Here is a 144,179-nt window from a genome sequence, read left to right as displayed (position 1 = left end):
GCAGCACAAGACCCCTGTGACGCCTGCTGTGGTTGTTCTTCTGCCACCGCCTCCTCCTCCTCCAAAGAAACACCTTCCTCATCATCCGAGTTTGACTCCTCTTCCCTACACGACACCTCCTCCTCCTCCCCCCTGTGTGCTGCCTCAGGTGTTGAAGAAACATCTGATTCTGATGAAAATTGCTCCCACAACTGTTCCCGACATAACTGTTCCTGTTCACGCTACTCCACAGCTTGATTCACCACTCTACGCACGGCATGCTCCAGGAAGTAAGTGTACGGGATCAAGTTGCTGATGGTGCCTTCACTGCGACTCACCAGGTTGGTCACCTTCTCAAACGGCCGCATGAGACTGCATGCATTTCACATGAGTGTCCAGTTGTTTGGCCAGAACATCCCCATCTCCCAAGATTGTGTCCTTTTACTGTAATTGTACAGGTACTGGGTGACGGCTTTCTCCTGTTCTAGTAGGCGAGAGAACACGTGACCAGCAAGTCGGGCTATCACATATCAAGCATCTCACCGGCAAGTTGTTTCTCCGCTGAATGTCTGCAAAGCGTGCCATGGCCATGGACCGCCTGAAATGCCCACACAACTTCCTGGCCTGCTTCAAGACGTCCTCTTAGCCTGGGTACTTTGACACAAATCTTTGAATGACTAGATTGAGCACATGTGCCATGCAGGGTGTGTCAGCTTTCCCAAATTCAAAGCGGAAATGAGATTGCTGCCGTTGTCACACACCACTTTGCCGAACTCCAGCTGGTGCGGGGTCAGCCACTGATCCACCTGTTTGTTAAGAGCAGCCAGGAGAGCTGGTCCAGTGTGACTCTCCGCTTTGAGGCAAGACATGTCTAAGATGGTGTGACACCGTCGTACCTGGCATGCAGCAAAGGCCCTGGGGAGATGGGGCTGTGTAGCTGGAGAGGAGATCGCAGCACCAGTAGAGTTGAACTGCCACTCAACCAAGGAGGAGGAGGAGGAGGATGACAGCGAAGAGGATGTAGCAGGAGGAAAGGAGGTGGCAGGAGGCCTGCCTGCAAGCCGTGGAGGTCTAACAAGTTGGTCCGCTGCACAGCCACGTACTACCTGCTTGCAATTGGTCACCAGGTTGACCCAATGGGCTGTGTAAGTAATGTAGCGGCCCTGACCGTGCTTGGCAGACCAGGCATCTGTGGTCAGGTGGACCCTTGACCCAACGCTGTGTGCCAGAGATGACACCACTTGCCTCTCCACTTCACGGTACAGTTTGGGTATCGCCTTTTTAGAGAAATAATTGTGGCCTGGTATCTTCCACTGCCGTATCCCAATGGCCACAAATTTATGGAAGGCCTCAGAGTCCACCAGCTGGTATCGTAACAGCTGGCGAGCTAACAGTTCCGCCACTCCAGCTGTCAGACGCCGGGCAAGGGGGTGACTGGCAGACATTGCCTTCTTCCGCTCAAAGATTTCCTTCACGGACACCTGGCTGCTGTGGGCAGAGGAGCAGGAACCGCTCAAGGGCAGAGTCGGAGTGGAGGAGGGTGGCTGTGAAGGTGCAAGGGAGAAAGCGGCTGAAGATGCTGCACCTGAAGGAGGAAGAGGAGAAGGAGGGTGGCTTTTCTTTTGTGTGCTGCTTTTGATCAGGTGCTCTTCCCATTGCAGTTTGTGCCTTTTCTCCATGTGCCTTCATAAGGCACTCGTGAGTGTTGGCCTTTCCATGGCTCAATTTTCAACTCACGTAGGTAGGTGGGTGCACTGTGAACAACAGGTAGGTAGGTATATGCAGTACTGGGTATTACAATGTGCACCTGTCACACACACAGGTAGTCACTGAATGTGCTGGGCCTGGCAGTGGCACACACACAGTATGAATTATGAAGGCTGTCTATGCAACACAAGTGTCAGTGGGACACAAAGAAAAAAAAATACATCACAAGAACAAGATTAGCTCTCAAAAGAGCTGTTTTGGTGCTATTTTAACAATAAGAATCAGCAAGGAGCAAGCTAACAAGCCTACAAGAGCCTAAGTAATCTTTCCCTACGAGAGTCTGCAGCAGCAGCAGCTATCCCTTCTCTATTTACTGCAGGCACACGAATGAGTAAAATGGCCGGCGATGCCTGCCTTTTATAAGGGGGGAGTGGCTCCAGGAGGGAGTGTAGCCTAATTGGCTACAATGTGCCTGCTGACTGTGATGTAGCGGGTCAAAGTTGACCCTAATGGTGCATTATGGGGGCAAACCGAACTTCCGGAAAAGTTTGCGGCTCTCCATGATCGCGAACCCCCGGAAGTTCGCCGGGAACCGTACGCCGGCGAACCGTTCGGGCCATCTCTAGTGAAAATAACTACAGAGCAGGTAACTTAACTACAGAGGAGCTAACTTAACTACAGAGGAGGTAACTTAAGGAATAAAGAGATAAGATAACTCTCTCACTGTGTGGTGGCAAGTTTTCTCTTGCCTTATTATCTCCAGCATGATTTTAGTAAATTGATGCCATAATGTATGTGCAATAATATTACCACACTTTCATCAATCAAGCTGTTTGAATGGGAACTAGGGCATTGTTTTTTGAATTAAAGGAGAGAGGCCTTCATCCAATTGTTTGCTGGGCAGGCCCGCTATGTTTTAATTAGACCTTTGTGAAGTTCATGAACATTTGGCCACTTTTGCAGCATGGCCACGCCCAACTTTTTTGCTTGTTTTAGGATCCTAGCAACTGCCCTGTTGTGATGTAGAGGCCTGTGTGGGTCCAATTTTTAATACCCGCACCCGACCTGCACCCGTAGACCTAACACCTGCACCCGATCTGCAACCTGCTTTCAGGTGAATTTGATACCCGCACCTGACCCACACCTGCAGACCCGCTACCTGCACCCGACCTGAAACCTGCTTTTTCCATTTTCTTCTAAAGTACACATTTAAAGCAATACTTTATTAAAAAAAAATGTATACACAAACCAAAGCCAAAGAAGTGTTTTAAAGATTTGTTTTACTCTTAGGCTGCTTTCACAGGGGGACGTTACAGGCTGACGTTACAGCAGCCTGTAACGCAGCCCAACTCACAGTAATGAAAAATCAATGGGCTGTTCACAGTGCCCACGTTGCGTTACAGTGTAACGCTGGACGTTGTATGCAAGTGCAGCATGCTGTGCATTCTAAACGGTTTTAGCCGCGTTAGACTGTATGCACATGCTCAGTAATTTGTTTTTCTTTTATTGTTTTGTGGAGGAGAGGAGGAGGGGAGAGTCCGCTATTGCGGCCAGCTGCATGGCTAATTATTATTCACTGCACTGCAGTGTTTACTTCCTGGAGCGGCCGCTGATTGGCTGGCGGGACCACGTGATGCGGAGTGTTCCGATCACGTGGTCTCCACAGTCTGTAGGACAAAAAAGGCGCACCAAGAGCGCTTAACGCGGCTCTATGTAGCGTCCTCCTAATAGCATCACCATGCGTTGCGTTAGGGGACGTTATGCGACCTCAATGTCCACTAAAACGCAACGTCCAAATGTGAAAGAGCCCTTATTTAAATCAACAAAAACCGTGAAGTAACAGTCCTGCTCAAACAACAAATTGCAGAGCAAAGCATCCACATCCCTGTATACTGTAGACTGCTCCCCAGCTACACTACATCTAGTAGAAGTGCCCCCCCCCCGGCGACTGCAATGCACACTGGGAGACGTAGTACATTAATGTAATCACAGAAGATGTAGGCACATTAATATACTACATCTCCCAGCATGCATTGTGGTGGCTAGGGTGACACTTCCATCGCTGCAGCGATGAGTTGCAAGGAATAGACACTGCGTCCAGGCGCATATAAATAATTTTCAGATTTAAGGGTGCATATATACAAACAATCTTGATCCTCCATGTAGTATGAGGGCCAATTAAAATCGGCCAATCAAAATTGTGTGTGTGTGTGTGTGTGTGTGTGTGTATGCACCCAAAGTGCAATAACTTCTGTTAGAACCTTTGTTTGTTAATGATGAGCTACTGCTGAATGAAGGTGCATGGCAGAACTACTTGCGCAAAAACATGTAGGGTTGAGAAGAAATATTGTTATGCCAAAATTAACTTGGGTACAGGTGTGTGCGATTAGGTGAACTAGGCTTTGTGAAGAGAAAGTTGAGAGACGCATGACCCAACACTCTGGATGAGCTTAAGGCCGCTATCGAAGCATCCTGGGCCTTCATAACACCTGAGCAGTGCCACAGGCTGATTGCCTCCATGCCACGCCGCACTGAAGCAGTCATTTCTGCAAAAGGATTCCCAACCAAGTATTGAGTGCATAACTGAACATAATTATTTGAAGGTTGACTTTTTTTGTTTTAAAAACACTTTTCTTTTATTGGTCGGATGAAATATGCTAATTTTTTGAGATAGGAATTTTGGGTTTTCATGAGCTGTATGCCAAAATCATCAATATTAAAACAATGAAAGGCTTGAACTACTTCAGTTGTGTGTAATGAATCTAAAATATATGAAAGTCTAATGTTTTTCAGTACATTACAGAAAATTATGAACTTTATCACAATATGCTAATTTTTTGAGAAGGACCTGTAATAGCAGCCATAACTACTTATTGGTCCCGGTGGGTGAGCGGACAGGCAGCGGCTGCACTCTGAGACACGCTTGATGAGGGCATAAACTATTAGCCTCCCACCTTAAGTTATACCTTACCCAGTACTTCTTATCTCCCCACACCATCTTTCATAACAAAAAATACACGTGACTCCAATATAACGTTGGAATAAAAGGCCAGAGCAGCCCTTAGTCTTTATTAAACAAATTAACAATAGTGCAAAAATAGAAGTTAAATGGGCAAGGGATCCGGAGGACCAAACAAATGAACACCGTTAACTGAAGGAAAGCAGCTCCTAACACCGGCCCCCAGCAGCGAGCTCCGACTCGGGGACAGCTGCATTCCACCCAACATAGCAGTCTCTTAAAGCATTGCATTTCTTCGGAGGTGAGCGCACCAAGGCGAACACCTCACCAACCAGCTCTTGACCACCTCCGGATACCAGACCCCCTCCGGCTGCAATGACAAAGAAACACACAAAACAACAGAAAAACAAACAGCAACCTATAAAAAAAATTAGGGAGGGAGGCAGCTTCTCGGGGAAACTCCTTGTGGGCCTTGCTCCGCCCACCCTATTTAATACCCTTCTTTCCCACCGGTCCCGCCTCCTTCCTCTCCACTCTCCCTTAATCCAGCCCTCTTCCTCCGAGCACCAACAGCCAGACTGTTAACCCATTCTCTGCTGGAGGAAAGTTAACCCCATCATGTCCGCCCTCCCCAGGTCCTGTATTCCCTCAGTACGGGCTCCACTTGATGAGGGCATAAACTATTAGCCTCCCACCTTAAGTTATACCTTACCCAGTACCCCTTATATCCCCACACCATCTTTCATAACAAAAAATACACGTGACTCCAATATAACGTGGGAATAAAAGGCCAGAGCAGCCCTTAGTCTTTATTAAACAAATTAACAATAGTGCAAAAATAGAAGTTAAATGGGGAAGGGATCCGGAGGACCAAACAAATGAACACAGTTAACTGAAGGAAAGCAGCTCCTAACACCGGCCCCCAGCCGCGAGTTTCGACTCGGGGACAGCTGCATTCCGCCCAACATAGCAGTCTCTTAAAGCGTTGCATTTCTTCGGAGGTGAGCGCACCAAGGCGAACACCTCACCAACCAGCTCTTGACCACGTCCGGATACCAGACCCCCTCCACACCGAGCCGGCAGGAAACCTCATGCCTGCGCGGCCCACCACAACCTAAGGGCCCTCTGGATTCCTTCGCTAAGCGCCAAGGTCCAAAGATCCGTGCCCACCGTGTTCAGGTGGACACCATCCATCCTTAGGAATCTGGAAGTATCCAGTTCCAGGTCCACATGCCGCACAGCTACCCCCCCCATTACGGACCACGAACCTGGACACCTCTCTATTGAGCTTTTTTCGTGCCCTGTTCACCCTGTCCACTGACCTGGCTTGTCTCCATTTTTGTCTACCCACCACCTCGGACCAGACCACTATTGTACTCGGAAAACTGGTTCGCAATCGTAAGAAATCAAATTTGATGTCTCGTATGATATGCCGTGTGGAGTAGGAAGCTAGGTCGTTGCCGCCCGCATGGATAACTAAAATGTCTGGGGCGCGATTAAGACTGGCAAAGTGGTGAACCTCTGGAACCACCCTAGCCCATACCATACCAGGGAACCCGATCCAACGCACACGGGTCTGTGAAATAACCTCCGGGCGAAGAGCAACGGACTTCAAATTGCGATAGGGTGGGGCGGATGTTGTAGAGCAAGAGCTAGGAATGACAAAACCGTACGTAAAACCGTGTCGCAACAGAGTTGCAGCGGGTAAATCCGGGTATCTATTTAGAAACCGCTCCATCTCTTGAACCCTCACCGGAGTCTTCCCTTTTTCCTGAAGAGTCGGAGGAACGGCCCTTCGCTGATTTTCCACATCTCGATGCGGAATGGCTGCCGCCGCAGGAGGAACACTCGTGCTTAAAGCGGCATGAGCTTCCAAACCGGCATGAACCCTCATTAAACTGCCAGCAGAGCCCTTTCTTTTTTGCGGCCAGCTGTCCAGATGTTCCCGAACCGCTGGCCCCACTCTGAAAGGACTGGCCGCTGCAACCCGACGGCATCGTCAATTCCATCCAAAGCATAATATCTTTGTGATCCCAACGAACCGAAGGACGGACTGCCTTGCGTTGTCGGAACTGCTCATCATACCGTAGCCAGGCAATGGCGCCGTAAGCACGATAAGCCTTCCCGATACCATCCTGGTAACAAAACAACGCAGAGCAGCACTCCGGGTGCCGTTCGCCTAAAACACTCGCTAAAATAGAAAAAGCCTGCAGCCAATTTTGGAACGTGCGCGGAATCAATCGATAGCGCCGCCGTTCCTCCTCCTCCTTCCTACTCTCATCGGGTTTTGCCTGATCCAAGTTAAACTTTTCTAAAGGAAGCAACGAGAAAATCTCCACATAGTCCCCCCTTTCAGATCCGTTCCTTAACTTCAAGTTTTAAGTGCAACCCCAATGGCCCCTCAAAACACAGATAAACCTCCCCTTTTGCCGAATCGGCCATTCTCACTTGATCAGCTGCTGGAGAGGGGGAAGGGGATATAACTCCTTGCGCTGGTACCACCACTGCGGGGGACGAAGGAGCCAGGGCCGGGTCCACCACCTGCCCCACCGTACTGACGGACATGAGAGAAGGGGGTGACACCTGTGCACTAGTGGATAGAGGGTTAGGAAGGGAAGGGACCGCTTGTGTTAAGCCTGCGCCCACCATTGGTATCATGCTTGCCGACACCGGAATGGGAGGCGCAACCAACGTCTGCCCCTGAGAACCCACTCACGCTGACAACGGACTAGGTGTAGATGCCACCACGGCCGGGGAGGCCTGCAACGCCTCTCGCAAGCCTAATAGCAGCGTGTTAACCAAAGACAGAGCAGAAGCGGGAGGGGGAACATTAGCGGGAGGGGAAACAGCAGCAAAAGGCACAACAGTAGATCCCACACCTGCATCAGAACCTAACCCCGCCCCACTACCACCCGAAAGTAAATTTAAAATCTCACCTGGCTGCACCGAGCTCCAGAGCCATCAGGATCAGGGCCGGGCCGAGGCAGAGGCAGGAGGCTCCAGCCTCAGGGCGCTGTGTAGGAGGGGGCGCACAACTCACTCAGCTATCATTCCCCTATTGTGTTTGTAGCAGAGAGAAATAAGAAAATGGGATACATGGCAGTGACTGCAAGCCAGATAACTAGAGATTAGGGTGTTGGGGGCCCTGGGACGCCTCTTACTCTAATAGTAATCAGTGTGTGATGAATGGGGGGGGGGCACTTTGGTGTCTCAGCCTTGGGTGCTGGAGGACCTTGTCCCGGCTCTGATCAGGATGGTCACCATCGGACACTTCACCCTCCGAGGAGGAGCTAGAGCTCTGCCTGGGGGAAACCCCGGTGACTCCTCGAGGAGGGCTTCCAGAACCTTCTTAATATTAGAGGTGACTAAACCTCATGGATCTGCATGACTGTGCGTGCTGCGGCATTTATTTCCCATGGACTCACAGTCCCTTGAAATGCTTATATGCAAGGATTGCAGCACTGCACTTCAATACACAACCAGTCTGTACAGTATATATAATAATGATTAAATGGTCTCATATGTATTTTTTCAAAAATGTATCAAAATCTTTATTTCAAAAGTTATCAGAACGTTAAAATAGTTGGGGATAGGGAATGATGGGGGTAAGGGAACAGATAAAATCAGTAAACACGTTGCGGAGCTAAATAATCCACTTTACTGGCCAGCTTTCAGATTTAGGAACCACTCATACGTTCATACACACAGACATACCAGAAATGAACAGACTTAATCTAGGGTGGTACCACCAAACTGTCTAGTGCACACTGTGACGATTGTTAAAGAGAACCCGAGGTGGGTTTGAAGAATATTATCTGCATACAGAGGCTGAATCTGCCTATAGAGCCCAGCCTCTGTTGCTATCCCAAACCCCCCTAAGGTCCCCCTGCACTCTGCAATCCCTCATAAATCACAGCCACGCTGCTGACAAACAGCTTGTCAGAGCTGGCTGTGTTTACAACTGTAGTGTCAGTCTGCTGCTCTCCCCGCCTCCTGCAGAACTCCAGTCCCCGCCTACATCCCTTCCCTCCCTGCTGATTGGAGGGAAGGGACGGGGGCAGGGACCGGAGCTATGCAGGAGGCAGGGGAGCAGCTGAGACTGACACTACAGATGTAAACACAGCCTCACAGCACGGCTGTGATTTATAAGGGATTGCAGAGTGCAGGGGGACCTTAGTGGGGTTTGGGATAGCAACAGAGGCTGGGCTGTATAGGCAGATCCAGCCTCTGTATGCAGATAACATTCTTTAAAACGTACCTCGGGTTCTCTTTAATGGTTGACTGATCAGTTTTTTGATAGTCCTAAGCTGTTTGCAGTCAAGCTGTTATATCCCATACAGCGCGTTTAGAGTTCAGTTCAGTTTGTAATCATAAGCAGATGTTAGGCAGATATTAGTGCGGGATAGCTTTAAAGCAGGGAATAGCAAGCAGTTTTCTTATTTGTCAAAGAGTAAGCATAGCAGCTATATACAGTCCAGTATTGCCAACAAATAGCATTGGGCAGTTATCTCACCACTCCCTCTGGTTTCTGTTCATCACGGACGGTTGTCTGAGGGCTGTAGCTGCCTGAGGGGTTCACGCTGAGCCGCGGTGTGCGGACCCTTTAGCGGCTGCGTCCAGCCTGCTTGTTCGCTGGGTCTCCGCTGTCACCTTTCCTCCTCGCTTCAGCGTCTTCCGCATCTCAGGCGTCCAATGCAGTGCATGGGGTTTCCAGTCCTGGCCAGACGTGGTGTAGCTCCGCCCACCGACGCGTTTCACGCCGCTTGGGGCGTTTCCTCAGGGTGTGACGTCACTCCGCTCTACGCTTCTCTTATGTTCAGTGTCGTCTCCTCCCATCTCCATTCTGATAGGGCCAGGGGTGTGTAGCGTTTAGAGCAAGGAACTTTTTTCACAAGCGTAGCACTTTATTTACAACTGCCACTAGATGGCAGTGAGACAATAGGAGAGGTCAGCAGAGGCCACAAACAGGGAAGCAGGAAATTTGGGCGCATGAGGCAGGTGGACAAAAAGGGCGCCGCCATTCACTCCCATAATAAATATCGTTTAAATCGGCGCCCAACAGGAAAAAAGGGCGCCGGAGAAAAATAACGTTTTAAAAGCGGCGCCCGGAGACTTTTAATGTTTTATAACTGTTTCTCATGATTACACATTATTTAATGATTTATAATTTTTAAAACATTATTTTTAAACGAAAAACAGTACAATATTTTTTAAAACATTACTTTTAAACGAAAAACCGTACAATATTTTTTTTTTTCATTTTTAAACGAAAAACCGCACCATATTTTTTTAAAACGTTATTAATGCTTATCACAGGGGGGGTCTTAGGGTTAGGCACCAACAGGGGGGTCTTAGGGTTAGGCACCAACAGGGGGGTCTTAGGGTTAGGCACCAACAGGGGGGTCTTAGGGTTAGGCACCAACAGGGGGGTCTTAGGTTTAGGCACCACCAGGGGGGTCTTAGGGTTAGGCACCAACAGGGGGGTCTTAGGGTTAGGCACCCACAGGGGGGTCTAGGGGTTAGGGATAGGTACAGGGAGGGTTCTGTGTGAGAGTAGGGTTAGGTATAGCTTTAGTAAAATTCTTATTAATGTTTTATAAAACGTTATTATAAATTTCAATTTTTAAACAGGGAAGATTAACGTTTTTAAAATTGCCGATTTTATACACATTATTTAATGATTTATAACTTTATAAAACATTATTTTTAAACGAAATATAACACAATTTTTTTTAAACGTTATTCATGATTATCTTTTAAAACCCTGCGCCCTTTTTTCCCGGCGCCCTTTTTTAACGTACGCCACAAACAGGCCTTTCGTCCTTACAGCAGACCAGTTTTTCTTTCTTTTGAATTCATTTTATTTCTATTGTATTGGAAACAAACACGAAAAGCTGGCATACAGAGAGGATTTAACAAAGCGCCACATATCAGTCAACATAATGCATGCATACTTTGCAACTCATAACCCATGGTATCTAAAGTATCTATCTATATGCCTCCAAACGCAGAAAAGCTTTTAGATCCAAGTCTCTGTTGAGGCCATGCGGGTACAAAGTCCCTTAGCTTATATATCCACATGGCCTCCTTACAGTAAAGCAGATCATCATAATCGCCTCTTCAGGCTGACACATTTAGCCTGTAGAGCCCCTTAACCACCGTGCCCTCCAAACTGCCTCCATGTACCTCAGCATAGTGCGCTGCCAGCTGGCTTTTTTCCTCATTCCCGTCCTCAATGTAGCGTAAGTGCTCCAATACTCTCTCTTTTAGCATTCTAGCATAGTAATCAGTGTGTGATGAATGGGGGGGGGGGGGCACTTTGGTGTCTCAGCCTTGGGTGCTGGAGGACCTTGTCCCGGCTCTGATCAGGATGGTCACCATCGGACACTTCACCCTCCGAGGAGGAGCTAGAGCTCTGCCTGGGGGAAACCCCGGCGACTCCTCGAGGAGGGCTTCCAGAACCTTCTTCCCCTGGTCGGGGTCCTCTCGACTTCTGGGTAGCCTTCCTGCCCGAGATGCGTGGGGGGATATGGGGGGAGGCCTGCTCGGGTCGAGCTGCCGTTATGCCCTGCACAGCAGGCTGTGCGGCCTGACCAGAAGAAGAAGCCTGCCCGGAGGTGGCAGCCATAAAAGGCCCGGACTGGCCTGTGGTCGGTGGTCCAGAAGGCTGAGCCGGCCCCCCGGATGTGGCCGCCGTCTTACCACGGGTGGAGGCACCCTGGAATTGCTCCTGCGCTGAGCGGGCCTGCTCCCTTTTTTGTAAGCAGCCGCTGAGGAGGCACTAGGTGACGCCGGCTGTGCCCTTGGGGAAGTGGGTGTTGGCGCCTTGCCAGAAGAGCTCCGCTGTTTCTGGTTATTCCTCCCAGCCGCCTGCTTGCCGCTGTGCTTTTTGCGCTTGGCAGGTGGGGCTGGAGGGTCCCGGATGGGGCTCCCATTCTGGCGCTGAGCCCTGGGGGAGGCATCTGGACTGAGGCGATCGGGTGGACCCCGAGCCCTCGCTGATGCCGCGGCCCGGAGCTGGAGCTGCGTCCAGCGCGCTGAACTGGCCAGAGATCCAGTCAGCTCCCCTGGTGGCTGCCTCCTGCCGGATCCTACTAATCAGGGCTTCCATATCCATCCTACACGAGATTGCTGCAGCGCTGCCCGCAGGCTTCAGCTTCCGGCTTCTCGAGGAAACTCCTTGTGGGCCTTGCTCTGCCCACCCTATTTAAAACCCTTCTTTCCCGCCGGTCCCGCCGCCTTCCTCTCCACTCTCCCTTAATCCAGCCCTCTTCCTCCGAGCACCAACAGCCAGGCTGTTAACCCATTCTCTGCTGGGGGCAAGTTAACCCCATCATGTTCGCCCTCCCCAGGTCCTGCATTCCCTCAGTACGGGCTCCACTGTCTCCCTCCTTCTCTATGACCCGGCGTGTCATGTGTAAACAAGCGGCGGGTCATAGAGTGGGAGGGAGACAGCGTGTCTCAGAGTGCAGCCGCTGCCCGTCCTCTCACCTGCAGGGACCAATAGGTAATTATGGCTGCTATTATACTTGCAGGGCCCCGGGGAGTAGTGTGCGAGCAGGGGGAGCAGGCAGAATGTAGCAGGGTCAGCGCTGCGGGGGCCTCAGCAATTGCCCCCTTTGGTAGTGCCGGCCCTGTCTGTGGATACAGCAACGCTGTCAGTAAATCTTGTCACATGTGTCATGTGCTTCTTTATCTGCCATGTGCTTCTCTGCCTCCTCCCTCCAGTTTTTAGAGAGCATGCCAGAACATTCTTTAGCTCTTGTCCTATCAAATATCCCCAGTCACTAACAGACAGCTCTCCTATCACATCTTTCCCTCTAACAAAGCATGCCCCAGTGATTTTTGGCCATCTATGAAAAACATCTTCATTCTCACCCTGGCATGTTCCCAGTTATATGCACTAGTATGAGGGGAGGCATACAGTAAAAAATGGCACCTGGAAAAAATTGTGCATGTTCAAAAAGCTATTTGGCGTTTTAATGTTAAAACGTTAAATAGCGTTTTAACCACTTAAGGACTGCAGTCATAAAACCCCTTAAGGACCAGAGCCTTTTTTTCCATTCGGACCACTGCAGCTTTCACGGTTTATTGCTCAGTCATACAACCTACCACCTAAATGAATTTTACCTCCTTTTCTTGTCACTAATACAGCTTTCTTTCGGTGCTATTTGATTGCTGCTGCGAGTTTTACTTTTTATTATATTCATCAAAAAAGACATGAATTTTGTCAAAAAAATGACTTTTTTAACTTTCTGTGCTGACATTTTTCAAATAAAGTAAAATTTCCTATACATTTGAGCGCGAAAGTTTTTCTGCTACATGTCTTTGATAAAAAAAAAACCATTCAGTGTATATTTATTGGATTGGGTAAAAGTTATAGCGTTTACAAACTATGGTGCCAAAAGTGAATTTTCCCATTTTCAAGCATCTCTGACTTTTCTGCGCACCTGTCAGGTTTCATGAGGGGCTAAAATTCCAGGATAGTACAAATACCCCCCAAATGACCCCATTTTGGAAAGAAGACCTCCCAAAGTATTCAGTGAGAGGCATGATGAGTTCATAGAAGATTTTATTTTTTGTCACAAGTTAGCGGAAAATGACACTTTGTAACAAAAAAACAAAACAAAAAAAAGTTTCCATTTCTTCTAACTTGCGACAAAAAAAAATGAAATCTGCCACGGACTCACTATGCTCCTCTCTGAATACCTTGAAGTGTCTACTTTCCAAAATGGGGTCATTTGTGGGGTGTGTTCACTGTCCTGGCATTTTGGGGGGTGCCTAATTGTAAGCACCCCTGTAAAGCCTAAAGATGCTCATTGGACTTTGGGCCCCTTAGCGCAGTTAGGCTGCAAAAAAGTGCCACACATGTGGTATTGCCGTACTCAGGAGAAGTAGTATAATGTGTTTTGGGGTGTATTTTTACACATACCCATGCTGGGTGGGAGAAATATCTCCGTAAATGACAATTGTTTTATTTTTTTTTACACACAATTGTCAATTTATAGAGATATTTCTCCCACTCAGCATGGGTATGTGGAAAAATACACCCCAAAACACATTATACTACTTCTCCTGAGTACGGCGATACCACATGTGTGGCACTTTTTTGCACCCTAACTGCGCTAAGGGGCCCAAAGTCCAATGAGTACCTTTAGGATTTCACAGGTCATTTTGAGAAATTTCGTTTCAAGACTGCTCCTCACGGTTTAGGGCCCCTAAAATGCCAGGACAGTATAGGAATCCCACAAATTACCCCATTTTAGAAAGAAGACACCCCAAGGTATTCCATTAGGAGTATGGTGAGTTCATAGAAGACTTTTTTTTTGTCACAAGTTAGCGGAAATTGATTTTAATTGTTTTTTTTTCACAAAGTGTCATTTTCCGCTAACTTGTGACAAAAATAAAATCTTCTATGAACTCACCATACTCCTAACGGAATACCTTGGGGTGTCTTCTTTCTAAAATGGGGTCATTTGTGGGGTTCCTATACTGCCCTGGAATTTTAGGGGCCCTAAACCGTGAGGAGTAGTCTTGAAACCAAATGTCGCAAAATGACCTGTGAAATCCTAAAGGTACTCATTGGACTTTGGGCCCCTTAGCGCACTTAGGGTGCAAAAAAGTGCCACACATGTGGTACCGCCGTACTCAGGAGAAGTAGTATAATGTGTTTTGGGGTGTATTTTTACACATACAGATGCTAGGTGGGAGAAATATCTCTGTAAATGACAATTATTTGATTTTTTTTACACACAATTGTCCATTTACAGAGAGATTTCTCCCACCCAGCATGGGTATGTATAAAAATACACCCCAAAACACATTATACTACTTCTTCTGAGTACGGCGATACCACATGTGTGACACTTTTTTGCAACCTAGGTGCGCTAAGGGGCCTAACGTCCTATTCACAGGTCATTTTGAGGCATTTGGATTCTAGACTACTCCTCACGGTTTAGGGCCCCTAAAATGCCAGGGCAGTATAGGAACCCCACAAGTGACCCCATTTTAGAAAGAAGACACCCCAAGGTATTCCGTTAGAGGTATGGTGAGTTCATAGAAGATTTTTTTTTTGTCACAAGTTAGCGGAAAATGACACTTTGTGAAAAAAAAAACCAATACATATCAATTTCCGCTAACTTGTGACAAAAAATAAAATCTTCTATGAACTCATCATACACCTAACAGAATACCTTGGGGTGTCTTCTTTCTAAAATGGGGTCACTTGTGGGGTTCCTATACTGCCCTGGCATTTTAGGGGCCCTAAACCGTGAGGAGTAGTCTTGAACCCAAATGTCTCAAAATGACCTGTGAAATCCTAAAGGTACTCATTGGACTTTGGGCCCCTTAGCACAGTTAGGCTGCAAAAAAGTGTCACACATGTGGTATCGCCGTACTCAGAAGAAGTAGTATAATGTGTTTTGTGGTGTATTTTTACATATAACCATGCTGGGTGGGAGAAATATCTCTGTAAATGACACATTTTTGATTTTTTTTACACACAATTGTCCATTTACAGAGAGATTTCTCCCACCCAGCATGGGTATGTGTAAAAATACACCACAAAACACATTATACTACTTCTCCTGAGTATGGCGATACTACATGTGTGACACTTTTTTGCAGCCTAGGTGCGCTAAGGGGCCCAACGTCCTATTCACAGGTCATTTTGAGGCATTTGTTTTCTAGACTACTCCCCACGGTTTAGGGCCCCTAAAATGCCAGGGCAGTATAGGAACCCCACAAGTGACCCCATTTTAGAAAGACGACACCCCAAGGTATTCCGTTAGGGGTATGGTGAGTTCATAGAAGATTTTATTTTTTGTCACAAGTTAGTGAAAAATTACACTTTGTGAAAAAAACAATAAAAATCCAATTTCCGCTAACTTTTGACAAAAAAAGTTGGAAGGGCAAACTTGGAAGAAAACCTCTTGGAGACTGCAAAAGACTTGAGACTGGGGCGGAGGTTCACCTTCCGCAGGACAATGACCCTAAACATAAAGCCAGGGCAACAATGGAATGGTTTAAAACAAAACATATCCATGTGTTAGAATGGCCCAATCAAAGACCAGATCTAAATCCAATCGACAATCTGTGGCAATATCTGAAAACTGCTGTTCACAAACGCTGTCCATCTAATCTGACTGAGCTGGAGCTGTTTTGCAAAGAAGAATGGGCAAGGATTTCAGTCTCTAGATGTGCAAAGCTGGTAGAGACATACCCTAAAAGACTGGCAGCTGTAATTGCAGCAAAAGGAGGTTCTACAAAGTATTGACTCAGGGGGCCGAATAATTACGCACACCCCACTTTGCAGTTATTTATTTGTAAACAATATTTGGAATCATGTATGATTTTCGATCCACTTCTCACGTGTACACCACTTTGTATTATTCTTTCACGTGGAATTCCAATAAAATTGATGCATGTTTGTGGCAGTAATGTGACAAAAGGTGGAAAACTTCAAGGGGGCCGAATACTTTTGCAACCCACTGTATGTATGTATGTATATGTATATATATATATATATATATATATATATATATATATATATATATATATATATATATATATATATATGTGTGTATTTACAGTGGTTTGCAAAAGTATTCGGCCCCCTTGAAGTTTTCCACATTTTGTCATATTACTGCCACAAACATTAATTAATTTTATTGGAATTCCACGTGAAAGACCAATACAAAGTGGTGTACACGTGAGAAGTGGAACGAAAATCAGACATGATTCCAAACATTTTTTTGCAAATAAACAACTGCAAAGTGGGGTGTGCGTAATTATTCAGCCCCCTGAGTCAATACTTTGATTTGACCAGAAAATACATGCAATCATGTTGGCAGATTTGCCCAGAAAATACATGCAATCATGTGGCAGACCTGACCAGAAAACACTTTAATCATGTAGCAGACCTGGCCAGAACATACACAATACACCTGCTTAAATAAAAAAAAAAAATTTACTTACCTGAAGCAGACCTCCTGTCCCGGCCTCCGTCCGGCACGCAGCTCCCACGATCCTCTGCAGCCAACCAGCAACTGAAACTCTCGCGCTGAGAGCAGGGCTACAGAAAAATGTCCCCCGAAGCCCTGCACTGCAGACTCAAAGTCTCCAGAGCAGGACTTCAGACGCCATTTTACTGTACCCCGCCGGAGCTGCGGGCTGCTGCTGCGGTGAACTGACATGGCGTCAATTAGACGCCAAAAGTCAGTTCACGCTGGGGGGTGCTAATAGGGTGCTTGGAGAATTTTAGGGGGTGCTTCAGCCCAAAGCACCCCCCTGGCACCGCCACTGATACTAGTGCACTGAGTCTGGCTCACTGACTGACTGCATACGTTATGGATGAATTACTAGTGCTAGAGTACTGCCAGTGCCACCATGTCTGACACAATAAACACACACATCACATGACTTACTAGTAGTGTTGGGGTCATTGGAGGGATGGATGCTGCTAATTGGTTGAGGCATCAGCGGCCACAGACATCATGGCACCAGGGTCCAGTTGTTGTGTCTGTGACTGTGTGTCTGCCTCCATTCTCCAGCCAGCAGGTGGTCTGGTGTCCATCTCCAGGTGTCCCCCTCTCGCCCCGCCCGATCTGCCTGTGCCATGCCCGTTAGTGAGGATGAGGGAAATGGTGGTGACCAGCGGCAGAGGGGTACTTGGCAGCAGAATCCATTGCCGCTGGTCATGCAGCTGGCAGAGAGAGTGAAGTGAGCAGACAGAGCTTGTGTTCCCGCTCGGCCACCGAATACCATGCTGCTTCCATCGCACCGGCTGCACCCAGAAGCTGGCGCAAGCCGGGAGTTAATAGGAAGTCGTCGCGAGTCACATGATGTGACGGATGTAAAACAAAAGAATGAATGTGGAGGAGGAGGCGCCGGGGCAGAGCTGAGGCTGTCACAAGCGAACTTCCGTGTGTTCCAGCAGGCCGGCCGAGGAATTTAGGTGTATATGAGCTGGACGTTTTTACACCCCTCTCCTTCACGTCACACGGTGCGCTGTGCTCCTGTGCGCCCTATTATCAGTACACCACTGTCCCTGACCTGTCTGGTGTGTTCTTTGGACTTCATGGTGTTGTTGCTCCCAATATTCTCAACCTCTGAGGCCGTCACAGAGCAGCTGTATTTGTACTGATATTAGATTACACACAGGTGCACTCTATTTAGTCATTAGCACTCATCAGGCAATGTCTATCGGCAACTGACTGCACTCAGACCAAAGGGGGCTGAATAACTATGCACACCCCACTTTGCAGTTATTTATTTGTAAAAAATGTTTGGAATTATGTATGATTTTCGTTCGACTTCTCACGTGTACACCACTTTGTATTGGTCTTTCACGTGGAATTCCAATAAAATTGATTCATGTTTTTGGCAATAATATGACAAAATGTGGAAAACTTCAAGGGGGCCGAATACTTTTGCAAACCACTGTATATGTGTGCATATGTGTGTGTATATACATGTGTATGTTTGTGTGCATATATATATATATATATATATATATATATATATATATATATATATATATATATATATATATATATATATATATATATATATATATATATATATATATATATATATATATACACCGTATTTGTCGCCGTATAAGATGCACTTTTTCTCCCCCAAGAATGGGGAGAAAAAGTCCCTGCGTCTTATACGGCAAAGGCAGGGAATCCCCGACTTAATAACGCCCGTCGATACCGAACCGCTGACCCGCCGCCGTCGGGGATTCCCTGCCTTTCTGTGCCTGCCTGCCTTCTTCCCTCCCGAGTCTCCTGCCCCCCCCCCCCCCCGGATGGAGTGTCAATAACGGCGGCAACTTACCTTTGGCAGGCTCCCGCGCTGATCCTAGATCATTGCGCTGCCCCCCGCTAGCCTCCTCTGCCTCCGCTCTACTTATCTGGCCCCCCTGGGTGTAGGAATAAGTATCGGTAGCTTACCTCCGCAGTGCGCCCGCGATGACTGCAGACATCCGTCTTCCAGGCACTTCTCGCTCTAGTGACCGGCTTTGAACTGCGCGTCATCAGTTCAAGCCGGTCACTAGAGCGAGAAGTGCCGGGGGACATATGGGGGGCACAGGAGGACATATGGGGGGGCACAGGAGGACATATGGGGGGGCATAGGAGCACATATGGGGGGCATAGGAGCACACATGAGGGGGCACAGAAAGACACATGGGGGCACATGAGGACACACAGGACACATGGAGGACATCTAGGGGCACAGGAGCACATATGAGGACACACAGGAGGACATAAAGGGGCACAGGAGCACATATGAGGACAGGAGGACATGGAGGGGCACAGAAGTACACATGGGGGGCACATGAGGACACAGCAGGACATATGGAGGGCACAGGAGGACACATGGGGGGCACATGAGAACACACAGGAGGACACATGGGGGGCACAGAAGTACACATGGGGGGCACATGAGGACACAGCAGGATACATGGGGGGCACAGGAGGACACATGGGGGGCACATGAGAACACACAGGAGGACACATGGGGGCACAGAAGTACACATGGGGGCACAGGAGGACACAATAAGGACACATGGGGATATGGGGGGCACAGGAGCACACATGAGGACACACAGAAGGACATGTACAAGACGCTCCTGGAATATGGACGCACCAGGTTTAGTATCTTTTTTTCCCTGGTTTTTGCCCTCTAAAACTGGGTGCGTCTTATATTCCGGAGCGTCTTATACGGCGCGAAATACGGTATATATATATATATATATATATATATATATATATATATATATATATATATATGTATATGTATGTACATGTATATGTATGTGTATATATATATATATATATATATATATATATATATATATATATATATATATATATATATATATATATATATATATATATATATATATATATATTGTGTGTGTTTATACAGTACAGACCAAAAGTTTGGACACACCTTCTCATTCAAAAAGTTTTCTTTTTTTTTCATGACTATAAACATTGTAGATACACACTGAAGGCATCCAAACTATGAATTTACACATGTGGAAGTATAGTACATAACAGGGGTCTAGTCCTGGAAAAAGAGGTGAGTGGACTCACCCTAAAAACCCCTGCGCCACGCGCGGCGTGCCAAAAAATGGGCGTAGTCAAACAAATGTGGGCGTGATCATGGGTGGGGCCAAATATACATCACCTTAGCAGTGATTTAAAAGGTCTGCCAGGAAAGTTTGAGCTCTGCCATCGTGTATCCCCCAAAAATAGATGTAATCTGACAGCATTTCACCAAAAAGACACATAATCTGGTAGAAGTTCCTCCAAAATACAGATAATATTGCAGTGGTTCCTCCAAAATAGACAATGTCGCAGCAGCAGTTCCCCCAACATACACATAATTTGGAAGCAGTTCCCCAAAATACGCAAAACCTGGCAGTGATTCACCCAAAATACACGTAACACCCAAAATACATATAATCTGGCAGCAGTGGTCCCCCAAACATACACAATCTGGCAGCAGTTCCCCAAAATACATATAATCTGGCAGCAGTGGTCCCCCAAATATACACAATCTGGCAGCAGTTCCCCAAAATACATGTAATCAGGCAGCAGTGGTCCCCCAAACATACACAATCTGGCAGTAGTTCCCCAAAATACACGTAATCTGGCAGCAGCCGTTCCCCTAACATACACATAATCTGGCAGCTGTTCCCCAAAATACATAACAGCGGTTCCACAAAAATGCAAATAATCTGACAGCAGTTCCCCCAAAATAGGTACCCCCAGCATAGGTAGCCAGGTCTATAAGTGTCCCCAGTATAAGTAGCCATGAGTATGGTAGTCCCCAGTATATGTAGCCAGAGGTATAGTTGCCTAGTATATGTAGCCAGGGGTATATGTGCCCAGTATATGTAGTCAGGGGTTTAGTAGTCCCCAGTATATGTAGCCAGAGGTATAGGTGTCCAGTATATGTAGCCAGGGGTATAGGTGTCCAGTATATGTAGCCAGGGGTATAGGTGCCCAGTATATGTAGTCAGGAGTATAGTAGTTCCCAGTATATGTAGTCAGGGGTATATGTGCCCAATATATGTAGTCAGGGGTATATGTCCCCAGTATATGTAGGCAGGGGTATATGTACCCAGTATATGTACTCAGGGGTATATGTGCCAGTATATGTAGTCAGGGGTATATGTGCCCAGTATATGTAGCCAGGGGTATATGTGTTAAGCTTGGAGGTGTAATCTCCACAGTCAGCATACAACACATAAGCTGACGTGAAGGAGGTACACACACCAGCACAAGGGATCAGGATATCCCCAGTTTAGTGGAGGAGAGGACTGACTCCAATAGGAGACTGTGGCGCACAGAGCCGGTGCAGATCCGAACAGCCACAAACAACACCTTCGTAACAACGTCTCAGCGCAAAGTAGCGCTGAGCGCATAAACCGGGACTGAGGAGATCAGGACAGGTAGACAGAGTGAACGCTTGCTCAACTAGCCACTACTTAGTGACAGCAAGCGTCCACAATAAAACAGACTGGAATGAGGTAGCCAATGCGTTTGCAGCAATGGCGTGCCTCACAAAGACAGGACAGGATAGTCAGGAAATAGCAGGATCAAGATAGATGAACGTAACACAGACAAATATACAATAAGTATGATTTCCTAGCGTATTACAATTACAGCTATCAATGAAACTATTTGTAACGTCTGACTAACATATGTATATATCGGCAATGAACCGATATATGACATAAGCAGGAACTCTGACTAAGACTGGAGTAATACAGGGAACAGGACTCAGAAGGATTCGCTATCTCTTCGCAGAGATGAACGCAATCCACAAACAGGACCAGGAACAGGATAACTAGCTCAGCGTGCTGGAACGCTGACTAACGGAACACAGGATATAAACAGTTCGTGTACGTATATATCAGCGACACTGATGTATCAACGTAACACGAATACAAGGAAAATAATAAACGTGCAAGTATGCGTATATATTGGCGATGAACCAATATATGACACAAGACAAGCAAAGTAACAACTTCTAGAACAAGAGCAGAACTAGGAGGACTCGCTGACCCCTTCGCAGGAGTCAGCGCAGTCCACACGGACTAGGAACGAGGTGGGGCACGGGCAGAGTAACAGACTGAATCTGAGACTATGGTAGCCCATGAGGCATTGCAGGAAGCAGTTCTTTATACTGAAGTCATCCAATGGGAGCAGACCTGCAGATTCCCACACAAGTGAATGGTAATTAATCACAGGCTGATAGCAGGAAAAGGCAGACAATGATATGCAGCCTGCAGGAAAGGGATTGCCCCTCCATTGCAGCAGACAATGTTTGTTTACACAAAAGCATATTAAACTGTCATTAACTTCAGAGCGACTGCAGATGGAATCAGCAACTAGTTTAAGTGCAAACCAAACTATGCAAGCAAATGCATGTAATGACATTAGAACTGCTTGGTTTGCAATACCACTGCAGCCAGCAGTAAACGCTGCAGACATGATCATAACAATATGTGCCCAGTATATGTAGCCAGGGGTATATGTCCCCAGTATATGTAGTCAGGGGTATATGTCCCCAGTATATGTAGTCCGGGGTATATGTGCCAGTATATGTAGTCAGGGGTATATGTGCCCAGTATATGTAGTCAGGGGTATATGTACCCAGTATATGTACTCAGGGGTATATGTGCCAGTATATGTAGTCAGGGGTATATGTGCCAGTATATGTAGTCAGGGGTATATGTGCCCAGTATATGTAGCCAGAGGTATATGTCCCCAGTATATGTAGTCAGGGGTATATGTGCCCAGTATATGTAGCCAGGGGTATATGTCCCCAGTATATGTAGTCAGGGGTATATGTGCCCAGTATATGTAGCCATAAATATATGTCCCCAGTATATGTAGTCAGAGGTATATGTGCCCAGTATATGTAGCCAGGGGTATATGTGCCCAGTATATGTAGTCAGGGGTATATGTGCCCAGTATATGTAGCCAGGGGTATATGTCCCCAGTATATGTAGTCAGGGGTATATGTGCCCAGTATATGTAGCCATAGGTATATGTCCCCAGTATATGTAGTCAGGGGTATATGTGCCCAGTATATGTAGCCAGGGGTATATGTCCCCAGTATATGTAGTCAGGCAGCACAGAGAGGAGGGTTTGGTGGGCACAGCGGGGAATGTCTCCTCCCCCCCTCAGGGCTCCCCTTTCCTCCCTCTCCCCCTCCAGTCCAGAACTAAAATTTTTGGGAGCCTGACAGCAGCATGACTTACCTCTTCCTTCCGGGTAAGCCGGGTAAGTAGTGATGTCCGGCTCATTTGAGCCGGTTCTTTCCTGTGAGTTGTGTGATCCGGCTCATCATACTGAACCGAACCAGTTCAGTGGAGGAGACAGGAACTGCAGCTGCAGTATTCAGCTGCAGTTCCTGTCTCATCCACTGAACTGATTCAGTTCAGTGTGATGAGCCGGATCACACAACTCACAGGAAAGAACCGGCTCAAATGAACCGGACATCACTACTTACTCAGCGTTTGGAATGAGAGTGAGGTAAGTTTCGACTCCCGGCCGCTGTCAGCCGCCCTTACGTTAGTTTTGGAGGGGAGAGCGGGGGATGGAGAGCCCCAAGGTGAGGGAAGGAGGAGGGAGATGGCCCCCCTTCCCCACCGCTGCTCACAACTCTCCTTCCACTGCGCTCTCTCCCACCACAGATGCCAGGGTGGACGGCGTCCACTCTGAAAAAAGCAAGTGGACGACGTCCACCTGCATCCACGCCCCACTCGACCCCTGGAGAAAGTATGAAGCAACTGAAAATATGTCATATTTTAGGTTCTTCAAAGTAGCCACCTTTTGCTTTGATTACTGCTTTGCACACTCTTGGCATTCCTTTGATGAGCTTCAAGAGGTAGTCACCTGAAATGGTTTTCACTTTTTGGTTATGTACTATACTTCCACTTGTGTTAATCCACAGTTTGGATGCCTTCAGTGTGAATCTACAATGTTCATAGTCATGAAAATAAAGAAAACTCTTTGGCTATCATTCATAAAGCATTTCCGCATGCGGAAATGCTTAAAACAGCTGACTTTACCGACCACTCGGCAAAGTCAGCATTCATAAAGCCTCTTTCCGCATGGAAAAATGACACTACCGAGCAGAGTGATAAATCACCGCCTTGTAGCAAAATGTTCATTCATAAAGATCACCGCAAGCGGTGTGAGGTCAGGAAGTTCCGCTCCCTCTGATGTGGCGATACCAATGTAAATGAATGGAGACACACAGACCTCCCAGGCAGCTGCAGCAGAGCGGAACACGGAGAAATGTATCAACTCGGCAGCTTCCGTGTCTCCGCAAGCCTACCGCCTGTCTACCGCCAGCTTAGCTCGGGGAATCTCCGCACTGCTTCCGCACACGGATACATCTTTATGAATGCCCACCCAGAAGTCTAAAAATCCGCCAGCGGTGTCTTCCCGCACTGATTCTCTTTACCGACAGCCTGTTCATGAATGATAGCCTTTAAATGAGAAGGTGTGTCCAAACTTTTGGTCTGTACTGTGTATATATATATATATATATATATATATATATATATATATATATATACTGTACATATGTTAATACATGTATTTATACATGTGTTAACATGTATGTAAATGTGTTTTTTTCTGTTGCTTATTGTTTGAATTCTTTTTTTAAAATGACGCGGGGTCCCCCTCCCAAGCCTCTTTAACGCCTTGTTGCCCATACAGGCTGGGATAGCCAGAATGCGGAGCCCCGGTCGAGTGGGTCTTCGCACCCTGTCCTATACCAGCCCGCATGGTCCATGGTATGGGGGGCAAGGGGCTTGGTCGCCCCTCCCCCCGGAGCCCTTGTCCAATCCATGGACGAAAGGCTCTTTCCCGCCTCCCTTGCCCCAGGTGGAGGCGGGGGCGACGACTCCCTTGGGGGGGTTCATAGTGGCATCTGGGAGTCCCCTTTAAGAAGAGCCCCCCAGAGCCACTCCATCGTCCCTCCTGCGCGGCTTTCCACACTTCTCCCCGCATACCGTATGTATAGCGCCCCCTGTCACCCTAGGTGCTCCAGGGTGACAGCATGGGTGATCGTTATAAATTCAGTATGTGGGGATAAGTGTGAAAAACCGCGCAGGAGGGACGACGGAGCGGCTCTAGCTATACTCTGTACAGCTAGAGCTACAAAGCATCTTTAAATTTTGGCTCCAAGGCTCCCCATTGGTCTAAAACAGACCAATGTGTATCAGGAGGAACCCCATTGGTCTGTTAATAGACCAATAGGGCTCCTTCGAGCCAAATCCAAAGATGCTTTTTAGCTCTAGCTATACTCAGTATAGCTAGAGCAGCACGGTGGGGGGGGGGGGGTTCCCGGTGTGTGGCGTCGGGTGTGCGTGTCAACTGAGATCTTTAATCTTCAATCAAGGTCGCAACAATAGAGGATACTGTCGTGGGATCATTTCCGAGGATATTGGCGTGGGAACAATTTTTTTAAAGGTACAGGTAAGTATTTCTGGTTACTTAAGAATAATAAAATACTTTTTTCGTCGTCTTGTTTTTATTTCATTTAACCCTTTGTGAAAATGGGTAAGGGATATTTTGTACCCCTATACTCATTTCTCCTGGGAGGGGAGCAGGCATCTGGGGGTCCCCTTCTTAAAGGGGACTCCCAGATGCCACCATGAACCCACCCCCCCAGGCGGTCGTTGCCCTCGCCTCCACCTGGGGCAAGGGAGGTGGGGAAGAGCCCCTTGTCCATGGATTGGACAAGGGCTCTAGGGGGGGGGAGGCTTGGCGCCCCTCCCCCCGGAGCCCCCCCATACCATGGACCATGTGGGCTGGTATAGCCCAGGGTGCGAGGCCCCACTTGGCCGGGGCTCCACATTCTGGCTATCCCAGCCTGCATGGGGGACAAGGGGTTAAAGAAGCTCGAGAGGGGGGACCCCACATAGGTTTTTTTTAAAATTTCAAATGATAAGCAAAATATTATTTATGAATATTTATTATTTTATTTTTTATTTATTTTTTATTTATGTACTAAAAACAAATGGTGCACAGAGCTGCCGCTAGTGTTCAAAACGCTATTTTGCGTTTTAATGTTAAAACATGAAATAGCGTTTTAACATTAAAATGCTGTTTAACATTTTAACATTAAACCGCTATTTAACGTTTTAACATTAAAACGCAAAATAGCGTTTTGAACACGCGCCATTTTTTCCAGGCGCCATTTTTTCCTGCTCCCGAGGGGCGGTGATGTCTCAGCTTGAGAGCAGGAAGCAGTCTGCTGGCATTAAAGATGAGAAGCAGTAAACAAGTCAGCAAGAAAGTATTCTGGTGCCAGCATTCATCACAGATTTTGGGAAGGCAAAAGATACAGAATTTTCTTAAAGGGAACCTTAACTGAACGGGGGGTTAAGAGTTTCACTTACCTGGGGCTATTACCAGCCCCCTGCAGCAGTCCTGTGCCCTCGGAGCCGCTCTGGAATCCTCCGGTCCCCCGCTGTCTCTTAGTTTTATTTTTTCGACGACTCACCAGTCAGCCGGCCACCATGCGTATTATTGGACGCATTCCCTACTGCAATTAGCGATGTTGCAGACCGCAACGCGTACAAAAATACGCGTGCCGCATTTCGTACGCGTAGATATGCAGCAACGCGTATCTTTGTACGCGTTGCGGTCTGCAACAGCGCTAATTGCAGTAGGGAATGCGTCCAATAATACGCATGGCGGCCGGCCGACTGGTGAGTCGTCAAAAACGAAACTAAGTGACAGCGGGGGACCGGAGGATTCCAGAGTGGCTCCAAGGGCACAGGACTGCTGCAGGGGGCTGGTAATAGCCCCAGGTAAGTGAAACTCTTTACCCCCCGTTCAGTTAAGGTTCCCTTTAAGCTTGTTTTGACTACCCACGACCCACACCCGCAACTCACTACCCGCAACCTAACCCGCACCCGCAGCTTGGATCAATTCAGGTACCCAACCCACATTTCGGGTAACCCGCAGGTGGTCCAGTTAAAAATGGCACAGGATTAAAAATGGCGCACCGTTCGATAAATGTATCATAAAACGCTATTTACCATTTTAATGTAAGTACATTAAAACATTAAATAGCATTTTATGATACATTTGTCGGCGGAACAGTGCGCCATTAAAAAATGCAGGGGGGCTATTGAGGCAAGGGGGGGGGGGGGGGATGAAAGGCAGCGGGACAGGCTGAGGGGTGGAGGGAGTAGGATTAGGTGGAGAGAGGATGTGTGCATATGCATACATTACCTTGTCACTCCTTCACTTCCTAGTTAGTTTGCAGGAGTCCTGCATCCAGCCAATCACCATGCGGGGACTGAAGCCACACGGTGATTGGCTGGATGCAGGACTACAGCAAACTAACTGAAGAAGTGAAGGATCGAACGCCGGGACAAGGTAATATATGCCTCTGCACAAATCTTCCTTCCACCTAATCCTACTTCCTCCACCCCCGCTGCCTAACACCGCGTAATTTTTTAACCAATAAAACGACAAATATCATTTTAAAATGTAAATTAATGTGGCACCATTTTTATGCTGTCAGTGCTGGGTAGCATTTTTAACTGTACCCGACCTGTTGCAGGCCCCAGTATTCACTGGGTGCAAACAGCACTTTTACTATTTCCGTACGTTACACTACATAGTTTACAAAACACACATTACAATTCATATGAGCCATCACTACATTGTCAAATTTAGAGACTGTTTGATATTACTTTCCTCCCCCCCCCCCCCCCCCCAGTCTTATAGCCAGTCACTTAAGCACAGGCTAGGAAGTCATCAAACCTGAGATGCAAACACTTTGGGTCTCAAACTACTTTAGGGGAGCAGATTATGTAGTAAATTGGATTTTAGTAGCGCTTTGGATCTTTATAAGTACATTATTCTTTAGTGCCCTTAAACATTAACAGCATAAATCCACTTCAAAACACAAATAAAGGAATTTTCATTCGATATAAAGAAGATACTTACATAGCAACACATTAAGGCTCAACACACACCATACAATCTTGGTTGTTCAATCTTACCACTTTCATGTAGTATAAGAGCTTATCCAATCAATCATTACAGGTATTTTTAATCTAATGGACCTTATACTACATAGATTTGGTAAATCTGTACAACCAAGATTGTATGGTGTGTGTTGAGCTTAAGAATGTGCTACACTTTTTCTCAGGTGTAAAAGTGAGCATAAGCTTTTGCTTATTACAGTGCCATGACTTGCATCCATCTTGTATTGCAGATGACACAAGATGGAGTTGGTCATGTACTCCTAGCATAGAATGACAGCTGCTCAACACAGAGCACTGTTTGTTTGTGTCGCCTCATGGGTTGTTAAACACCAGCTATGCCACAGGAGGACCACGACTCATTCTTAAAACAAATCACTTATTTTGCAAACAACGCATACTTAGCAGCGGGCAATAGGCCACCCTTGCCCTATTTAAATGGCACCTCCTCAGCTTCACAGAACGGCTTTTGTGCTTCAATTCCCTGCAGTCTTTTTATGCTGGCCTGTGCCACTCCTTTGTCTGCCCAGCTGCCTTGCCATCACTGAGCAGCAGCAGCTGGGGGAACAATGGTGGTGGCAGAGTCCAGCGCCCCCCCGAGAGTTGCAGACAGCCGGGGCAAAACTGGCACAGCAGACTGAAGACACCATTAAAGGATTTGCCAGTCTGACTGCAGGCGTGATCTGCATGCCGGGCAGGGCCGTGAGAGAGTAGCTGGCAAAGGCTGGTGTTCTTAACGTATTGTACGCATGGCCCCCTTATGCCAGGAAGTCAGTTCAGCTGTGCTTTGAGTGGCATCTTCAACCCCCCTCAGATATCCACCTGATATGATGTGCAGAGATAAAGCAGTGGGGGCATAATGATTAATAATAATTGGATCTGTCAAAGATGAGGCCCAATGTGTCAGTTTGAGATTTAGCCTGGGGCCAGTGGCTCCTTATCTTGATGATGGGATAGAGTGGGGAGGGCACACAGCTAGGGGAGAGAAGGGGCATAGTTACATGATATACCAGCCATTCCACTCCGAACAGCCAGCGGCACAACATAAAACAACAGAGCCTAGAAAGATTGGGCATAGATGTTTGCTCAGAAACAAACAGACTCAAATTTGAAGGAAGCATGCGCTGTGCACTAGCCACTAGCAGATTTCATCACCTACTGGCTAGGATACTACTACAAGCAGTACTGAGGATACAACTGCCCCTGGACAAAGTTGTCTTCATTTATTCCAGCACTGTGCAAATGACTCTTTGTTACCTTATGACTTCGTAAAAGTGGTACAGTGGTTTTGGGGTAGCTACTCTGGCAAGAAAGATTTTATTGCATTCCAAAAACATATTTATAAATGATTATTATGATAATTGTCCCCAAGTCATATCCCTTAGGCAGGGATCACACTTATTTGAAATCGCAAGCGATTAGCGATTGCCACACATCTAATGTATTTTAATGGTGTTGCAATTTTTATATGATTTGTGTTTTGTGATTTTTATGCAATTCAAATTAGGGCCACGGGTGTACCTTTTTCGTTTGTGATGTGTGATTTGTGAATAAATGTAAGTCAACAGCGATTCAAACAAAATCACCAGAAAAAAAATCGCATAAAAATCTAATTTTTGAAAAATTAGGTGCAGTTTTGAAGGTTAATGATGTACATTCACAAAATCGCAAAATTCAAACCTGCTTTTGTTCCCATACAAAAATCGCAAAAACACACATTAACTACTTAAGTCTATCTGGACGACTATTGTTGTCCAGATAGACAACGCTGTGGACTATCTGGATGCGTAAATGCGTCCAGTATTATAGCGGTGGGTGCGCGTGCATGTCCGCACGACCCCCACTATTAACCGGAGGCAAAGCGATAATTGTGGAAGGGAACCGAGGGTTCCCTGGACCAATCGCAGAGCCTAGAGTGAATGGACACGGCCCTAACCAGGGGCCATGTCCATTCAAAAATACGTAACGAAATGAAAGTATAAAAAAAGTTAAACATTTCCTGGAAAAGCAGGGTAGGGTTTCTAGCGCTACCTAGTGGCGAAAAGTACAATTACACACACCACACAATCTTATTTAAAAAAAAATAAAAATTCAGTGAATTACTTCCATAGCCTCCACCCCAGCTATCAAACAATCACGTAAAATAAAAATAAAAAAATAGTCCATTAATAGTTGCTATGTATATATATATATATATATATATATATATATATATATATATATATATATATATATATACATATATATTATCATAATATATAATATATATTATCATGAGGGTGTTTTACTGTTATTTCAGTACATGAGGGCTTGCAATTGACCAGACACAAAAAACTTCAAAAAATCTGAAACAGTAAAACACACCTTTACTTCCAAATATTATATTGCTGACATACATTGTACTAGGAATGTAATTTAAATGTTGTGATAGCCGGGACTAATGGGCAAATAAAATGGGTGTTTTTTTATAGTAGCATTGCTTATTTTAAAACTATACCGGATGGAATTGGAGAAATAGTGTATTTTTACTTTTTTTTTAATTGTTTTTGCCTATAAATACATAGAAAATAAAGTAATTACTGAAAACAAGCATCGCACACAAAAAAGCCCTATTTGTTGTGAAAAAACAAGATATAGATCATTCACATGTGAGGGAAGCAGTGATAACGTTATGGCCAAATGAATGGGAGGTGCGCTGACAGGTAAAAATGGCTTTTAGCGTTAAAGTGTACCTGAACTCTTGCACAGGACTGAAGAAATACATAGAGAAATGCACCATGTATGTATGTATATATAGTTTAGCCTGTTTAATTTCCCCTCATTTGTGTCTAATCACAAAATGTAATCTGATCTCTCCCCTTCGTCACATGACTGTCTATGGCAGAGATGGCAGATAAGGCCATTTGAAAGCAATGGAGGTTAACAATATTTCTGCTTTCATGAACCAGGAAGTAGAAACAGTGCAGATTTATTTTAGGATTTGTATCGGGTGTAAATAGATATGTTTTTTTGTTTACAGGTTATTATGCTGTTGCGTAGCTTTTAGAGTAGAGAGGACGTTCTAAGTTCTGGTCCGCTTTAAGGTACAATGGGCTGTAGGCTGAAGTGGTTAAAGTTCTAACAAAAAAGACCGGAAAATTCATGCATGCAGGAAATTGCACGCACAAATCGCTGTAAGCGTGAATGACCTCGTAAAGTAAAAATTCCACTTTTGTTGATAAAGAGGCAGTTCTCTCAGTTTCGAACTATGCATTACAAGGGTTTAGTATCCATTGTTTCAAATGTATTTATTTGGTTTTATTTGCAGAAACAGCCACATGCACAACTCACCATTCCTTCCAACAAAGTGAGTATTGTATGTTAGTCTTGTGATTCGTACATGTCTGATCTTCCAGAGCTGCAATGCAGTCTGCTTTGTTCAGCCAATTGCACATGCAAGAAGCAGAGAATTCCAGGTGCGTTTACTGGACAGTCTGTATGTTACACAAAGCACTAAAAAGTACACATATTCTCCTCAGAAAATATTGGTATTTGAGTGTCCAATGCCTTCAAGACATGTACAACAGGCTGTAAACTGTAAGATACATTTGAGAAAAGTTAAAACTTGACTTGTGTACATATGATGTATGTCATCATAGCAAGTTTGTAACAAAGGTGGAATTTCACTTTAATGCCCAACTTCAGGATTTTTTTTCCCAAGTTCTGCTGATAGTGGGGACATGACTTAAGCCTTGACACACGCATGACTAAAGTTGGCTGAGGCGGCCGATAAAGACCGCCTCAGCTAATAGAGAGGCATGTGTACAGTACCGCCCGGTGGATCAACTTGGCCGAGTGATGGCCAACTCCTTCGTGCACAGCGCTCTCCCGCCTGCCGCATGAAGTCACGAATGAGCCGCTCCGTCGTCTCTCCGCCACCTCTTATAACAACAGAACATGTTGTCAGCTACACAGCTGACATGTCTGTACAGGCCAGCTATATTGCCCAAGAGGATCAGGTCCTCCTGATCCCTGACAGGCAACATCAGTCAAAGTTCTGTACGCACATTTACATTTCATGTTTCTGGGTCCTCCTCAGATTGTCATGGCTTTAATATGGACCCTGGTGGCCAAGTGACAGGAAATGAGGTATGCAATAAAAAAAACTTATTGAAAAACTTCTCCAGGGTACAAAAACATTTTTATTGAAACTGCCTCTATGTAGGGATTTATCTACTCTGTGTAAGGACTAGAAGTGATTGAGTTTCTTGGCAGCAATAAAAAGCCAGGAGGGGTACTTACCCTTTCCCACACTAGAATAATGATTTTTTTTCCTGGCTGTGTTTGCAATATTGACTTCCTCCATATATAGAGACAGTAATTTAGTAACATCATGCATCTTTATTTCCTATTTTGGAAATCACAGAATTTATTTTACTTTAACTGCTACTTCTTGGCATTAAATACAGCTTCTTTAAAGAACTTTTGAGGTGACACTTTTAATCTATTTTTACTCACCTGGGGCTTCCTCCAGCCCCTAGAAGCCATTTCAGTCCCTCTGGTCCTCCTCGGTGTCTTCCTGACCGCCAGTAAAGATCGCCAACCCGAGGACTGGAGCTGCGACAAGGGACTGAAATGGTTTCTAGTAGCTGTAGGAACCCCCAGGTGAGTAAAAATAGCTGAAAATTGTCGCCTCAGGAGTCCTTTAAGCCCTAGTTCAGGCTTATGCTTTTTAATGCATATTGTGTGGAATATATATATAGTGCTGCCCATAATTATTAAAACCCCTGGCAAATTTTCACTTAAAGTTACTTTTATCCAACCAGCAAATAATTTTTTGACGAGAAATGACATAGGCGTCTCCCAAAAGATAATACACCAATGTAAAAGAGGCATTATTGTGGGGGAAAAAAAATCAGCTTTTATTTACATTTGAGCAAAAAGTGTCCAGTCCAAATTATTCATACCCTTCACAAACTGTCAAAGTCTGTGGGAAAATCCAAAGTTCTTTAGCATTCCAATTAAGTGCAGGCTGTTTTAAAGCATCATAATTACCTTGCTTGCTATGTTTGCAGAACTAACGTTTTTGTCAGATGAAGACTGACTATGAACATAGAGCTGACCATGCTCGACTCTGCTCCTGCTTACTCTTCGTAGCCAGCAGTACAGCTCTAAAGTTCTGCAGGGTCTTATCACTTCCTGTGCAGTTTCTTCCTGCTCTGTGTGTGATGAAACATTTACCCTTCTTAAATCCTCCTCAGTGGTTTCATATATATAAAAAAGGTTAAAGGGGCACTATGGCGAAAAATTGTAAAATGTAAAGTGCAAACCTAAACAAATAAGAAGTACGTGTTTTCCAGAGTAAAATGAGCCATAAATTACTTTTCTCCTATGTCGCTGTCACTTACAGAAGGTAGTAGAAATCGGACAGAAGCGACAGGTTTTGGACTAGTCCATCTCTTCATGGGGGATTCTCAGGGATTTATTTATTTTCAAAAGCACTTGGTGAATGGCAGTTGCTCTGTCCAACTGCCCAAAAAATGTACAGAGAGCAGAGAAGCTGGCCAGCAACGTTGTTTAAATCCTTTTTAGGGAATGCCTTTATAAAGAATAAAAGCCTCGCTGAAAATCCCCTATGAAGAGATGGACTAGTCCAAAACCTGTCGGTTCGGTCAGATTTCTACTACCTTCTGTAAGTGACAGCAACATAGGAGAAAAGTAATTTATGGCTCATTTTATTCTGGAAAAAAAACTTTCTTCTTAGGCAGGACAGGATGATGAGAGATGCACACATTCACATGCACACTGTGAAGGTGTGAGGAGAGTAAAATGCTTCTTCACAGCTAGTATGAAGCAACGGCAGAGCTGCCGAGCTGCAGTGGGAGGAGGCGGGCTGGGTCAGGTGATTTGCTTAGTGTTGAAGTGGAAATTTCTACTCTTTTGGCAATCGGGACAGAGTTACTGCCAGGTCCCAGGCAGGAACTCAATATTTTAATTACAGAAAGTATAGATGTTCAAAGTACAATCTATTGTGCATTATTATTTTATGCATATTTACTATCATGTACATGAAAAAATAGAGGGCTGCTAAGGCTTTAACATATTCTACCTAAACTCAAACACCAACACAATAATAAGAGGCTTCCGTCCTATATAATCCTCTCATTCTGCTGCTATTTTGTCCCTTTATGTGAAAATTTCGACCACTTCTTGTCCAGACAGAAAGCGACGACAACAAATATTGCTAACCAATTTCTAGAGGAAGACTTGCCCAATCGTCTCTAAGGCCTGGCCTCAAGTTGTAACTTAAATGATGGGGTGCAGTTCATGCGCCAATGACCTCTTCTCTTCATTGCTATAGTCACCAACTCTCGTTCTTACATGTGGCAAGGGAATAGCTATGGTGTGATATCATGGGGTTGGATGTAATACCTGAGTGATTGCATGGGAGGTGCTATTGTTGAGCCCTCTTGTCACCTTTAGTATGTCCTTGAAGCCGGCCAAGTCTCCTTCTTCATTACTAGCCACTCATCTGTATCTGTCTGGTCAACTGCCAGAGGATATAACATAGCGGGGGGAATAAGACTCACCCCATGCAGTCTAAAGGAGATTGCCGTGATGAACAAAGTGGCGGGCAAAAAGGTAAGTAATGGAAGAGTTACTGCCCTCTGCAGGTCTCCTCTGCATCACCCACTGACATGAGGAACCAGCCCACTAGCACCACCAGGGACACATGAGATCCTGCACCCATTGCTGTTTATCACCCACTGGTACTTGGTACCCAATGCTACTTAGCACCCACTGTTACATGGCAGCCATTGCAACTTGGTAATAACTGCAACTTGACAACCAGTGCTCCTTTTCCCCCACAGCTGCTTAGCAACTAGGCATCCAATGCTGCTTGGCACTCTACTTGGCATCCAGTTGTTTTTTACTATCCACTACAGCTTTGCACCTAATTTTACTTTGCACCCACTGCTACGTGCATTTAATAAAGTCTCCTGGTAAAATGGTAATGCGGTAATACTGAAAGTTGAATATTACTAATTTTACTAATTTTACCAATATTCTAAAATCCCAGATTCCTGATAGTAGTAGAATACTGGTCATTTTAAAATATTTTACTACCCCCAATACCTGATAGTAGAATATCAGTAATTGTTCTATTATATTCTACTATGCCCCTCTGTAACCTAATTCTAACACTGACCTCCCCTCATCTATTCCGAACACTAAACGCCAGTGCGCCACCTATATATGACTAATAAAAATAATTCTAACATTTGTATAGCGCTTTTATCCTGTTGGACTCAAAACGCTTGAGAGCTGCAGCCACTAAGGGCACACTCAGTAGGCCACCCAGCAGTGTTAGTGAGTCTTGCTCAAATACTCCTTACTGAATACGTACTGGCTTACTGAATAGGGAGAGCGAGATTCAATTCATTTTGAACTAGACCCTTCCACCGTAGTGAGGTGATCCTGTCGGAAGAGCCTCACTGCGGTGGAAGGGTCTAGTACAAAATCTTTTGCATGCAAAATATTTTGTAAGCTGACATCCACCTTTAGTGTAACTTTGTAGCAGCTGTTTCACCTGTAACGAGCACAGTTGTGCCTTTAAGAGGCTTTGCAGCCCTATGCAGCTGGTGTCAGTCAGGTGCAGCTGGGTTTTAGATGCGCTGCCATTTCTTTTTACTTGTGTACAAATCTATTAGCATTAACCACTTGCAGCCGTTTTTCTTCTAACCTGCTTCTTCTGTGTCCGCTAAGGGAGCATTGTCCAAATTCCTGATGTGTGCCTTTGATGTTACTAATGCTTCCTGGATGCTATGTCCACGGAAATCAGGCCCCAGCACCCAAATTACTCTCCTGGGGCCCTATGCCGAACTCTGACGCACTACTGCACCCAGCTCACTGCACCCTGGAGAGCATACATTCCTAGTCTGATACAGAGAAAAGAAGAAAGAAGCCTAAACTGAAATAAATATCATGCAGCCGCTCAATGTCCACCAAAAATAGACTGAACCCCATCACAGCCCTGTAGCCAAAATCGGGTACCCTGCAGCAAATGTACTCTCTTGGCGCTGCCGTAGCTGGAAATTAAATTGTGGGGTATAGCAGCAGCCAAATTATCGCCCCATGGGCCCATTTTCACAGCTTTACACAATGCCACTTGGCACACGATACTGGCAACAACTCACTACTGCTTGATACCCAATGCTACTTAGCACCCACTGCTAATTGGCACCCACAATTACTTAGCATCCTGCTGCAACTAAGCACCAACTGAAGCTTGCCACGTAATTCCACTTGGCATCCAATGCTACTTCCATGCACTGTTAGAATCTAGAATCTACTAGTCACTACCAGCCTGTCACTAGCATCTACTGATTACTACCTGCCCTCCATTGACTAAGACCCAAGTGACAGCCATTTATTGGTCCTTATATTGTGGTGGGTGCACTGGGCCGGTCTAGAGTGTTTAAAGGAGCTCTGGCACAATGGCCATCAACCAAGAGTTTAAGCACCTTTTGAGAAGATTTTTACCTAGCAGTTTCCTCTGGAAGTTTGAATACTTTATGACAAACCCTAATACATGTGGTTGTCTCAACCTCAACCCTGGAAGGTTCTGTCAGTATGGACCTGTAAGGAGACTTCAACAGGTGCACTGCAAGTTCACATGTTGGACATTTACCGGTAGTTTGTAAGGCCAATGCCAAATCTTCCACAGACTTCCCATTTATCTTAAAAATCCACCTTATAAACTTCCCTGGCACACAAACACACGTTATTTAACTCTCATTTATAACAAATATTTCAGATTTCGCAGTTTTTTTTTCCACATCCAAGTTTGCTTTCAGATTTGAAATGTATTAAAGGCAAAGTGGCCTGTGCCCACGCTGCCATTACTAATTACCCATGCTCTACCCACAAGCTTGAATCAATCCCTGCCCTGCCAAAACCTTGTTTAAGGCTTGAGAATGTCTCCTCAGAGATTCTGCTTACAAGAAAAAAAAAATAAAATAATAAAAAATGGAAAAAAACATCCCAAAATAAACTAATTTTCTGCTGACACAGTTGCTGGTCTGCATTCCAACAAAGCACCAACATCCTGACAAAGGACTGGACGTTCTTTTTAACTTCATTCCGCAAAACAAAACAACACAGGATGGCAAACGGAAAACAAGGGGCGATTAGCGATAATGAAGCTAAGGCTTGCCTTGAATATTCACAACATCCCGTGGCCAGGGATGAATAAGGCCTGCTGAAAAAAAATAAATAAATAAGAGTTTTACTTCCGTAAGCCCCTGCTCCAAGCTTGGCCCTGGGCTTGAAACAAAGGCCTCCTTCTCTTAGGCCAATTCCCAAACCTCCATTCTCTGGCTCGCTTCAATGGGCACTTCTTCCTGGGCTTAGCTCATCTCCCTCTGCTCGATCATGGACACATAATTGAAAAAGACAGGGACTGGTAACCCTTCAACCCATCTCGAGCGCCCTCGCTGGAGTCTTTTCTCTGATGACAAACCCAGAGTTGGCACGGAATCGTGGGAATGGAGGAAACAGCTGTGTGTTGTAGCAAGGCAAGCATTGCCTCTGTTCACCCTCTGACTTGAATGTCACCCATGCAGTGCTTTTTTTTTAATGCATCTATTTAGGTCAGCGGCAAATGGTGTTAGATTGAGCCTTATAGGACGAAAGAATGTGGAGGCGAAAAGTGCAGAATTGGAACAAAAACATAAAAAAATACATAAAAAGGCAGTAGAAATGGTAAAATGAATCGTTAGCACTAATTATTAAGTGCAGGGACAAACGATTAATTTGCAAGTCAATTAGTCTCAGTTAGGTCTATGTTTGCTGTTCTTAGCCAGTGAGGGGGACTAAAAAGACATTCTGAGGCTTTAATCCTTCAGAGAGAATAGAAAATGTTACCAATGTTAGCTGCCAACAATGGGGGTAGGGATGGTGAGAAGGAAGGGGGGAGTTTACAGCTGGCATCTAAATATGGGAAGAGGAGGGTTGCTGTGTTATCATTCACCTTCACAGAATGGCATTTCCCTGGCCTTGTGTGCACAATATAAGGATCACACAGTGGCAAAGATAGATGATTTCTGAATGATTCACAGATTTCAGTTATAGAGGCCTTTTTCACTACAAAGATCAATCTAGCTTTAAAGTGATATTCCAATATGTCTGCAGTTTTTTTCTCTGGGACTTGCTTAGGGAAGTAATTGCATAACCACATTGTATTTCTACATGAAATTTTGAGTCATTGGATATATGGTACACTCACAGGGAAGAAAGAAAGTCAACATGTATGTGGCTTAAAGAAAACATGAACTGAAAATTAAAAGTCAAAATAACCATACACAAGTCATACTTACCTGCTGCGTAGTCTATTCATCATTATCTTTCTCCTCTCCTGTGTCCTGTTTGTCCACTGTGATCAATGAAATACTCCGTCCTCCATTTTGAAAATGGCCATTACCCCATAACAGCTTCCTGGTCAGCACACAGTTAAACTGTAATATCGCCCACTTGAGCCATAGGGAAACATGGACACATCAGTTCTCCTCTCAGCTGTAACTGACAGCAACTGTTATATTTTAGTTCTGACAAAACGTTGTCAGAACTGGAAGGGATCATTGTCAGAAGAAAATGGTGAGCTTCTGAGAGGAACTGATGGCAAGGTAACTATGTACGATAATGTTCATTTGAAGTTACCTCATGTGTTTATTTTAAATAATTTTACTCAGTACAGGTTCCCTTTAAAGGACAACTTAAGTGAGAGGTATATGGAGACTGACATATTTATTTCAGACTAGAAAAAAAGCATGCAGCTAATCTTGCCAGATCTGACAATAATGATCTGCATATGCTTGTTCAGGGTTTATAGCTAAAAGTATTAGAGTCAGAGAATCAGCAGGATAGCTGGGCAATTGATATTGATTAAAAGGAAATAAATATGGCAGCATCTATATACCTCTTACTTCAGTTATCCTTTAAATATAATTTATAAGTCCCTTCCTAATTTAAAGGTTTTTGCAATTATTGAGAATTAACTCCATAGCTCCCAACTGTCCCTCTTTAAGAGGCACAGTCCCTCTTTGGGAATTCTGTCCCTGTTTCTTACTCATTTGTCCCTGTTTTAAGACTGACATACAGATCTTTGTAAATATATGTGTTTTTCTACCAAAAAAATGTGTTTACTTGAATCTAAACGTTATTCCCATCCTTTAACCACTTCGGGACCACAGTCTTTTCGCCCCTTAAGGACCAGAGCCTTTTTCTCCATTCAGACCACTGCAGCTTTCACGGTTTATTGCTCGGTCATACAACCTACCACCTAAATGAATTTTACCTCCTTTTCTTGTCACTAATACAGCTTTCTTTTGATGCTATTTGATTGCTGCTGCGAGTTTTACTTTTTATTATATTCATCAAAAAAGACATGAATTTTGTCAAAAAAATGACTTTTTTAACTTTCTGTGCTGACATTTTTCAAATAAAGTAAAATTTCCTATACATTTGAGCGCGAAAGTTATTCTGCTACATGTCTTTGATAAAAAAAAAAACATTCAGTGTATATTTATTGGATTGGGTAAAAGTTATAGCGTTTACAAACTATGGTGCCAAAAGTGAATTTTCCCATTTTCAAGCATCTCTGACTTTTCTGCGCACCTGTCATGTTTCATGAGGGGCTAAAATTCCAGGATAGTACAAATACCCCCCAAATGACCCCATTTTGGAAAGAAGACATCCCAAAGTATTCAGTGAGAGGCATGGTGAGTTCATAGAAGATTTTATTTTTTGTCACAAGTTAGCGGAAAATGACAGTTTGTGACAAAAAAAAAAAAAAAAAAAAGTTTCCATTTCTTCTAACTTGCGACAAAAAAAAATGAAATCTGCCACGGACTCACTATGCTCCTCTCTGAATACCTTGAAGTGTCTACTTTCCAGAATGGGGTCATTTGTGGGGTGTGTTTACTGTCCTGGCATTTGGGGGGTGCCTAATTGTAAGCACCCCTGTAAAGCCTAAAGATGCTCATTGGACTTTGGGCCCCTTAGCGCAGTTAGGCCGCAAAAAAGTGCCACACATGTGGTATTGCCGTACTCAGGAAAAGTAGTATAATGTGTTTTGGGGTGTATTTTTACACATACACATGCTGGGTGGGAGAAATATCTCCGTAAATGACAATTTTTTTATTTTTTTTACACACAATTGTCTATTTATAGAGATATTTCTCCCACTCAGCATGGGTATGTGGAAAAATACACCCCAAAACACATTATACTACTTCTCCTGAGTACGGCGATACCACATGTGTGGCACTTTTTTGCACCCTAACTGCGCTAAGGGGCCCAAAGTCCAATGAGTACCTTTAGGATTTCACAGGTCATTTTGAGAAATTTCGTTTCAAGACTACTCCTCACGGTTTAGGGCCCCTAACATGCCAGGACAGTATAGGAACCCCACAAATTACCCCATTTTAGAAAGAAGACACCCCAAGGTATTCCGTTAGATGTATGGTGAGTTCATAGAAGATTTTTTTTTTTTGTCACAAGTTAGCGGAAATTGATTGTAATTGTTTTTTTTCACAAAGTGTCATTTTCCGCTAACTTGTGACAAAAAATAAAATCTTCTATGAACTCGCCATTCTCCTAACGGAATACCTTGGGGTGTCTTCTTTCTAAAATGGAGTCATTTGTGGGGTTCCTATACTGCCCTGGCATTTTAGGGGCCCTAAACCGTGAGGAGTAGTCTTGAAACCAAATGTGGCAAAATGACCTGTGAAATCCTAAAGGTACTCATTGGACTTTGGGCCCCTTAGCGCACTTAGGGTGCAAAAAAGTGCCACACATGTGGTACCGCCGTACTCAGGAGAAGTAGTATAATGTGTTTTGGGGTGTATTTTTACACATACCCATGCTGGGTGGGAGAAATATCTCTGTAAATGACAATTATTTGATTTTTTTTACACACAATTGTCCATTTACAGAGAGATTTCTCCCACCCAGCATGGGTATGTATAAAAATACACCCCAAAACACATTATACTACTTCTTCTGAGTACGGCGATACCACATGTGTGACACTTTTTTGCAACCTAGGTGCGCTAAGGGGCCTAACGTCCTATTCACAGGTCATTTTGAGGCATTTGGATTCTAGACTACTCCTCACGGTTTAGGGCCCCTAAAATGCCAGGGCAGTATAGGAACCCCACAAGTGACCCCATTTTAGAAAGAAGACACCCCAAGGTATTCTGTTAGGAGTATGGTGAGTTCATAGAAGATTTTTTTTTTGTCACAAGTTAGCGGAAAATGACACTTTGTGAAAAAAAAAACAATACATATCAATTTCCGCTAACTTGTGACAAAAAATAAAATCTTCTATGAACTCATCATACACCTAAAAGAATACCTTGGGGTGTCTTCTTTCTAAAATGGGGTCACTTGTGGGGTTCCTATACTGCCCTGGCATTTTAGGGGCCCTAAACCGTGAGGAGTAGTCTTGAACCCAAATGTCTCAAAATGACCTGTGAAATCCTAAAGGTACTCATTGGACTTTGGGCCCCTTAGCACAGTTAGGCTGCAAAAAAGTGTCACACATGTGGTATCGCCGTACTCAGAAGAAGTAGTATAATGTGTTTTGTGGTGTATTTTTACATATAACCATGCTGGGTGGGAGAAATATCTCTGTAAATGACACATTTTTGATTTTTTTTACACACAATTGTCCATTTACAGAGAGATTTCTCCCACCCAGCATGGGTATGTGTAAAAATACACCACAAAACACATTATACTACTTCTCCTGAGTATGGCGATACCACATGTGTGACACTTTTTTGCAGCCTAGGTGCGCTAAGGGGCCCAACGTCCTATTCACAGGTCATTTTGAGGCATTTGTTTTCTAGACTACTCCTCACGGTTTAGGGCCCCTAAAATGCCAGGGCAGTATAGGAACCCCACAAGTGACCCCATTTTAGAAAGAAGACACCCCAAGGTATTCCGTTAGGGGTATGGTGAGTTCATAGAAGATTTTATTTTTTCTCACAAGTTAGTGAAAAATGACACTTTGTGAAAAAAACAATAACAATCCAATTTCCGCTAACTTTTGACAAAAAATAAAATATTCTATGAACTCATCATACACCTAACAGAATACCTTGGGGTGTCTTCTTTCTAAAATGGGGTCACTTGTGGGGTTCCTATACTGCCCTGGCATTTTACGGGCCCAAAACTGTGAGTAGTCTGGAAACCAAATTTCTCAAAATGACTGTTCAGGGGTATAAGCATCTGCAAATTTTGATGACAGGTGGTCTATGAGGGGGCAAATTTTGTGGAATCGGTCATAAGCAGGGTGGCCTCTTAGATGACAGGATGTATTGGGCCTGATCTGATGGATAGGAGTGCTAGGGGGGTGACAGGAGGTGATTGATGGGTGTCTCAGGGGGCGGTTAGAGGGGAAAATAGATGCAATCAATGCACTGGGGAGGTGATCGGAAGGGGGTCTGAGGGGGATCTGAGGGTTTGGCCGAGTGATCAGGAGCCCACACGGGGCAAATTAGGGCCTGATCTGATGGGTAGGTGTGCTAGGGGGTGACAGGAGGTGATTGATGGGTGTCTCAAGGTGTGATTAGAGGGGGGAAATAGATGCAAGCAATGCACTGGCGAGGTGATCAGGGCTGGGGTCTGAGGGCGTTCTGAGGTGTGGGCGGGTGATTGGGTGCCCGCAAGGGGCAGATTAGGGTCTAATCTGATGGGTAACAGTGACAGGTGGTGATAGGGGGTGATTGATGGGTAATTAGTGGGTGTTTAGAGGAGAGAATAGATGTAAACAATGGATTTGGGAGGTGATCTGATGTCGGATCTGCGGGCGATCTATTGGTGTGGGTGGGTGATCAGATTGCCCGCAAGGGGCAGGTTAGGGGCTGATTGATGGGTGGCAGTGACAGGGGGTGATTGATGGGTGGCAGTGACAGGGGGTGATTGATGGGTGATTGACAGGTAATCAGTGGGTTATTACAGGGGAGAACAGATGTAAATATTGCACGGGCGAATTGATAAGGGGGGGGTCTGAGGGCAATCTGAGCGTGTGGGCAGGTGATTGGGTGCCCGCAAGGGGCAGATTAGGGTCTAATCTGATGGGTAACAGTGACAGGTGGTGATAGGGGGTGATTGATGGGTAATTAGTGGGTGTTTAGAGGAGAGAATAGATGTAAACAATGGATTTGGGAGGTGATCTGATGTCGGATCTGCGGGCGATCTATTGGTGTGGGTGGGTGATCAGATTGCCCGCAAGGGGCAGGTTAGGGGCTGATTGATGGGTGGCAGTGACAGGGGGTGATTGATGGGTGGCAGTGACAGGGGGTGATTGATGGGTGATTGACAGGTAATCAGTGGGTTATTACAGGGGAGAACAGATGTAAATATTGCACGGGCGAATTGATAAGGGGGGGGTCTGAGGGCAATCTGAGCGTGTGGGCAGGTGATTGGGTGCCCGCAAGGGGCAGATTAGGGTCTAATCTGATGGGTAACAGTGACAGGTGGTGATAGGGGGTGATTGATGGGTAATTAGTGGGTGTTTAGAGGAGAGAATAGATGTAAACAATGGATTTGGGAGGTGATCTGATGTCGGATCTGCGGGCGATCTATTGGTGTGGGGGGGTGATCAGATTGCCCGCAAGGGGCAGATCAGGGGCTGATTGATGGGTGGCAGTGACAGGGGGTGATTGACGGGTGATTGACAGGTGATTGACAGGTGATTGACAGGTGATTGACAGGTGATCAGGGGGGATAGATGCATACAGTACACGGGGGGGGGGGGGGGGGGGGGTCTGGGGGGGGTCTGGGGAGAATCTGAGGGGTGGGGGGGTGATCAGGAGGGAGTAGGGGGCAGATTAGGGACTTAAAAAAAAAATAGCGTTGACAGATAGTGACAGGGAGTGATTGATGGGTGATTAGGAGGGTGACTGGGTGCAAACAGTGGTCTGGGGGGTGGGCAGGGGGGGGTCTGAGGGGTGCTGTGGGCGATCAGGGGGCAGGGGGGGGGGAAATCAGTGTGCTTGGGTGCAGACTAGGGTGGCTGCAGCCTGCCCTGGTGGTCCCTCGGACACTGGGACCACCAGGGCAGGAGGCAGCCAGTATAATAGGCTTTGTATACATTACAAAGCCTATTATACACTGTTGCAGCGGCGATCCGGATGCCAGTAACCCGCCGGCGCTTCCGAACGGCCGGCGGGTTACGGCGAACGGGGGGCGGAGCCAGTCCCCGGCGGCTGATCGCGTCACGAATGACGCGATCGCCGCATAGCCACTCCCGCAGCCGCCCCCGCCGATGGGCGTATTGCGGTCGTTTGGGCCCAGACTTTGCCGCCGCCCATCGGCTGGGGGCGGTCGTTATGTGGTTAAATTGATATATTTCTTTTTTTCAAAAATATAAAGGAAAATTAACATGGATATTAAGGAAGAGTGTGGTTTGTATTATAAATAACATATTTTTCTTTTGAAATCTTTATGGTATGTGTGAATGGTGGTGTAACGTGGGCGTGATTAGAGGTGTGGCAGGGGTGTGGCTTAAGTGCCCCTCTTTCTTATCTCAAAAAGTTGTGAGGTATGGTAACTCTCATGATGCATCACTTCTGCTCAATGAGTGAATATGCAAATCCTTCCTTTATATTCCTGTAAATGCCATACACACCTCCAGAGCCACTGGTTTACAGTGTGCCTATAGCCTATATACTGTATGTTATAGAGCCATACTAATCCAACTAAAGGTGCCCATTAATGATCCAGTTTCCCATATGACGTGGTCGTTATGGTTTGATCAGAAATCATTGTTCAGACCCTCCAACGAAGGTGAAATGATAAGCAACTCTGTATTCAGACTGACAGAGCAATCAATAAAACGAATGTCCGTCGTTAATCTGCACCATTCTGGCACCCAATCCGATTGATTATATGGTTATTCATTCGGAAATTGTACAGTTATTGGGTGCCTTTATATTACAGGTGTCAAAACAGCTTTATTCAGTGACAAAACCCACTCAAGCCCATTAAAAACACTTAAAACAAGATCGCAGAGCACTCCTCACAACACCTCACCGCCATACATGCCAACCATGATTGGGTACCGCCGACCACGATTTTCTTCAGAGTGGGGTGACAGAGATATGAGGTGCAGTGGATGGATGAAAATGACTGTGTTAAGCCATGCCCCAGCCAACAACCATTTCACTTGCAAGGCAAACAGCGGCAGTTCATGGGGCTGTGCAAATTTCCTGTCAGGATTCTCACCACTCCAGCACCTAGAGTGTCCCCTCTGCCTTGCTGCGCATTTTCAGATTTGCGAGAAGGTATCCTCAGTTACAGCAGCAGCCGCTCAACCTGCCCACTGGCATCTTCCTGGCAGGGAGTGGCGTGCACATGTGACACAGTTGCCAAGTCATAGCTACAGCCAATTAAGAGCACTTAATGTACAACAGGGTAGGCAGTGGCAAAAACTAGTCTGGCTTTTATGATAGGAATCGAGAGCGCTAGGTTGCAGCTGCAGGAAGTGACCCTGCCCAGCTACATGTGACGCCCACTCTTTGCGGGCTTCGCAGGGTGCATTATTATTATCTCTTTCTGCCAAAAGTTTGCTGCAATAGGATAAAGTAAGAGAAAAACTTATTGTCTTTATGTGCATTTCGTGGCAGTTTTTGTGCGTTTATTAATTGTACCTTGCAATTGCATTGGGGAAATCACAAGAAAATTGCATAGCACAGTGGCCCGTATGCAATTAACCTTTTCTTAACCAGTTTTGTAAGAAGCGAAGGTCAGCTACATGTAGGGAGATGCCACCAAAGGGACCAGTTTAAAAAAAAAACAAGGAAATATGACAGATTATGGAACTAGAATAGGATAGTAGAAGTCCCTTTTGGCATCAGTGGTATGAAATAAACATTAATATAAGTTATACTAGCAAAATGTAGTTCAACCCAGGGAATGAGTGGAATGGGATAGTAGTAAAGGAGAGCATGGGTAGAATGTAATGGTATGATTGATATGGGAAAAAGAAGTAAAAAGGAAGGAAGAGCCTGGGATAGCCCCCTTTTCCACTTTTCTTGCTGCTTTACAAGCAATATGTAGAAATAATATAGGATTATTTGGTAAGATATGTTTTGTAGTTTTTTGTTAAACTGTATATAATGGGGACAAGTCCCACCGGTTTTGTATGAGAGTGTTAGACTGTAGTATATTATATTTGTATAACTTTACATTTGAAAATTGCATAAATAAAGATATTTAAAGCAATTAACCTTTTCTCCTCAGTTTTCTCCAAGTTGATATATTCACACCTTGTCAATCAAATGCTTTTTAAACTCCCAGCAAGCAACAAAATACTCAAAATAATTTTGATAATACTTTTTTTTACTACTTTTGGTACTTTTTCAATTGTTAAATCCTGAAACGATATTTTGAAAAGAAGATGACAAATTCTCACCTAGGAGAAAACTTAGGAGAAAAAGTAAATTGCATATGGGCCAGTGTGTGAAATTTTTAATGCTGTCATTGGGCCTGATCCAATTCACAAGTTTTCTCCTAGGAGATAATTTTTCATCTTCTGTTTAAAATAACTTTTCAGCACTCTGCAATTGAAAAAGTACCTAACAGTAGTAGAATAATTACTGTCAAAATGATTCAGAGTATTTTCTAGCTTGCTGGTGGCTTAAAAGGCATTTTATGTCTAATGTGAAAATATCACGTTACAGGAAAAAAAACCTTAGGAGAAAAATTGAATTGGATCAGACCCATTGACTTTTACCCAAATGGAAAAGCAAGAAAAATTCAGCAGGCACTATGTTTGAGTTAGGGGTAAAATCGAATTGCATCGGTGGTAACGAGGCAGTACAATGTCAGTGATAATCAAGGTGCCCTTGCAAAGCAGGTACAGTCAAAATCTAGCCTGAAGGGAATTAGTGGGCAGCACGGTGGCATAGTGGTTAGCACTCTCGCCTTGCAGCGCTGGGTCCCTGGTTCGAATCCCAGCCAGGGCACTATCTGCAAAGAGTTTGTATGTTCTCTCCGTGTCTGCGTGGGTTTCCTCCGGGCACTCCGGTTTCCTCCCACATCCCAAAAACATACGGATAAGTTAATTGGCTCCCCCTAACTTGGCCCTAGACTACAGTACTTACACTACATAATATAGACATATGGCAATGGTAGGGATTAGATTGTGAGCTCCTTTGAGGGACAGTTAGTGACAAGACAATATATATATATACTCTGTACAGCGCTGCGTAATATGTCGGCGCTATATAAATACTATATAAATACTAAATAATAAAAAAGGATATTGGTTTACAGTAGACATCAATTAGGAGGGTTAGGGCTAAGAGATAGTGTAGGATAAGGTTGGTTTTATTAGTTAGGGCTAAGAGCCATCAGGAAGGGGCTAACATAAATGTGGAAGGTTAATGTTCGGTGTTAGGAACAGGTTTCTTTTTTTTTTTGTCTATGGTTAAGGGCTCTGCCTCTGACACAGGAGACCAGGGTTCGAATCTCGGCTCTGCCTGTTCAGTAAGCCAGCACCTATTCAGTAGGAGACCTTAGGCAAGTCTCCCTAACACTGCTACTGCCTATAGAGCACGTCCTAGTGGCTGCAGCTCTGGCGCTTGGAGTCCGCAAGGAGAAAAGCGCGATATAAGTGTTATTTGTCTTGTCTTGTCTAGAAGGGACTAATATTGAAAAGTTTTCATGAAGCAGGAGTTTAACATTAAAGGGGAGGCTGGACTTAGATGTCCTTGATGGGTAAACATAAGTGAGGTGTTAGGTGTCTAGATGCGTCATTAAAGCGGGTCCGAGATGAAAAACTAACTAACAAGTACCGGTAACTTGTCTATATATCTTATATAAAATTTAGATAGTTTTTACACAGCATATCTAGCTGCAAACAGCTTCAAGGGTTTATGATTATTTATTCCTGTGATACATTGAGGGCAGCCATGTTCTGTTTGTCACATTGTCAGTGCACAGGCTGAGGGCTGGAGATGCTTCATCTTGCCTGTGTGTAAATGTAGTCCCCTCTCCTCCTCCCTCCTCCCTTCTGCCTCTGAAATCAATGGCTAGTAACCTCCTCCTCCTGCCCAGACTGAGCTCCCATAAGCCCTTGCTACAGTGCCAAGGCACAAAAGGAGCTGTGGGCAAGGCTTGTTTAGTTTATAGGGAATTAGAGTATTAAAACAAATCAAAAAAAGTAATTGGCTTGAGGAATGCCCTATCAACTATATGAAAGGACCACAATTATGCAATGAGTAAAAGTGTATCTCGGATCCACTTTAACTAGCGGAAGCTGAATGATGTGGGACAAATATTGAAAATAGTGTCACATTGCCCAACAAATAGCAGTGTAGCCAAATCCTACACTGACAGGTGCTGAGATTACATGTACTATAGTGGAGGAAAATAATACTGGAGGCAATAGAAATGGCATTGCTGGTTAGAATAATAGCATGTGGAGATTAGTGATGGTGGAGTGATATGAGAGAGGAGACTGCAGCGATCACTGGTGGCAAAGGACAAGAGGCATCAAACTTTGACACACTAACCACTATGGATCTGAACAAAAACGTGGATATTAGATGAATTGCACCTTTCACTTTTCAGATCCTTCCTGATGCTGGGAAAGATTTTGATCGTGGTTTGTGTTATGTAGTGATTAAAAGGAAAAACTTTAATTATTATAGCCAACACCCACCATCAAGACAACCATACAAAACTAACGATCTTTCATACGCAGTCCAACATACCTGCAATCACCATTCCAACAACAGGCCCACTCATCCCCACCCCTCCCCCCACAAACCCTCATGTGTAAATTCCAATACGATCAACTCCTGTGATTACAGGACTAAATCTAAAAGCACTCCCCCCCCCTCCCCCCTTCCCCATCCATCAGGAAGCACACCATTTCCTTGACCCATTCTCTTAGGGAAGGGGGTCTGGGCTCCTCCACTTTCTTGTAATAAGTTTTCTTGCAATGGAGGCACCTAATTCTACTAATGCTCTTGCACCCGATCTGTACCTGCAAGATCAGAGTCCCAAGATCCAAAGATTGCAAGGTTAGTGTCAAAGACTGTTCCTGCAATTAGATTTAATGTGCAGAAGCCTTCCATCTCTCCCCAGAAACTTCTCACCACAAGGCAATCCCATATTGTCGCAAATGTATGGTGACAATATTTTGTTTGGAAATAAAAGTGCATTTTTTTCCGTTTTGCATCCATCACTATTTACAAGCTTATAATTTTTAAAAAATTTAAATATTTCATCTTTACATTGACATTTAAAAAGTTTAGACCCTTTACATGGGTTTTTTTTTATTGTAATGTTTTTTTTTTTTTTTTCATTAAACATTTTATTTTGGTATTTTTGGGAGGGTGGGATGTAAATAGTAATTTTTTGATGTGAATATGTGTTGATCTTTTTTTTTACATTTAGTTGTAGTTTTACTTTTTGGCCACAAGATGGCAGCCATGAGTTTGTTTACATGACGTCACTCTAAGCGTAACATGTACGCTTAGAGGGACGTAGAGGGACGCAAGAGTCAGAAAAAGCAAAGCTTCCGAGAGAAGCAGTTGCTTTTTCTGCGGGGGAGAGGAATCAATCATCGGGCACCACGGCCCGATTGATTCCTGGGCTAATGATCCGCAGCCGGGAGCACGTGTGCACGCTCGCAATTGGCCGCTGGAGCGCAAATGGCCTCCTGGACATAGCTTCTACATCCAGGAGGCTTAAATGGTTAAATAATCTGGGCCTTGGATACATGAAAGAAATGTTCCAACTGCGTAGCAATCCCTGCAATGGTTCTAATAATTTAGTCATACCCAGAGTCCATATGGAAACTTTTGGTCTTTTGGAACTTTTGGAAACTTTTTTTGCTGCTACTACGTTTTGGAACTCCTTACCTCAGCAGATCAGGACAGCTCCATCCCAGCACAAGTTTAAATCCAGACTGAAAACCCACCTGTTCAGTTTGGCATTTGCAGAAATATGACTTTTGTTGTGTGAATACTTCATCCTACTAAGAAACTACTGAATCTGAGAGACACTAAGAATGTGAAACTCCACTCACAACCTCCTTTCACCGACAGTGCAGAAAAACAGGCTGCCAAGACCTCAGATCCAAGACTGTAGAAAGTGAAATCCGCACGATGTCAGTAGAATCAGTATGGCTTTATTCAATCGTTACACATAGCAAGCTAAAAGCCAGCACCACATGCTGACATGTTTCGGGCGTTACACGCCCTTAATCATAGCATAGGCAAACATGAGAAAGGGTGTTGCCTATATAGGGTAAGGTTCCACCCGATACCACATGTTCAATTGACCCCACCCACAAAGACAGGTGCATATAACACAATGGGGGGAAAAAAGACACATGGGAAGTCCCCCCATTGGAATAGTCCATTACATAAAAACATTATGAGAAACATAAAAATATATAAATGCATGCGATTAAGCACCAAATAACATCAAGCAGCATAAATTAGCTCCCCAACATGTAATACAAGAGTGTGAGGCTTGGTGGTGTATTCTCCACAGTCAGCATGCAACGCATGAGCTGACGTGGAGGAGGTACACACACTAGCACAAGGAAGCAGGCTATCCCTAGTATAGTGGAGGGGAGGACTGACTCCAATAGGAGATTGTGGCGCACAAAGCCACTGCAGATCTGACAGCCACAAACAATGCTTTCGTTATAACGTCTCAGCGCAAAGTAGCGCTGAGCGCATAAACCAGAACTGAGGAGATCAGGACAGGTAAACAGAATGAACGCTTGCTTAACTAGCCACTACTTAGTGACAGCAAGCGTCCACAATAACACAGACTGGAATGAGGCAGCCAATGCGTTGCGGCGATGGCGTGCCTCACAAAGACAGGACAGGATAGTCAGGAAATAGCAGGATCAAGATAGATGAACGTAACACAGACAAATATACAATAAGTATGTATTCCTAGCGTATTACAATTACAGCTATCAATGAAACTATTTGTAATGTCTGACTAACATATGTATATACAATCTCAGAGGCTGGCGCTCACAGTCTTCAGCACACCCCCACTTGTCTGCTGCGTAAGCCCCCCACTAACACAAATCACATATATCTATGTTGTTCTATAAGGAGGTTCATCATCTGGAAAAACACACTGTTTTAATTTCAAAATGTCCACATCTTCAAGAGGCAATTGATATCTTTGAAGATGTGGACATTTTGAAATTAAAAACAGTGTGTTTTTCCAGATGATGAACCTCCTTATAGAACAACATAGATATATGTGATTTGTGTTAGTGGGGGGCTTACGCAGCAGACAAGTGGGGGTGTGCTGCAGACTGTGAGCGCCAGCCTCTGAGATTGTCTATCAGGTTTTTGGGCAGAGGGGGCGAACCAGTCCAGTGAAGGGGGGAGGGACGTGAATATCAGCGCACAGTGTGTTTGTATACAATCTTTAACATATGTATATATCGGCAATGAACCGATATATGACATAAGCAGGAACGCTGACTAGGACTGGAGTAATACAGGGAACAGGACTCAGAAGGATTCGCTATCTCTTCGCAGAGATGAACGCAATCCACAAACGGTAACAGAACAGGATTCAGAAGGATTCGTTATCTCTTCGCAGAGATGAACGCAATCCACAAACGGTACCAGGAGCAGGATACTAGCTCAGCACGGGTGCTCACGATACGCACAAACTACCAAAACGTGCTGGAAAGCTGACTAACTGCACACAGGATATAAACAGTTCGTGTACGTATACATCAGCGACACTGATGTATCAACGTAACACGAATACAAGGAAAATAATAAACGTGCTGGTATGCATATATATGGGCAATGAACCAATATATGATGCAAAACCAGCAAAGTATCTTTTAGAACAAGAAACACGATCGGGGGCTGAAGCGACAGCAAGACAGGCTTAAACGGAAGCTATGAAAACCCAAGGAAACCCTGCAGGAAGCAGATCTTTATACTGAGGTCATCCAATGGGAGCAGACATGCAGATTCCCACACAGGTGAATGATAATCAGTCACAAGCTGACAGCAGGGAAAGGCCGACAAAGCTATGCTGCTTGCATGAAAAGAGATCAGAACTACCTGAGCTGCAGCACTACTACTTCCAGCAATGCCTGCTGCAGCAGCGATCATTACAGTACCCCCGCCTTTAAAAGCGGATTCCAGACGCTTTTCAAAACTGAAATTCCCAACAAAACAGTCTGACTGATAATTCATGATGACCGGGACAGCCCGGCAAGACCGAATTCCAGAATCAGTCCCCACAAGACTGGACCCATCAGAACCAGAACCTACAGAACCATGCCCATCAGTACTACAAGCCCCAGTGTGACACCCATCAGAACCATGATTTCCAGAAGAAAGCCCTCCGAAACTCCCTGAGCGATACCCACCGCCTTCCAGGAACCGTGCAAAAACGCCAAAGCCTTTGCAATGCCCACCGGGACTGTCTTTACCAACACAAAACCCACTGTTGAACCAGTCCAAGGCACCAGGACAAGTTTTCTCAGAGACCTCCCAGAACACCTTGAAGCTCCAAAGAGATCCCTATAGGTCAGAACGCCCCTTAGGCTCACATGGAGAACTATCAAGAACCCCTATGGAACCTAGGGCTGGGTTTCAGGAACACTCATCAGACCGGACTGAAATTCTGAGATTTCTATTATTTTGACCAGAGAATCAGAATTATCCATGTTACAGGGCAAGACTTCTGAAACATTCAGAGGACAGGGCTGGAGTTCCTCGGCTGTTACAACACTGGAGAGGGACTCAACAACATTGATTAAATCAGACTGTGTACAGGGCAAGGTATCTAACACACTTGCTGACGAGGACAATATTTCAATGGCTTCTGCTTTGCTGGGCAGAAATTCATCAAGTTTTATTAGGGCAGACTGTAATTCCGAAACAGCTGCTAGACAAGTAAATATTACTGCAACACCAACTGAGGTAAGCAGTGCCTCAGACTCCTCTGCTAGAGGGTTTGAAGTATCCAAAGTACTGGGTGAAGCATAAGACTCTGTGACCACAGCTTCACTGGACAGGATCACTGAACAGTCCATATTGCAGGGCAAAACCATGGAAGCACCTGCTGGACAGCATAATGATTCTGTGACCTGAGTTTCATTGGAGAGATCTACTGCACAATTCATGGTACAGGGCAAATTTACTGGAACATTTTCTGAACAAGGTAATAATTCTGCGATTTCAGGTTCACATAGCAGATGCTCTGAGCTATTCACGAAACTAGAGCAAGGTGTAGAAACAGGAAGATCAAGACACAATGTTTGCGCATCTGAATCACCATTCATTTGTAAAATTGGAAAATTCAGATGCTGGGGTTCTGAGGTTTCTAGACAGGATTGCTGGGACTCGGAAACTGATGTAGTGCATCTATTGGCATCTGCTGGATCAGACAGGAGTTGAACTTTATTAACACAGGTAATTTCTGCAGAAGTGTTTGCAGAGGCAGGCAAGATTTTTCTGGTGTCTGTTTCACTGAACAAAGAGTCATGAGTACTGGCTAGGCTGGACTCGGAAGTCAGCAGGACCTCTGGATTCTCTGCTGAGAAATTTGCGCAGGGCAAGGTTAAGAATGTATCAGTGGCTTCTGTTTTACTGGTAAGTAACACTGAGTTATCCATGGTACAGGGTGGAATTGCAGGAACTTCAATTTCACACAAAAAGAGCTCCGAATCACCTGCTGAATCAGCCAAAGGTGCTGAAGCAGGCGGGTCAGAACGCCAAATTTGCGAATTCGGAGTCACATAAAAATCATCCAAAATCAGTTCCCACACATCAATCAATGGAGCCACAAAGTCATACCCACATACACCAGTTTTTATTAGGTTATAGGCAGACTTAATGCATGCATTCAATACTAATTCACTTTTTGCACTGTAAAATTGACAAAATGAACTTGAATCATTCTTCCATTCATTGACCAGAGCTTCCATCTCTCCTTTCTCAAATGGAGGATTCCAAGCATACTTAACAGGCAGATCATGGTTTGCAGATATGATTGTAGCAGGGACATATATTGGGTTAATTAGCAGGTGATTGGCAGATTCCTTATTCCTAAGAATCTCCAATACCTGTAGCAAGTGCTGAACTGTAGTGTATGCAAACTTTCCTTGCTTCACAAATAAGTTGATTTGTTCAATACTCTGTAATATCTCCTCATAATCATACTCAGATAATTCTTTTAAACAAAAATCTTTATTTTCCCTAGCCAGGGAGGAAAGTTCATTAGTAGTTTCATAAGTCCATTTAACTCCCCTGAAAGACAATTGCATTTCATTATCTGTTAATGGCAGAATCTCATTATAGGTCTCAGTCGCTAAGGATAACGACTGCAGATCGGACACGTTTCTTAGAACGTTTGCGTTTTGCCTTAGACCCTGCTGTTTTTGGTGATTTATTCAAGGCTGCAGGAAAATTATCAGTAACACTTTCTGCTTGCTGAACATTTTTGCAAGCAATTGAAGGAGAAGCTGATTGGCCTGCTGCCAGGAGTTCATTAAGAGGAAAAGGCAATGGATCTATGCGCAACCAGTTATGGATCACAAACGCTAGAAATTCCAGCGGTCTCTCTTTCAAATCGGAATGATTGAGAACATCAAATGCCCACTGGAATAATTCCCCTTTAAACAAAATATAACTTAGTTGGAGTGCCCAGGTTGAAACAGGAGTCGCTTGGAGATCGGGATTGGCCAGGAACCTGGCACATTCAGAGAAAAACTCATTTTCTGTTTCAGAGTTAAGTTCTTCAAATTTCTTAAAGGAACAGGAACCATAATTAACAGTGTCATACTTTCTGGGAATCCCCCCCACAATGGGGATTGGTAATGGGGTTTTCATAATGTGCTGACAGCCACAAACAATGCTTTCGTTATAACGTCTCAGCGCAAAGTAGCGCTGAGCGCATAAACCAGAACTGAGGAGATCAGGACAGGTAAACAGAATGAACGCTTGCTTAACTAGCCACTACTTAGTGACAGCAAGCGTCCACAATAACACAGACTGGAATGAGGCAGCCAATGCGTTGCGGCGATGGCGTGCCTCACAAAGACAGGACAGGATAGTCAGGAAATAGCAGGATCAAGATAGATGAACGTAACACAGACAAATATACAATAAGTATGTATTCCTAGCGTATTACAATTACAGCTATCAATGAAACTATTTGTAACGTCTGACTAACATATGTATATATCGGCAATGAACCGATATATGACATAAGCAGGAACGCTGACTAGGACTGGAGTAATACAGGGAACAGGACTCAGAAGGATTCGCTATCTCTTCGCAGAGATGAACGCAATCCACAAACGGTAACAGAACAGGATTCAGAAGGATTCGTTATCTCTTCGCAGAGATGAACGCAATCCACAAACGGTACCAGGAGCAGGATACTAGCTCAGCACGGGTGCTCACGATACGCACAAACTACCAAAACGTGCTGGAAAGCTGACTAACTGCACACAGGATATAAACAGTTCGTGTACGTATACATCAGCGACACTGATGTATCAACGTAACACGAATACAAGGAAAATAATAAACGTGCTGGTATGCATATATATGGGCAATGAACCAATATATGATGCAAAACCAGCAAAGTATCTTTTAGAACAAGAAACACGATCGGGGGCTGAAGCGACAGCAAGACAGGCTTAAACTGAAGCTATGAAAACCCAAGGAAACCCTGCAGGAAGCAGATCTTTATACTGAGGTCATCCAATGGGAGCAGACATGCAGATTCCCACACAGGTGAATGATAATCAGTCACAAGCTGACAGCAGGGAAAGGCCGACAAAGCTATGCTGCTTGCATGAAAAGAGATCAGAACTACCTGAGCTGCAGCACTACTACTTCCAGCAATGCCTGCTGCAGCAGCGATCATTACAAAGAGATACAAAATTTAAACATATAGACATATGTAAACAAACGACAAAGATAATCATTCAGTCCATTCTAAGTGACTGTGTTCAAGTCCCATCTAGCATCTGAGAGAGCCTAAGTGCTTTGAGTCCTACTGAAGAAAAGCTCTTTAGAAATGTTATTGTACTGTATTGTATTAACACCCCCCCCCCCCCCTGCTGTAACCCTTACACACACTACCTGCCTAATCCCTAACCTCCCTCCCTGCGCACTAGCTACCTAAACCTAACTCTCCCTTTTCCCCAAAAAAGTTTGACCTGGTTTTTATGGACTAATTTGTAACAAGAAACCTATATCTATGATGATTGATTATCTTAACCAACCCCCCCCCCCCCCCCCCCCCAGTGTATTGATGCCCATTATCTGAAAGTCAGACTAAATAGCTTAGGTGAGAGGCTCCAGACTCAAATTGAAGAGCACCATAGAGGGGACATGCCTGGCAAGCCCCTTTTGACAGCATACTTTTCAAGTTACCTTAAGGCCTCTTTCAGACCAAGACATTGCGTTTTAGGGGACGTTAAGGTCGCATAACGTGCCCCTAACGCAACGCATGGTGGTGTTGAAGTTGGAAGTCAGATTGAGCCACGTTATGCAGCTTTTGGTGCGCTGTTTTCGTTCTATTTATACTGATAGAACAGCCGCTCCAGGATAGTGGGAAGTCCGGATCTTTTCAAGGATTCAGATGATTCGAATCGGTTCATTGAAAAGATCCAGATCTTTAAACCGAATCATTTGAATCATTTTACTAGGGAAGCAGACTGGGGGTGAAATGACTAGCAGGACAGGACTTTCCCTGCACTGTACATTCTGTATGTTCCTTTTTCTTCCAGACAGACATCCACTGTGAACCGAATCGTTTATTGTGATGATCCGGATGATTCGATTCACAAAAAAAATCCGGATCAAATGAATGATTCATTTATGATCCGGACAACACTATGAGTCCAGGTTACGTCACCACAGTGCAGTGAATATTAATTAGCCATGTGGCTAGTCACTGAGCATGTGCAAACAGTCTAACGCAGCTAAAGCCCAGTATAACGCACAGCATGCTGCACTTTCCCAGAACGTGCAGCGTTACAATGTAACGCAACGTGGGCACTGTGAACAGCCCATTGATTTTTCATTACTGTGCGGTGGGCTGCGTTACAGGCTGCTCTAACGTGCGCCTGTAACGTCCCACTGTGAAAGCAGCTTAACACTTGCCAACTGATTATCTTAACCTCCCTGGCGAGGGAGGATCCCACAGGATTCCAGCCCAATTTTCCTTTAGGTATTGACCAGGAAGAGCCTATACAGACTGTCAAAAGTTTTTTTCTGCATCTATTGTAGCCAGGATAGCCTCTTGTCCTTTCAATCTGCATTTATGTACTGCACTGCACTGATAGCCTTGTAGAGCGTATCCCTTATATGTATTTGTTTTCTAAAACTAGCCCATGACCAAATCAACGACACCACTCAATCTAGTTGCTAATACCTTAGAGTAGATTTTAACATCACTTCATGAAATTCCCTGCTCTTTCTTTTTGTATATGTACAGTAAATTTTCACTACCGATAGGTAGATACATTATCTGTCCTTTAACCCAGGGCCGGATTTACCATAACACACTGTAGGCACGTGCTTACAGGTGCCTGATGATGGAAAGGCGGCTCACCCTCCTAGTGCCTCCCTCCCTCCTTCCCTATGCAGAGTCCCAAACAGAGTTTAAATGAGAGGTTACTCATGCAGCTCTTGGCATTCCACTCACGAGATCTCCCTTCAGTCGAGGGCGAAGTTGATTGTGCTAGGACATCTGTGCCTATGGGCTCCAGTGATGTACATCCGGGCCTGATTTAACCTCATTTAAAAAAAAAACCTTTTTCCTATCACAAGGGATCCCTCTCCCTGTGGCTGAGTCCCATGTGCTGATGCTGCTCTTCACCCCTTTACTGCACCCTTCTCCCTCACAGCACCCTGGGCGGTCCCCTGGCTTGCTTGCCCGCCCGTAGAAACAAGGCTGATGTGTGCATATGCACACTTACAGTCCACTGCAGGGTTTAGGGCTTGATCCCTGAAGTTAACAGTCTGATAGCTGTGCATTCTGTTTCCACAGGGTGGGGATAAGAAACAATGTGCAGCGCAAGATAAAGTGGGTATGGTAAGGAGGAGAACAATGCCCTTTGCCTGCGGTCTGATAAAATGATCTGGCAGTGCAGATCTCTCACCCACACATCAGGGAGGGTCTAGGGCCACTGTACACACTCTAGATTACTGTCAAAGAATAATTTGGTTTATGTACAAGACTTAAAAATAGCTACACACACTGAATTAAACTTGTCCATGGTGGCTACGAAGGACTGTCTTGTTTGAGATTCCTGGTAACATGCAACATTTGCCCACTGACCACCATTTCTACCACCTCATACACAGTTTCCTTTTCTTTTGGCCAAGGCTCTCCTCCCCTTTTGCCTCACAATGCTGTGTAATGGGTGTGCACACCTCCCGCCCCTGTGTTAAATATGTAGTTAAGTTGTTCACTGCATTAGCTGTTATCCACTCTTATCTTGTATTAACTGTTGTACTGTTTATTTTGTGTTGTTATACCCTTTATGCTGCTGTACAGTGCCACGGAAGAGGCTGGTGCAATATAAAGCAATAGTAATAAAAATCACTAAAGACAGATATATTTATAGGCACATGGGCACACAGACAGGTAGACGGATGCATAGATAGATAGATAGATAGATAGATAGATAGATAGATAGATAGATAGATGTTTGGAATGCATGATAATTATTTTTGGTATGAGAATGGTGATTGTTTTCCCATAATGGCAGATTAGTGATTTTTGTTGTTTCTGTGTCTTTTGGGGGGAGGGGAGATTGAAGGAAAATAAGCAAAGAGGAAGCTCATTGAATTAAAGAGTCAACAGTCATCAGCCACCCTTAAAAGAACCTGATAAAGAGCCATCCAGGTGTCAGTGAGTGGTGCCTCCATAGAGCCTGGGATGGGGGAGGCTGAAGTGGAGTGTGCACAGAAAAGGGCTGCTGCTGAAGACAAAGGGGCTGGTGGCAGGCAGGCAGTGAGAGCTGCAGAGCCAGGAGATGGCGCATTGTGTAGCCAGAGCCAAGGGGCACAGATAAGTGGAGCAGTGGGTTAAAGTGAAGAGAGATTAAGAGAAGAGAGAAGAGAGGGGAAGCCAGATGGTGCTAGCCTGCAACCAGGGCCTTGCAGCAATTCCCACACACAGATTTTAATGCCTTCTCTGAGCCTCACTCTATTTGGGCATGGCAATTACATTATTATTGTAAGGTGCTGCTGTGTCCCTGCACAGGAGGAATGTGGCACACTATAGAGACCGCAGACCATGAATATTCATGGTGACATGTCTACATATCCATCACAGTCCTTTACTTATAGTGCCATGTATCAGTGGAAATCTATCTATCTATCTATCTATCTATCTATCTATCTATCTTGTGGGATAGGGGTATAGATTGGCACAGTTGTGGTAGAATTAAGGTTATGACTCCTGTCCTCACCTGAGACATTGTCATGCAGTAGCAGTTAATGGGTTGAGAATGAGTCTATGGGAGCAGAAAGAGCTTAATAGGTCCATTCTTTTGAAGCAGTACAAGACCATGACATTCTCCTTGCTATGCATACAATTCGTCATTTTTATAACTGATCAAACCTTCAAAATTGGTTCAAAGTTATCAATCCATTTTGAGAAAAATTGACCGGCCTGAACAAATATAAAGCGTGGACAATCTCCTACAGTTTTTCTACTTCTGTCGCTTTATCCCTTGAATAAGACAAATGCATTTTTTGTGACCCATGGCTATTAAGTTACCTTAGCTGAGCTCACCAAAGCTCTAGTATGGGAAGGTCCTCAGCTAACATTTGGGGGCACACTGCCCTATTGTGTTTTCTAACGTGCCAACATATACCATGGCAATGTGCAGGGTAAGAAACAAACATACAGGCCTGGTGCACACCAAAAACTGCTAGCAGATCCGCAAAATGCTAGCAGATTTTGAAACACTTTTTCTTATTTTTCTGTCGCATTTCACCTAGCATTTTGCGGTTTTGGGAAGCGTTTTTGGTGTAGTAGATTTCTTATATTGTTACAGTAAAGCTGTTACTGAACAGCTTCTGTAACAAAAACGCCTGCAAAACCGCTCTGAAGTGCCGTTTTTCAGAGCGGTTTGCGTTTTTCCTATACTTTATATTGGAGGCAGAAACGCCTCCGCAATCCAAAATCTGCAGTAGCCCGGGAGTATGCGTTTCTGCTAAACGCCTCCGGCTCTGGTGTGCACCAGCCCATTGAAATACATTACCCAAGCATTTCCGCATCCGCAAGCGGATCGCAAAACACTGCCGAACTGCTCTGGTGTGCACTAGGCCACAGTACATATTAACCACTTAAGGACTGCAGTCTTAAAACCCCTTAAAGAGGAACTGAAGAGAGAGGTATATGGAGGCTGCCATGTTTATTTCCTTTTAAGTAATACCAGTTGCCTGGTAGCCCTGCCGATCCTCTGCCTCTAATACTATTAGCCATAGCCCCTGAACAAGCATGCAGCAGATCAGGTGTTTCAGACTTTAAAGTCAGATCTGACAAGACTAGCTGCATGCTTGTTTCTGGTGTTATTCAGATACTAATGCAGAGAAATAGACCAGCAGGGCTGCCAGGCAACTGGTATTGATTAAAAGGAAATAAATATGGCAGCCTCCATATACCTCTTACTGCAGTTCCCCTTTAAGGACCAGACACTTTTTTTCCATTCAGACCACTGCAGCTTTAACGGTTTATTGTTTATACAACCTACCACCTAAATGAATTTTACCTCCCTTTCTTGTCACTAATACAGCTTTCTTTTGGTGCTAATTTTTTTTTTAACTTTCTGTGCTGATGTTTTTCAAATAAAGTAAAATTTCTATATACATTTTTGTCCAAATTAATTGTGCTACATGTCTTTGATAAAAAAAAATCCAACAAGTGAATATTTATTGGTTTGGGTAAAAGTTATAGAGTTTACAAACTATGGTGTAAAAAGTGAATTTTCCCATTTTGAAGCATCTCTGACTTTTCTGAGCACCTGTCATGTTTCATGAGGTGCTAAAATTCCACGATAGTATAAATACCCCCCAAATTACCCCATTTTGGAAAGAAGACATCCCAAAGTATTCACTAAGAGGCATGGTGAGTTCATAGAAGATTTTATTTTTTGTCACAAGTTAGCGGAAAATGACACTTTGTGACAAAAAATAAAATAAAATAAAAGTTTCCATTTCTGCTAACTTGTGACAAAAAAAAAATGAAATCTGCCATGGACTCACCATGCCCCTCTCTGAATACTTTGGGGTGTCTACTATCCAAAATGTGGTCATTTGTCGGGTGTGTTTACTGTCCTGGCATTTTGGGGGTGCTAACTTGTAAGCACCCCTGTAAAGCCTAAAGGTGCTCATAGGACTTTGGGCCCCTTAGCGCACCTAGGCTGCAAAAAAGTGTCACACATGTGGTATTGCCGTACTCAGGAGAAATAGTATAATGTGTTTTGGGGTGTATTTTTACACATACCCATGCTGGGTGGGAGAAATATCTCTGTAATTGGACAATTGTGTGTGTTGATCAGGGGGGTCTGAGGGTGATCTGAGGGTGTGGGCGGGTATTTGGGTGCCCGCAAGGGGCAGATTAGGGTCTGATCTGATGGGTAGCAGTGACAGGTGGTGTCAGGGGGTGATTTATGGGTGATTGATGGATGGTCAGTGGGTGATTAGAGGGGAATACAGATGCAAACAATACACTTGGGAGGTGATCTGAGGGCAGGTCTGCGAGCGATCTGAGGGTGTGGACGGGTGATTAGGTGCCCGCAAGGGGCAGGTTAGGGTCTGATCTGATGGGTGGCAGTGACAGCTGGTGATAGGGGGTTATTGATGGGTGATTGACAGGTGATCAGTGGATGATTACAGGGGAGGATAGATGTATACAGCACACAGGGGGGGGGGGTCTGGGGAGGATCTGAGGGTGTGAGGGGGGTGATCAGCAGCCCCCAGGGGGCAACTTAGGAATGAATCTGAAATATAGCGTTGACAGATAGTGACAGGGAGTGATTGATGGGTGATTAGGGGAGTGATTGGGTGCAAACAGTGGTCTGAGGGGGTGTGAGGGGTGCTGTGGGCGATCAGGGGGCAGGGGGGTCAGGATCAGTGTTTGTGTGTGCTTACCAGTGGTGCTGCCTCCTGCCCTGGTGGTCGTTCGATCACTGGGACCACCAGGGCAGGAGGCAGCCTGTATAACACGCTTTGTATACATTACAATGCGTATTATACGCTTACTGTGCGGCAGATTGGGGGTTAACAACCCGCCGGCGCTGCTAATCGTCCGGCAGGTTGACGTTGCGGGTGGGCAGAGCCTAATGCCGGCGGATGCGCGAGCATCTATGCACGCGCTCCCCGGCTTTTCAGCCGACGCCGACGGGCGTTAGGCGGTCCTGGGGGTGCCACTTTGCCGACGCCCATAGGTAGTGGGCGGTCGGCAAGTGGTTAATACAGACAATGGTATACAAAACATTTAGACATTGGTCCATAATACATAATTGAAAGACTTCATAGCAATTACAGTGGCAAATGGAACATGATAAACAAAATGTAATGCAACTTCCAAGACACAACAAGGTGGGAGAATCCTGCCTTTGTGATCTAACAATGTAGACAAAGACAAGACAAGATAAATAACATTTATATCGCGCTTTTCTCCTGGCGGACTCAAAGCGCCAGAGCAGCAGCCACTAGGGCGCGCTCTATAGGCAGTAGCAGTGTTAGGAATTTTTTTTTTTTTGTCACAAGTTAGCAGAAATGGAAACTTTTATTTATTTATTTATTTTTGTCACAAAGTGTCATTTTCCGCTAACTTGTGACAAAAAATAAAATCTTCTATGAACTCACCATGCCTTTTAGTGCTGCACATTTCATGAGGTGCTAAAATTCCACGATAGTATAAATACCCACCAAATTACCCCATTTTGGAAAGAAGACATCCCAAAGTATTCACTAAGAGGCATGGTGAGTTCATAGAAGATTTTATTTTTTGTCAAAAGTTAGCGGAAAATGACACTTTGTGACAAAAATAAATAAATAAATAAAAGTTTCCATTTCTGCTAACTTGTGACAAAAAAAAAATGAAATCTGCCACAGACTCACCATGCCCCTCTCTGAATACTTTAGGGTGTCTACTTTCCAAAATGGGGTCATTTGTCGGGTGTGTTTACTGTCCTGGCATTTTGGGGGGTGCTAACTTGTAAGCACCCCTATAAAGCCTAAAGGTGCTCATAGGACTTTGGGCCCCTTAGCGCACCTAGGCTGCAAAAAAGTGTCACACATGTGGTATTGCCGTACTCAGGAGAAATAGTATAATGTGTTTTGGGGTGTATTTTTACACATACCCATGCTGGGTGGGAGAAATATCTCTGTATTTGGACAATTGTGTGTGTTGATCAGGGGGGTCTGAGGGTGATCTGAGGGTGTGGGCGGGTATTTGGGTGCCCGCAAGGGGCAGATTAGGGTCTGATCTGATGGGTAGCAGTGACAGGTGGTGTCAGGGGGTGATTGATGGATGGTCAGTGGGTGATTAGAGGGGAATATAGATGTAAACAATACACTTGGGAGGTGATCTGAGGGCAGGTCTGCGGGCGATCTGAGGGTGTAGACGGGTGATCAGGTGCCCGCAAGGGGCAGGTTAGGGTCTGAACTGATGGGTGGCAGTGACAGGTGGTGATAGGGGGTGATTGATGGGTGATTGACAGGTGATTGACAGGTGATCAGTGGGTGATTACAGGGGAGGATAGATGTATACAGCACACAGGGGGGGGGGGGTCTGGGGAGGATCTGAGGGTGTGAGGGGGTGATCAGGAGCCCCCAGGGGGCAACTTAGGAACGAATCTAAAATATAGCGTTGACAGATAGTGACAGGGAGTGATTGATGGGTGATTAGGGGGGTGATTGGGTGCAAACAGTGGTCTGAGGGGGTGATCAGGGGGGGTGTGAGGGGTGCTGTGGGCGATCAGGGGGCAGAGAGGGCAGGATCAGTGTTTGTGTGTGCTTACCAGTGGTGCTGCCTCCTGCCCTGGTGGTCCCTCGATCACTGGGACCACCAGGGCAGGAGGCAGCCTGTATAATACGCTTTGTATACATTACAATGCGTATTATACGCTTACTGTGCGGCAGATTGGGGGTTAACAACCCGCCGGCGCTGCTAATCGGCCGGCGGGTTGACGTCATGGGTGTGCGGAGCCTAATGCCAGCGGATGCGCGAGCATCTATGCACGCGCTCCCCAGCTTTTCAGCCGACGCCGATGGGCGTTAGGCGGTCCTGAGCCTTCATAGCAATTACAGTGGCAAATGGAACATGATGAACAAAATGTAATGCAACTTCCAAGACACAAAAAGGTGGGAGAATCCTGCCTTTGTGATCTAACAATATAGACAAAGACAAGACAAGACAAATAACATTTATATCGCGCTTTTCTCCTGGCGGACTCAAAGCGCCAGACCAGCAGCCACTAGGGTGCGCTGTATAGGCAGTAGCAGTGTTAGGAAGACTTGCCTAAGGACTCCTACTGAATACGTGCTGGCTTACTGAACAGGCAGAGCCGAGATTCGAACCCTGTCAGAGGCAGAGCCCTTAACCATTACACCATCCAGCCACCAATGTAAAGGAATAGGGAGGAAGCAAGAGGTGGGATTATATACAGTATATAATATGTGTATCTAGAGGCAGTGTGTTTTTATAGAAGGAGATAAAAAGGAAGACACTGAGAGCCCAATATAGTATAGTATGTATGACAAAGTGTAAGTGAAAGTGTAAGTATGATTTAATACTAGAGATGGCCCGAACGGTTGGCGCGTGAACAACGCAGGTTCGCATTTGCGTCGAAACGTGAACTTTATGCGAGTTCGACCCGCCCCCTATACTACATCATTGGGCTAAACTTTGACCCTCTACATCACAGTCAGCAGACACATGGCAGCCAATCAGGCTGCTCTACCTCCTGGAGCCCCCCCCCCCCCCCCCCCAGCAGCGTCGACCATTTTCTCACTCTGTGTGCTGCTGTATTAGTGAGAAAAGGGAGAGACATTGAAGAGATAGGGAAAGCGATAGTTAGGAGGTCTGTTAGCTATCTCCTTGCTGATATTTGTTGATGAAAAGCACCCCTGACACTGCTATACTGTGCTAGGCCCAGCACATTCAGTGCCTAGTGTGACTGCTGCACATTGTATTATAATACCAGTCACTGCATACCTTTCACTGTATCTGTGTGACAGCACGCTGTTTTATATACCAGTCCGTGCATACCTTTTCACTGCAACTGTGTCACCGCACTCTGTTTTATATACCAGTCACTGCATACCTTTCACTGCATCTGTGTGACCGCACGCTGTTTTATATACCAGCAGTCAGTGCATCCATTTTCACTCCACCTGTGTGACTGCACATTGTTATACCAGCAGTCACTGCAACCTTTTTACTGCACCTGTGTAACTGCACATTGTTATACCAGCAGTCACTGCATACCTTTTACTGCACCTGTGTGACTGCACATTGTTATACCAGCAGTCACTGCAACCTTTTCGCTGCACCTGTGTGACTGCTCAGTGTTATACCAGCAGTCAGTGCATCTATTTTCACTGCACCTGTGTGACTGCTGCACATTGTATTATAATACCAGTCACTGCATACCTTTCACTGCATCTGTGTGACTGCAAACTATTTTATATACCAGTCAGTGCATACATGCACTGCATCTGTGACTGCACATTGTATTATACCAGCAGTCAGTACATACCTTTCTTTTTTTTTTACTCATTAATTTTTTATTGAATTTTTAAACAAGAGCATACAAAAAAATAGAAATATAAAGAATGAAAATGGGTATTAAGAGAAAAAAATTCAATCCATAATATGATATAACATCAAGAAACCCATAACAATTAACAATTAACCATTACACTGGTTATTGATTGTCCAATAATAGACACTAAAAAAGTCCAAATAGCTGGTACGTTGGACCCTATTATGGGAAAAAGAAACTGTTAATAAGAAAATATACCAAATACAACAGGCTATACAGTGCCAAGAAGACCATACATAATCGTTCAGATATACACATTTTCTTGACTGAACAATTATGCATCTGTATTATTAAAAGTACAGAAGGTTGTCAGCAGGGGGAGATGAACCTGGGGGGGAATAGGAAGAGGAAGGCATCGAAGTATATAATTTACGAATAGTACACACATTTTAAAACAGGTTTGAACTTGATTTCTTGAATCACCAGAAGAAAAGTTTGATACAACACAAGACCATTAAGCAGTTTGTTAATTATGTTGCTTATATATATTAGTAGCCTAGGACGTTAAGTTGTCATGTCAAAGGGCCAAAGTACTTTTAAATTGTAAGATATTCTTCCAGGACCTCTGGATTTCCTAATCTGTTGTTCCATTTGTAGGTTAATCTCTACTTGTTGTTTAAGCTTAGAGCTGGTTGGGGTTCCACCATTCCCCAGTTACTCAGAATTAATGCTCTTGCTACACACAGAATGTGGGAAATTATTAATCTTTCTGAATAGGGAATCTGGTCTAGACCAACATGGAGTAAAGATAGTTGAGGGGAGAGTTTTTTTTTTTTGTTTTTTTTAACAGAGAATTTTTTTTATTGATTTTTTGCTCAGAAACGAGCTAAAACCTACAAAACATACAAAACATAAACTGATAACCATATCAAGAGAAGCCAAAGTTGTTACATATCAGCAGATTTCACATTTTCAATGCAGACCAATATTAATTTACACATTTGAGTCCATAGAGTACTATAGGAAAGTCCAGTTATATCTTTCTGCGTTAGAGGATACATATATCACAGCATATATCAGGAATCTAGTTTCACGAATATAAATCAGATACTGCTATAGTAACATCTAAATTTGGAATAATAGTCGATGAACTATCTACCCATCTTCCCCAAATTTTTTCAAAGATATTAGGATGTCCCCTAGCCTGATATGTCAATTTATACATAGGTAAATTAGAGTTTATTACCTTTTTCCATTCTGTAAGAGATAGGACAGTAGATAACTTCCATTTAGTCAATATTAGCTTTCTAGCATAGAAAAAAAAGTAGCCTGATTAGTTGCTTTTTGTGTCTTGAACATACCACCTCAGTAAGTATACCCAACAAACATTGATATATTGAAGGAGATACCGGCAAACGAAGATTTGTTTGTAAGAAGTGTACTACAGATTTCCAGTAGTCCTGGACCAAGGGACAGAACCAGACACAATGTAAGAAATTCGCGCCCTGAGTTTTACATTTAAAGTATCTGGAATCTTGTAGGGGGCTGAACTTAGCTAATTTTGTTGGCATCACGTAGGTCTGGTGTAACGTTGAGGGGAGAGTTTAATTTGTTGTTTAGTATTTTTATTAATAGAATGTAATATAAAGGCCCAAAAGGCAGTTAAACTTGGGCAGGACCATAAGATATGTTTTAAAGAGCCCTGTTTTCCACAACCACGCCAACACAAAGCTGAAGAGGATTTCGTGAACTTTGCTATTTTTGCTGGTGCGTAATACCACTTCAAGAGTATTTTGTGAAATGTTTCTCTATGGTTGCTGCATGAGGAGAGTGAGGAGAGCATTTTAGATGCCCAAGTAATATCTATTAAGTTCAGGCTACAATCAAGAACTTCTGCCCAAGAGCATATATATTTGTTAAGCAACATTTGTTTTCCATGTAACAATTCCTTGTACCAGTCAGGATATCCCTCCCTTAAGATTTAAAGTGGAGAAGAGATGTACCCATATACTATATGTCTAGAGACTACAGGAACTTCTAAGTTGCCTTCTTTGATTAAATGTTTTCTGCGTAAATATTTGAAGGTTTCTATAGCGGAAATATGAAATAGTCTTTGTAGTTCTTGAAAATAATATATTTTGTTATCGCTTAGGTTTACCATAACGGATAAGTATGAGATACCAACAGCTTTCCGAGCTCTGAGATCTAAGTGAGATGTAATAAAGTATGACCATGCTAATATAGTTGCTTGTACAGGCAGAAGATTTGATTTCAGTTTCTGAATATTAGTTAAGTGGAGTGATAGTTGTGTAAGGGGTGGGATATCTGATATTGCATTCTCTAATTGAACCCATTTTTTGGGACTATCTTGTATCCACCAGTCTTTGGAAAATTCGAGAATACAAGCATAGTAATATGTAATATAGATACATGGAAGGCCCATTCCTCCTTGTGATTTCAAAATAGTAAGGTTATGTAGGATATGCTATCCTGTGTTTTTTATAGCGCCAGATATAATTTGAGATGATTTTTTGAATTTGGCTGAAAAATTTCTCAGGGGGAGGAATGTGAATGGTCCTAAATAAGTATATTATTTTAGGTAAGACTTTCATTTGAAAAGCAGCTATTCGGCCTAGCGAAGATAGTTCAAATCTGGACATTATCTCGAGCTCTTTTGTTAAATTGAAGTAGAGGCTGAAATTAACTTCATAGATATCTTGGATGCGGGCTGGAATATTGATACCGAGATAGGGTATCGAGGTTTCTGCCCAGTGGAAAGGAAAATTAGTGGTGATACATTTTTTGATGTTTGATGGATCATTAATTCCCAGCAGTAGTGATTTTGCTGCTTTAAGTTTATAAAAGGACACTTCTGAATACTTATTAATTGTGTCTAGCACATATCTTAGTGAGGTTGTAGGTTCCATGATAGTTAACAGGACATCGTCCGCAAATAGTCCTAACTTATGATCTAGGCCTTTTACATTGAACCCTTGGATATCCACATTTGATCTAATAGCTTCAGCTAATATTTCAATACAGAGAGTGAAAATTAAAGGGGAGAGTGGACACCCCTGCCTAGTACCATTGGTGATATGAATATTTTGGGAATAGAATCCAGCAACATTTACCATTGCTGAAGGGGTTGAGTACAGTGACATGATTGCTGACAGTATAGGTCCAGAGAATCCAAATTTAAGGAGGGTTTCTTTCAAAAAAAACCCAGTGGACTCTGTCGAAGGCCCTCTCTGCATCCAAAATGAGAAATACAGAAGGCCTTAGACAGAGCCCAGCATAATGCAGAAGGTTCAGCATCCTGCAGGTACCATCTGTAGCTTGGCGACCCTTTGTAAACCCAACTTGGTCCCAGTTTATTAGTTGCGGTAAAATATTCAGAAGTCTAGAGGCAATTAGTTTGGCAAAAAAATTTGTGTCTGTATTTAACAGTGAAATAGGTCTGAAGTTGGAGGGTGTATCCATAGCTTTGCCTGGTTTCGGAATAACGGAAATTATTGCTTGGGTAAATTCTTCAGGCATCTTACCCTTATCTATTATGCTTGAAAAAAGAGATGATAATTTAGGAGAAAGTACTGGTCCAAAGGTTTTATAATACTCATTTATAAATCCGTCGGGCCCAGGTGCTTTATTCGATTTGAGAGATTTAAAAATCTTTTGCATTTCACTAGTTGAAATAGGGGCATTCAGTTCTGCCAGGTGTTGGGCAGTAAGTGAAGGGAGATGAAGAGAATGTAAAAAATGTTGGATTTTTTCTGGAGAACGTTGTGGAGTATTGGGAATATCTTTTAAATTGTACAACGAGTTGTAATAATCGCTGAATGCGTTAGCAATCTCTCTAGGATTATACAATGTAGATTTGGTTATTGGGTTAAAGGGATACTGTAGGGGGGTCGGGGGAAAATGAGCTGAACTTACCCGGGGCTTCTAATGATCCCCCGCAGACATCCTGTGCCCGCGCAGCCACTCACCGATGCTCTGGCCCCGCCTCCAGTTCACTTCTGGAATTTCTGACTTTAAAGTCAGAAAACCACTGCGCCTGCGTTGCCGTGTCCTCGATCCCGCTGATGTCATCAAGAGCGCACAGCGCAGGCCCAGTATGGTCTGTGTCTGCGCAGTACACTCCTGGTGACATCAGCGGGAGCGAGGACACGGCAACGCAGGCGCAGTGGTTTTCTGACTTTAAAGTCAGAAATTCCAGAAGTGAACTGGAGGCGGGGCCAGAGCATCGGTGAGTGGCTGCGCGGGCACAGGATGTCTGCGGGGGATCATTAGAAGCCCCGGGTAAGTTCAGCTCATTTTCCCCCGACCCCCCTACAGTATCCCTTTAATCAATTTAGATATTCTCGTTTTGGCTTTTTTTTGACGGAACATTTTTGCTAGGTAGCTTCCCATCTTGTTACTATGATGGTAGTGATTAATTTTAAAGGACCTCAGCTGCCTTTCATGGTCATAATAGTAAGCGTAAATCATGCCTCAGTGTAAAGAGATCTCTTTCTAGGTCGGAAGAGTAGTGTGTCTTAATTTGGGATTCTAAGATTCTTATTTTGCCTATAATAGAGTTGGTCTTTTTAGTCGGGATCCTAATTGAATATAAAATCTTCAAATGTAAGCTTTGTGAGCATTCCACATAGATTCCTCTCCAACTTCAGACCCTTCATTCAGTTCATACAATTCCTTAATACGACCTTTAATATAGTCAACATGTTCAGAATTATGAAGAAGTGAGGAGTTTAATCTCCATAATGGACGATATGGCCTAAATAGTTAGTGTTAATTAACAACAATATAGATGCATGGTCTGACCAGGTTATAGGATTGATGTGAGATACCTGAGCTTTCTAAAGTGTGTTTTTGTCTGTCAGAATCATATCAATCCGTGAAAAAGATTTATGCACGTGCGAGAAAAAGGTATAGTCAATTTCTGCAGCATGCATAGATCGCCAGGGATCATATAGATTTTCTTCCATCATGATTTTTTGCATATAAACACTTTTTTTAAGGCCTTTATGTGAGTTATTGTAACAATCTGAGTGTAAGCCAGAACAAGGTTTCTGATTATCAGGTGATCTGCAGTATCACCAATAATACAGATACTATATCTGATTATTGATGATCTGCAGAATCATCAACAATATAAATATAGCAACATATGATGTAATATCAGACACAACTTTATTGCACAGTGTGAGTGTTTGGTGCAAACAGTAATTTCCTGCTAGGTCCTCAGCGATAATCTCACAAGGCACGAGAGATTGGCTGAAGGGACGCAGCGAGGAACCTCACCAGTGGAGAGGGCCCACTGGTGAGTAGAGTGGTCAGACAGATCGAGTAGGCAACAGGCGGGCAGACAAGGTACAGAATCAGAAGGCAAGCTCAGAGTTAAGTTTCAGGCAAAGGTCGGTAACAAAATCAGATGACAGAGGTACAGAATCGACAGGCAGAAGAATAGTCAGAACGAGCAGGAGTCAATCACAGGAAGGCACAAAATATAAACAATACTAACTAAGGATAGATATATGTAGCAAACACTGCATATATATCTATCTCAGCAGGAACACTAACTGGGTCTGAGCGCTTACACAAAGTGATCGCAACAGCAGACAAGTTGCGAGTGATACTTCCAGGCTTAAGAGCCCGAGGAGACCCCGAGGCACGCCCCCCTGCGCCCGGCCAATCAGCGGCGGCGGGCGCATAGCGTGGCGTCAGCCGACCCGCAGGTCAGCTGATATGCCTCCTCGCCGCATAAAGGTCGTGACGGTGCGCGCGTGCACGCATCAATGCGGCCCTCTGTGCGGAAGAGAGACCCGGCCTTGGCGTGCTAGAGGCCCGAGGCCCGGGAGTACTGTCAGGCAGGGAGGTAGAGGCAGCTGCGATGGCAGCGTGGTCTGCCGCAGCTGCCTTAATATTTATTACAGGTATCAATTTTAGGATCTACACAGGCATTGAAGTCTCCCACAATTTTTAATGGGCCTTTCCGAATATTTTGTATCTTAACGAGTAAAGAGTGAAGGAAACTACATTGACCAGTATTAGGTGCATAAAGATTCACCACTGTATAGATATACCACTGTATAGATTTGCAAGGCATTTATATGTGTACCAGTTGTACCTAGAGCATAGTAAACAATAATGCACCTCTTCCTGAGAGACCCAACCTTCCATGATGTGACTAACAAGGGGACATACAAACAGAGCCGGGACAAGGTCCTCCAGCACCCAAGGCTGAGACACCAAAGTGCGCCCCTCCATCCCTGCCACCCCAGCCATCACAGACTGATTGCTATTAGACTAAGAGGCGCCACAGGGCCCACAACCTCCCCAACACCTTAATATCTAGTTATATGGCTTGCAGTCACTGCCATGTATCCCCTTTTCTTATTTCTTTCTGCTTCAAACACAATTAGGAATGACAGCTGAATGAATTCTGCGCCCCCTCCTACACTGCGCCCTGAGGCTGGAGCCTCTCCAGCCTATGCCTCGGCCCGGCCCTGCATACAAACCACATTTTAAAAAAAACAACATAACTTGTAACTCTAGAATTCTATAGTGTAGAAAATAATGCTCAGATAAAACATTCCAACATAAACCAGAATTTTGCCTTTGGGCAAGAGCATATATCTCTCAGTACAAAGAGAGATAAGCTCAGGTAATGGAGTAAGTAGTAACTGGGTAGAGATGATAGAGCTGGGCTCTCCACAGCACTTATTTTCCTGAAGCTTTGTGCCATTCAATTGGAATTTTAGTAGCTTTGTCTGGGCCACACCAGGGAAACACAGAACCTGGTTGAATCAATTTTTCATATTTGTAGTAAGCGTTCTCCATCTTCAGGGGAAGCGATGATATATGTTTTCCCATTTTTAGAAAGAATCAGTTTAGCTGGAAACCCTCATTTATAACAGAATATGATTGTCCCTCAGGATCTTAGTGACTGTAGCCAGGGATCTTATCACAGCTAATGTGGCTTGGGACAGATCAGAAAAAAGCTGAATCTTTTTATAGGGCTCAGGAAGCTTGCTGTTTGTACAGACAACTTGAAGCAGATCTTCTTTTGTTTGATAACATTGAAAACATATGATCACATCTCGTGAGGTTGTATCTGGGAGGTGTTAGGTTTAGGTAAACGATGTGCTCTAGCGATCGAATGTTCTACATCAGAGAGGTGAGGCAAAGCAGATTTAAGCATATTATACATATACTTTTTAAGTTCAGCGGTTGGGACAGACTCCTCTATGCCTCTCAGTTTCAGGTTACATCATCTGTTTCGGTCCTCTAAGTCTATGGCCTTGGCTTTAAGCCATTGAAGATCATCAGTATGCGCATCGAACATGTCCACCATTTTGTTGTGACCCTCTGTTAAATCTGCTACTCTATCTTCCGTGTTAGCAAGTCTTTCTCCTATAGAGTCTACGGAGGACTGCAGTGTGTTAGTGATCGCTTGGAAGTCAGGCATTGGGAGTTTTTAAAGGATAGAAGCATTTCTTTAATTGCAGCCTGAGAGGCTGTCTGTTCGGTGGCTGGGAAGCTTTCATTGGTGATAGAGGAAGCACTGCCTGAGGCTGAATGGCCTACCTTTTCCGCATTGTCCGCAAGCTTCTGCCTGGATTTTAATGGGCTTCGAGATGAGGGAGAAGCTGGGCTAGGAGAATCATCCTCCGGTAGCACTGTGAGGTCTGAAGTTGTTTCCCCGGTGCCTGCAAAGTCTAGTTGTCTTCTGTTAGAGCCGTGAGAGCTGGTGTCAGCATGGTCGGCGCCATCTTTGTCTGCCGCGCGTCTCATGCTGGCAAAGAAATTGGGGAGTTTCTGAAGTTTAGTGGCTCCCTTCTTACGTTTCCTGGAAGCCTCTATCTCCATGGGGTCTTCCCCAGTGTAATCCTCCCAGTTTCGATTGGATGGCATCGCTTTGAACCGCTTGATTGTGCTGAGACGAGCGGAGCTACTCACTCAAGCGTCCATACACTCTGTGCGCCTTACACGCCCCCGTCAGTACATACCTTTCAATGCACCTGTGTGACTGCACATTGTATTATACCAGCAGTCAGCCAGGCCACAATTATTTTTCTAAAAAGGCGATACCCAAACTGTACCGTGATGTTGAAAGGCAAGTGGTGTCATCTCTGGCACACAGCATTGGGTCAAGGGTCCATCTAACCACAGATGCCTGGTCTGCAAAGCACGGTCAGGGTAGGTACATTACTTATACAGCACATTGGGTCCTTCCTTGGATGTGTGGTGGTAGCCATTTCTCAGGCTTCCACTCCGGACCGGAATCAAACCCTGATTCCCCGGCCATTACCCGTGGTCACCATGGTGCAGAAAGTACCAAAGAGAGTTGATCACACAGTTGAATGAATGGCAGACTCACCCTCCATAACAGATTCCCGTTAAAGGATTTCAAGTGTACTCATCATTATACAGCCTTGAAAGAGTCCTTTATTGTTATTTTTCGTCACTACCTCCCCGAGTTGGGACCTGTGTGCCGTGCCTGCTGCCTTCCTTTGATGTGTGGTGGTAGCCGTTTCTCAGGCTCCCACTCTGGACCGGAATCCAACCCTGATTCCCCGGCCGTACCCGGGGAATCAGTCGGTCCCCACACAGCATCTCTGCCTGCCTGCCAGCCGCTGCTGCCTGCCCCAAGACTAAGTCAGTCCCCACTCAGCATCTCTGCTTGCAGACTGCTTGACTGCCTTCTCCGCCACCACCAACAGGGTCCAGGACTCTAGGTGGATTCCTGAACAAAAAGAATAATATAACATAATAATAGTGCGTGTACATGCCTGCCTAATTTTTCTGGATGCACTTGAGCTGCAACAACAAAACAAAAGGCATATACATGTGTCAATTCCCCTTTGTGATCGTTACCTTGCCGCGGTGAAGGGGCTTGCGTATCACAATAAATCAATGACCAGCTATATGAGTGTGTTGGGGGCACACCTGACCCAAGATAATAAGGTTGTTGCTTCATTGTGGACATACCAAATTCAGCTGGACTCTGTTGTCACTGTTGTTCTGTCACTGAGCTACCTCAGCCCAACCATCAGTGCTGCTCGGATACCCCTTTTCAAAATCTGATCAGCTGGACTCAGTCACTGTTGTTCTGTCACTGAGCTACCTCAGCCCAACCATCAGTGCTGCTCGGATACCCCTTTTCAAAATCTGAATTGAATTCGGATCCGGATACCCAGATATTCGGATCCGAATCAGATATCCAAATCCAAACTTTTTGGTATCCGAGTAAACTCAGATATCCGAACCCAATATCCTGGATTGCTGGCCGGGTTCGGATATCCGGATAGAAAACCGGAAGTTACCTGAAAATGGCTTAAAATACTTCCAAAAGTCTCTTCAAATGACAAAAAACCCTTTCGGAGGTCTCTCTCTCTCTCTCTCTCTCTCTAGTTGCCTTCGAAAGGGACTTTTGCCATTAAAACTGATTTTGACTTCTGCTCGGATATCTGAACTAACTATCCGCCCGGATTTCGGATTTCAGATGGGAAATCCGAGTTTGCTCGGATAGTCTATTCGGATTATAAAAAAATATCCGAATTGCTATTCAAAGTTCGGATAGTGGAAAAAGTTTGGATTATCTGGGTAGTTCAGATATCCGAAATCTTGCTGAGCACCACTGCCGACCATATGGGCTTGAAAACCGCCATCGCCTGCACTCTCGCCATGGTGCACACCAGTCCAGCACGGCCATCACTACACAAACAGCTGTTTGTGGTGCGTTACACAGTGAGTTTGGTCTGTCAATGTGAAGCAGTACACTAATCACTAATTTTAAAGCACTTTATGCCTCCAATTTAGCAATGCAATGTGATTTCTGCCTTTAAAACTAGGGATGGTCGGAATGCCAATTTCCGATTCTGCGGTAAATCCGCATTCCGTCATTGCCAATTACCAATTCCGCTTTCCGCTACCAATTTCCGCATTTCAATCGACTTTAACATCCATTTTCTCAAAAACTATAAGGTCTTTTTGTAAACTTTTTTTTTGCATCTTGTTCAGAAGATTGTTTAATAACTGTTTAATAAACCCTGGTGTTTCTAGGACTTACGGGGGCTTTGCTATTAACCACTAAAGTCGGCGGATTTTTACTCTAAGGTAAAATGCAGAAAATAGGCAGATGCAGATTTTCTGCATTTTACATTACAGTAAAAATCCACCGACTTTAGCGGTTAATAGCAAAGCCCCCATAAGTCCTAGAAACACAATTTTCAGGGTTTATTAACCACTTCGCCATATCTGGACGCATATATCCGTCCAGATAGGCAGTGGTGCTGCAGCCGTGTGGTGCGCGCGATCGGGCGCGCGCCCGCGCCCCCGCTGCCTCCCGCTGCCCCCCCGATCAGTGAATGGGAATATAATTCCCATTCACCGATCCAAGTCCCCGGCAGAAATACCGACGCTTTCTCATCAGAGAGCGTGGTATTTCTGCCCCCAGGAAACAACTTCTCTTCATTTTAGTTCCTAGATGCGACATCGTTCGCATCTAGGAATTTTTTGAATGTGGCCATCTTGTGGCCAAATAGTAAACTGCACCCACATACCTGTATTGAATAAAAAATACATTATATTACATCTAAAATTGGCTATTTACCTCCCAAACTAAAATTACCCAAATACATTTTTGTATTAAAAAAATAATAAAAAAAATTACAATTAAAAAAAAAAAAGAACTACATAAATAGTTACCTAAGGGTCTGAACTTTTTAAATATACATGTCAAGAGAGTATCTTATTACATTTTTTAAAATTATAAGCTTGTAAATAGTGATGGACGCAAATTGAAAAAATGCACCTTTATTTCTAAATAAAATATCGGCGCCATAAATTGTGATAGGGACGTAATTTAAATGGTGTAATAAGCGGGACAAATAGGCACATAAAATGCATGGGTTTTAATTACTGTAGCATGTATTAATTTTAAACTATAATGGCCAAAAACTGAGAAATAATGATTTTTTTCCATTTCTATCTTAATCTTCCTGTTAAAATGTATTTACAGTAAAGTGGCTCTTAGCAAAATGTACTACCTAAAGAAAGCCTAATTAGTGGCGGAAAAAACGAGATATAGATCAATTAATTTTGATAAGTAGCGATAAAGTTATTAGCGAATGAATGGGAGGTGAACATTGCTCGGATGCATAAGATTTTCGAAGCTGTAGGCTGAAGTGGTTAAACTGAGTCTTGTGAACAAGATGCAAAAAAAAGTTTTCAAAAATACCTTATAGTTTTTGTGAAAATCCATGTTAAAGTCGGGTGGAATTTCCGCGATTTCCAGCGGAAATCCACCTACGGCACTTGCATTACCCATTTCCACATTCCGATGCAGAAATGCAATTTCCGATCGGAATTTCGGAAATTGCATTTCCGCGGAATCCGAATGAGCATCCCTATTTAAAACCCTGCTGTGCGTCAAATCCATATTTTTCCCGGGACTTTTGGCATGTATCCCACTCCGCCAAGCCCCCCTCCAGGTGTTAGACCCCTTGAAACATCTTTTCCATCACTTTTGTGGCAAGCCTAAATGTTTTTAGTTTTCTAAGTTCGCCTCCCTATTGAAGACTATTGTGGTTCGCAAAGTTTGCATGTTCGCGTACTTTTGCGGAAGATCGCGTTCGAGGTTCGTGCACCTAAAATCAGAGGTTTGAGCCATCTCTATTTAATACTCACAAACCAGTGTTACCATCCAGGTAACTGTACGGACAGGTGGGGAGAATTAGACCTGTCCTCATTTAGGATTTAGAAGTCGTTCTCTGTAGATAGGAAGAAAGGGGCCAAGTCCCCTCCACCAAAGGTGGACTTAATGACAATGCAGTAGTACAGAGGCACCAGAAGAGTAAAAACTGTTTATTAAAAAGGTTTAAAATGAAGTGGGCAGTGGTGGACTTACCACTTCAGTGTAGACATGAAAAATTGCAGGTTTTAGCAAAAAAAAGTTTATTTACATACTCCAGAAGGGTGCAACGCGTTTCGTGAGTATATCCCAGGCAATACAAGGGAGCATATAACTCATACAGTCTGTTTCAAAGCTGAGCGCTTCTGTCAGTCGAATCATGATCCGGATTTAAATGGGAGCTCCGATATTGACTCAGATTTTAGCTGTGATTACATGTAGAATCCGTGATCACGGGTTTGACTTTAATGTTAATAGCAAAGACATGCTACAATCACCAAAATTGCATGGATTATAAAGGTGATCAGTGGCTACAAAAAAATTCAAAAAGAATTTTTAGTTTTTGAGGAAATTGATTTTAAAGTTTCAAATGAAAAAAGTATTTGTGATTAAAAATTTGCCAGAACCCACCGACTTTAGCGGTTAATAGCAAAGCCCCCTTACATGATAGAAACACCAAATTTGCCAGTTATGTTAAGAAGAACAGTGGGAACAGAGGTAACATTTTTATTCAAAAAGACCTTATAGTTTTTGAGAAAATCAATTTTAAAGTTTCAAAGGAAGTTTCAAAGGAAAAAAGTATACAGTACATGTACTGTAAATGCGGTAAATACATTAACTGTCATTTACTGCATTTAAATGTATACTACTTTCCTTTGAAACTTTAAAACCGATTTTCTCAAAAACTATGAGGTCTTTTTGAAAAAACTTTTTCCTCTTGTTCCCACTGTTCTACTTAACATATCCTGCTTTGCTATTAAAGCGGACCCAAACTAAACATTTTTTTAATTCAAAATATTTAGTTGCACCACTCTGACACATACAAAGCTAAATAAACACTCATTTAAGCCTATGAGCATTTCAGTGCCTGCTTTTCACCCTTCTCTTTTCATAACTAGGGTTATACAGGTGGCAGCCATTAGCAATTCTTCCTTTGCTGGACACCATCTAATCCACCAGTCTGTCCCGGCAATTTGAAAGGAAGGGAGGGGTTTCTCCAATAAATGTAAAATATTTTATATTTGTCATCATGCAGCTGGAAAAAGGCTGCTATTTATTATTATACTTTAGAAAATAGATTTTAGTTCTGAAATCTTGTATTTTTAATTTGGGTCCACTTTAACTGCTAAAGTCAACGGGTTTTCAGGTAATAATCGCAGCCCTGATAACAGCTAAATCCGTGATCACGAGCCGGATTTGGACCACGATCACGAGTGCATTCGGAGCTGAATCCGTGATTGAGAGGCGATCACGAATTCGGAATCGACCTCGTGATCAGGAAAAACAGCTCACGAGGCCGTGGAGAGCAACACTGGTTTTAAGAAGCGAGAGCTTTTAAAATAGGATATAGCAGACAAGCAATCAGGAACAAGGTAAGGTGGGAGCTAAGTGGGTATATGCAGTAAACAGAATAATGTGTGTACATGTTTTACACACGATGAGTAGTGCTTAATGCATTGCATGTAATGCAGTACATGAAGCTCTACTCATCCTGTAATAAGACTTTAACCATGTTATTCTGCTTACCTCAGTTAGAGATGGCCAGAATGCTTCGCCAGCAAGCACTATCCGGTGAAGATCAGGTATTCATGCTCACCGCGAGTGTCGAGCACATGGCGCTATTCGACCCGCCCCCGTACATTATCATTGGGCTAAACTTTGACCCCTTACATCACAGTCAGCAGGCACATGGCAGCCAATCAGCCTGCACTCCCTCACGGATCCCCCCCCGCCCCCTATAAAAACGCAGCTGCGTCAGCCATGTTCAATCTGTCCTTGGCTGGAATAGTGAGAGGAAGGGACAGAGCTTGCTGGAGATAGGGAAAGTGTTAGCTAGGCTTGTTTATTTTGATCCTTGCTGGCTGATTGCTGTTTAATCATCCCAAACAGCCCTTCTGAGGCCTACTTCATCCTTCTGCTGTTTTTTTTTTTTTTTGTGTGTGCGACACTCCACAGCCCACAGGCACCCACCATTGTGCCCAGTGCCCACTACAAACACAATAGTGTTCCAGGGCATGGGCGTAACAATAGACCCTGCAAGGGATGCAGCCCGCAGGGGGGCCCAGAAGTCACAGGGGTCCTGTCCTGAGAGACTGACAACTAAGGGCTCGGAGACAAAAAGCTTTCTGCTCTCTGCACAATTGTTCTAATGACTGCATCTGCTCAGCCACTGATAAGGAATCATACAAGTTTTCAAGTTTTGCAGAAAAAGATTTGTAGACAGTCGCTATTCAGTGTGCAGCAGGATCTTGTATACAGCCCTGTTCTACCCCCAGCCTTTCTACCCCTCTCCTAGTGCTGTGTCCTTTAGTGATGCTTGAGGAGTGTGGGCATGGAGAGAAAAAGCTTTCTATTCTCCACACAATTGTTCTCATGACATGGGGGGGGGGGGGTTGTTCTCAGAGAGGGCCCCATCCAAATTTTTGCAGGGGGGCCTGGTGATTTCTAGTTATGCCCCTGCTCCAGGGCCTTTGTTATTATCACTAAATTGTGTTTGAACTGTTGCAGCATTCTCAGTGTCTGTCTGACACTGTGTGCACAGACAGAGCACACTGGCACTGAGAGCCACACCTGTGTCCACTAGCTCATCCGGATTCCGGATATCCGGGTAACCCGGATATCCAAACTTTTTTATGCTATCCGATTCGGATTCGGATATTGCAGATATCCGGATCCGATTACAAAAATAAAATATCTCTCCCTCTCCCAAAACCAAGTGTCTTGGCATGCATGACCACTAAGTGCACCTTGGTAAAGAGCACCTGTCTTAGAAGTGGCTGCAGCTTGAGCCTCCTGATATATTTAAAGTGCCAGCACGTGCAGGGGCCTTTGCATTATCAGATATTGCAAGGCCCAAAACCAAGTGACTCAGCATGCATGACCACTAAGTGCACCTTGGCAAAGAGCACCTGTCTTAGAAGTGGCTGCAGGTAGAGCCTCCTGATACATTTAAAGTGCCAGCACGTGCAGGGGCCTTTGCATTATCAGTAATTGCAATCAGTAAATGCAATCAATGAGTGACTTTCCTGAGTTTAGTAATTACTAACATTTGCATAATTACTATTGAAAACTAAATTACATCAATTTTTGTAATTAAAATAACTTTCTATAGAAAACACAACATTACAAAATTTTGCATTAAACACGAATTTTCACCAAAACGCGAAATTACGTGATGGGAATTTCGCTTACGGTATTCCGAATTACTATTTGTACGCCAATTACAAAATTAGGAATTCATGACGTAGTGGCAAAATTCATGTCCGTAATTGCGAAAACGCAAAAAGTCCAGGAAGGTATGTTGCCATTTCAGGCGTTCCTACATGGCCATGGCACGCTTTTCACACTTTTCAGACATTCAGCAGGAAAACAACCTGCCAGTGAGGCACTTGATTTGCGCCAGACTGACTGGCTAGAATTCAATGGTCCTCATGTTTCTTCAAAAAGAAAAAGCCATCAACGAGTATAGTGGCAGGACAGGCTGTGGGGATCTGGGTATTATTTTGCCGTGTTACTGGAGGCTCATGTGCAATGCCTGCAGGCTTATGCCTCCATTTGAGTAGGTGATAAACCTGGTGATTCGCAATGAAGGCACCATCAGTGATCTGATCTTGTACATGTTCTTCCTGGAGCGTGCCCTGTGAAAAGTGCTGGATCAGGCCATAGAAGAGGATGACCAGGAAGAGGAAGAGCTGTGGATACCATCACCACCACCACAACCAGGCTTGTCGTTGACACCTGCTGTACCTGTGGCAACACAGAGGGAGGAGGAAGAGGAGTCAGAGGAGGAAGGTGGGTTTGAGGAGGAGGTGGAAGACCAACCACAGCAGGCATCCCATGGGGCCTGCTTCAGCTACCCGTGGTATTGTTAGTGGCTGGGGGAGAAAAAGGAGACCTTGTGTTACCTCAGCGATGAAGAGGGGCTGGCAGTGGCTAGCTCAGCATCCAACCTTGTACAAATGGGGTATTTCATGCTGTCGTGCCTGTTGAAGGACCACCGTATTGTACTGCTTGGGGGTTATACTTTGACCACCCAGAGCAACAAGGCTGGTAGCTGAATAATGGAAGAGGCTACACAGGCTGCCCAGAGCAACTGCAGCTCTGGGCTTCCGATATTGCTACAAATAAAACACAATGGCAGCGCAGTGCGATGTTGTGCTGCCTTAGCAATAGCAAGCATTCAGTCAGGTACAAGACAGGACTATAGAGTGGAGTGTAACTAGTAGCAACTGGAGCTCACAGTCATGTCCACAGAGCAAGCAGGCTAACAACAGTCACCAGCAAGCATCCACCCAGGCAAGACTACAGGATAGAACGTAACTAATAGCAACCGCAGCCTATAGTCACGTTCACAGAAACTAGAGTGCAGGAACACTACCAGTCACCAAGGTGGTGATGGCAGAATCCAAGCTATCAGGAAAATGGACTTCACTGACGCACCGCGGATGCAGCGAACATCCATCAAGCATGGAACTAGGCAATACACAATAATACAGAAAAATATCAAACGGCTCAACTAACGGATAAATATATATTAGCAAGTCTGCATATATATTTATCAAGAAACTAGCTAAAGCACAAGTAATAAGGTCGCATAGAACTACAATAACATAACTATACAGAGTAACAAGGTGCCCAGCAGACCAGCGTACTGACCGCTATGACGGGCAGGGACTAAAATGGGAGGCAGACTTTTAAACCGGCATCAGCCAATGGATGCAAGTATGCAAATTTCCACACAGCTGAATGGTAATCATTCAATCCTGAGCTGGCTTGATTACCGTTTGCTAGCTGGCTGTGAATGCAAAGGACTCCCATAAGAAATACATGTAGTATTATGTAACAACATGCATGCAGGAAATCTGGGGCTGTCTGGCCGCAGCTCAGCTGCAACAAGCACTTGGTGGAATGATGACAGCATCCTGAGCTGCCCAGAACTGCAGAGCAATTGCAAATGACAATGAGACTTATTGTGAATGCACTACCGAATGCAAGCAAATAAGCCAGAACTGTCCGTTTGTAGCTCCACTGCAACGGACAGAACACGCTACAGGAGGGATCCTTACACGTATATAAAAGCTGAAGGACAAGGACTTTTTGTGGGTGGCAACGCTACTGGATCCTCAGTATAAGCACAAAGTGGCAGAACTCTTACCAAAGCATAATCAGTCGGAAAGGATGAATAATTTCCACAGCAGCCTGCAAAGTATGCTGTACACTTCATTCAAGGGTGATGTCACAGCACAACAGGAAAGAGCTGCCAGGAATCCTCCTCCTCCCACGGCCACGCCGGCAAGGAAAGCACAGTCTTTGGATGTTGACTATTGGGTACGTAGGCTTGACCTGTGGCCTGAGCTCTCACAATTTGCCATCGAACCTCTCTCTTGCACCGCCTCAAGCATCTTGTCAGAGAGGACCTTCAGCGCAGCAGTAGAGATTGTCACTGAGAAGAAGCGGAGTCGATTAGGTCAGAAAAGTGTGAATTACCTCACCTTTATAAAAATGAATGAGGCATGGAACCCGGAGGGCTACTGCCTGCCCGAAGACTTTTAAAGTGGATCCGAGACCAAATATTGCTGCCTTCATTTTTAGCCCCTTATATATACTTTATTGGACATTCTTCCCCAAAAAGATTTTTTTAATTTATTTTATACTAATTGTTAGTGAAACTAATGTATCCCCTCCCCCAGCATCTGTCCAACGCCTCAGCGTTCTGCCCTATGCCGAAAGAGCATCTGGGAACTCAGCCAGGAGAGGAGGAGGCTACTGCAGGAGGAGGAGGGGGCGTTACCAGCCAGCCATGCCAAATGCAAATCTGTAGATCAGCGTGGTGACTCTGTAATGAGCGAAGCGAGCACTGCTCTGGCTGTCACAGCTCTGTATACTTCACACACAGAAGCTTTCTGTGTGCTTCCTGTGTATGTGGTATACAGCGCTGTGACAGGGCACTGCTTGCCTCGCTCCTTACGTGGAGTCTTCGAGCTGATCTGCAGAGATGTGGCCGGCCAGGCAGTGCACTTATCAATCAGGACTTTGACAGCAGAAGGCAGAGTGATCAGAGCTGGCTTCCCTCTACATGAGCTGCAGACTTCTGGACACTTCACAGAGTTCATGAACTCTCCAGCCTGCAGACAGCCATCATGTTTCTGCAGAGGAAGAGGGAAGCAGCTGGTGATTTATTCAGAACAAATGTAAGGCCCGGTTCACACTTGCGGTGGCCCTCCGGAATCGCCGTGCCGGAGCCGCACCGCCTGCAGAACGGACGGAACGGACGCACGGCATAGCAATTAAAGCCTATGCGTCCGTTCACATGGGTCCGTTCTGCAGAACCGGAGCCGGACCGGATCCGGGCCGGATCCGGACTCCGGCCTCCGTTCCAACATGCGCTATTTTTTCATCCGGCCCCTCCGGCAGCCGTATCCGGGGCGGAGCCGGACTGCACCATCCGGCCAATACAAACAAATGGGAACCGGAGGCCGCACAACACACTGGCTGAGAAATCCGGATCTTCTACCCCACTTCCTATGCGGATTTTTGCGGCGATATTGGCTGGGGACACATGGGCAAGCATTTTGGAGTGGAGCAGCACGAGCTGGAGGTGTTGGCAGGATGTTGGCAGCATGTCGGAGGTGGAGGTGAGTGCTAAACAGCAGAGGGCCTGATTCCACAGGTCCCCCTTCTGCTGACCTCCCAGACCCCAACATTTTTTTTTTTTTTTACGTATATTTTGCCAAACGGATCCGGATCGCATCCTGATTGCCACCTGATGCAACCTGACCGGATCCGGATCGGATCCGGATCAGAACCGTACGGTTCCGATCCGGATCCGGTCCGGATCCGGTCAGGTCATCCGGTCCGTTTGGCAAACAACCGCTAATGTGAACCGGGCCTAACCTGTTAGTTGCTGGATTGTGCTGCTTCCTCATCATCATCATAGTCTCCCTCTCTAACTTCTCTTGTGTTCTGTTTGCTTCTTTATCGCCTCTTCCCTCTCTTGATTTCCCTTTTCCTCTTTTATTCTCCATCCTGGTGTCCCTGTCTTTCTCTCCCCCCCACCCTGTGCTGATATGAGGTAGAATGTTATTGCATATTATGTGGGGACGGTTGCGCTAAGGGGCCCACTGTTGTCAGTCATTTAGGGGGGTCAGCCGCTCTGTAATGAGGTCTGATTTTATTACATATTATGCGGGGACAGTTGCGCTAAGGGGCCCACTGCTGTCAGTCATTTAGAGGGGTCAGCCGCTCTGTAATGGGGTCTGATTTTATTACATATTATGTGGGGATGGTTGCGCTAAGAGGCCCACTGTTGTCAGTCATTTAGGGAGGTCAGCCGCTCTGTAATGGGGTCTGATTTTATTACATATTATGTGGGGATGGTTGCGCTAAGGGGCCCACTGCTGTCAGTCATTTAGAGGGGTCAGCCGTCCTGTAATGAGGTCTGATTTTATTACATATTATGCGGGGACAGTTGCGCTAAGGGGCCCACTGCTGTCAGTCATTTAGAGGGGTCAGCCGTCCTGTAATGAGGTCTGATTTTATTACATACTATGTGGGGATCGTTGCGCTAAGGGGCCCACTGCTGTCAGTCATTTAGGGGGGTCAGCCGCTCTGTAATGAGGTCTGATTTTATTACATACTATGTGGGGATGGTTGCGCTAAGGGGCCCACTGCTGTCAGTCATTTAGGGGGGTCAGCCGCTCTGTAATGAGGTCTGATTTTATTACATATTATGTGGGGATGGTTGCGCTAAGGGGCCCACTGCTGTCAGTCATTTAGAGGGGTCAGCCGTCCTGTAATGAGGTCTGATTTTATTACATATTATGCGGGGACAGTTGCGCTAAGGGGCCCACTGCTGTCAGTCATTTAGAGGGGTCAGCCGTCCTGTAATGAGGTCTGATTTTATTACATATTATGCTGGGACAGTTGCGCTAAGGGGCCCACTGCTGTCAGTCATTTAGAGGGGTCAGCCGTCCTGTAATGAGGTCTGATTTTATTACATACTATGTGGGGATCGTTGCGCTAAGGGGCCCACTGCTGTCAGTCATTTAGGGGGGTCAGCCGCTCTGTAATGAGGTCTGATTTTATTACATACTATGTGGGGATGGTTGCGCTAAGGGGCCCACTGCTGTCAGTCATTTAGGGGGGTCAGCCGCTCTGTAATGAGGTCTGATTTTATTACATACTATGTGGGGATGGTTGCGCTAAGGGGCCCACTGCTGTCAGTCATTTAGGGGGGTCAGCCGCTCTGTAATGAGGTCTGATTTTATTACATATTATGTGGGGATGGTTGCGCTAAGGGGCCCACTGCTGTCAGTCATTTAGAGGGGTCAGCCGTCCTGTAATGAGGTCTGATTTTATTACATATTATGCGGGGACAGTTGCGCTAAGGGGCCCACTGCTGTCAGTCATTTAGAGGGGTCAGCCGTCCTGTAATGAGGTCTGATTTTATTACATACTATGTGGGGATCGTTGCGCTAAGGGGCCCACTGCTGTCAGTCATTTAGAGGGGTCAGCCGTCCTGTAATGAGGTCTGATTTTATTACATATTATGCGGGGACAGTTGCGCTAAGGGGCCCACTGCTGTCAGTCATTTAGAGGGGTCAGCCGTCCTGTAATGAGGTCTGATTTTATTACATACTATGTGGGGATCGTTGCGCTAAGGGGCCCACTGCTGTCAGTCATTTAGGGGGGTCAGCCGCTCTGTAATGAGGTCTGATTTTATTACATACTATGTGGGGATGGTTGCGCTAAGGGGCCCACTGCTGTCAGTCATTTAGGGGGGTCAGCCGCTCTGTAATGAGGTCTGATTTTATTACATATTATGTGGGGATGGTTGCGCTAAGGGGCCCACTGCTGTCAGTCATTTAGAGGGGTCAGCCGTCCTGTAATGAGGTCTGATTTTATTACATATTATGCGGGGACAGTTGCGCTAAGGGGCCCACTGCTGTCAGTCATTTAGAGGGGTCAGCCGTCCTGTAATGAGGTCTGATTTTATTACATATTATGCTGGGACAGTTGCGCTAAGGGGCCCACTGCTGTCAGTCATTTAGAGGGGTCAGCCGTCCTGTAATGAGGTCTGATTTTATTACATACTATGTGGGGATCGTTGCGCTAAGGGGCCCACTGCTGTCAGTCATTTAGGGGGGTCAGCCGCTCTGTAATGAGGTCTGATTTTATTACATACTATGTGGGGATGGTTGCGCTAAGGGGCCCACTGCTGTCAGTCATTTAGGGGGGTCAGCCGCTCTGTAATGAGGTCTGATTTTATTACATATTATGTGGGGATGGTTGCGCTAAGGGGCCCACTGCTGTCAGTCATTTAGAGGGGTCAGCCGTCCTGTAATGAGGTCTGATTTTATTACATATTATGCGGGGACAGTTGCGCTAAGGGGCCCACTGCTGTCAGTCATTTAGAGGGGTCAGCCGTCCTGTAATGAGGTCTGATTTTATTACATACTATGTGGGGATCGTTGCGCTAAGGGGCCCACTGCTGTCCGTCATTTAGGGGGGTCAGCCGCTCTGTAATGAGGTCTGATTTTATTACATATTATGTGGGGATGGTTGCGCTAAGAGGCCCACTGCTGTCAGTCATTTAGGGGGGTCAGCCGCTCTGTAATGAGGTCTGATTTTATTACATATTATGCGGGGACAGTTGCGCTAAGGGGCCCACTGCTGTCAGTCATTTAGAGGGGTCAGCCGTCCTGTAATGAGGTCTGATTTTATTACATATTATGCGGGGACAGTTGCGCTAAGGGGCCCACTGCTGTCAGTCATTTAGAGGGGTCAGCCGTCCTGTAATGAGGTCTGATTTTATTACATACTATGTGGGGATCGTTGCGCTAAGGGGCCCACTGCTGTCCGTCATTTAGGGGGGTCAGCCGCTCTGTAATGAGGTCTCATTTTATTACATACTATGTGGGGATCGTTGCGCTAAGGGGCCCACTGCTGTCCGTCATTTAGAGGGGTCAGCCGCTCTGTAATGAGGTCTGATTTTATTACATACTATGTGGGGATGGTTGCACTAAGGGGCCCACTGCTGTCAGTGATTTAGAGGGGTCAGCCGCTCTGTAATGAGGTCTGATTTTATTACATATTATGTGGGGACAGTTGCGCTAAGGGGCCCACTGCTGTCAGTAATTTAGGGGGTCAGCCGCTCTAATATAATGTCTGATATTATTGCATGTTATGTGGGGACAGTTGCGCTAAGGGGCCCACTGCTGTCAGTCATTTAGGGGGGTCAGCCATTCTGTAATGAGGTCTGATTTTATTACATATTATGTGGGGACAGTTGCGCTAAAGGGCCCACTGCTGTCAGTCATTTAGGGTAGTCAGCCATGCTGATATGAGGTGATATTATTGCACATCATGTGGGGACATTTGCACTGGGCCTATGGCGTCACCATAAACTGAGTTTAGGCGTGATAAGGGGCTTTTCACCAGCGTGGTGCACTGGTTATCACTCCTAAAGTCTTTTAGACGTGATAACTGGGTTATCACCGCTTTGTGAATCGAGCCCATTGTGTCCAAAATCCAACCGCACAACCGGGACATGGCAGTTTTCAGCCCAGACACCTCCAAAAAATTATAGAGCAGTTGTGTTTTGGGTTAAATATAGGTGGTATCAGCACAGCAGCTGTGCCCTGTGGCACCCTTGTGGTGGGAGCAGCAAAGGCAGCAGAAGCAGGGCAATGCAGCAGCAGCAGGTGTAACATCTGCCAGGAGCATGCCTGACGTAGCACTTGGCACGTGGCACTTTGCACGTGACACTTGGCACGTGGCACCTTGCACATGGCACTTTGCACTTTGCATGTGGCACTTTGCATGTGGCACTTTGCATGTGGCACTTTGCACTTTGCACGTGGCACGTGGCACTTGGCATGTGGCACTCTGTATGTGGCACATTGCACGTGTCACGTGCCAAGTGCCATGTGCAAAGTGCCACGTGCAAAGTGCCACGTCAGGTGGCACTTTGCACGTGGCACTTTGCAAGTGGCACTTTGCACGTGCCACGTGCAAAGTGCCACATGCAAAGTGCCACTTGCAAAGTGCCACATGCAAAGTGCCACGTGCCAAGTGCCACACTACATGTGCCAAGTACCAAGGGCCACGTGCCAAGTGCAAAGTGCCGAGTGACAGTTAGACAGCAGAGGAGAGGATACTAACTGTCACACTGGAACTGCTCAGCAGCACAGCAGTTCTGTAGTAAGCTAACACAGTAGTACTACTACTCTAACAACTACTAGCACTGACTGCAGTACCACCAGAGCCGGATTAAGGCCAAATGGGGCCCTAAGCAAAATAGCAGATCTGGGCCCCCCTCCCTCAAGCCACCTCATGTTCTCCTCTTTTCCCCATGCCATCTCTTGGCCCCATGTCCCCTCCGTGCATCCCCTTGTGCCCCTCTGTTCTCCCTGTGCCAACTCTTGTGTCCCTCTGTTCCACTTGTGCCAGTCTGTTCCCCTCATGTCCCCTCTGTACCACCTTGTAGCCCCTGTGTCACACCGCCACAACACACTGAGACACTGTCTGTCCCGCCACAACACATAGACATTGCCTGTTCCACCACACCACACAGAGACACTGCCTGTTGCACCACAACACACAGATGCTACCTGTCACACCACAACACACAAAGACGCTGTCTGTCACACCACACCACACAAAGACGCTTCCTGTCCCACCACAACACACACACACACACACACACACACACACACACACACACACACACACACACACACACACTGCCTGTCCCATCACAACACACACAGACTGCCTGTCACACCACAACACACACAGACACTGCCTGTCACACCACAACACACGCAGACACTGCCTGTCCCACCACAACACACACAGACACTGCCTGTCCCACCACAACACACACATACACTGTCTGTCCCACCACAACACACACAGACACTGCCTGTCATACCACAACACACACACAGACACTGCCTGTCATACCACAACACACACAGACACTGCCTGTCATACCACAACACACACAGCCATTATCTGTCCCGCCACAACACACACAGACACTGCCTGTCACACCACAACACATGACACTGCCTGTTCCACCACAAAACACAGACACTGCCTGCCCTACCACACAAGGACCATACGAGCCTTGCTATTTTTACGAGCCAGCAGCTAGGATACCAGGGCCAGATTACATGCTGATGGGGCCCCTTAGACTCTGCTGGCTGCCACCATAACAAAAATTACAAATAAGCAAGAAATCATTGTCACTGCAGAATAATACTTTTATCTGGTTACAATAAAAAATATAGTTTTATAAATAAAAAATTAGGTTGCATTACAAGAATTTGACTCTTTCCTTGACTATATCTGTGAAAATCATCGGCGTACCTACCGGGGATGCGACCCCCTCAGCCGCAGGGGGGCCCGGGGCTGCTCTAGGGCCCGCTCACTGTGCGCGGGGGGAGCGCTGCTCTGGACCCCCCAGCAAGGTGCTCAACTGGCCGCAGCGTCTAATAGACGCTGCGCCAGTTCATTCCCCGCTGCCCCGCTCCAGCAGCCTGCATAGTCTCCGGCAGGCAGAGCAGGGCTACGGCAAGATGGCCGCCGAAGAAGCCCTGCACTGGAGACTATTTGTGTCTCTAGTACAGGGCTTCGGCAGCCATCTTGACGTAGCCCTGCACTCTGCCTGTCAGCGCGGGAGATGTGCTGCAGGAGGACTCGGGGAGCTGCGAGCCAGATGCCGGGAGAGGAGAAGACTTCTGTCAGGTAAGTGAATTGGTTTTTTTTCACAGGTGCATATTTTTTTTCTAGTGTCTGCTGCCTACATTGTGATTTTCAGGTGTCTGCTGCCCACATTACGATTTTCAGGTGTAGACTGCTGCCCACATTACGATTTTCAGGTGTCTGCTGCCCACATTACGATTTTCTGGTGTCTGCTGCCCATATTGCGATTTTCTGGTGTCTGCTGCCCACATTACGATTTTCTGGTGTCTGCTGCCCACATTACGATTTTCAGGTGTCTGCTGCCCACATTGCGATTTTCTGGTGTCTGCTGCCCACATTACGATTTTCTGGTGTCTGCTGCCCACATTACGATTTTCTGGTGTCTGCTGCCCACATTACGATTTTCAGGTGTCTGCTGCCCACATTGCGATTTTCTGGTAACTGCTGCCCTCATTACGATTTTCTGGTCACTGCTGCCCACATTGCGATTTTCTGGTCACTGCTGCCCACATTGCGATTTTCAGGTGTCTGCTGCCCACATTACGATTTTCAGGTGTCTGCTGCCCACATTACGATTTTCAGGTGTCTGCTGCCCACATTACGATTTTCAGGTGTCTGCTGCCCACATTACGATTTTCAGGTGTCTGCTGCCCACATTGCGATTTTCTGGTGTCTGCTGCCCACATTGCGATTTTCTGGTGTCTGCTGCCCACGTTACGATTTTCTGGTGTCTGTTGCCCACATTACGATTTTCTGGTGTCTGCTGCCCACATTGCGATTTTCAGGTGTCTGCTGCCCACATTACGATTTTCAGATGTCTGCTGCGAACATTACGATTTTCTGGTCACTGCTGCCCACATTGCGATTTTCAGGTGTCTGCTGCCCACATTGCGATTTTCAGGTGTCTGCTGCCCACATTACGATTTTCAGGTGTCTGCTGCCCGCATTGCGATTTTCTGGTGTCTGCTGCCCACATTGCGATTTTCAGGTGTCTGCTGCCCACATTACGATTTTCTGGTGAACACTGCCCACGTTACGATTGTCTGGTGAATGCTGTCCATGTTACAATTTTCTGGTGAACGCTGCCCACATTACGATTTTCTGGTGAATGCTGTCCACGTTACAATTTTCTGGTGACTGCTGCTCACGTTACGATTTTCTGGTGACTGGTGCCCACATTACGATTTTCTGGTGAACTCTGCCCACAATACGATTTTCTGGTGAACTCTGCCCACATTACGATTTTCTGGTGAACTCTGCCCACATTATGATTTTCTAAAGGCCCACATTACGATTTTCTGGTGAACTCTGCCCACATTACGATTTTCTGGCCCACATTACGATTGTCTGGTAAAATGCTGCCCACTTTACAATTAATTTACAGTGAAACGCTGCCCCATTACGATTATTTGGCACCTATGGAGGGGGCCCCATCCAAATATTCGCAGGGGGCCCAGTGATTTCTAGTTACGCCCCTGGTGAAAATCCAGAAAATGTTGTATCTGCAGTTATGCCTCTCCTTCCACAGGTTGTGTTGTAGTAAATGTAGCTACTTTCCTCAAATTACACCCCCAGCACACACTGACCGTGCAGAGATTTCAGAGGCAAGGGGGTGGAGAGGGGAGGAGAGGGGTGTGGAGTTTCAGAGGCTGAGGGCTGGATATGCAGATCAGCTTTGCCTAAGAAACAATAATATTCTGTAGAAGCTGTTTATAGCTATATATTTGCTGTGTAAACCACCTAAACTTTAGATAAGATACATAAAAAAGTTACTTGTTATAATTAGTTTTTGATCTCGGATCCGCTTTAAGTCAGTCCCCACCCAGCATCTCTGCACACCACATGACTGACTTCTCCACCACCACCAACAGTGTCCAGACCAGGACTCCACTCCACAGGTGGATCCTGAATTTTTAAAGAGAACCAGAGACGCTGGGGAAAAGATTTCATACATTCCTGGGGTTTCCTCCAGCCCCATAAGCCTGGATCGCTCCCACGCCGCTGTCCTCCACTCCCTCTATCCATTGGTACCGGGTCCACTTGTTATAATTAGTTTTTCATCTCGGATCCGCTTTAAGTCAGTCCCCACCCAGCATCTCTGCACACGACATGACTGACTTCTCCACCACCACCAACAGTGTCCAGACCAGGACTCCACTCCACAGGTGGATCCTGAATTTTTAAAGAGAACCAGAGACGCTGGGGAAAATATTTCATACATTCCTGGGGTTTCCTCCAGCCCCATAAGCCTGGATCGCTCCCACGCCGCTGTCCTCCACTCCCTCTATCCATTGGTACCGGGTCCCGTACTTTCGGCCAGTCGAGCCAGTTGACGCAAGCGCAGTGTGTCACTGCCGGCGGACGAGGCCAATTTTCCGCATGCACAGGGGCTCCCTCGATATCCTTACGCATGTGTGAAAATGGCCCGCGTCCACCGGAAGTGACGGGACCCGGTAGCGGCGATAGAGGCAGCGGAGGATGGCGGCATGGGAGCGATCCAGGCTTATGGCTGCTTTTATGTATAAAAGCTTTTTCGTTTTTTTCATTAACTTTGTCTCTGGTTCCCTTTAAGGCCTTCTCTGGCATGTGTACTTGCCTAATTTTTCTTGCCTATGGTGCTGAACTGTGGCTGCAACAACAACAAAAAAATGGCATGAACATGAATGCCGTTCCCCTTCATGATCGTTACCTTCTCGTGGTGAGAAGGCTTGCGTATTACAATGTATCACAAGGAAGCAATGACCTGTATAAGTGTGTTGGGAGCACACCCAAGAGGAGAAGGTTGTTGCTTCATTGTGGACAGACCAAATTTGATCGATCGGCTGCATACGTTTTGGCAAAACCTTTGGTCACCTCAGGTGATCATTGAATAAAGCCTACTAGGCCAACACTGGGCCCACACTGCAGAGCCATTGTTTTCTGGGTCACTTTACTGTCATAGAGCTACCTCAGCCCGACCATAGGGGCTGGAAAACCACTATGGCCGTCACTCTCACCAACGTGCGCACATTAGTACGGCAACCACTACACAAAGATTGCGGCCGAGAGGACTAATGTTTAAGTCCTGAGAGTCTCAACTATTAACAACTATTTGCGGTGCGTTAAATGCCGAGTTTGGTCTGTCAGAGTTTGGTCTGTGTGAAGCGGGCATAACCCTTACATTACCACTCTGGACATTTTAAAGCAGCCCTTTTCCTCAAATGTGGGAATGTACTGTGATGTCTGCTCTTTAGGGATTAAAACCTGACTCTGCGTCAACTCCTTAATTTTTGCTGGGACTTTTGGCATGGATCCCCTCAGCCATGCCCCTGTCCAGGTGTTAGAGGCTTTGAAACTAAGTGTCCATCACTTTTGTGGCCAGAAACAGTCTTTGCAGTTTGTGAAATGTACCTGCCCATTGAAGTCTATGGAGGCTTGCCCGGTTCGCACAAAATCTAACTTTTCCAGAAGTTCGTGCTCGCCGTTCACAAATGTGAAATTTGATGTTCGCAACATCTATAACCGTAGCTTAGTTAATATACCCCAAGGTCTGGTGCAAAGAGCTACACTTGTGTACGATCTGCATATAAGTCATATTGAAAACTAAATGAGTTGATTAAGTTGCCAAGGCCATGCATGTTGACGAAGAAGAGGATGTGACCAAGGAGAGAGCCCTGAGGTACCCTCACAGACATAGAATTTGTAGAAGAGTCATGATCTGAGTAAGAGATTGTGAAAAACCTTCCCGGGGAGAGATAGCAAGATGTCCAGAAGAGCGAGGCCCTTTATACCTAAAGATGAAAGTTTCTATAGGAGAAAGGTGTAATAAATGGTATCAGATGCCAAGGACAGTTCAAGAAGGATAAGTATGGAATAATGGACTTTGGATTTAACTGTAAGAAGATAAGTGGCCACTCTAGAAAGAGCTGTTTCTGCGCTATCCCAACTGAACTCACCTGCAAAGTCACCAATCCGCTGCAGTGCAACAACACCACCAATTAATCGAAGCGCAACAGTTAATCACACTTACAAATGAATATTCCAATACACAGTCCCCTGAGCTTCAGCGTGGAGAAACTATAAACTTTGAATGTCCTATTATGCTCTTGCTTTTCCACTAGTATCAGGTACACTTGCAACAGATTAGAACTAAATAAAGTGCATTTACCAAGTAATGTGTTTCCATCACCTTACACAAATCAACAATGTCTATATGCTCAGTGGGGGTAAATACTACCCCCCCCCCCCCCCAACCAATACACAAGGCTCAACAGATAGCAGATAATTCAGGCTTTGAGTAATCTCACCAGTATATTCAGTAGTCAACAGGGTTCAGCTTTATGTGTGAATGAACCAAGCGCAAAGATGGACCGAAACACAGTGGATACCCACTGCTCAGCTGCGTGTTATAAAGGGGACTCCCTCAACCCTTCCAAATCAAGAAACACAAGTTAAATACAAATAACACGCGCTAGGAAATCCCCAAAAAACATTTATTGATAATGATCTAAAAACACACCATACAAATCGCGATTCTTCAATAATCACACCTTATAGACCAAACATTCTTGCACACCTCATGCACCAAGAAGGGCCCTTCTTTAAAGAAAAAAAACAAAAAATATAAAAATATAAAATTGTAAAATTGTATCAGGCAATACAAGATTCCAAGAGAGAGAGATTGAATTGTTTATCTCTCTATAAAAATATATGTCCTTTAGACCTATCTAATAGCACTAATACCCGTTTCCTTGTCAGAAATAAATTTTCATCCGGTCAGTTGTACCTGCAATATGTAATCCAGTGTGCAAGCAATGATGCACAAGCGGTTCCTTATCAGAAAAGTTAATACATCCGCCACGTGTACTGGAATGCTTATGCCGGAGCGGGCTATAAAACTCACGAGTCCCCCATGTATGTCCTCACAGGTCAGAAGTTTGGATGGTCCTTCTCCGTTTTCCTCATACAGTATGACAGCAGTGGCGGCAGTTCCAAGTTCCGGCTTCTTGCCTCGCATCAGCAGGCTCATGCAGAGCACGTCACTTCCGCCAATAGATACAGCGGGCTGTTCTCGATACTTCCGCCAGATCGGGCTTCACTGGGCTTTGCACACAAGCGGTGACGTCACCTCCAGGTCTCTGAACTTAAACACACAGGCAGCAGCTGCGCGCAAGCTGTCAGCCTAGTTCAGACCTAGTGCCCACAAGAAATCAACAATAGATTATGTCGCCCACAAACAGCAACAGTAGCTTTCCACCTCTACGCGTTTCAGCCACTAAAACGGTGGCCTTCCTCAGGAGGGTTTCCTTAGCTAATGAAGCCATCCGCCATCTTTATTCATATATATCCCCTGTATAGATCCGCCCTTCTATATGTCACTAAGGGCAAAGTTCATACCTGTCAATTTCATTTGTTGAAAAACGTTAGGCACACATGGAGTCCCCAAATATTTTCAGAGTATCTTAGAATATAAAATCCGCTAATAATGCTACATTAAAATCCTGTGCCTGAGTAAAAAAAGGAAAAAAACCAAACATCCTCTTACACACAGTACCAGTACATACACAGTCAATTAGCACCTCCCCCATATCAAATGTCGACAGTTCTTAGTCCAAATTACGAATGATCCCCCACTTTCTGCACAAAGCAACCTTACCATATACTCACTAGTACATTCTCAAAAGAATACAAAAAGCTCCATTTCACTATTTAATCCCTTTGGGATCAAGGTGTCTAATTGAAAAATCCACTTGGATTCATTTCTGGACATTTTATGAATATAATTACCCCCTCTCTGGTCAGGTTCCACAACTTCTACTCCAAAAAATACAGTTCCTCTTAGACTCCCATTATGCTGTTCCTTATAATGTTTGGATAACGGGTGCCCCTCGTTCTTTTTTTCAATATTATTAAAATGTTCCCCCACCCGTCTTTGAAGTGATCTCTTGGTTCTCCCAATATATCTCTTATGGCAGGGACACTGGACACAATAGATCACCCCAGCTGTGGTGCAAGTAATGAAGTCTCTGATCTTATATTTCACCATATTCGTTGCCTCAATTTCCACTATCCTACCTGGATTACTAGTTCTTCTACAGTTCAGACAAATTCCACATTTCACAAAACCCCCCCTATCCCTTACTCCACTTCCCTTTGGAGGAAACCCCTCATTCGCCGCTGTAGCTATGGATAGCCCCAAATTTGGTGCCTTTTTAAAGATCACCTTGGGTTTGTCTGGCAACCTCTCCCCCAATAACTTATCCTCTTTCAGGACATCCCAATGTTTCTGGAGTATGTTTACAACCTTTTTTGATTGGGCTGTATATTGTAATACCACATTAAACTCATTTCCCTCCATCCTATTCCAATCCTGTACATTCTTAGGACCCAATAGTTGGTTACGCTCTTTCTGTCTCATTTCTTCTTGTGATCGGTATACACATTCGTTGGGATATCCCTTCTCAAGGAAGCATTCCACGAGTTTCTCAGACTCTTTATCATAATCCTCTATACTTGTGCAATTGCGTCTGAGTCTCGTGAACTGCCCCTTGGGGATATTATTTAACCATCGTGGCAAATGACAACTAGTATATAAAATGTAACTATTAACATCGACATTTTTTTGAAAAGTTTTGGTGTTTAGAGAGTCATTTGCCACAAACAATTCCAAATCCAAAAAATTCACCTTATATTTGCTAATATCCACAGTGAACCTGATGTTCCAATCATTTGTATTTATATCTTTCATGTATTTCTCCAATGACAGAGAGTCTCCCCTCCACACCATCAACACATCGTCGATGAAACGACGCCACAGGGTTCAGCTTTAGCTCCAACCTGAGAGAGAAGACAGCCAGTCATAGCACGCCAAACAACAACAACAAATAACATTTGTAAAGTGCTTTTCTCCCATAGGACTCAAAGCACATAAGCATGGCTCAGACCCATAATTGGTTGATTGGTCAATTGTGATACAGAGGAAGAACTCTATAAGTCTGGCAATGCCAGGCTCAGCAGGTGGCTTTTCAGTCTGGATTTGACTAACTCTAGGGAAGAGGCTGTCTTTACTGGGTGCGGTAGGGAGTTCCAAAGGATAGGGGAAGCATGACAGAAAGCTCTGGCTCCAAAGGTTTTGAGGTGCACTCTGGGGGTGACCAAGTTTATGGATCCTGCTGATCTGAGGTTGTGAGAGGTGTGGTGCAGTGTCAGTGACATCCTTCATGTATCCAGGGCCCAAATTGTGCAGATATTTGAATGTCAACAGTCCAATCTGGAAGAGTATTCTCCATTGTACTGGTAGCCAGTAGAGATGTCGCGAACCTCCGATTTTCGGTTTGCGAACACCGTTCGCGAACCTTCGCGGAAGGTTCGGTTCGCGGAAAAGTTCGCGAACCGCAATAGACTTCAATGGGGGGGGCGAACTTTGAAAAATAGAAAAAATTATGCTGGCCACAAAAGTGATGGAAAAGATGTTTCAAGGGGTCTAACACCTGGAGGGGGGCATGGCGGACTGGGATACATGCCCAAAGTCCCGGGGAAAAATCTGGATTTGATGCAAAGCAGCGTTTTAAGGGCAGAAATCACATTGAATGCTAAATTGCAGGCTTTCAAACATCTTGCATGGGTATACATCAATCAGGGAGTGTATTTAGAGTTCTGCTTCACACTGACACACCAAACTTACTGTGTAACGCACCGCAAACAGCTGTTTGCGTAGTGACGGCCGTGGTGGAGTGGTGCGCACCGTGGCCAGAGTGTAGGCCGTGGCGTTTTTCAAGCCCATATGGTCGCCGGGCTGTGGTAGCTCAATGATAGAACAACAGTGACTGTCCAGCTGATCAGATTTGGTCTGACCACAATGAAGCAACGACCTTATTATCTTTGGTGTGCCACCCCCACCCCAGACACTCAAATAGCCGGCGGTCATTGCTTCCTTGTGATACGCAAGCCCCTTCATCGCGGCAAGGTAATGATCATGAAGGGGGATGGGCACATGTACATGCCTTTAGTTTTTTTTGTTGCAGCCGCCCGCAGTGCAGCCACAAAAATTAGGCAGGCATGTACACGCACCAGAAAAATTAGTGTAGCGGCCTTAAAAATTCAGGAATCCGCCTAGAGTCCTGGACCCTGTTGGTGGTGGCGGAGAAGGCAAGCGGCCTGCAGGCAGAGATGCTGTGTGTGGGGACTGACTTAGTCTTCAGTCGTGCAGTAGCCCTCCGGGATTCATTCCTCATTCATTTTGATAAAGGTCAGGTAATGAACACTGTCGTGACTTAGGCGACTTCTCTTCTCAGTAACTATGCCTCCAGCTGCACTGAAGGTCCTTTCTGACAGGACGCTTGTGGCAGGGCAAGAGAGAAGTTGTATGGCAAATTGGGACAGCTCTGGCCACAGGTCAAGCCTGCGCAACCAGTAGTCCAAGGGTTCATCGTCGCTTTTCGCAGTGTCTACATCCACACTCAAGGCCAGGTAGTCGGCTACCTGCCGGTCCAGGCGTTGGTGGAGGGTGGATCCGGAAGGACTATGGCGAGGAGTTGGACAAAAGAATGTCCGCATGTCCGACATCACCCTGAGATCGCTGGAGCGTCCTGTCCTTGCCTGCGTGGACTTGGGAGGAGGAGGGTTACTGCCAGTGGTACCTTTATTGCGTTGTGCAGCCACATCACCCTTAAACGCATTGTAAAGCATCATCAACAGCTTGTTCTGCAAGTGCTGCATCCTTTCCGCCTTCTGTTGAGTTGTTAACAGGTCCGCCACTTTGTGCCTGTACCGAGGGTCTAGTAGCATGGCCACCCAGTACAGGTCATTCGACTTGAGTTTTTTGATACGGGGGTCCCTTAACAGGCTGGACAACATGAAAGAGGACATCTGCACAAAGCTGGATGCAGACGTACTCTCCATCTCCTCTTGCTCTTCCTCAGTGACGGGACGCAACTCCTCCCCCCAGCCACGAACAATACCACGGGAACATGGAGCAGCAGAAGCCCCCTGTGACGGCTGCCGTGGTTGTTCTTCTTCTGCCACCTCTTCCTCCTCCACAGAAACACCTTCCTCATCATCACCATCATCAGAGTCTGACTCCTCTCCTTCCCCACACGACTCCTCTTCTTCCTCCTCCCCCCTGTGTGCTGCCACAAGTGTAGTGGGAACATCGGGTTCGGGTGTAAATGCCTCCCACGACTCCTGCTGCCGTAACTCTTCTCGTTCACACTCCTCCACAGCTGTATCCACCACTCTACGCACGGCACGCTCCAGGAAGTAGGCGTAGTGGATCAAGTCGCTGATGGTGCCCTCATCGCGACTCACCAGTTTGGTCACCTCCTCAAAGGGCTCCATGACCCTGCATGCATTTTGCATCAGTGTCCAGTGGCCACAACATCCCCATCCTCCCAGATTGTGTCCTTGTACTGTAATGATACAGGTACTGGGTGACGGCTTTCTCCTGGTCTAGCAGGCGAGAGAACATCAGCAGGGTGGAATTCCAGTGAGTCGGGCTATCGCAAATCAGGTGCCTCACCGGCAAGTTGTTTCTATGCTGAATGTCCGCAAAGCGTGCCATGGCCTTGTAAGAGCGCCTGAAATGGCCACACAACTTCCTGGCCTGCTTCAGGACGTCCTCTAAGCCTGGGTACTTGGACACAAATCTTTGCACGACCAGATTCAGCACATGTGCCATGCAGGGTATGTGGGTCAGCTTTCCCAAATTCAACGCAGCAATGAGATTGCTGCCGTTGTCACACACCACGTTGCCGTGTGTGACTCTCCGCTTTCAGGCAAGACATGTCTAACACTGCGTGACACCGTCGTACCTGGCATGCAGCATAGGCCCTGGGGTGCTGGGGCTGTGTAGCTGGAGAGGAGATCGCGGCACCAGCCAAGGAGGAGGAGGAGGATGACGACAGCGAAGCGGTGGTAGCAGGTGGAGAGGAGGTGGCTGGAGGCCTGCCTGCAAGCCGTGGAGGTGTGACAAGTCGGTCCGCTGCGCAGCCACGTACTCCCTGCTTTCTGCCATCGGTCACCAGGTTGACCCAATGGGCTGTGTATGTAATGTAGTGGCCCTGCCCGTGCTTGGCAGACCAGGCATCCGTGGTCAGGTGGACCCTTGTGTCACAGACCGCAAGGCCGGTCTGCGGATGGGGTAAATCGATCAGCGTCAGAAATCCTCTCACACGGTCATTTGTTCATCACGAAGGGTAACCCGTGTTCGCAATTTGATGAACTGGCTAATGGAGGGAGCGTTCTGCCACTAACGGATTCACCACACACATACAATTCAAAGATCTGCCACCAAGCGAGTTACACAGCCCGCTACTGTAATTTTACTAGGACTTCGAGAACGCTCTATTAACCCTTAGCAGTATGCAAGAATCTGGGTCAGATCGTTATATCTGGGCCGGGTTCTCGCATAGGGGTTATAAGTGTATACTTCTATTAAACACAGGGTAGCGAGTTCAGGAGAATAGGTACGATTGTGTATGTTCAGCAACAGGTCATAACCGCTAAACGATTTTTAAAACGTTTAATAACAAAAATGCATTACATACAGTTATATACACCAATTAACATATATACACAGAGCTTAAAAATAAAAGGGAATAAAATCAGAAAATTCTTACTTAGTTAGCTGAGCAGTCTATTGGAAGAATGAAGAAAAATAGTCCAGTTTAAAAGTAGGCATTCAGGCTAAGAGTCCTTTGAACACACGGCATGCGGCAGTTCTCCTTGGAACGCATGCCTGGACTTTCCTGGTCGATGAAATTGGGAGAACTGAGGGAGGAGTTCCTCGCAAACACTTTTGACTGACCTGAGTTTGGGGCTGTCACTACCTGGAAAGTAGGTGTGTTTAAGGCAGGGTTACCTCCTGGCAGCCAGGTTGCCGCCTCCAGACTCAGAGCAAGAAATGTACCGATTATTAATAATCTGTGTAATTCCGCCCCAGATTGGCGCATTGCAAATCCGAGACTATATTCATAAGCGGCCTGCGACCCTGTATCAAACGAGGCTATACATGCCTATTCTATCGAATTCGCTGTACGCAGGCCGGATAAAGTGGTTTCTCTATAGATTCCTGATAGCTAGAAAATTGCAATTTAGGTGACTGATAGAACTGATTTCTAGATATCAGGAAATGTAATTTTTGTCTTGCTGTGCCAAACCTATTTTTAATTATTAATAAATTAACGTTCCCTTTGTTTGAGGCTATGAGCTTTTGGAGGGAATCGTCTTATCTTACTGGTTCGAGCTGGTTTTCTTTTGGGGAAAGATGAGCTGTGTAGCCAAATGGCTTCTCGGCAGGGGAGTTGGCCACTTGTGACATTGTTTCCTGACACAGGATGTGGGGGAAGGTTACTGTACTCTCTGCAATGCTCTCAGAGGGGGAAAGAGAAAGGAAGGGCATTTTTTTGTACAGTTACACAACACTGACAGTAATGGCTGGACCATACAAAAATCGTTGCGATTACGCACACGACTTTCCGTAATGTTCGTCACACCTTGACCCAACGCTGTGTGCCAGAGATGACACCATTTGCCTCTCAACTGCACGGTACAGTTTGGGTATGGCCTTTTGTGAAAAATAATTGCGGCCTGGTATCTTCCACTGCGATGTACCAATGGCCACAAACTTACAGAAAGCCTTTGACTCCACCAGCTTGTATGGTAATAGCTGGCGAGCTAATAGTTCTGCCACGCCAGCTGTCAGACGCTGGGCAAGAGGGTGACTGGCAGACATTTGCTTCTTATGCTCAAATACTTCATTCACGGACAGCTGGGTACTGCTGTGGGCAGAGGAGAAGGAACCGCTGAAGGGAAGAGGCGGTGTGAAGGAGGGTGGCTGTGAAGGTGCAAGGGAGAAAGTGGATGAAGACGATGCACCTGAAGGAGGAAGAGGAGAAGAAGGGTGGCTTGTCTTTTGAGGGGTGCTGCTTTTCCTCAGGTGTTCTTGCCAAAGCTGTTTGTGCCTTCTCTCCAGGTTCCTTCGTAAGGCACTTGTCCCTATGTGAGAGTTGGCCTTTCACGGCTCAATTTTTGCTGGCAGAGACAACAGATTGCTTTGCTCCGATCTGAGACACACACGTGAAAAAATTTCCAAACCGCTGAGCCCCCCTGGGGTGATGGCGCTATGGTGGCATCAGCAGCTGACGTTGAAGGGCATGTTGGCTGGCTGGCCATAGCTGGCGATACATGGCGCCGGACCCTGCCCCCAGCTGTTTCTGAGGACGAGCTCCCTCTGCTTCTATCATGGAGTCGTCTCCTCCTACTCCTTTCTGACTCCTCCTCTGAACTGTCCCCCTGGTCATCTCCTCTACCGGGAACATATGTGGTATCCGTATAATCGTCATCATAATCCTCCTGCCAAGCTACGCTTTCCTCAGACACCTCCTCAACTGCACTAACTTCAGGTGCTCCATCATCCCCATCCACACACGTTACGTCCATACTATCGCTACCTAACTCAGACGTATGAGGTGGTGTACCTGCGCCTTCTTGTTGTTGTTGCAGTCGTGGCTGGGAATCAGTGATTTCACCACCACCAAATAACTCCTGCGAAGTGTCAAATGCAGCGGATGTGGTGCTTGTTGTAGCGCTGGTGGCTGCGGGAGATGAGGTGTTCTGTGTTAAATACTCAAGCACCTCCTCACGATTTTGGGAAGTGATGGCGCGTGCCTTCTTCTGAGCACTGTACTTTGGGCCAGGTCCGCACAAAATCACAGCAACACCACCTCGCACAGCCACAGACCTGCCGGTGCCTGGTGGCCTTCCTCTGGGTCTGCCTCTACCTCTTCCTCTACCTGGTTTGTCCATTTTGTCCATCTCGGGGGGATGCTAGGTATATGCAGTGAGGTGGGTTCACTCAACACAACAGGTAGTTAGATGTAGTGAGCTGGGTTCACTGAACAGTAAAGGTACTTACGATGCAGTGAGGTGGGTTCTCACTCAACACAACAGGTAGTAAGATGCAGTGAGCTGGGTTCACTGAACAGTAAAGGTACTTAAGATGCAGTGAGGTGGGTTCACTCAACACAACAGGTAGTTAGATGCAGTGAGCTGGATTCACTGAACAGTAAAGGTACTTAAGATGCAGTGAGGTGGGTTCTCACTCAACACAACAGGTAGTAAGATGCAGTGAGCTGGGGTCACTGAACAGTAAAGGTACTTAAGATGCAGTGAGGTGGGTTCTCACTCAACACAACAGGTAGTAAGATGCAGTGAGCTGGGTTCACTGAACAGTAAAGGTACTTAAGATGCAGTGAGGTGGGTTCTCACTCAACACAACAGGTAGTAAGATGCAGTGAGCTGGGTTCACTGAACAGTAAAGGTACTTAAGATGCAGTGAGGTGGGTTCTCACTCAACACAACAGGTAGTTAGATGCAGTGAGGTGGCCAGGTGGGTTCACTCAACACAACAGGTAGTAAGATGCAGTGAGGTGGCCAGGTGGGTTCACTCAACACAACAGGTAGTTAGATGCAGTGAGCTGGGTTCACTCAACACAAAGCTAGGTATATGCAGTGATGAGGTGGGTTAAGTAAACACAACAGGTACTGGGGTATATTCAGTTCTAGGTAGTACAATGTGCAGCTCCCTGTCACACACACAGATAGTCACTGAATGTGCTGGGCTGCTGGCAGTGGCACACACACTATCAATTAGCAAGGCTGTGCATGCAACAAAAGTGTCAGTTTGACACACAGAAAAAAAAAATATGTACAGGATGAGCTCTGAAAAGAGCTGTTGCTGTTTATGGGTGCTTTAAAAGTAATAATAATCAGTCAGGAGCAAGCAAAGCAGCCTAGAACCTAACTAATCTGTCCCTAGGAGAAAAAGTCTGCAGCAGCTGTCCCTTTCCTCTCTCTAGCAGGCACACGAGTGAGTGTAATGGCCGCCGGACCCTGCCTTATATAAGGGGGGGGGCTCCAGGGCTTAGTGTAGCCTGAATGGCTACAATGTGCCTGCTGACTGTGATGCAGAGGGTCAAAGTTGACCCTCATAGTGCATTATGGGGTGAATCGAACTTCCGCAAAAGTTCGCCTGGTGCAGGCGAACGCGAACCCCCTAAGTTCGCCTGGAACCGTTCGCCGGCGAACCGTTCGCTACATCTCTAGTAGCCAGTATAGTGCGTGAAGGATCTGTGTAATGTGACAGTGGCGAGGCTGGTTTATTAGCAATCTGGCAGCATCATTCTGCACTAATTGTTACATAGTTACATAGTTATTTTGGTTGAAAAAAGACATACGTCCATTGAATTCAACTAGAAAACAAAGTACAACACCAGCCTGCTCCCTAACATATCCCTGTTGATCCAGAGGAAGGCGAAAAATGGAAAAAATTCCTTCCCAACTCCAGATGGCAATCAGATAAAATTCCTGGATCAACAGCACAGGGCATTTACTAGTAACTATAGCCATGAATGTCAATGTCAACTGCAATATCTTTCCTGTAATGTGGTGCCCAGAACTGAATTCCATATTCCAGATGTGGCCTACTGGCCTTACTAGAGAGTTAAACAGGGGCAATATTATGCTAGCATCTCAAGTTTTTATTTCCCTTTCAACACATCCCAAATGTTATTAGATTTAGCTGCTGTAGCTTAGCAGTGAATACAAATATTTACCTTGTTGTAGATGAGTACTCCTATGTTTTTCTCTAAGTTTGATATCCCCATCTGTATCCCGTTTATTTTGTATGGTGCTAGACCATTGGTCATAGCCTTTGTGTAACGATTGCGGAATCGTCTCCGTGGTCAGCGCACCAGACGTGCGCTGACGCGGCGGATTTCCTCCACAAGCGTATAATTGAGGACACCCAGCCTAGGTGCTATGCACCTGCAGAGGGAAATTCCTGTTGGCAGGTGGAGCTGTGGAGTGCAGAGGAACAGCTCCTCTGCCCTACCACACACGCCAGACAGGAATTGTACGAAGGGAAGAAACGCAATCGCAAGAGAAGCGATTGAGAGTGAGCACAGAGACAGATTGTGTGTGTGTGTGTGCATAAAATTAGTCGCCAACCCGCGACTGTGCACACACCACAGCAGATAAGAAGCAGGAACGCGATCGCGAGAGGTGCGATCGCCAGACGTGACACAAGGTACAGCAAGGCGAAGCACGAGATTAGCAAAGGCCCAGCAAATAATACAATAGGGAACTACGGAAAATAACAAACGCTAGCTAACCGCGAACACCGCACTCATTCGCAACAGTGCACGCGGTTATGCGCGGTCTCCACGTGATAAGCACAATAGAGACAAGCACGCCTAACTAACCATTAACAGACAAACATGAAACAGAGGACGCGAGCGCTTGCTTAACGGTTACCTCACCGAGCCTCCAGCAAGCACAGCAGACAAGACAGACACACGAAAACAGGGACAAGCGACAGAAGGATCCCCAGCGCTAGCTAAAAGTGGCTAGCGCGATCCCAGAAGACAGAACAGAAGGATCCCCAGCGCTAGCGAAAAGTAGCTAGCGCGATCCCAGGAGACAGAGTAGCAGAACAGAAGGATCCCCAGCGCTAGCGAAAAGTGGCTAGTGCAATCCCAGAAGACAGAACAGAAGGATCCCCAGCGCTAGCGAAAAGTAGCTAGCGTGATCCCAGGAGACAGAACAGAAGGATCCCCAGCACTAGCGCTAGGGCGAGTGCGATCCAAACACACGGCAGACAGAACAGATGAGGTAGGCAGAAAACACTGCTGTTCCAACCTACACTCCAGACTCAATCAAAAGGATCCACAGCCGCTAACGCTAGGGCTTGTGCGATCCAAACACAAGACAGACGGAACAGGCAAAACAGATAATACAACCTGACTGGGCTAGAAGGGGAGCCTAAAGCAACCCCCAGGAATTAACTATACTAGATAGCAATGGCTGACACTCCAGCAGTGTCCATCAGGAACAGACCATGGAAGGGAAATGTCCAGCAAAGCATTCTGGGAGCAGAATGCTTTTATAGTGCCAGTCATCAAAAGAAGGCAGGTAATGGATTTGCATGACTAATGTATGCAAATCCCTCAGCAACACAAGCTGCACAACTGACAGAAGGTCTCCTTTCCAGAGTCCTGCAGCAAGCAAACCTAAACCATGGTCAAAAGGCTGCCTGCCTGTGCAGGCAGCTGAGCGGATTCTCACAGTACCCCCCCTCCTAGGGTCGAATTCCAGACGACCCTCAAAACTGATATCTCCAAACCACTCTAACAGAAGACTCATGAAGGTCGGGGCAGCCCGACAAGGTCCAATTCCAGAGTCAGTCCACCCGAAACCGACCTCATCGGAAACAGAAGCCACCGAAACATGCCCATCAGTACTACCAGTCTCAGTATAACACCCATCAGGACTGTGAACGCCAGAGAAGAAGCCATCAACACCCTCCAGACAATACCCACCACCTTCCAAGGAGCGTCTGAAAATACCAAACCTGCCACAATACCTGTTCGAAGTGTCCCTTACAACACAAAAGCCACCGTTGATCTTATCCAGGGTACCAAGCAAAATCTCTCCCGGAATCTCCCAGAACCTTTTGAAGCTCCACAGAGATCCCAAGAGGGTAGAACAATCACCAGGCTCACATGGAGAATTACCAAGAACCCCCATGGAACCAATGACAATTCCGGATTCAAAATTACGAGGACACCCATCAAGATCAAGACTTTCAGGGACCACTTCTGGGCATGCAAGCAGGCAGGCCATATTAGAGCATGTCTCCACCGAGGAAGCATCTGAGTACGCTGGTAACTGAGGCACACTTGGGCTTTCTGGGTCACAGAGCACACTGGGGTACACCAGCACAGGAGAAACCTCAGGACATGTCGGGGAACTGCCAACCTCAGAGTCCGGCACGTCAAGACCAAAACCAGTACCGGGCAGAGAAACATCATGAGTGGAGGTCACAGGCACTGGACTTTCAAAAGAAGACTCGGATACAAATTCAGAAATTTCTGTGACAATAATATCATCATTGACTACACAGGCGTGAAGCTCCATCAGAGCTGAAAAGGTAGCCAGCAAGGCAGCAATGCCTACTGAAGTGGGCAACACCTCAGAAGGACTTGGGGGGCAGGAGACGTCTCCTACAAGTTCTGCACCCTTTAGGAGGAACTCGGAGATCTCCAGGAGGTCAGACAGGACCTCAGGAACATCCTTTTTCAAGTTTCCTAAGAAGGATTCTGAACTATCCATGTTACAGGGCAAGGCTTGAACTTTATTTTGTGAACCGGGCAGATGTCCCAGGGAAGGTTCCACCATAAACTGAGACTGAATTTCATCATCAGGACAGGGATACACAGAAATATCTAGTGAAACTAACTCTGGCTTTCTGAGTTTCGTTTCACTGCAGAGAAATTCCTCCATAGCAGTCAAACCAGGCTGCAATTCCAAAATAGCAGAGAAACAGGTAACAATGGTTGCAATACCTAGACGAGCCTCTAGGGACACTGCAGGAGATTTTAAACAAGGTAATATTGGCTCATCCAGATTACTGGGTGGAGAGTCAGTACTTACTTCAGAATCAGACTCGCAAATGTCAATGCGAGTGGACATAATGTCTTTATTCATGATACAGGGCAGGCTCGGAGACATCTTCTCTGGACAGAGCAAAGGTGCTTCAGTATCAGGTTCACAAAACCAAAGTGCTGTCTCATTCTTAGACTCGGCTAACGATGTCGAATCCGAGGAGACAGAACGCAAAATTTGCGAATCCACAATCGCTTTAGGTTGCGAAACCGAACACTCCAAAGACAGGGATTCTGAGGTCTCCAGGCTGGATTGCTGGATCTCAGAAACGCCAGCTGACAATGTACCTTTACAAACGTCACCTGAATGACGTACACGTAATTCATTCAGAATCATTTTCCACATACAAATCAGCGGACTCACAAAGTCAAATTCACACCCCTTTTTTTCTCTTAAGGCGGAAGCATAACTTATACATGCTCTCAAGACAGATTCACTTCTGGCAATGTAGTACTCACAAAACGACTCTGAATCGTTCTCCAATTCATACGCCAACGCTTCGAGCTGTTTTTTCTGGAACGGGGGCTCCCATTCACACCTGACTAGGTCTGAGCATTCATACTGAACCATGTTAGGGGAAGTTGTGACAACAACATGAGGAATCATATTAATTTTACTCTTGAAACTGCATAGTTTGGGAATTTTCCCCATAGCAAGATCATAGATGGAGGATCTTAAAGTAGTACTGAGAGAAGAAGATCTGTTTTTACATGACAAGGGATCACACAAATCATTGACAAACCTGACACACACACGCCGATCACAATCGACAGGAACATCTAAGAAACCGGCATCAGATCGCACAGATTTAACCTCTAAACAAACGGGAGAAACTCCATCAGAATTCACGCAGGTGTCCACAGTCGAGGCACACCCATTCATTTCAGGTCGCACAGTGTCCAAACTCACTTGCTTTACCCCAGAAAGACAGGAATAATCATGTGACAATGGTGTCTCTTTATTGGAAATAATTGGTTGGTGTGTGTGCAATTTGTCCAAAATAGTCTGCCACACATAAATCACCAGATCCACATCACACTCATCACATTCATCAGAATCGATCAAAAGGTACATAGAGTCGAGACAATAATTCAGGTCATCCGCGCTCTTTGCGATATAAAAATCGCAAAAGGCTTTCCAATCGAAATCAAACTCTTCCAACAAGGCCCCAATCTCCCATGAGGCAAATGGCGGTTCAAACAACCCAGTATCTAGGTGATCTCCATATGGGTTGGGGTCAGGAACGAGGACGGACTTTTTAACTGCTTTAATGTAGTGTGCAATCCTACCTATAATAGGATCCACATATGCCTTTGCCTCAGGCAATGACATCTGAACAAAATCGAATGTTCCCTCTGCCCTGGGAATTTTGGTTTGGCTGGACATTCTGTAACGATTGCGGAATCGTCTCCGTGGTCAGCGCACCAGACGTGCGCTGACACGGCGGATTTCCTCCACAAGCGTATAATTGAGGACACCCAGGCTAGGTGCTATGCACCTGCAGAGGGAAATTCCTGTTGGCAGGTGGAGCTGTGGAGTGCAGAGGAACAGCTCCTCTGCCCTACCACACACGCCAGACAGGAATTGTACGAAGGGAAGAAACGCAATCGCAAGAGAAGCGATTGAGAGTGAGCACAGAGACAGATTGTGTGTGTGGGCATAAAATTAGTCGCCAACCCGCGACTGTGCACACACCACAGCAGATAAGAAGCAGGAACGCGATCGCGAGAGGTGCGATCGCCAGACGTGACACAAGGTACAGCAAGGCGGAGCACGAGAGTAGCAAAGGCACAGCAAATAATACAATAAGGAAATACGGAAAATAACAAACGCTAGCTAACCGCGAACACCGCACTCATTCGCAACAGTGCACGCGGTTATGCGCGGTCTCCACGTGATAAGCACAATAGAGACAAGCACGCCTAACTAACCATTAACAGACAAACATGAAACAGAGGACGCGAGCGCTTGCTTAACAGTTACCTCACCAAGCCTCCAGCAAGCGCAGCAGACAAGACAGACACACGAAAACAGGGACAAGCGACAGAAGGATCCCCAGCGCTAGCTAAAAGTGGCTAGCGCGATCCCAGAAGACAGAACAGAAGGATCCCCAGCGCTAGCGAAAAGTAGCTAGCGCGATCCCAGGAGACAGAGTAGCAGAACAGAAGGATCCCCAGCGCTAGCGAAAAGTGGCTAGTGCGATCCCAGAAGACAGAACAGAAGGATCCCCAGCGCTAGCGAAAAGTAGCTAGCGTGATCCCAGGAGACAGAACAGAAGGATCCCCAGCGCTAGCGAAAAGTAGCTAGCGTGATCCCAGGAGACAGAACAGAAGGATCCCCAGCACTAGCGCTAGGGCGAGTGCGATCCAAACACACGGCAGACAGAACAGATGAGGTAGGCAGAAACAACCACTGTTCCAACCTACACTCCAGACTCAATCAGAAGGATCCACAGTCGCTAACGCTAGGGCTTGTGCGATCCAAACACAAGACAGACGGAACAGGCAAAACAGATAATACAACCTGACTGGGCTAGAAGGGGAGCCTAAAGCAACCCCCAGGAATTAACTATACTAGATAGCAATGGCTGACACTCCAGCAGTGTCCATCAGGAACAGACCATGGAAGGGAAATGTCCAGCAAAGCATTCTGGGAGCAGAATGCTTTTATAGTGCCAGTCATCAAAAGAAGGCAGGTAACGGATTTGCATGACTAATGTATGCAAATCCCTCAGCAACACAAGCTGCACAACTGACAGAAGGTCTCCTTTCCAGAGTCCTGCAGCAAGCAAACCTAAACCATGGTCAAAAGGCTGCCTGCCTGTGCAGGCAGCTGAGCGGATTCTCACACTTTGTCAATCAGAATGAACTCTAGTGTGTCCATTTTATTTGCAAGGCTCCTAGCATTGGTTACCATGCACTTTATATAGTGGGATGCAAAAGTCTGGGCAACCTTGTTAATCATCATGATTATCCTGAATAAATCATTGGTTGTTACAATAAAAAAGTCAGTTAAATATATCATATAGGAGACACACACAGTGATATTTGAGAAGTGAAATGTTTATTGTATTTACAGAAAGTGTGCAATCATTGTTTAAACAAAATTACGCAGGTGCATAAATTTGGGCACCGAAATAAATAAATTAAATTAATATTTAGTAGATCCTCCTTTTGCAGAAATTACAGCCTCTAAACATTTCCTGTAGGTTCCAACGAGAGTCTGGATTCTGTTTGAAGGTATTTTGGACCATTCCTCGTTACAAAACCTCTCTAGTTCATTCAGGTTCATGGCCGGATTTGTGGGCAGGCCACATAGGCCCAGAACTAGGGCGGAGCTTGACCTGGGGCGATGTTACAGCTGTCAGCAGATCAGCTCTTCTATAATTACATTTCTGTGCAGCGCTGTCCTCTTCCAGTCTCTCATGCATGCTCTGTGTTTCAGTTCCGCCCCTTTTCCCCACTCTGACTCTGAAGGGGAGGGGCTGACAGCATAGCAGAGCGGGAGACTCGAAGAGCGTATGGAGATTGGAGAAAGTGCAGGCATGATATACAGGTAGTTACTGAACTGCTCTGCCACCCGATTAAGATGCTGTGCTGTATCACTGGCTTTATTGCTCTTCTCACTGGAGTGCAGAGCTGCCTTTCTGCTCTCTTCGTTTCCCACCACAACATTCTTTCTGCCCCGGGTCATCTCTTCCCTTCTCACACGGCTTTTAGAAGGAAGGCTGTCCTGCTATGCGTCTCTGTCATCCTGTGCACTGGTCATTAGCAAACATTGCTGAACTTTTAGTACAAGCTGCTGCGGGGGAAGGGAAGTGAGAGCTGGCGTCTCAGTCTGTCTATCTGACATGCAGAGTTCAGATCACCACTTGCTGCCTACGTTATATTCCAGCCCTGTCAGTCAGTCTGCAACAACTGATTATGGTTGCACAAGAATAACAAATGTGTGTGTATTGTGTGGCAAAACTAGTGTAGTGCTTTTCTATCTGTTTTTAAACTTACAACACAATAGGATTATTTAGGGTTTAATTGCTGAATAAATGATTGCAGCTGTTGAAGTTATTTTTTTTTAAATAACCTACCCATAAGAGTGTGCCATCGGGGTGAGCATTATAACTTGGCTACAGGGTGCTGCTCCTCTGGTCTGTCGTCCCTGTGGGATCCACATTCATTTACACAGACTTCTGCACAGTGCAGCATTTTTATTTTCTGGCAAAGGTGTGTGCATGCTGGGAGATATAGCCTATATTTGCAAGTCCAGTTCTTGCATCCACGGACTACATCTCCCGGCATGCACTGAGGCAGGAAGAACGTGCATACTCTTCTGCTGGTAAAAAGATGCACTCCAGCCCCCCCCCCCCCCACTTAGCTGTCCCCCACTATAAAAAGCGGTAGGCTAGCAACACACAGATTGTCGCTAGCCTGGTATTTACCTCTGCCTGTCATTCACCACTGCTCCCCGCCTCCTGTATATCGCAGCTCCACCGCCTGTGTCCTTTTCCTCCCCTCCTCCGTAAGCTTCCTCCAATTGGCTTACGGAGGCGGGGAAAGAAGGGACGCAGGCAGGGAGCCGCGATATACAGGAGGCGGGGGAGCGGCGGTGACTGACAGCCTTCAAGTAAATTGCGGTGAACAAGCATTGTGCATAAATTGCGCATTGCGGTGAACAAGCGCTTGCTGCGCGAAACGGACGTCCGCAGGGGGACATAGACCTGGCGCCCACCTCCCCGCATTGCATCCGACCTCCTAGACTGTAAGTGCCTCTGTTTTATCTGACTCAATAAATTACCCTAATCGCAGTGCTGGCCTCACCTCATCTCTTCCTCCTACACAAGTTTGTCTGCTGCCACACAGCCTGTGCACGCTTTTAAAGGGGATTACACTGCCTCAGTCATATGCCAAAGAAGGTCAAGTCCAGTCCCCTGCTGCAATCTTGAGAGTGCTGGAGTTTTCATCTCCTCTACCTCCTATTGACAATGTATTTAAATGGGCTGGTGCACACCGGCAGTTTGCGGTTTTTAGCAAACCGCAAACGTGGGTCCTGCAGCACTTTTGCGGTTTGCAGAAGCGTTTCTGCCTCAATGTAAAGCATAGGAAAAACAGAAACTGCTCTGGAAAACGCTAGATCAGAGCGGTTTTCCAGGCGTTTCTGTTACAGAAGCTGTTCAGTAACAGCTTTTACTGTAACAATATTTTAATCTGCTACACAAAAACGCTCCAAAAAACGCTAGGCATGTTTAGAAAACGTCTCTAAACATGCCTAGAATCGCTCTGAAATCTGCTCACAAAAATGCCTAGCATTTTGCGGATCTGCTAGAAGTTTTGGTGTGCACTGGGCTTAAATTTCCATATCTGGAATGTGAAAAGATACATACCACAGCTCAACATATCACCATCTTATGTTCTGTGTTGTATTTAATAATATGCTCTACTATTGTACATGTGCATTGTACATACTGTATGCTCTACCATTGTAAAAATGTGTTCTACTTAGATTCGCAAGGGGCACTTGGTGAAAGTTGGGCCTAGGGTGGTGAAAAATACAAATCCGGCCCTGTTCAGGTTTGATGGCTTCCGAGCATGGACAGCTCTCTTTAACTCACATCACAGATTTTCAATTATATTCAGGTCCGGGGACTGAGATGGCCATTTCAGAATCTTGCAGGGGCGTTGCTAGCCCCAAAGATCAGTAGCACGTGCCCCGCTCTATTCTCTTGTGCCCCGGATGTCTCCCAAGCAGAGTCAGTTGTGATGCCTTAATAGGAGGCTCATGGGAGCATCGGAGGGGGTCCACTAGAAGGTCAGGGAATGCTATGGGGGAACTGCCAGATAACCTGGCAGCAGGCCAGCCTGTTCAGCAGAAAGCCAGTACTGTCAGCACAGAAGCCAGGTAACTCTGTCTAGTTGTGTGTAAGTGACACTGTCTATGTGATATGCTGCATTTTTTTTTTTTTTTGAAGAGGGAGCTTCATCCAACATTTTGCTGGGCAGGCCTACTCAGACTGCTGTTAAGTTTATATAAATGTAGCTCCACCCATGACCGCACCCACATTCTGGTGCGTGGTCACACCCATTTTCTGGCTGGAGTGCCCAAAAGTGCTCCGGATCCCTTAGGATCCTAGCAACGCCCCTGGAATCTTGTACTTGTTCCTGTGCATGAATGCCTTAGTAGATTTTTAGCAGTGTTTAGGGTTGTTGTCTTGTTGAAATATCAAGCCCCGGCGCAGCTTCAGCTTTTTCACTGATTCCTGGACAGTAGTCCTCAGAATCTGCTGATAAAGAGTGCAATCTATGCGTCCCTCAACTCTGAGAAGATTCCCAGTCCCTGCACTGGCCACACAGCCCCACAGCATGATGGAACCACCACCATATTTTACTGTATTTAGAAGGTGTTTTTCTTGGAATGCTGTGTTGTTTTTCCTCCATGCATAACTACCCTTGTTATGCCCAAATAACTTCATTTTAGTTTCATCAGTCCACAGCACCTTATTCCAAAATGAAGCTGGCTTGTTCAAATGTGCTTTAGCATACTTCAAGTGGCTCTGTTTGTGCTGTGGGTGGAGAAAAGGCTTCCTCTGCATCACTCTCACATACAGCATCTCCTTATGTAAAGTGTGCCGAATGGTTGAATGATGCACAGTGACTCTATCTGCAGCAAGATGATGTAGGTCTTTGGTGCTGGTCTGTGGGTTAACTCTGACTGTTCTCACCATTCATCGCTTCAGGCTATTCGTCTGCCACTTCCACTTGAACTGAGCCTGTGGTCTTCTATTTCCTCAATATGTTCCTAACTATGGAAACAGCTGAAATCTCTGAGACAGCTTTCTGTATCCTTCCCCTAAACCATGATGTTGAACAATCTTTGTCTTCAGGTCATTTAACCACTTTACCCCCCCAGTGCTAAATTTCTCCGTCCCTCTGCGCACTGCTTCACCCCCAGGGACGGAGAAAGGCGCACTTATTTGTTTACTGGCTGGGAGTGGGCGGGGACCTCGCGCGCACACTCCAGCCAGCCAGCACAGCAGGTGACTAATTGGATGTTAGGAACAAGCGTTCCTAAATCCAATTAGACGCGCCGATTGCGGACACAATGGAGACTGCTTCAAACAGAAGCAGTCTCCATTGATAACAAATAAATGTAAACAAACGTGCCCCCGCGACCCGCGCGCGCGCGCGCACACACCCCCGCTCTGCAGTGCAATGATTGGTTATGGGGACCCCAGTCCCCAATAACCAATCATATCACAGTAAAAAATGAATGGAAGCAGCGCTGCAATGTACAAATTGCGCTGGTGCTTCAGGGGTAAAACCCCTCCGTTGTGAAGTGGTTAAGAGTTGTTTTGAGACCTCCATGTTGCTACTCTTCAGAGAAAATTAAAAGAGTAGGGAAACTTACAACTGACCCCCTTAAATACTCTTTCTCATAACTGGATTCACCCGTGTATGTAGGTCAGGGGGTCACTGAGCTTACCAAGCCAATTTGAGTTCCAATAATTAGTTCTAAAGGTTTTGAAATCAATAAAATGACAACAACAGTGCCCAAATCTATGCACCTGCCTCATTTTATTTAAACAATTATTGCGAACTTTCTTTAAATCCAATAAACTTAATTTCACTTCTCAAATATCACCGAGTATGTCTCTTATATGATATATTAAACTGACATTTTTTATCGTAAAACCAGCGATTTATACAGGAAAATCATGACGATTAACAAGGTTGCCCAAACTTTCACATCCCACTGTATTTTTACCACCATATTTTTTAATGTTAACATTACTCTTACACTTTAAACTGCCCTCCCCCGTAATGTTAGGTTCCCACTGTCTTTTTACCTTATCTTGTTCACGTATTAAGAATTTACTCTCCCACCAGGTCCTTGTTTGGGAGGCCTGCATAAAGGGCGTTGCAGTAGTCTAGAACAAAATTAAATAAGATAAAAAAAACAGGTTTGCACTCACAAATGTAAGGTATACAGCAGATTTATTATGTATGGTCACCTGGCCTGGGCTCCTGCAACATCTCACACTTTGTCTGACATCTGATCCTCCATATACCCTGGATCTCCTACTGTGTGTCTTCCTCCAGTAAAAGTAATATTTTTAGATAGGGATATCTAGATGCCCCTTATGGTTATAAGTGGTAGTAGCAGGCACAAGAGATTCCCCCTGTGGTTATAAGTGGTAATGGCCGACACAAGGCTTATGGCCTAACTGTTTTTATACAATCTGAAATAAAATGTATATTATTGATCAGCTTATTAGATATGTGTGAACACTATGTGATTAACATTTTGCGTATAAAATAGGCTTAGCTTAAGCAGTGTATATCTTGACCTTAGACGGTTAAATTTACTAACACAACAATACTACATAACGTGAACATTTCTTCAATACTATCTCACTTTTAACCTTGTAGAAATAAACAGCTCACTTCCAATAATAACATTGAAAAGTACACAATCTAATTTTGATTTTGCCCGTACTCACGGATCTTGAAATTCACTCAATTTATCTGCAAACCATTTAACTTTTGTATACGATTTGGGCAAGGGGGATGATCATTTCTCTGCATTAATATGAGATTCTGACAAAGGTTATCTCCTCCACGGGTTTTAACTATCATCTGTATGCAGATGACACCCAGATCTACCTCCACACCCCTGACATATCCACCACTACCATGGACAAGGTCTCCTCCTGTCTATCAGCCATCTCCTCCTGGATGTCCGCTAGGTTCCTGAAACGAAACCTAGACAAAACGGAATTTATGATCTTCCCACCCCGGACATCCATAAACCTCCCAGATGTGCATGTCACTGTTAACCACACTACCATTCACCCTACCTCTCAAGCCCGCTGTCTGGGTGTCACCCTGGACTCCGCACTCTCCTTCACTCCCCACATCCAAAACCTCACAAAGTCCTGCAACTTCCACCTTCGTAACATCTGTAATATTCGCCCTTTCCTGACCTCTGCCACCACCAAACTCCTCATCCATGCCCTCATAATTTCCCGCCTTGACTACTGCAATGCCCTGCTGTCTGGTCTCTGGCCCGAACAGCCCCACTGCAGTCCATCATGAATGCAGCAGCCAGAATTATCCACTGCTCCCATCGCTCCACCATGGCGGATCCCCTCCTTGAATCCCTCCACTGGCTTCCTATCCAGTCCAGAATCAGATTCAAGATACTGTGTCTGACCTACAAATCTGTCCACAAAACCTGTCCAACCTACATTTCCGATCTTACTCAGAGGTACACACCTAGCCGCTCACTCCGCTCTTCCAATGAACTTCGCCTAACCGCCCCCGCATCACCCAGTCCCATGCACGCCTCCAGGACTTCTCAAGGACTTCTCAAGAGCTGCTCCAACACTATGGAACTCCCTACCTCCACCCATTAGGACAGCCCCCTCCTTCAACATCTTCAAGAAAGCCCTCAAAACTCACCTTTTCACTCTGGCCTACTACCCCTCACAAGTGCTCTAAACCTACAGCTGAACTCTGGTCCCCTACCATTCATGTCCTTACCTCTCCCTCTAGATTGTAAGCCTTCAGGCAGGGTCCTCCTCCTTTTGTATCCTACCTGATTTAGCACCTCCATTACTGTGAACCCATGCTATGCATCTGAGTGAACCTAACTTGCCTAATCTCCATGCTCCATCCAGTGACTGACTAAGCATTACCTTGTACTCATACTGTGCTGCATGATCTGATCTTTCCTGTATTCAGGTATTGTCATTTTGCTGTATGTCAACCCTAAATATTGTATGTATCCCTATTTATTGTCCAGCGCTGCGTAATATGTTGGCGCTTTATAAATACAATAAATAAATAAATAATAAATAAATAAATAATGACAACACAAAAAAAAACACATTAAAAATTGGTACTAGGGGACTTAGGATTTCCCTTATTTAATTTAATGACCCTAGCCAACATGATTGAAAATCATTAACACAACAGAAAATGTAAAATTATCACAAAAACTCACAAACGGTTGAAAAAACATTGCGGTGCATTTGTGCTTGCATTTGATATTTGCAGTGTAAAAAAAGTCCCGCAGCAGTACAAAGTATATCATGAAAAGTGGAGGTGGATGGAGCAGAGTCCTCCAGTAGCACAGATCACTTGAGGATCAGAGAGTTCAATGGCGAAAGGATCAGAGTTCTCCAGCAGCATACAATATATCAGGAGTAGCAGTGGCGTAGCTAAGGAGCTATGGGCTCCGGTGCAAGGTTTACATTGGGGCCCCCCAAGCACTATATACATAACAATTGATACGGCGCACCAAAACTTGCCAATGACAACTACAGTGTCAGAGGTGCAAGAAGGGGATGGGGAGCAGTTTGTTAATGATTACTACTAATAAAAGTACCTATAGAAGTGATTATTACCAGCATAGGACCAATAGAGAGCTATTTCTGTGGTTGAGTGTGGGCCCCACGGGGCCCCTCTGACCCAAGGGACCCGATGCGGTCGCTACCTCTGCACCTATTGCTACGCCATTGAGGAGTAGTGAGAAAAAGTAGAATCCTCCAGCAGCATAAAGTATTTCAGGAGTAGAGAGTTAGCAGGAGAAGAAGAGTCCTTTAGCAGAACAGCTTATTTTAGGAATGGAAAGTTATAGTGCAAAAAACAGAGCACTCCGGCAGTATAGATTATTTCAGGAGTTATTGAAAGGTATGGAGTCCTTGAGCGACACAAAGCATATCAGAAGAAAGTTACAATAGATAATGAAAGCAGGAGAGGCTTTCAGTAGCTCAGAGTTTATTAAGAAAGTCAAGTTATATATTGGAGGAGCTGAGTACTCCAGTAGCATAGGGTATGTCACAGGTGTGTAACTACAAATCACAGGGCCCCCAACAAAAATTCGAAGATTCCTCTCCAACGTTTACCGCATTTTTTGGACTATAAGATACTCTTGACCATAATATGCACCTAGCTTTGGAGGGTAAAAACCAGAGAAAAAAATGTATATTAAACCTGGTGCGTCCATGGTGCAAGGACATCTTGTGGATCTTCTCCCCCCAAATCGTATGCCGCCCCTTGTACCTCTTGTGCCCCCGTTGTACCTTTTGTGTCTCCTGTGTCCACCTCTGTCCTCCTGTGTCCTCTTCTGTCCCACCGTGTCCTCCTTTGCTCCACTTGTGACCTCCTCTGTCCCCCTGTGCCCCCTATGTCCCCCTCTATCTCATCTGTAGCAGTGACGTATGATAGGTCACTGCTTGGATGATATCAGATGTCTGGTGCGGAACAGCTGAGCCATCAGGCAGGCAGGTTTGAATGGGGTAGTTGGCTGGCAGGTCAGAGGGAGAGAAAGGGATGCAGGGATTCAGAATGCAGGATGGAGAAAGCAGTTAGACGCAGGAGTCACAAGTGGAGCATAGAGCCGGCACAAGGTAGTCCAGCACCCAAGACTGAGACACCAAAGTGCGCCCCACATCCCTCCCACCCCAGCCGTCACACACTGATTGCTTTTAGACTAAGAGGTGCCCCAGGGCCCCCAACACCTTAATCTCTAGTTATCTGGCTTGCAGTCATTGCCATGTATTCCCTTTTATTATTTCTCTCTGCTTCAAACACAATAGGTGAATAATAGCTGAGTAAGTTGTGCGCACCCTCCTACACTCTGCCCTGAGGCTGGAGCCTCTCTCGCCTCTGCCTCGGCCCAGCCCTGGCGGAGCAACATCGGCTCCAGTTAAAAATAAGCAGCTGTTGGCACTGGTCAGCGGGTCTGCTTCCCACACCAGCATGCTCGCTACTTATGGTAGGGAAAACTTGGGACATTTTGCACCGTTTTGAACGTATTAAATGTATTATTCAGACCATGAAACACACTGCCCCCCCACCCCACCCCCGTATTTTTTTTTTGGGGGGGGCAAACGTCCACAATAAATATTAAATCCTCTTCCCCCATGGTGGCCTTACATGCTTACCTGATAGGAATCATATAAAAAGACCCCCTACATAACAAATGTGGCCACAACAACACTTGCTCTGGAGGGAAGAAGTTGTGGATCATCACAACCGCGGGCCTTGCTGCAGCTGCAGGGTCTGCATTCCTTATAGCTACCCCCTTGGTATGTCAGAAGTAGAGCAAACATTTCATGATGGAGAGTTGGATAGATGAGGGAAACAGTAAAACAGCATAGAGCATTTCAGGAGAGAAGCATTACATAGTAGAAGTAGTAGAGTCCTCCACAAGTATGGATCATTTCAGAAGCGGAGAGTTGGGTAATTGCAGGAGAACAATCCTTCCGCAGCACAGAGCATTTTGGTAGCAAAGAGTTAGATGGGGAGTATGGAGCCATGAAATGACAGAGGAGCGTACGCATTGAAACAGGTGAGACTCTACCCTCCTGAAGTCTGTGCAGGCAAGGTCTGTTAATGTTTACTCGGGGTCCCAATTTGTTATCAGAACCAACCCTGTTTACATGGCATTATTTTCCCTTCCAAACTTAACTCCTAACTGTGGTAAATTAAACTCTGGCTCTTGCAATGTCCAGCTTCACTCTTCACAAGGTTGACATGAGACCCTGTGGCCTCTGAGTTGCTTTTGATGGCTGCATCTAGCACGTGTGCCTCACATAGTGTAGATACCACCACAATTACATCATCCACATAGGCAATTACAGTCATCAGAGAGCTACAAGGAATTGACACTCCCTTAAAATCATACTCCTGCAATGATGCCAGAAAGCAACCCTGTGTAAACCCCACCTCAACCAGAATGTGCAACCCTGCCAGCTTGATGTTACTTCCAAGTCACCACTCTCATGTCCAACAAGCTCATCAGAGCTCCATATTGATTGGGGGACTCTCCTCATTTACAGCCAAACTCTGCATGTTACCGGAAAAACATCACAGTCTGCCATCACAGCATCAAGTTCAGCAAAACCATCATTACTTTCTTGTGCTGCATCTGTATGTACAGAAGGGAATTTCAATTCAGGCAGGTATTTTCTCCCATGTGTCTCTCTTGCAGGAGTCTGCTGGGTTGTGTTATCCTCCCATTCCCCTGCAGAGCAGCACTACTCTCTGGAGTACTGGAATGAATGAAACAGAATACATCAGGAGAGAAAATTTAGATAGCAGAAGGCTTTTCAGCAGCTCAGATAGAGCAAGGCTTTTCAACCTGTGGTACACGTACCACCGGTGGTACTTTGCTGTTGGCCAGGTGGTACACACCAGGTTTGCCTGCCACTTTATTGCCCGCATGCCACTTTTCCTGGTCCTGTCCTGCCTCCACAAAGTTTGGCTCCTCCTCCCTCGCTCCTTGCTGTGCTGCTCTGCAGCATACTTCAAACCTCAGATTAGTGTGGAGGAGATAGCCTGGCAAATAGTGCACAGTGATGGTGCAGATACAGAAAGGGACATCACTGCTCACTTCCTGTATTTGAAGTATAAGCGCCGTCACCATGCACCGTTTGCCTGACTGTCACTTCCCTACGGCTGGCTTACCGATGATCTGAGGTGTGAACTATTCCACAGGGCAGCACAGCAAGGAATGAGCAAGGGGGGAGCCGAACTTTGTGGCGAGTCGCTGCCTAGCTCTCAGCTCTCTGATGGTGGGACTAGGCTACCTATAATTATGCAGGGGGGGGGGGGGGGCGAGCACTGTAATAACAGCGCAGGAAATTTGGGCGCCATAGAGCGTAATAGGAATTACGGCTATAGCGGCGCACAGTCAGTAACTTCGGCGCAATCAGAGGACAGTGCTGAAGTTGCTTTTAAAACACATGCAATTCGGCTTCCAGCAATAGCCGTATACCAGCTGTATCCTGCGCCCAAGTCTCCCGGTGGGCAGTTCATATGTATGCGGGGAGGGGAAAGAGTGGAACTTGCAAGGCTACCTATATTGGCAATCTCCCTACAGATTGCCAATACTGACAATATGAAGGCTTGCAATCTAATTGTAGTCGTTTTCCCCACCAATGCCTCCTACTTTTCCCCTCCCATATGCCCTCTTCTTTTCTTAAAGTGTACCTGTAAGAAAAAAGTGCCCCGGGGGTACTTACCTCAGGGAAGGGGAGGCCTTTGTATCCTAAAGAGGTTTCCCCCTTCCTCCTCAGTAGAAGGGATCCAGCTCTGGGAGCCCCAAAGTTCTCTTTATCGGTGTGTGCGCATGCGCAGTAGTATTTGTTTTCCTTGACTGCAGTGCTTGAGTCTTCTTTAAAGAGGTTCTGTGGGATTCTAAAAATCAATCAAACAAGCTGACACTTATCTGGGGCTTCTATTGGCCCCCTGCAGCTGTAATGTCCCGTGCCGTCCTCCTACGATGCTCCGTTTCCCACCACTGGTCCCGGTTTAATATTCGTCTAAACAGACGAATAATGTTAGCTCCTGCTCGCGTCATCGGGAGCTTACTGCACAGCCGCAGTGTAATAACTTGTGTGATTACACTGGGACCGGCAGCGGGGAACGGAGCATCGGAAGAGGACGGCGTGGGACATTACCGCTGCAGGGGGCCGATAGAAGCCCCAGGTAAGTGTCAGCTTGTTTGATTCTTAGGATGCAAAATAACTCCTTTTAAGTGAGAAGAATACGGTGGCTGCTATATTAATTTCCTTTTAAACTATATGAGTTGACTGGCAGTCCTGCTGATCTATGTCTCTGCAGAAGTGTCTGAATCACACCAGAAACAAGCATGCAGCTAACCTTGTCAGATCTGACAATAATGTCAAACACCTGATCTGCATGTGCTTGTTCAGGAGCTGTGGCTAAAAGTATTAGAGGCAGAGGATCAGCATGATAGCCAGGTAACTGGCATTGCTTAAAAGGAAATAAATATAGCAGCCTCAATATGCCTCTCACTTAATTTCTCCTTCAACTGCTCACTTTTTTCACTGTAGTGGTCCTTCAAACAGTTGAAATTTGACAGTTGGAAAATGACAGTTTAAATAAGACACTTAGAAAAGGTCAGTTGAAATTTGGCAGTTGAGAAATGGCAGCTAGAAAATGGCAGTTGGAAAACGATAGTTGGAAAATGACAGTTGGAAAATGGCAGTTGAAAAATGACAGTTGAAAAATGGCAGTTAAAATTTGACAGTTAAAAAATGACAGTTAGAAAATGGCAGTTGGAAAATGACAGTTGGAAAATGGCAGTTGAAAAATGACAGTTGTAAAATTGCAGTTAAAATTTGACAGTTGGAAAATGGCAGTTGGAAAATGGCAGATAAAATTTTGACATTTGGAAAATGGCAGTATAAAATTTGACAGTTGGAAAATGGCAATTGAAAAATGACAGTTGGAAAATGGCAATTAAAAGTTGAACTGTAATTTTCCAACTGTCATTTTCCAACTGTCATTTTCCAACTGCCATTTTCCAACTGCTATTTTCTAACTATCATTTTTAACTGTTGTTTTTTTAACTGCCATTTCCCAACTGTCATTTCCAACTGCCATTTTCCAACTGTCAAATTTTAACTGCCATTTTCCAACTGTCATTTTCCAACTGCCACTGTCAAATTTTAACTGCCATTTTCCAACTGTCATTTTTCAACTGCCATTTTCCAACTGCCATTTTCTAATTGTCATTTTTCAACTGTCAAATTTAAACTGTCATTTTCCAACTGCCATTTTCTAACTATCATTTTCAACTGTTTTTTTAACTGCCATTTTCCAACTGTCAAATTTTAACTGCCATTTTCCAACTGTCAATGAAGCCTTGAGATCCTCAGTGTTGAATGTTGATTTGCCACTTCATTTTGTGTTTTGGGGGCTACATTTGCATCACGATTTGCACAATTAAAAACTGGCTATCTCTAACAGTGACAGGTGTCAGATATGGTGGCTGGATAGTGCAATGGTTAAGGGCTCTGCCTCTGATGTAGGAGACCTGGGTTCAAATCTTGGCTCTTGCTATTCAGTAAGCCAGCACCTATTCCATAAGGAGTTCTTTGGGCAAGACTCCCTAACACTGCTGCTGCCTACTGAGTGCGCTCTAGTGGCTGCCTCACAAGCGCTTTGAGTCTGACAGGAGAAAAGCGCTATACAAAAAAAGGAATTATTATATGGATAACTGTAGAGAGGGAGTTGGCTTTTTATCTTCTTAATTTGCTCCTAGTCTAATGACCCATTTATTGTCTTCAACTTTCATAGTGGTTCTCGTTCCTGGCTAGCACTTTTAGCCATCTTTGAAACTTGTCCACACATTCTCTACCTTAGTGCTTGGTACTGGTGTTGCTCCACGATGGTCACCCTCTTTTTCTTGGGCTACTTCAAATGTATTTATTTATTGTGCATTGTGGTGATTTATTGTTGCAGAGTTGTTTTTCAGATTAACTTGCACTGTTTTTTTCTTGATAAAGAGGTACTTTGTTGCTTTGGAATTTTAGATTATCTTAATTACAGAATGAATTACAGATCTATCTGTACCATTTTTTGGAGTGCCAACCATTTACTTCTCTTTACTTCATCCTACTACCAATTACTGAATCTGAGAGAGCCTAAGCGCTTTGAGTCCTATGGGAGAAAAGCGCTATAGAAATGTTATTCTATTGTATTGTATTATTGTACAAAAATGTATGGCGCGTGTTTTGCTCTGCGTTGCAGTATTAATTGAAATGAGACAGCAGTGTGTTGGCACAGAGATGCATACAGCAGTTTATTGTCAGAACACAGCACAGCACAGCACAGCACAGGAGTCTGTAACACATTACTGAAATAAGCTCAGCAATGCAGCAGTACATCCTGACCTTCACGGTTGTTATCAAATTACCATTTTAAAGGACCACTATAGTGAAAAAGTAAGCAGTTCAAATCTTTCAGAACCAACATGTTTTGGACTAGTCGAGTTCCTCATTGGGGATACAAAGTGGTTTCTTAGTTTTTTAAAATAATTTCCTAAATGGCAGTTGCTAAGTCTAACTGCCAAAATAGGACCAGCCAGTGTCCCTACTCGCACACTATTTTGGCAGTCAGACTTAACAATGGCCGTTCAGCAAATGCTTTTGAAAACAAAGGGAAACCCTGAGACTCCATCTTAAGGAGATGGACTCATCCAAAACCTGTTGGTTCTGTCAGCTTTTGAAGCGGACTTAAACTGAGAGCTTCCTCTCTGCTCTAAGGAGATAAGCAACAGCATCATAACTTTAAAGAAAAACATTTATTTGTTACAACTTACAGAAATCTTACAAAAACCCTGCAGTGTTTACTTTCTGGTGTCCTAGGAACACAAAAGGGTTAACCTCCTGTGTTTACATATTAGCCCAAACTATGGCATAGAGTGGCACACCTAACAGCCCTAATTTATTAGCCCTTGCTATTTACTTGTTGAAAAGGCCTAATTAGACAGGCTAATCTCTCTAGACCAGTGCTTTGCACCTGTGGTACACTTGCCACTGGTGGTACTTTGCTGTTGGCCAGGTGGTACACACCAGATTTGCCTGCCACTTTTTTGTCCACCTGCCACTTGTCCTGGTCCTGTCCTGCCTCCATAAAGTTTGGCTCTCCCTCCCTCGCTCCTTGCTGTGCTCCTCTGCAGCATACTTCAGACCTCAGATCAGTGTGGAGGAGACAGCCAGGCCAATGGTGCACAGTGATGGCGCAGATACAGAAAGTGACATCACTGCTCATTTGAAGTATACACGCCGTCACTGTGCACTGTTTGCCTGGCTGTCTCTTCACTGCGGCTGGCTTACCAATGATGAGGTGTGAACTATTCCGCAGGGCAGCACAGCAAGGAGTGAGCAAGGGGATATCCGAACGTTGTGGTGAGTCACTGCCTAGCTCACAGGTGGTGGGGGCAAGGCTACCTATAATTAAGCACGTGGGGGACGGGGGGTGGAACTTGTATGGCTACCTATATTGGCAATCTACCTCTAGATTGCCAATACTGACAATATGTAGGCTAGCAATCTAATTGTAGTTTTTTTCCCCACCAATGCCTCCTACTTTTCCCCTCCCAAATGCCTTTTTTCTTAAAGTGTACCTGTAAGAAAAAAGTGCCCCGGGGGGTACCTTCCTCAGGGAAGGGGAGGCCTTTGTATCCTAAAGAGGTTTCTCCCTTCCTCCTCAGTAGATGGGATCCAGTGCTGGGAGCCCCATAGTTCTCCTCATCGGTGTGCGCATGCACAGTAGCTGCTTTCCATTCAGGCTCCAGCAGAAACAGCCAAGTCCGATTGCATCCAATCTACTGTGCAGGCACACACAAAAGTGGTACAATTATTGGAAAGGTTGAAAAGCCCTGAGATAGAGTATATCAGCAAAGTACATTTAGAAAGTGAAACCAGCTGAGTCCTCCAACAGCACAGAGTGCTTTAGGATGGAGAGATAGTGGAAGGAAGCAGAGAATATATCAGCAAAAGAGTTAGGGCCAATTCCAGGGCCACCTTCAGGGCAGTACAAGTAGTACTGCTGTATGGGACCCAGGACAGTCTGGCCAGTGTGGTGAAAATAAATGCATCAGAATTTGCATCATCTACCTTTCCTTCCCCTTCAACTCTAACTACTCCACCTCTGCTGCCTAACCTCAAGACCCCCCAGGTGCCTAACCCTAACCATTCCACCTTGGCTGCCTAACTCTAACCATTCCATCCCCACTGCCTAACCCTAAACACTCCACCCCCGCTACCCTAACTCTAACCACTCCACCCCGCTAACCCTAAGACCCCCCCCCCCCAGGTGCTTAACCCCTCCACCCCAGCTGCCTTACCCTAACCACTCCACCCCCACTGCCTAACACTAACCACTCCACCTGCCCGCTATTTATCTGGTGCCATAATTTAACCTCCATGTCGCTAATCATGGCTTTTACTATTGCCAATGGTGGTGCCATTTTTGTAGGCGCTCATCCTGTGCCATTTTTACATGCCCCTGCAAATGGTGGCAGAGTCCTCTATTGGCTGGTGTGTATCATAAAGGAAAGACAGATATTATAAAGGGCTGTATCTACCAGCAGCTCAAAGTATTTCAGGAGTGCAGAGTCAGATAGTGGAAGGAGAAGAATACTCATTACAGGTCAGAATATATCAGAAGATTATGTTACACATTAGGAGAACAGTGTATTTTAGGAGGTATGTTTTCTAATCTTTCTGATATCATTAGAGATTTAGATCTGATTCTGAATGGTATATACTGTGTCCCTCTCAAAACAAGCCTCTACTATTGTCTTCCCTTGTGCCAGGATTTCTTGACAAGCCGTGACTGAAGAAGAAACAGAGATGCCTCCTGGCACAGCCAGCCAAGCTGAAAGCGAGCCAGACAGCTTTTATTCAAGCACAAACATACAATGAGGTGTTATATATTGGGGCCAGAAAGGGGAGTTGTTTATTTTTGTTTTTTAATCAGTGCTTACAATTCCAATGCTATGCATGAGACCCCAAAATGATTTTCAACTCTTTCTCTGAAATTGACTGCAGACTTTACCACCAGGCTCCGGTTGTGCACCACCCAGTGTTGAGGAAGGTGACAGCAGTCACTCATGTTATAACCACAAAAAACATGATCAAGCCTGCCTGCCAAATTAAAAGAGGTTTCACAGAGAGGGATTTTAAATTTGCCCTTAAAAGCATCTGATAGAAAGAAAAATCTACATTTCCTAGAACACTAGCAAAAAAATATAAAGGGGAAGCAAATAGGTAAGTATTATTTTATTGTATGGTACTGATCCCAAAGTGCAATGCTACGTAGTGACTAACTGTTGTGTCTTTCTAGAATCTGTCATAGGTATTGAGCCAAGACATATCAGCACAGACACAGAAGCTGTCTACAATACTTGGACTATACCACTGACTTTTGTGGTTGGGACAAGCTTGATGAGTAGTAAACAACCTACTCTGCAACTCCCAATCTATCCATCTTCTGACATTTATTTATTTATTGTATTTATAAAGCGCCAACATATTACGCAGTGCTGGACATTAGTTATGGTTACAGACAATATTTAGGGGTGACATAAAACAATACAGGAATGCATGCAAACCAGACCATTGGAATTGGAAGTAATAAACACCTGTAAAAGGTAAAGCTGCAATGACTTGCTGAATTCCCTTTTTTTTTTTAGCTGTTATCCTACTTGAGACCACTTTTGTTTAAATGTTTCCTTAATTAGTGGATAGACTCAAATATCATGGCCACTTAGGGGCATTAATTCATTTTCAACACTAGTTGACTGGTTGGAAACACTAAGAAAAGTAGACCTGATACCTGATTTCCTTTGCTGTCTCTGGCTTTTCTTGCCCACACCCTAATCTAACTCCCTGCCATATGCCTAAACCTAGCACCCTATTTTCCATACCTTTACTCCCAAAGTCCCCAAGCTTAATCTTTCAGCTAGCCCTTACCCAAATACATGCATGAAATAGAGGCGTGAGGAAAAATGAGCATGGGTGGAAAATGAAATCATAATAAACAATAATAAAATATAATAATAATATTAATAAAAAAGATTGTTTTCAACTGAGCACAAAGTGAAGCTGAAAACATGTAAACGATAAGTAATATTTTAAAAATACACAATAAATGAAAACGAGAAGATATTTACTTTAAAAAAACATTTCATTATAAAAAAAAATACAGTTTAACCTAACCCTAATCTCACACAGAACCCTTCCTTGGTGGTGCCTAACCCTTAGACCCCCTTGAAGGTGCCTAAACCTAAGACTCCCCTGGTGGTGCCTAAACCTAAGACCCCCCTGGTGGTGCCTAAACCTAATGCTGGATACACATCATGCGTTTCCGCGTTTGATGCGTCCGTCGATACGCATCGATTCGATTATTTCCGACATGTCCGAGCTGTTCAAGCTTCGATGGATCGTTAGGTCGATTTGCCATACTTTACATGGCAATCAACCTAAAAATCATGTAAATGCGTTCGGAAATGCTCGGAAATAATCGAATCGACGCGTATCGACGGACGCATTCGACGCGGAAACGCATGTTGTGTATAAGACCCCATTTGTAATGCCTAACCCTAATCACCCCCCTAGCACAAACACCCTTGCTGACTCCTAACCATTCCCCTCTGCACAAACACCCTTACAAATGTAGAAACCGTAACATATTTGATAACGTAGAGTTTGTACATACAAATTAAATAATATGACAAAAACTATAATGTTGCAAGTTTCAAAACCATAACATATTTCAAAAACTGTAATATTCTAATGTTGAAAATGATATTTATTGGGTGCCCAAAGTTCTGCTTTGGGTGCCATATTAACTATGTTTGCATTAGCACCTGTGGGGTGCCCAAATTGTCCACTAGCCGCCAGCACCCAAATTTCCTGCTTCCCTCCAAATGACCATTACTAAGCTCAACACTAACATTAACCCTAGCCTAACCTGATAATTTTTTAAAATCCTATCCAATACCTTTAATTTAGCTGTAACCTAAACCCAGGGCAGTTTCTAGGCTAAAATGCACCCAGGGCGAGGGTGTTAAAATTGCGCCTCCCCCGCGAAGCCAGGTAAACATGCCCACAGTATAGGCTAGCCAGGACTAGTTGCACTCAGTATAGGTAGCCAGCTATAGGTCCCCCCAGTATAGGTAGCCAGGCATAGTATAGGTAAGCCAGGCATAGGTGCCCCAGTATAGTTGCCCCAGTATAGGTTAGCCAGGTAGGTGCCTCCAGTATAGGTAGCCGGTATAGTTGCCCCTAGTATAGGTTAGATACAGTGGGTTGCAAAAGTATTCGGCCCCCTTGAAGTTTTCCACATTTTGTCATATTATTGCCACAAACATGAATCAATTTTATTGGAATTCTACATGAAAGACCAACACGAAGTGGTGTACACATGAGAAGTGGAATGAAAATCATACATGATTCCAAACATTTTTTACAAATTAATAACTGCAAAGTGGTGTGTGCATAATTATTCGGCCCCCTTTGATCTGAGTGCAGTCAGCTGCCTATAGACATAGCCTGATGAGTGCTAATGACTAAACAGAGTGCACCTGTGCGTAATCTAAGGTCAGTACAAATACAGCTGCTCTGTGAGGGCCTCAGAGGTTGTCTAAGAGAATATTGGGAACAACAACACCATGAAGTCCAAAGAACACACAAGACAGGTCAGGGATCAAGTTATTGAGACATTTAAAGCAGGCTTAGGCTAGAAAAAGATTTCCAAAGCCTTGAACATCCTACGGAGCACTGTTCATGCGATCATTCTGAAATGGAAGGAGTATGGCACAACTGTACACCTACCAAGACAAGGCCATCCACCTAAACTCAGAGGCCGAACAAGGAGAACGCTGATCAGAAATGCAGTCAAGAGGCCCATGGTGACTGGATGAGCTGCAGAGATCTACAGCTCAGGTGGGAGACTCTGTCCATAGGACAACTATTAGTCATGCACTGTACAAAGTTGGCCTTTATGGAAGAGTAGCAAGAAGAAAGGCATTGTTAACAGAAAGCATAAGAAGTCCCGTTTGCAGTTTGCCACAAGCCATGTGGGGGACACAGCAACCATGTGGAAGAAGGTGCTCTGGTCAGATGAGACCAAAATGGAACTTTTTGGCCAAAATGCAAAACGCTATGTGTGGCAGAAAACTAACACTGCACATAACTCTGAACACACCATCCCCACTGTCAAATATGGTGGTGGCAGCATCATGCTCGGAGGGTGCATCTCTTCAGCAGGGACAGGGAAGCTGGTCAGAGTTGATGGGAAGATGGATGGAGCCAAATACAGGGCAAACTTGGAAGAAAAGCTCTTGGAGACTGCAAAAGACTTGAGACTCGGGCGGAGGTTCACCTTCCAGAAGGACAATGACCCTAAACATAAAGCCAGGGCAACAATGGAATGGTTTAAAACAAAACATATCCATGTGTTAGAATGGCCCAGTCAAAGTCCAGATCTAAATTCAATCGAGAATCTGTGGCAAGATCTGAAAACTGCTGTTCACAAACGCTGTCCATCTAATCTGACTGAGCTGGAGCTGTTTTGCAAAGAAGAATGGGCAAGGATTTCAGTCTCTAGATGTGCAAAGCTGGTAGAGACATACCCTAAAAAGACTGGCAGCTGTAATTGCAGCAAAAGGTGGTTCTACAAAGTATTGACTCAGGGGGCCAAATGATTACGCACACCCCACTTTGCAGTTATTTATTTGTAAAAAATGTTTGGAATGATGTATGATTTTCGATCCACTTCTCACATGTACACCACTTTGTATTGGTCTTTCACGTGGAATTCCAATAAAATTGATGCATGTTTGTGGCAGTAATGTGACAAAAGGTATAAAACTTCAAGGGGGCCGAATACTTTTGCAAGCCACTGTAGGCAGGTGCCCCCAGTATAGGTTAGATAGGTAGGTGCCCCCAGTACAGGTTAGCTAGGTGGGTGCCTCTAATATAGGGAGTCAGAATAGTTGCCCCCAGCCTAGGTTAGATAGGTAGGTGCCCCCAGTATAGGTTAGTTAGGTAGGTGCCTCCAATATAGGTAGCCAGTATAGTTGCCACCAGTATAGGCTAGGTAGGTAGGTGCCCCCAATACAGGTTAGATAGGTAGGGGCCCTCCAGTATAGGTTAGATTAGGTAGGTGCCCCCCAGTGTGGTTAGATTAGGTAGGTGCCCCCCAGTGTGGTTAGATTAGTTAGGTGCCCCCAGTATAGGTTAGATTAGGTAGGTGCCCCCCAGTATAGGTCAGATTAGGTAGGTGCCCCCCAGTGTGGTTAGATTAGGTAGGTGCCCCCCAGTGTGGTTAGATTAGGTAGGTGCCCCCCAGTATAGGTTAGATTAGGTAGGTGCCCCCCAGTATAGGTTAGATAGGTAGGTGCCCCCCAGTATAGGTTAGATTAGGTAGGTGCCCCCCAGTATAGGTTAGATTAGGTAGGTGCCCCCCAGTATGGTTAGATTAGGTAGGTGCCCCCCAGTGTGGTTAGATTAGGTAGGTGCCCCCCAGTATAGGTTAGATTAGGTAGGTGCCCCCCCGTGTGGTTAGATTAGGTAGGTGCCCCCCAGTATAGGTTAGATTAGGTAGGTGCCCCCCAGTATAGGTTAGATAGGTAGCTGCCCCCCCAGTATAGGTTAGATAGGTAGCTGCCCCCCAGTATAGGTTAGATTAGGTAGCTGCCCCCCGTATAGGTTAGATTAGGTAGGTGCCCCCCAGTGTAGTTAGATTAGGTAGGTGCCCCCCAGTGTGGTTAGATTAGGTAGGTGCCCCCCAGTATAGGTTAGATTAGGTAGGTGCCCCCCCCCCCAGTGTGGTTAGATTAGGTAGGTGCCCCCCAGTGTGGTTAGATTAGGTAGGTGCCCCCCAGTATAGGTTAGATTAGGTAGGTGCCCCCCAGTATAGGTTAGATTAGGTAGGTGCCCCCCCCGTGTGGTTAGACTAGGTAGGTGCCCCCCAGTATAGGTTAGATTAGGTAGGTGCCCTCCAGTATAGGTTAGATAGGTAGCTGCCCCCCAGTATGGAGGGGGGAGTCAGCGGCGGGGAGGGCAGCCGACCTCTCCCTCCCTTCCTCTCTGCGGGCCGCCCTCCGTTTTCCCCCCTCTGAGTGTGACTGCAGGGAAGCACTGTGTACAGAGCGCAACTCACCTCCCTGGTTCCAATCGCCGCCGGTCTCCTCTTCTGTCTTCTCCTCACAGCCGTTGATACACCGGCCAAACAGGAAGCAGTGTGTGTATCAGCGGCTATGAAGGGAAGAGGAGACCGGCGGCGATTGGAACCAGGGAGGTGAGTTGCGCTCTGTACACAGCACTTCCCTTCCCTGCAGTCACACTCGGAGGGGGGAGCACGGAGGGCGGCCCGCGGAGAGGAAGGGAGGGAGAGGTCGGGCTGCCCTCCCCGCGGATGCGACTGCCCCCTCCATTACAGCACCCACAACTCCTTCGGCACCCAGGGCGCCCGCACGGGCCGCACGGCCCTAGAAACGGGCCTGCCTAAACCATGTTAGAGCCCCAAATTACACTCTCCTGGCCCTTACCTAACACGATCTCACTAACCTAGCAATTAAGCATATATACCTGTTGGAATAATCCTGTTAGTTGCTTCTGCCCAGTGTTGTCCGCAAACAGTATTAAAATTCTTGCTTCTACAGACCATTACCACATGGTTTCTTAATTTTGATACTAAAGGCCTGTACAGATGAACCACAGCCAATAAAGAAGAATTCAGCATGTGTACGGCAGCCCCTGATGCCCCCGACCACTCGGCCAGCATTTCAACTGCCGGATCACTTTCGGCCAAGCGATTGCATTGTTCTTCCCCACTTACCCCGCCTCCCACGTGGTATCACTCTTGTGCTACTGACAATCCACCCCCCTCCACACACGCACACACAAGTGTCTGCACAGTCTCAGTCCTGCAATGTCGCCAAGGGATTGGCTCTCCATCAAGTGACATTGACTGTGCATACAGTCCTTAAGGCTACAGTATTTCACTAAAGTGAGTACTCTCATGAACAATCGAACCAAAAATTGGATTGATTTCATTAATCTGATCGGATTGGTTAGGAGATTTTCATCCATTGGTGGTCCAAAATGATCATTTCATACCTATAATCATTTATAAATAACCATTTGCCAAATTGTATTGTTAGTGGCTACCTTTACACATGATCAGTACCAACCAAATATACGGTACTTTACTTTTTCACTTAAACCAACTTTATTTACAACAGACACTAACCCACATACAGAGAAATCTGAACATGCTGCTCAATTTCATACACATTTTTACAGTGATCCACACTTGATTCCGAGAAAAACAACTTTGGTTTTCCATGGGCAGTTATTTGTGTTTTCAGCACATGGTAGCCAGCTGGTAGCAGCTGGTTGTCGGCAATAGGAATTGCATGTGAAGTGTGGAAAAAAAGTAAAGAAAGCTGGGATTTTTTTCCTTGCACATGAAAAAATGCACATTGCAACACTTGACCATGAATGTCCATGGGTACATTTTCGCATGCAATTTTTGCATCATGGCAACAGGATGCATACTGTTTTTTTCCTTGCATGCAGATATGATTTCAGTTTGCAGCAAAATGTATGTGATTACCCCAAGGGTGATCCCTGCCTGAATATTTCATACATGGCTCACACAATTTAAACATTTATTACACAACAATAAGGACCTAAGCATATGTTTGCTTTGGTCTGCAACACAAGTAGCCGTGCATTTAAAGGAATACTTAAGTCAAAAAAAAATGACATTTACTCACCTGGGGCATCCCTCAGCACCCCGAAGCTGGATGGTGCCCTCGCAGCCCCGCTCCGATCGTCCTGTCCCCGCCGGCGGCTACTTCCGGTTCGGCGACAGCCGCCGACAGGCTGGGAACGCGGCTGATTTTCCGCATTCCCAGCCGCTGCTATCACTCTCTATGCTGCTATAGCGTATATATATATATATATATATATACGCTATAGCGTATATATATATATATATACGCTATAGCAGCATAGAGAGTGATAGCAGCGGCTGGGAACGCGGAAAATCAGCCGCGTTCCCAGCCTGTCGGCGACTGTCGCCGAACCGGAAGTAGCCGCCGGCGGGGACAGGACGATCGGAGCGGGGCTGCGAGGGCACCATCCAGCTTCGGGGTGCTGAGGGATGCCCCAGGTGAGTAAATGTCATTTTTTTTTTTTGACTTAAGTATTCCTTTAAGAAAACGCTACCCCAGTTTATATCCTCCTAGAGCACACTTGTCATCATGATTTTGTGGGTTTTGTGGTGCTCTGTGATTGCATTTTCCACATTCAGCTGTGATTTTTTTGGGATTCAGTGAAATAAACTGGAATCAGGAATTTGCACATCGTGCAGAAAAAGTAGAAAGCTTTCAGATTTGAAATCGTGGGAAAAAATGTCAAAGACGTATGATTCCCAAGTGGGCCATTGACTTGATTCTATTTTCTGAAAGATCAAACCAATCCACAAACACTAATCATTTTTTTTTTGTAAAAATAGATCAGAATTTTTCACCACAATGTATGCAGTGATAACACAAATCAGTAAATCTGATCGATGTTTTTCAATTTTGTCTGTACAATCTTGGTTGAATTGTGTATGACCACCTTTATGGTACCCATACATGCATCAATTTTTCCATGCAATTCCCAGCAAATTCAACCACACTGATCAAATCCACCATGAATCTATTGCTTTTGATCGCTCTAATCAAATTCACCAAGAAACTCTTGCTCAAAATGTCCAACTGATCAAATTTCAAATGATTTTGACTTAAAATTGAAGGAAAGAATCAATCAAACATGACAAATGAGGGAGCAGCTATCGAAGAATGTGCGTTTCACTACATCAAACAGTGCAAAACTGCAGCTCGGTCCATTTTTTAAAAGATTTTATGGCATCAAAATCCGACTAGATTCTGATCAGAGAGTAATCAATAGGAACATCGGCTCATAATCGAGCAATGTATGGCTACCTTTTGCAATGGCACAGAGAAAAATGTTCTCAGACACAATTGAGGTTGAGGAGCTGCGTTATAAACTCTTATAATTCAGCTTACCGCACTTCAATACTAATCCTGGGACGTTCAAAGTGCAATGTTAGAGTCGCATTGTAACAAGCAGTGTTATGGTAACGCACTGCTTGCAATGTGCTACCTCTAAACGCACACATTAGTTACAGGATAGCATACTTTTCATTGCCTGTATGCTTTACTGTACCTATTGTATGTGACGGTAACGCAGCGTTAATGTGCTTTACCACCTTTTTTGCGTTGCGTTGTAATTCTGCGTTGTGACTTTTACAACGCAATATCCTACTTTGAATGCAGGCTGAACCTCCAAACAAACCCCTAAGTCCCACACAGAGTCCAATTAATTCATAATTATATTATTACCCGTTCACAAAGCCTTAATTTTGGATAAGACGCACGCACGCACGTACGCACGCACGCACGCACGCACGCACGCACACACACACACACACACACACACTGTCAGCAATTCATCACCTCTGCACTTTATTTTCAAACCTGTGCTCTTATTGCAGCCAAAAATATTGCATGAATAGACCATGGCTGACATTTTGGTGGCAATAGGTCACACATATAATACCTTTAATAATAATACCTTTTTTTGTATAGCGCTTTTCTCCTGTCGGACTCAAAGCGCTTGCGAGGCAGCCACTAGAGCGCACTTAGTAGGCAGTAGCAGTGTTAGGGAGTCTTGCCCAAAGAGCTCCTTACTGAATTACTGGCTTACTGAACAGGCAGAACCGAGACTCAAACCCAGGTCTCCTGTGTCAGAGGCAGAGCCCTTAACCAGTACACCATCCAGCCATATAAGGTAATACTGAAAGGTTTTAAAAATCAGTTTGAGGCTGACTACATAAGATTCAAATTTTTGATGCTATTAGAAGCAAAGTCCTGTATGCTGCGTTTTTTTCAGCATTTTTCTTCTTGTGTTGCTAGTAGGGTTGCTTGTCGGATTCCGCGGAATGGAGATTTCCGTGATTCCGTGATTGGCAACTCCGTTCCGGTGAGCCGGAATGGAACATCTATAGCGGTAATCAGAGAATAGCGTAATTTCTGTGCGGAATTCCGTCGGAATTTAATCAGAAGCGTGTAAAAGTTGCATTTACTGTTAGGCAGAATTTTTAAGCCAATCAGAAGGATCGGAAAGGATAGACCCATCGCAGAAGCTTAAAACACCCTGATTTCTGCATTAAAATTGGAATTTCTGCACCAATTATAGTCTTAACAAAAACCAACCAATCCTACGTTAGCAACCCAGCTCCTATCTACCTATCATCAGCTATCCCACCCATTTTGTATATAAGAGAGGTGTGACAGTCACAAAGCTTGTGGGTTTCAGTCTGGTGTTTTTGGAGAGAGGAGAGACAGACCCATATTAGTTGTTTCAACATAAAACAATAGTCTTTTTAAAGACTGTATATAAAACAAAAGTCTTTTTAAAGACTGTGAGAGAGAATTAGACTGAGTGTAAGCTATTAGTAGTAGTGGCTGTATTTGTGAGAGAGTGACAGTAGATTGTTAGTTTGAGTGATAGAGATGTAGTGTAGTGTAGAAGTAGTTGCTGTGTGGAGAGGGTTAGAGAGAGCCAGCCAGGCCACAGGCTTATGTTTGACAGAGTGAGAGAGTTAGGTGATTGATGAGTATAGTGCAAGGTTTTTTTTGTTTTCTAAGTTCATTTTATTTTCGTTCCGCCCTGATCAGAGATGTCTTCCCTGTGTTCGCACGCAGGAAAATTTTGACAGAGCAGCAGGCAAACAGAGTTGTTGATTATTTCGATCAGGAACCCTCTACCCAGTGTGAGGAACTTGAAGCTAGTTGCAGCAGCACCAGTAGTGGCCAGGTTCCTCATGACCAGAACCTGACCGCAGCTGCTTCTCTTGGCGAGGTTGCTACCTCCCAGTACTCTCCTCCAGAATTAAAGCACGCCTATGTCAATGAGAGAGATGTGCAAAAGGATTGGGATGAGGCATTGGAGGAGACCATGGGACCAAGCTCCCAAGAAGTGGTGGGTTCTGTGGTGACAGAAATGGCCCCTGTGTTTTCTTCATCCAGTAATCCATCACAACTGGGAGCTTGTGTCACCACCAATCAACATCACCACCACTCAACTACAGAGGTGTTTTGTGGCCAGGTGGAGGGCCCATAACAGTCACTTGTGGGTTCCAGTGCTTTGGTTGAACTGGATGATGTTTTGGATGATGAGGCGGCTGATCCAACGTGGTCGCTATCTGATGGGTTAGGCACTAGCAGGCGTGAGCAGTATTGAGAAACAGAGCAGATGGTGGGTCAGCAGCCTGCAAGTGCTTTCCCATCTGTCAGTACCCACCAGTCCAATGCTGAGCATCAACGTGCTAGAACCTGAGGTGAGGAATGCTGAGGTCGCACTACTGCTCCACGTGCATGCTCGTCCCCTGCATGGTATTATTTTACTTTTTTGGAAGAGGATGAATCCAGGGCAGTCTGTTCTGTATGCCGTAAATCGGTGAGCAGAGGCAAATTGGGCAGCGGGTTTGACTTCAGGGTTGCTAAACCATCTGCGCAATTACCACAGACGGGAGTTTGAATATGTAAAGAATTACAATAAGATGGGTGGAGGAAAACAGGCCCCTCCTCTTCTTTTTCTAGTCGTCCTGTCCCTATCCAACCTGCTGAGACCCATTCTACTTCAAATCCCTCTGCATGCAAGGCTGGAAGAGGGCTCCAGACCTCGGCAAGCACCTCATCATGACCCTTTTTGGTTTCCTCTGAATCACCAGTGTTCTAGCGTCAGGCCTCTGTGTCAGAAATGTTGCAGAGGAAGCGGATGCTCCCTGCAACCCATCCGTTTGTTGTCAAAAATAATGCGCTCCTGGTAAGGCTGTTGGGCTAACAGCTGCTGCCCTACCAGTTTGTGGACTGTGCCCCCTTCCGCAGACTTATGAACAGTGTTGCTCCACAATGGCGTATCCCCAGCCGACATTATTTTGCCAGGAATGCTTTCCCTGCCCTTCACCAGTACATTGTGGAGTGTGTCGGCTGGTCTATGGATCACGCTGTCGGGAAAGTATTTAACTTTTACCGCCCATTGGGTCACCCTCCATGGTGCTGCTGAGGAGGGTGGCAAGATCTGGGGCATCTCAGCTGGTGGTGCCGCCACGTGGGTTGAAGGGGAGGCTTGTTCTACTTCCCTCTGCTACATGTTCTTTCCAAGGCTAGTCCGCTGTTGCTGAGCCTCCCAGCAAGTGGTCCCGCTCCTACACTGGTCTGCAGCACCATCGATGCCAAGCATTGCTGAAACTTGAATCCATGGACGATAACAGGCAAACCGGATCTGTAATCCTTGCAGCCTTACAGGATCAGATTTGGCAGTGGCTTTTCCCACGTAAACTGGAGAAAGGTGTAGTGGTGTCTGATAATGGTGCCAACATGCTGGCCGCTATTTCTGAAGGTGGCTACACTCACTTACCTTGCTTGGCCCACGTCTTCAACCTTGTAGTCCAGAAGTTCTTACGCATTTTGATGGATTGAAGGATGCTGTGGCCTCAGCACGAAAAGTGTCAGCCCACATCCGTCGCTCCGCAACCACCACCGCGGCCTTGAAACTGCTGCAGCGCCGCCATAGCCTGCCGCAACACAGGCTTATTTCTGATTGTCCGACGCGCTGGAACTCTACCCTCCACATGCTGGAGAGGTTGTGGGAGCAGAGAATGGCGGTCAGGCTATACCTATCTCAGACATCTTCCTCCAGAACAGGGCCACTGGACTACATTACTGGGGACCAGTGGCAGCTGATTGGACAGGTGTGTAAAGTCTTGGAGCCGTTTGAGCAGGCAACAAAATTGGTCAGTGAAGAGCACTGCAGCATATCAGAAGTGCTCCTTATTGTCTTCATGCTGGACAAGGCTCTTGACAAAGTGCTCGGACAGGGGGAGGAAGCCCTACTAAACAGTGGTCAGTCAAGTGGGGGAGTGAGTGAGCATGCTCAAGTCCTGGATGAGGAGGCAGAGCTTGTGGAAGCGGAAAAGCCCATTGTCCGGGTGTGGGAAGAAGATTCTGATGGGGAGCTGGAGCATGACGACAGTTCTGACAGCCAGGAAGAGGTGATTAATGGCAGACATCTCTTCCCTATGGCTGCGCATATGCTCCAGTGCCTCTGTAAGGATCCTCGGATTAAAACGTTAAAATCAAGGCTCGACATGTGGGTGGCCACCATCTTAGATCCCTGTTGCAAGGGGAAAATGCGGCAGTTCATACCCCCCTCCCAAGCAGACGCCAGGATGAGCCACATCCGGTATGCCCTTCTTCGTTGAGTAGAAGGTGCGTTTCCTGAACCTGTATCCCGGGCCCAAGCTACCAAGCCTCATCATACTCAGCAAAGGTTTGGTGGTCCCACTCCCAGTAGCAGCACCAATAGCCAATATGGGAACCTGCTGAGCATGTTGAAGGAATTTTATCAGCCAATGCCAGATACTCCTTGTAGCAGCGGTACCACCAACGGGCAAAGTAGTCACCATCAGCGGCTGGCAAGTGTGGTGAATGATTACTTGGGGTCGGCCAGTCCTCTAGACAACAGGGAGAGTAATCATTGGACAACTGGATACCTGGCCTGAACTCGCTCAGTATGCACTGGAGGTTTTTGCATGCCCCGCCGCCAGTGTTCTTTCAGAGTGAGTATTTAGTGCTGCAGGTGGGGTGGTCACCGACCAACGGACCCGTCTGTCCACAGACAATGTGGACATACTAACGTTCATAAAAATGAACGAGTCATGGGTCAGTGATAAATACAAGGCCCCTCTCACTGATTCACGATAAGGATTAGACAGACTAAATTCTGCTGTTTTTCAAGCCTCAAACGGTCTCCCTCTCAAACTCTGCTGCCTATCACTATCATCGCATATTTTTGCTTTTTAAGATCATAAAAATGCAGCTTTTGCAGCTGTCCAACGTTATATTCTATCCTAACCCTATGCTTTTGGCCTACAACTTCTCCCACGGCTCCCCAAAAAAATTATAATAACTGCTGTGAAACCACCTCTAGGTCCCATGGCTTACGACAGCTCCTGCTGTCCCCCCCCCAAAAAAAATATAATGACTGCTGTGAAACCACCTCTAGGTCCCATGGCCCACAACAACTCCTGCTGCTCCCCAAAAAATTATAATGACTGCTGTGAAATGACATCTAGGTCCCATGGCCTACGACAACTCCTGCTGCTCCAAACACAAATTGTAATGACTGCCGTGGTACCACCTCTAGGTCCCATGGCCTACGACAACTCCTGCTGCTCCAAACAAAAATTGTAATGACTGCCGGGGAACCACCTCTAGGTCCCATGGCCTACGACAACTCCTGCTGCTCCAAACAAAAATTGTAATGACTGCCGTGGAACCACCTCTAGGTCCCATGGCCTACGACAACTCCTGCTGCTCCAAACAAAAATTGTTATGACTGCCGTGGAACCACCTCTAGGTCCCATGGCCTACGACAACTCCTGCTTCTCCAAACATAAATTGTAATGACTGCCGTGGAACCACCTCTAGGTCCCATGGCCTACGACAACTCCTGCTGCTCCAAACAAAAATTGTAATGACTGCCGTAGAACCACCTCTAGGTCCCATGGCCTACGACAACTCCTGCTGCTACAAAAAAAAAATTGTGATGACGGCCTTGAAACCACCTCTAGGTCCCATGGCCTACGACAACTCCTGCTGCTCCCAAAAAAATTGTAATCAGGATTGGGATTCAGCCACCACTAAAGCCAAAGTTATCAGCAGGACTGCCAGGGAACTGGTATTTGTTTAAAAGGAAACATCCATTAGGTTCCCTTTAACATTGTGGAAATTGTTCCGCCAGAATGCGGAATTCCGCGGAATACCACGGGGATCTGCCAGAATGTAGCGGTAGTGGAATTTCGTTATAGTGGAAGGCGGAATTACCGTGATATCGGAAATCGCCTCTTCCGATCATCCCTAGTTGCTAGCATCCAGTGAAAATTGGAAATTAAAATTGCGATTTGCCATGTTTGTTTGTTGTTTGTTGTGAGGGCAATGTAAGTCTATGGAGACTTACACACTATGGCAACGCTGTGCAGTGCAATGGAAGTACGTATATCGACACAAGGCTACCGCATAATCTGCAGTGAGTTGCTGCATGTTCCGTGCCTATCGCATTGACTATGCAGTAATGCAAGTCAATGGCAATGAGGTATTTGTGAAAGCACGATCGCAGTTGCGGTGCGACATGAAGACGCAGAGCAACAAAGATTCAGTGATGTACCTCCTGTCCAGCAGGTAACACGTCACTAAGCGGGGGCGGAGATATACATATTGCCCTGTCAGTGCAGTATGCAGCAGTGTAATGTGCATGGGGAAATGGTGCAGTGTGTGATTGTCTTGCGGCGGGGTCTCATGCTGCAAGACAATTGCACCTAACCATGTGTAAACGTTGACACAGAAATAGGGTCAGACAACATGTTTTGCGGGGGTTTTCTGCTTCCACAGGTCAATAACACCACAAAAAAGCTGTAAAACTTGCAGTACCATCTAAATCATTAAAAGATTTAGATTGTCCAGAAAAATGTACACATAGGACAAGGCTGAGAGCCAATATTAGATGATCATGAACTTCAGGTCCTCAGGCGGCACTGCATTAAAAACTATAGATGACTCTGTAGTGGAAATTACTGCAGGGTCTCAGGAAAACATCTGGAGAGTATTTTCTGTAAAAGCAGTTTATCCCCTCATCCACTCGCGTACATCAAAAAAGGACGCCTGAAAAAAAGGGTGTGTGGTGTAGCTGAAATTTAATGATTTTGTTAATAACCATATTTTATCATTTCTTGTAATAAAAAAAAAATTCTGAAAATATTGTTTATAAAACTGAAAACGATAATATATGTATAATTGTATAATACTGTCTATAACCTTCTTTTATCGTTTCTTCATGTAGTAAATCTGAAAATATATTTTATAACACTGAAAATATAATATATGTATAATCGTTATAATTGTATAATATTGTATATAAGCATCATTTATTGTTTCTTTAATTTAATAAAATCTGAAAATATTTTTGTAACAATATATAAGTACATTCATAATAACTGTAGTAAAACATTAGTAAATATAACTAACATTTTACTACAACTAAACCTAACTCTTCTTTCACACAGAACCCTCCCTCTACCTATCCCTAACCCTTAGACCCCCCTGGTAGTGCCTAACCCTAAGACCCCCTGGTGGTGCTTAACCCTAAATCCCCCCTAGTGGTGCCTAACCTTAAGACCCCCTGGTGGTGGCAAACCCTAAGACCTATCTGGTGGTGCCTAACCCTAGACCCCCCTGGTGGTGCCTAATCCTAAAACCCCCTGGTGGTGCCTAACCCTAAATCCCCCTGGTGGTGCCTAACCCTAAGACTTACCTGGTGGTGCCTAATCATAAGACCCCCTGGTGGTGCCTAACCCTAAGATCCCCCCCCCCCCGGTGATGCCTAACCCTAAGTCCCCCCTGGTGGTGCATAACCCTAAGACCCACCCGGTGGTGCCTATTCCTAAAACTCCCATATAGTTTATCAACTTATTTTTTAAATCCACATATTTAGTTATTTGAGGAATTGTATTTTCCACAACTTTACGTAGATAGAAATGATAACTATAGTAAGCATGTTTGTAAATGTTATTATATGATACATATGTTTGTAACTGTTATTATTCACCGGGCGCGGCATTGAAAACGTTATTATTCACCGGGCGCCCAAATTTACCGTTGGGCGCCCATTAAACGATATTTAACATGAGAGTGAATGGCAGCACCCTTTTTGTGCACTTGCCTCATGCACCCAAATTTCTTGCTTCCCATTCACTCTACCATGCAAATAAGAAACCATTTATACACATAATCTAGGAACACCATTGTCTTCTCCAGGCCTTAGTTCATTTAAGATGGACTGTGTCAAAGAGGAAAAATATACTGTGGTCTGACAAATCAAAATGTAAAATTCTGTTTGTAAATTAGGGATGTTGTGTCCCCTGGGCTAGAGAAAATAAGCTTAGTCCATCCTGCTTATTCTTAATGCACAGTTTGAATGCCAGCAAACCATACGGGTATAGGGGTGCATTAGTGCACATGACATGGGAAGCTTATGTTTCTGAGATTGACCTATTAATGTTGAATGGTATATACAGATTTTAGAGCAATGTGTTTCCATCCAGACATATTTTTGGGTGAGGCATTTCTTGTATCAGCAGGCAATGCCAAATGTAGTCTGCATAATATATTACAAAGACATGGTTCCACAGTAGGTGCTAAACTGGTCTGCCTGCAGTACAGACCTGTCACCCTTGAAAATCTTTGGCTCACTATGAAATGAAAAAATCAACAAAGGAGACCCCCAACTATTGAGCAGCTGAAATCCTATATCAGGCAATAAAGGGACACTATTTTACTATTTCTCACTTTCAACATCTCATAGGGCTGAATTGCTTTCAATTGCTAGTGATTTCCCTAAATACTCTGCTAATGTAAATGGATGGGACAGATTCCACTAGAGCAATTGCGATTAGGCAAATCGCAATTGCAGGGCATGCACCATTTTGGGAGCGTTTTCATTCTAAAGTATTGTATAGGAGCAGGGAAATAGCTTGCAAAACGCTACCACAAACTGCTAGCAATTGCGATAGCTCATTGTGCTATATAGTGGGTCCCAGGCCATATGCTTATTTTACACTCTTTCAGTTAAATGTATGATTTACATGATTCTCAAACTGCATTTGAATAGAATGCATTGCATTCTGTTCTATTTGCATTTTGCACATCACCACAACTTTTTGAAGATGCGGGTTGTGCCTCTCTTACAATCAGCCGACTTTTAGCCACAACTTGGCATTTTCACATTTAGTTGAAGGGTGTCTGCATTTTTTGGCTGTGTACCATAGTTCCACTTTAAGTACTCATATAACAGATATAACCTCTAGCAGACGTTGTCGCGTACATGCAAAAAGGGCGTCGGGAAAAAAGGGCGTGGGGTGTAAACGATAAGCGGTAATAGCGTTTATAAACATATTGTGTTGTATTTCCTTTACAAATAATGTTTTACACGTTCAAAAACATTTAATAATGTGTATGAATTTGCAAATTGTGAAAACGATAATTTTCACTGTTTTAAAAGTGAAACTTGTAATTATGTTTGTTAGAAAAATGAGAA

General features: G+C 45.3%; 1 long non-coding RNA gene across 1 annotated transcript; it reads left to right on the top strand.

Moving 5' to 3' along the window:
• Positions 1-31,000: 31,000 nt before the first annotated feature.
• Positions 31,001-127,509, top strand: LOC137531755 (uncharacterized). Its single transcript, XR_011023731.1, has 3 exons — positions 31,001-31,041; positions 126,752-127,205; positions 127,282-127,509. It is a non-coding gene; the product is annotated as an uncharacterized lncRNA (long non-coding RNA).
• Positions 127,510-144,179: the final 16,670 nt, after the last annotated feature.

The sequence above is a fragment of the Hyperolius riggenbachi genome, chromosome 9 (genome assembly GCF_040937935.1).
Source record: "Hyperolius riggenbachi isolate aHypRig1 chromosome 9, aHypRig1.pri, whole genome shotgun sequence".
Taxonomy (NCBI): Eukaryota; Metazoa; Chordata; class Amphibia; order Anura; family Hyperoliidae; genus Hyperolius; species Hyperolius riggenbachi.
This window is presented reverse-complemented; position numbering and strand designations above follow the sequence as displayed.